The 144,179-nt window shown below is 42.7% G+C and overlaps 2 protein-coding genes across 4 annotated transcripts in view; both read right to left on the reverse strand.

Annotated features, from left to right (window-relative positions):
- The window catches only part of LOC128305150 (gamma-aminobutyric acid receptor subunit beta), a 71,539-nt gene extending 51,001 nt beyond the window's left edge, over positions 1–20,538 (reverse strand). The window contains exons 1-3 of one of the 2 annotated variants that reach the window (XM_053042468.1): positions 20,414–20,538; positions 7,445–7,542; positions 3,577–3,644 (exon numbers count right to left, since the gene is read on the reverse strand). In XM_053042468.1, the coding sequence (XP_052898428.1) occupies positions 3,577–3,644; positions 7,445–7,542; positions 20,414–20,538 (291 nt within the window). Of the gene's footprint in view, positions 1–3,576; positions 3,645–7,444; positions 7,543–20,413 lie in introns of those variants that run through there. The other variant, XM_053042469.1, reaches the window with a different exon arrangement.
- A 28,923-nt stretch (positions 20,539–49,461) lies between these two features.
- On the reverse strand, positions 49,462–104,831 carry LOC128305866 (glutamate receptor 1-like). Of its 2 annotated transcripts, none has more exons than XM_053043492.1 (12): positions 104,458–104,831; positions 89,085–89,237; positions 85,472–85,729; positions 68,484–68,737; positions 61,308–61,694; positions 60,258–60,600; positions 58,563–58,825; positions 58,230–58,315; positions 57,441–57,774; positions 57,100–57,344; positions 52,233–52,572; positions 49,462–52,160 (listed from the first exon to the last, which is right to left on the reverse strand). In XM_053043492.1, the coding sequence occupies exons 1-12, from the start codon at positions 104,663–104,665 to the stop codon at positions 52,095–52,097; spliced, it is 2,937 nt and encodes a 978-aa protein (XP_052899452.1). In that variant the 5' UTR covers positions 104,666–104,831; the 3' UTR covers positions 49,462–52,094. The 2 variants fall into 2 exon arrangements, with proteins under 2 accessions (XP_052899452.1, XP_052899451.1); XM_053043491.1 differs by having other exon boundaries at positions 57,441–57,751; positions 58,222–58,315.
- Between the last annotated feature and the right edge of the window lie 39,348 nt (positions 104,832–144,179).

The raw sequence follows: 144,179 nt of genomic DNA on the forward strand, positions 1-144,179 counted from the left end.
GAAGGTATGTTGGCAACGCTTTGGGTTAGGAAGAAGCAGCAAAGAATTAGACAATAGTAGAACGTACAAAACGAAACAAAACGGAATATTGGGAAATGTAAGATAAGACGTTCATCGCAGGGGATTAAGAATGTTTTTCATTGCTGAAATCGAACAGTTTAGTTAGGGGAGAACTCAGAATTCGATGGTTTTAAATGTTAATTTTTTAATATTTTAAATTAAACGTTTTATATCATTTTAAAAATTGATGACGAGTGAAAAGATGTAGCAGAGAGCTTTTGTAAAATATGAGCTTCTTGAAACTCACGGATAAGAGCGCAAATAGTTCTATAATGCGAACCAGAATTAAAGTGTTTTCAGAAGTCTCTAAGAAAAACTTCTCTCTAGATGTAGTTATGGAACAGTTTGGAGAGATGCGATTAAGATCGTATGCTCCAATTATATACGCAATGCACGTATGAAGTGACAGTAGGCTTGGTTAAGCTGTTTTGTTTTTCGAAACTGAACACCTGAAATAATAACGCTTTAATTAATTCTGCTTCAAAAGAAGCACAATCTTCGAGGCTAGATTTTAGATGATGTTACTCGACATGCAGTTGCTGTTGGAACCATTTTCATGATGTTTTCTGGAACCACCAACGTATTGCGGTACTGCGCATAGTTCGGTGTAGTCTTTGTTTTCGCTAAACGATCGCGCCATTTTCGTGTGCGAGTGAGTGTGCGTGCGTTGCAAAATGAAGTATTCCGTCACCGAGGGGATCATTTCGGTTACTAGATGTCGGTATTATCGTATGTGCGATAGTTTCAATCATCCGATCCAGGCATACATCTAGTTGGCTTTTTTTTTGTAAATAAATACTTTGACTTTGAGCTTCCAGGGCTGCTCAACCTAATTATGGTAATTTAATGAGGCTTTGAAAACAGATGAAAAATAATTTAAAACAATCGTAAACGCTTACAGGTGTAGCTCGTAGCCAGTAGATGCACTTTGATGTGCACTTTGTAGTTTGCATCCTTCAGAGATATAATTCTTCACTTCGAGATACAACGACATATTTACCGAGTGAATCCATCTGTTTCGTTGGAGCCCAATGGTGGACGGAACCATCTGTTCGATTTGCCAGCCAGCTTTACCGATGGTTCACCATCGGATTGTGATTTAAGCCGCCCTGGGGGTGAAAGTATCACTTTGTCAAAAGTTTCATTCTTTCCAAAGGCCACAAGTTGAGCCATGTGTAATGCTTGAACACACAATGCAGATAGCACACGGTATAAAGCTGTCACTGGTGTTGCACCAGCGTCGAAATGATGATGTCTTACGTTTGGTAGCCCCAGAGCTCCGAGCAGAATCAAGCAAAGGGAGGGGAGGGGGTGACCATATCTAATTTGAAATGCATTGCATTTCGTTGCACTTCTCGTGCACAAGGGTACACCCAAACTGGGCAGGATTTTGTCTGTACCCAAAAGGCTTAGCACTTCCGTCAGCACCCGTTTTGGAGTTGAGCTTGAGGTTTTTCCGAGCAGAACCATACTTTGTCGGAAAGTACGTGTCCGTGTGTGTGTGTGTGTTCCTTGTTTGCGTAGCTGTGTCGGGTTTTTTTTCCTGGGTGGCCCGGAGGAGAGGGGGTGGCCGTGTGGACAATGTGGACGATGTGTATGCAAGTGGCGGGTTTGAGTTAGGGTGAGTGGAAGTTAGAGTTCCACTTCCAGCGGTCAAATGGGGCCGGAGCACTGGCGAAATGATCATTCTGTTTGCGTCGGAGTTTCAGTTGAAAGTGTTGAAAGAGAAGCGATTAGCACTGCTTTTTGTCGGGTGCATCGAAATGAAAACGTACAACTTCCCCCCTTCCCCCGGGTCCGGGATGAGTTGTCCGCGAGTGTGAATTAGAAAACATTTAGCTAATTATAGACCTTGGCAAGTTAGTCACGAAGTGAGGTTATGAAGTGTGAAGTGAGGTTATGAATTTAGCTTGAGTAATTATCAGGGAGTTTAATTGGAAATTGCACCGTTTGTTGGATGCAAACTTGTTTTAGATCACATTCAAGAACACTCAATGAGGTTCATTTTTCGAAAAAAAGCAGTGATAATCACTTCAAATAACATTACTAAAGAATGATCGCTTGGTTAAGTTATGTGGAATTAATATTTTTCGTGTAAATGAAAAATGTAATTTTAACGCTATTGTTTGTTTAATGTTTATATAATGTATGTAAATGTAAATAGTGTGCACTTACATAATCTTGAGAGGAAAAGAAAACACAATACAAGACTGGTGTGGGTTTGTGTAACAAAAAAAAAACTGTGCATGTACAGTGAAAGTGATCCCAAAAAATGGTAGCCTCTCCGGTATGTTGGGTGTTGTTAGTGGTATTAATGTAGAACAAGGTAAACATTAACGGTGCGGCTTTGAAACTGTTCGTGTACAAGACTCAGAGTTAGTAGAAGATAAAGTGTGTGAGTTTGAGTGAGTGTGTGTGTGTGTTAGGTAATTATTCTAGCAAGGAATTGACATTAGGCAAACGTGTGCTTCAGCTAACAAACGAGACAGATACATCGAAAATCGCTACGTAAGATCGCTACAACATTGAGCGCAGTTAGGTGAGTTAGCAGTAACTGCCATTTGCATCATCGCAAGGAGCGATCGAGGGCTGAAAATTGTACGAAGCAGTTCGTAGTGTTCGCACAGCTATTGTATTATCGACGCTCTCTGTTAACGTGGAAATGATTTGAAAAAAACCATTTCGGAGCATCAGAACAAGCGGCAAGGAGTGAACATAACCAAAAAAAGAGGAAAATTAAGAAATAAAAAATGAAAGAAACACTATGGAGATCAAAGTTGCGAATGTCCTCACTGTGGATAATCGTTGAAAGTATCAAAAAAAAGGAAGGTTTAGAATGCTACTGCGGGGTGATTGAGGTGAGAAGAATTGTAACGAAAGTGAACGCTTACGCGCGCCCCTGTGACATGTACAGTTGTGAGGTGTGACTGAAGGTTTTGGTATCGTTTCAAATAACAGTGAAATTAGGCACTCGAAACACTCAAAATGTTCGTTCTAACAAATACTCAGGTGAAAGACGGAACGAAACGAAAAGCTTATAGGTTAATAGGTAAACAAAATAGAAATGAAACTGATGCAATTGGCAATCGTAGCACTAAAACAAAACCTAAAGTGTAAGGTAACAGGCTTTAACACAAAATGGTGGAGTAAAAATTAGGAAACAAAATGTAGTCAACGATCAAAATAAACAACGGCAGGGACACGAAATCACCTGTGAAAATAGTTTGTAAAACTACTGATATAGCTCGTTCTGTGTTAGTGGTAGCGCCTTGTACGAAGGGCTAGATAGGATAGTTGGTAACATTACGGTTCATATAGGTCTAACAACAGTGGCACTAAACGAAAACGAAACGGTCTCAACAAACCGTTGAAGCCCCGTTTTTATTTTTATTTTGGCGAGAGTGGTTTCAAAGAGGGGGAAGTGTAGGGAGAGAAAGGAAACGTTTTTGTTTTGTTGGGTAAGATAGGAAATTATAGCTCTTTGCAGAGAAAGGTACTTAGTCATATGAATTGTACCATTTTCACTTCAGACAGCGAACTGATAGACAGCACATACATGGTGACTCCCACTTCAACCGGCGGTCCTGAAACACGGATAGTTGTGGTAAGAAAAACAATAATGCATCAGATTAACAAACGATTCAAATGAGCAGCAACACTCGCTAAGGATATGCCTGTAAGTATGGTAAGAAAGCTTCGGGGAAAAGAAAAGGGATAAGAATGCACGTAAAACCTGCATACGGTCACGATCACGGTACAAACAACAAAATGGTACAGGCAAAAGATGGGTGTACTTTCGTGAAGGGGTTTTGAAGTATTTGTCGGGTAAATGGTAAATTACTACGCATAATAAACTGTTATATAGTATATATCCCTGTATGCCGAAACGACGCCATTTTGTTTTTGGTTTGACATTTTCTGCGTACGCCGTAGCCGTAAGGTTTCGGTAAATAACGAGCAAAAACACACACATTTGCAGCACACGCATTGCTTTACGACTAAACGAAGACGCAACACAACAACAAAGTTAAACTTGACGAAGAAATCAGCCGGAAACAGAATACTAACAGCAACTTAAAGCCCGCATCGAACGGTTTAGAGGAAATTGGGGTTGCATGTACTAAGAAAATTAAAACCAAAAAGAAAAAAAACGACAACAAACGCACACAAACAGACGTAGCTGTGGCAGGGAGTACATTCGGTCCCGGTGAAGTTTTGTTTGTTTTTGTTTTGCTTGCGTTACGTATTGAACGTTATCCGCCATTTGTTGTACGAGTGGGTAAGGCGTTCTAGTAGGCGCAGAATAGGACGATTCTGGAAGCACTCACACCATCTTATCGGACGAAAAGATGTACAAAGAAGAAAAAACAAATACAAAACCGAAAGAAAACTTAAACCAAATACATATTGACAGGTAAAGGGTAACAGCAGCTGCTTGTACGAGCAGGTTACATGGCGGAAAGTGGTGAACGAACTACATTCACCGCTTTGTTTGATATTTGTCTATCACGGCGAAACATTTCCACCAAACAGCGATGCCATTGTATCTCGTTCGAGGAGATGAGGTGAGATAATGTTACGCCCAAGGTATGCAGAAGTATGCGAGAAGAGCCATTCCGTACAGTTCTAAACAAAAAAAAAAACTAAAAACAAAACGTATGGATTAACCAAAACTACTAATCACAAATATAGGCAGACAAAAAGATAACAAACAAGAGTAACAACACACTTTCATTTCGGTATTTTTTTTGTTACATTTGGTTGTTTTTTTTTGGTTTTGTTTTGCAACACATACACAGTTAGGGAACACATGAAAGCACTGTCGAACAGTGTACAGCAAACGGCCTGGCCTGGGTCCGTTGATTAGACGCGCATTGTACTGTGTGTGGCCTGAAATGGAGGCGCCTGGTACTTTGTTAGAGTTTGTTTTCGAAGAAAGGAGATATTTTGAGCTTTCGCTGTGTGTTGCGCAAGAATCCTTGGGATGCAATAGCAGGGCAGTTGTAGCATAATGAGGAGAGACTCGCGTACATAACGCTGGGCAGAGAGAAAAACAAACCAACCGTAATATCAATCGAGAGCACTGGGCAAGGCGGAAGTGGAATATGGCCGCGACCGTGCGACCGTGGAGCAACGATGGAGCAAACAAAATGAAACGTGTCGTTTAAGTTACATGTGTGACAAAAGAGCTATCTAGTTTGGTGGTGTGGACAGTGGTGGTGAAAAAAAATCCCCCCCCCCACACACACACACACCGCTCGTGTGAAAATGCTCGATTCGATTGCACATGTTCGTCGGAAAGGTTGGGTTTTGGGGTTGTTGCACGTTTCATATCAACCACAGGACACACCTTTCCGTGTTCGTTACGGGGGAAATTTGTTTACCATCCAGCTGGGCAGACTGTGACCAAAATTTGAGTGCTACTGCAGCAAATCCAGCCGTTACCGTGTGATCGTCAATATACGTTACTGATGCAGTGTAGCAGCGTTGTTTTTTCACTAACAAACTAAAGTCGCTCATCAACTTGCGTGTTCGAAACGATGGCTAGAAGTGGAGGGCTTCGGTTGACATTCGCAATGGGTGTTGGCCGATGCCTTTTTCCGCAAAAGGTTCACACTGCACACTAGCTCTTCAACGAGCAGAAATAGCACTAAGACACGAAAGAACACGCGTTACGCAGTAAAGCATGTGCCTCGCGCATGCAGTACAGCAAAGAAAACGCAGGAAACCAATGCAAAAACGCTCAAACGTGAACATGAACAGGTAAAAAGGTAAGTGAATCGTCCTGGAAAATCCAGGAACCAAATAATCCCCAAAAACTCCCCAAAAGTTCTTTGGCAAAGAAGTGGAAGAGCAACTCCATGACGAGGTTGCGGTGCTGTCCACTCCCACATCCCCCTTCGGGAACTCAACCCGTGGGTGAAAACAGAAAAATTAATTAAAACAAACAGGTTAGCGCGCACACACCAACACAGCGTAACAAGATTGAAACGTGTTCCAGTGCCCGGCCGTATTCCAGCCCCGAGGGTGTATGGTTTTGTTTGCTAAATAGGTTCCCTCTGTGTGTGTGTGTGTTTTTTTCATTGTTGTTGTTGTTGTTATTTTCCGTTGTTTAGGATTTTTTCTCCCACACGGGAGAAACTTTGTGTTTTGCAAAATGGCAGTGTGCGAACACTGGCCAAGACCAAGCGGGTCCAACCCTGGGAGGCTGCAGACGGTTGTTTCCACCTTGTCACGCCCAGAAAGGTGAGTTCGGGGTGAAGGAACCCCCTGCTGCTAGCTTTGTGCTCGATGTGCACGGAAAACAAAATTTGAACAGCAAGTTTGGTTGTTTTTTTTTTGTTTTGTTTTGTTTGTTTTGTTTGCTGTGTTGTTATGTTTCTGCCCTGTGAGGCAGTTGGGATGACTTTTTGGCCAGTAGCACACTGGAGCAAATGGAGTTTCTCCCTTTGTTGTTGACCACTGTATGGGCGTTGTTGTTCCGCCTTCCCCAATGGCGGCCATCATTGGGTGCAGGCGTTGTTTATAATCTCGCAAGGTGTGTGTGCTGTGTGCTGCCTTTTTGTTATCAGCTAGTTTTCGACAGCGGGAGGAGCGAACAAAAACAAACCAACAACCGGACATGGGTGCAAAATGGGAAACACGAGATAGCGTATCCGGGAATGGAGTGGTTCGTTTGCAAAAACCAGGGTGTACAACATGCCCCGTTGTATGTTGGTTGGTACTGTTCGGTGTCGTTTTTTGTTTTGGTTTTTGGACCGATTGTATTTGCTATTGTGTCTTTTCAACTTCCCACTGCAAGTTTGCACACACGCGGAGGGTGTGGTGAACCGGAATGAACTCGTCTCATTCGTTAAACCGTTTTGCTAAGGTATCGTTCAGTTTGCAGAGATAACCGAAACTTGCTTGGCCGTAGCCCAAAGTTTAAGTAACAACGTTTTTTTTTCCTGTATGTTTGGTATATAAATCGTTCTTTGTTGATGTTTCCAACGAGAAGATTCGAACTGAAATAGAGTGCTCGTGCTCAATTGTGTATAAGCTTCATAGTTACACAAATAAGCTTTCTCGTTCTCGTTATTTCGGTAATACTAAGCGTATCTTTCATTAACGTTTCCCGAGTTGCCATAATTGCCACACGAGACAGATAGACGACCCTTTTGACTTGAAGAACAGAAGAACGTTGGGACACACTGTGGTGGACAGACCGGGGGACCTAGCACGAACAATCGACCGATCGGTATTGATGGAACTCCGGAAGACATTGCGACGATGGCGACGGTTCCACACGGTATGTTTTTTTTATTTTTTTGGTGGATGGATGACGAGAAGACCGTTGGACGAGAAGAGACGTTTAGTAGCACATCTTCGAAACAATAATACGTACCTCCGTAGTTCGGTCTTACTCTTTTATCATAACCAACGCTGAACGAATCTAGAATGGCTGATATATTGACATCACCGAGCATGCTACCACCTCCGGTCCTGGAAGGAGATAAGAAGAGATGGAATCGTTAGTAGTGCCATGCCAGTTGAGAAGTTCCAGAACAACGTCGTTCGTCAGATGGTAGAGAAATCAATTGTTCGTAGTAAGGTTCTAACAGTTATCCTGCACTAACACTGTTTCACATGAACGAAACGGACTCATCTAGAATTCATTTCCGAGCAGCACAATCCGGCATCTTCTCGCAAAATAGTTTCCCACTTGCGGCACTTGTAATTTAGCTGTGATTCGGTAAATTTATGGCGCTTACTGCTACATTAGGTGGAAACGATGCAGAAACGGGGCAGTGCGAGCTGCTGTAGGTCAGTAATTGGTTTGCTAGCAGTGAAAGTATTAGTAGGACCCAGAAAGACCCCGTCCACCCAGGAATGGAGCAGAATTGTTTATGGTGGGCAAGTAAAAGGATCGTGAGTTTATGATTGTCGGTGCTTTTTGGTGTTCCAGGCATCCAAGCAGGCATTGAAGTGAGAAAATTTTGCCAAAACTTCTCCATTCGCCATATACCGCCTCGCAACGGTGGTGCAGCGTTTGAACGTGATGATATTGATAATAAATTTTTGAACCACACCAAGCCCCTCGTTGGTCAGCTCTCCTGCAGCGCTGGCCCGTGTTTTCGCACTCGAACAGAAGGTGTGTCGGTGTTTTGGGTTTTGGGGCGGAAGATAAATTTATACACAAGAATTAATGAAATTCCACTGCACATAGGGGAGGGTACTGCTGGTGTGGGCGAATGGAGAAAGAGCAAAAATTGTGATCGTACATCAAAAGTTGTGCCTTCACATCGTGAGCGGGGCCAACAACAACTAATGTTCTATTTCTGTGCGCTGGATAGACGCCATAATTTATAGGGCTTTAGATATGCAGGCAATATTTCGCCTTGAAGCGCTAACAATTGGCTTAGCTGTTTAGCTGTGTTTATTCCTCCTCTTTTCAGTTGATGTGGGGAATATTTCGTTTTACGGTTAGCTTCCAGCACTTGAAATGGCAATATTGAAAAATACCCTCCTTCGGTATCGTCGCATTTTATCCTACTAACTGTACAAAAAACGAACATTCCCAAGTGAAATGTTAAGTCATCTGGAAGAACAAAGGGGCAAAGTGTGTGTATGTATTTTCTCCTCTGATGAACGACCCAACCGGAAGGACCGAAATGAGTTTAGTGCGCTTTTTGGGATCTAAACCCCTCGATGACATCTTTTCAATTTCACTACATCGAGGGACATCGGTTTCGTGGTACGCAAATCGAGCATAAAATGATTAGAAATGGGATCAGAGAGTCCGTTGATTGTCTTTTTGTTTAGTGTACTCCCTTTCCTAAGGTGTTTGATGTGTTGCGAATGCGTGAGACGCAAAACAATCGGGGTCAATCCCGATTATCGGGTGGACAGTTACTGTGGAATTTCTGCTTAAAATAGGTACATCACGCTAACATACACGCCCATTCGTACAAATACACACATAGAGGCCGCCTGTATTGCTGTACCACAATTGTTGCTCGTCGAGTCGCACTTCGCAACGAGAGAATAATAAGGCATCCTTCCATCGATTGTTTCCTTTGCATCAGGGGTGTGATTGCAAAAAAAAGGGAACGTTTGATCGTGGAACTGCACCGTGAGCCGTGAAGGACGATGGGTTTCCTTCTCAGCAAACAACTGGGTGTTGTACGACTGCTGTTGATTGAGAGCGCGAGAGAGAGAGAGAGTGTGAGAGTGAGGCGTTGGAGCACTTTCTCGAGTACTCATTCATTTTCGCTCACCAAAGCTCTCGGTACCACAGCTATCCCCGTTTTTACATGTGAGCTTGTGTGCGTGCAGCGTAACAACCACCCAGGATCACCTCCAGCGCAACTGTGTACGTGTGTATGTGAGTATGTGAGTGTGTGTGTGTGTGTGTATGTAGAAGAATTTCCCAGGGGAGCTCGTTACACTGTTAATAGCGGTATCGCTAACCATGCCATGTTTGATAGTGTTTGTTTATCTGCCGATGTGTGCTCTGTTATTATGATCTTTATTTTTCTCCCGAGAATGTAGGCATGCAATGGGCAAAACGGCAAAGTATCGTGAGCTTTAGCCAACGAAAAAAAAAGGAGCTTTGTCAATGCTATTTGAGAACACCCTTTTGCAGCAAAGGGGAACTTAAATGTGTACAGTTAAGCGAGCACGGAACGAGGCTCCCGGGATGATCGGAACGGTTCGAGCGATATGGATGTTTCGGTATCCTGTTCATGTTTACTTTATAGCTATTAGTTGTCGTTTGTTAGCTGCTTTGCTGTTCGGGGTGTTGCTGGTTTAATTTTCAACGCGTTAAAGTCTAAAATCAGATATAGCGAGTACACTAACACGAAAAAAGATACACATTGCACTTAGATAAATTTATTTACTTTAGATAAATAAATGTTTATTTATATAGACACCGGAAGGAGTTTTTTTATTGCTGAAGTTGTATGCCACATGCCAAGACATTTGGACCTCCCATGGTAATGTGGGAATAGGAATCCCCATTGGCACAGTGAGCTGCATTGCGTTGCTACTCCATCTTCAAATCACGCTAGCTCCTACAGGTCGACCACTAGCTGGGGGCACGTTTAGAGCGAGGTTAGCAGTTCTATTATAGCCTACCAAAAGGGTACCGAACTACCCGTTCCCATACGTCCAATGCTTTCGTGCCAATGGTTGGTTAGTCAGCGTACATAATTTATGTCGGACGCACTAAGAAGCGTAACCCAGCAGGGGCGATGGCGCTGGGTCGGGCATTTGTACGATGTCTCTGGAAACGGTTCATGCCCATACTGAACCTGTGCGTGAAGTTGAAAGCCATTTGCAATTCCAGGGTATGATTTAACAGCATGCCCCACCGGTGGGGGTGCGCGGGCGCGCGCAAGGGTGAGGGATCAATTTGATTTTCATCCAACTAGAGTCTCTCGCAATTATCCCTGCTGTGTGAAATGAGTGAAATAACTATGCCAAAACCACAACATAGCAGCTGGACCGTGGAACCAGCGTTACCAGGAACCAGGGAAAGCAAAAGCATAGCAACCGTGCGGGAAGCAGCCCCATGGTTCCATTTCCGGCAATAAAAATAACCTCCCCACCCGCGGGAGGGTACAAGGCGGCAAGGGGGAGGGGGGGGGGCATTTTGGATGGGAGTACGCTCGAAAGACGCACAGTATGCTGCTCGTTCCGTATCGTTGCTTTAAAAGGTTTAATTTACGATCTACGTCCCGGTATTGTCCCTTCGGAGGGTTCGCTGGCCTGGGCAATGAGTGCCATACCGTGTGTGTGATAGTTGGAGCAGGCCATGGGCGTGTGAGTGTGGCCGCGGTATGCTTGAGAGTCGGCCATAAACTCGATTCGGTTGCTTTGGTTTTTGGAGCGGGAGAAATTAGCTTACAAATGAGTGCAAAGTGCGGTTGCCTGCTATGGTAACATTCAGATAGCTAAATGATGACCTGCTGGTGGAAAAATGGCAGGAAAAAGGTGGGTGGGGAACTAAAAATGGCAACTACTATTAGTGCGTGGGATAGTGTAGAGCCCAGTGTTAATATTTAGCCCAGGTTGTGTTTTAGATATAAATTCTCCCCTTTCTATTCGGTATGTAAAGTGGAAGGTGGTTGTGACCAGTGTATTGAAGATCTTGATTAAGATATTCATACTAGAGGCCCTTTAATACAAAAATTCTCCAGCCACTCTTTGTTTGTATAATTCATCAACAAGAAGCGTGTAACAAATGGGAATATAGTAGAAAAGATTTAATTTCTCAGTGCTATAACCACATCACTTAATTGGTCCCCAAAGGCGAGTCTGAGTTGAAATGACGCTGGATGTGATAATCTTCATGTATTTTTTTACAATTTTTACGACTATTTATGATTTACTTCACCCAACCAAACCGAAGGCTCCATCAAACCCAATACACCCTAGCAACGCGATTTCGCCGTTTGAAATCGGTTGCTTCTCGGGTCATAAAGTAGCTCACAGCATTTCACATCATATGTCTATCAAGCAGTCGATCTTTCCATCCATGCCATACATCACTCGCGCCATCCCTGCTCGGCACAGTGTCAGTCGGATGAGAAGCCTTTCGTTCACACGTATAAACGACCGAAGCACCGGGAACATTCCATACCGGGTGGTTGGGTCGCCGTATCCGCATTGCCTCCCATTCCAGCGCGGAATCTCGGGTGGTGAGCCCCGGTGCTGTGAGATCGTTTGGCTGGGACTGTAATCAAATTTATGTTGCTTTTCTTGCAGGTTGTTTTTTTTATGGATATCTCCACCCAATTTTACTGGTTCCCAGGGGAGCGATGCTATTCTGCTTGGCAAAAGAGGATGAAACCGTACAGCGATGGAGCGATGGTTTCAATTGTGGGGCCGGTGTAGTGGGACCAGGAGATTAAAGCAAACGCGTCGTAACGAGTAAAAGGATGGAAAGCTTTTCATTTTAAGCAGCTTCGTGTTTGCTTTCTTTTTGTTGTTGCTATCCCAACCATTCAAAACCATGCAGTCAGTTGACCTGCTTTAGATACAGAGCGAGGGAAATGATGAAGAGAACCTAAGGAAAGGATACGCCTCCCCAAAGGCATTTTTGCACGAACAGCTAAGAAGCGCTAGCAGCTGGGCTGAGATCTCTGGGTAGGTTAGTTTCAGGGCAGATGTAAAAAAAACACATAAAGCAAAATACGGGCAGGACTTAGCTGAGCTGAGTTCGGAAGCAGCGGGAATCGTTTTCAATCCTCTTCCGGTATTCCGCGGGGAACGATTCGCGAAGGATAAATCCATCTCATTTGCGATGTGCACGCAGTGAAGACGATAAATGAGGGAGAGCCCAAGGAAAGGACAAAAAATACAAAGAACCGGTACGACAGAAAAGACATCCTCAATACAATATTCGTTCGTAAAGGAATGATGGAAAGTTCTGGCCGGCCCACCATTACCACCTACAGAAATGAACCGAACCGGTTTGTAGGACAAACTGTTCGCGTCCAACCGGGGGGAAAAGAAAAGCAATGAAAACAAACTATTAATTCTGATTATAAATCCCCAATCGCGTTTGCTGGCAAACGCTGACAAATCCGTTTTCATTAATCACAGCTCTGGCACAGCCGGAAGAGACAGAATGGGTCGAAGGGATTTAAAGGTGCGGCAGAACACCGGTGCAAAGGAACCACGGCCAAGTAATGGGTTTTACTTTTGCTCGGGATACCGAACGATTTCAAACCCATCGCACAAGATAGTGGCCGAAAGGAAACGGAGCCAAGGGAGCAATCTTACGACAGCATCAAATAACTGACTGAGTGCGTCATAGGATCGTTTGGGAATAGAGCGCAGAGGGAGAATTCGTTCCCGGGCGCTACAGCCAAGCACCTGCTCACCTTTTCTTTTTTAGGGGTCCGATGGGGCGGCCGTGATTACAAGCTTCGAAAGAAATTAAAAAAGCAACTCTTTTATTGCGAGCATATCTTCCGCAAGGAGATTATATTTTGCCTCCGTCGTAGATAATACGAACGAGGTAAGACTGAGGAGGTGCAACCTGAAGGCTGCATATCTCTGATTTATGTGAATTGATTTAATGTAGTCGCTGGTGGGAAATAGGGAAATTCATTTTCGAACCATAAAACCAATGAGAACAGCTTGGTGTGATGGGGTAGTTTTATGTTCAAGTATAGAAAACTGTTAAAGTGATGGAAAACAAACCCAACATATAAGAAATGTAGTTTTATATAAACTATAGCTAATTTTGTGGCTTAATATATTTATTAGTACATTGATAACATATTTTCGAGGTGTCTTGATTAAACCATTACAAAAAGTGATCTGAAATTGTATAACTTCAATTTACAGTTGATAAATATAGCGCTTGTTGGTACCTTACACAAGGGTTTGATTTACTTCGACATTGTATTCATTGCAGAACTCTTCCTAACACATTCCATGAACCGCGTCGAACTGTCACTTGTGTTTCCATCTATACAAACTTAGTACCAAGAGCTTATGATGAACACCCACTTGAAAATGCAGAGTGAAGTGTGCTCTGAATGGTAATGTGGCTGCGTAGGTGAATAACAATGGCGCCGTACATGATACTCATTCACATTCACAGCCGACAGCCGTTTGCCCTACCTGCACGATGGCGGTGGGGCGCTGGGGTTATGAAATTTCCTACCAAACTTCCAGTGTATAGTTTCACGAGCAAACTGGAAAACTTTTCCATTCCCGAAATACCTCGATTCGGGTGAAATTCCCCGGCCGGGTTGGGAAACTGAGTTGAAATGAATTTTCGATAACTTCATTTGGAGTTTCGGTTTTTGGGAGGGCCGCCTGGGAACTGGTGGTACTAGTTGGACGGAATTTTGAACCGCGGGTACCATCGGTCGGTCGGTCGGTTGGTTGGTCGGGTGTTTGGTGAAATCGAGTGGTGCTTCACGTAGTTCTCTTGAGATTTTAATTATCCTCACGGACCAGACTTATTTTCGACGTTCACCTTAGGGTCTCGTAGGGCGTATCATATTTCCTCATCCGGCGTGCCTATGAAGAGAGAAAATGTTTGGTAGGCGAGGCTCAACCATTGCCAAAAAATAAAACGGTGCGCCAGCGTCCGCTGGGAGAGAACGAAATTTCATCCCGGCACATTGTTTTTAGCGCGCAAAACTTTTCATTTGCGCTGATGGGTAGAGAACATTTTTATTCGGACGACCGCGCTGGGGGAATCGGCACGGTTGCGATGCTGATGGTATATTAACATGTCGGAGCAGAGCTGTCACATAAGCGAGTGTGGTGTACGGTGCGCTAGTTTCCTAGTCCTGTCAGTTTGCCGAGCTGACATCCGGCGGAAATCGCCTCTATCGTCAGCCGGATGCTGGGAGTTAGCTTCTTGCCCGTTATACCCGTGCACGTTTCGCTCCTTCTGCCCTGCTTTACCACACACCAAATGAAGACCGCGGTTAGCGTTAGATCGGGCAGTCGGTGGCAAGTAGCGGCATAACCCAGGGCCAAATATGCATAATATAATGAGAATTTTACGCTTCGTTGGCTTAAAAATTATTTCACACTGCTGTGCGCTTGCCGGTTGATGGTTGGTGAAACGGAAAGAATGGTGTTTGTGTGTTTTTTTTCTACCATCTTTAAACCATCTAGTACAATATATGCACGTGTCAGAGGCTGCTGCGGTGTCATTTCTCGCACGGGCGTAATAAAATAAGAACGGTTGTTGCAAACGGTGGCGATGAAGATGGAGGTGTTGTTAATCACCCTTATTTTTGCTCCGTTCGGCACCTTATCGAAGAAGCGAGTATTAATATAATGTTATTAATAGCTCTTTGCTCAGCTACCCCTTTTGCTATTTATTAATCGTCGTGTCATTCGATGCACGGACCGGATTGTTGGACGTAATGAGGCAGTGTGAAATAGGTGAACAACCAGGCGTCTCCATCGAATGGAGTTGTTTGGTAGTAACGCGCATGACGGTATTCTAGAGGGAATAGTTATGTGAAATTAAATTGTCTTGAAATAAATAATTTCCACATTCTCGCACGACACGAAACTATATAGGATGAATTTTGGGTACATTATTTTTATTCGAGCATCCTCTGAGTCAATGGCTCTTTGCATGAAAGTGTGTTACTAATCACAATATTTTCCCCCCATGATAACATTGTTGTGCTCCACTTTCGACTACAGTCCCTCTTTCAGTGTAGCAGCGTAGCATGCTATTGATTTTCATTATTCATAGCTGATGAACGTTAAAGTGTTGGGATAAAACGAAAACCCTTATCTTGCAGCCACTTGGGCCATCTCGATAAAGTGCAAACAAAATCACCCCCCTCGAAGTAGCTGAGAACTTAGTGGCGTTGTCTTTTAGTACCGTGTAGATAGGTGAAGAAGTGTGAGATACTCATATGAGCGCACACCATGGAAATAGGCCACGATATTAGCAGCAAGCCGATGCAGACACTTTGATGGGATGAACAGCTCTTAACCGGTATGAAGTACTATTGTGGTTTTACTATACTACAGTATCATTAAGTTTTTTTAGTTTTTATTGATGCTGTACTAAAATAACACAAATTTAGTTTGTTTTAACTTTCAGTAGCGTTTTAATTTAAATAAAACAGAATAGTCTTTAACTGTGTATGCAATTGTTTCTGTTGAAAAACTAAGTGTAAGGAAATGTTTGTACGAAATTCCTAAACAAGTTACAAGGTGGGGGTTATCAATAATGGAGGCGCCTGGTACTTGACAAATAGTTCACTGTCCAATTAATTTCAGTTGAAATTAAAATCAATAAATTTAAAATAAAGCAGACAAGTCTTTAATTGTATATGCAATTATTTCTATGGAATAAATAAATGTAAGAAATGTTTGTACGAAATTCTTAGACAAGGAATTAAAGGTGGAGGTTATCAATAATGGAGGCGCCTGGTACTTGATAAATAGCCCAAAAAAACAATGTGTACAAATATATGAGACGTCAAACAATTTGTACAAATAAAAAAATAATAAGAAAGTATCGCTAAACTTGAAATTATCAAACAATGAAAATTCCTGATAATAGTACAGTCATTTCCCGGGTTACGCGACACTCGAGTTACACGAATTTGATATACGTAAATCTCAAAATTTTGTCAATTCGTGTAATTTTGTATGCAGAATGGAATTTTTTATTTGTCGAGTTTCGAATTTTCCCAGAAACACGTTACATTTTACTATTACAAACATAAATAGTGTTAATAATTTGCTCTAGTTGTCGATATAAACGTAAAAATATCAAATATTAATGTGCTGCATAACGTGCAAAGCAGAAATCGATCCCTGAATACTAAGTGTAAACGAGTTTCGAAAAGTCTATTCTACGTGAATTTCTCTGGCATGATTTATTCGCGTAACTCGAGAAAAGGCTGTGTAACGTTTTAATACGAATTGAACTACAAATACTTTTAAAAATCTTCGAGAAGCATTTGCAAACAATTATGCTTCAAATGGTTTATTAAAATCAAAGAGTTAAAATTGATTGTTATGAAAATAAACATGTATTACTTCCCCTTGTACATTATTCTTTCGCGAGCAGTAATATTAAACGGCTTACACGCCATCGTAACAGCAGCAGTACCTGACAAACGCTTCGAGGTCATTTGGGTGCCCCAGCGCGGGGCGGGAACGGTTCCCCAAATGGGACTGCCGCTTAATTGGCTAGGGCTATTCGTTGTGTGCCGCGTGATCGTGAACCGACTGGCACTGGCACCGACGGTTTTTGATCGTGTGTCCCTTATGACCCACCGCACCCAGGGCCATGGTTTGACCGGGCTATAAATCTTACCAGTGTGCGCGCGGCCCCAAACATGCAAACCTGCCCGGTTGATTTAGCATGGACCCCCCCCCCCCCCCCCCTCCCTCCAAATGCTATTGTTAGTGGTGCCCCAGTGTCCCAGTGTGCAGCGGTGTCGCCGCGTGAAGGTACAGCGTTTTGCTACAGTTAATAACGCAGAACTGGACGGTAGCGTGATTGGCTGCAGTAGCCATATGCATAAGTAGCTCTGGCTGGCCTTTCTCCCCAGCGGGGTAACACACTTCATGCGGTGTGAATGATGAAGCGGTGGAGAGGGGTTTGGGACGTATGAGTGGACACACGAATGACCCAGCGAAAAATGGCTTAACTATGAATAGGGGGCTATGAATGAAAAAAAAGCAACGACAATGATCCCGTTTTTCGGTAGCCCGAAAACCCTCGGACGACAAAATAGATGCCGGTTTTTTTGTTGCTGTTGTTTGCTGTTGCTGTTCTCCTCTATTTTGCATATTATGTTTCGCTTATAGCGACGAAATGAAAAGAAGTGGAATTTCGTGCCTGATTTAGAGTGGACACATTCTCGGTGGTAGATGCCATCCGTACGGCCATACGGGTTACGGGTGGGACAAACACGAACGCACGGATGCAACGCAATGCAGAGGCGAGTGGTGGTTAAATCGCGTGAAATTCGAACCTAGGTCACCGGAGCACCAAACGGCAACAAAGTGGGCAAAAAAAAAAAAGAAAACCCCTCCGGTCCGGTTGAGCTGAAGCTTTTAGTGAGCCGAGAATGCTCAGAAGCAACGCTAACCGTGCCATTTTCTTTTGCAGCTAGAACGTGACAAACAAATAGGAATATTTGCTTTTATCCTTCCCATGTTCCCCGTGCCCAGTGGCTTTCCCTGACCAAATAGTTTCGTAGCGTTTGGATCGTATTTTCACTGCAATGTGGACAGCGCACGGGCACTTCTGGAGCACCAGGCTCATATGGTATTATATTCATGACTTCGCCTGCCCCATTCTGCTCCCCTTTTGCACAACCAATTATTGATCTCGGAACCCATTCGGACTTACTTTTGCCTCGGTTTTGCGTGCGGGTCAGATTCATCTTGGTTGCCGCTTGGTCCAATTTTCACACCATCCCTCCCCCCCCCCCCCCCCGTTTGGTTTTCCCTCATCACATGACGCTCTGCACCCGTATGTGAGTATTTCTGTGAGTGTGTGAGCACGGAGTTTGTCAGCCAGCACTGAAAATCGGTGACCTATTTATTCACCCACCCCGATGACTTGCCGGTGACGTGCGTTCGATACAAGCTCCGACCGAACGGAGGATCCCTCATGCTAATTTGCCTGCCAACACCTTGCCGCCTGAAAGTGGCAACAGTTCCGTCGGGTTGTGATGGTGGAATGTCAACACCAGGAGACATTATGATGGGTAGAGCAGCGTTCAATGGAAGACAGCGAAAAGAAGCAGAAAAAGAGACAGACTACAAAGTGCCGTCAATGACGTCATTACCAATCCAGAGTGCGGACTAGTGCTGCAAAACACAATGGGCTGCTTCTTTTTTTCTTGTTCACCGTCGAATGCTTTCACCTCTGCACAGGGAGTAGACACAGCATCCCGGGAGCGGTGAGGTGTAATTGAATGGGGACTTTCAATATCCAGCGGTGTGGTTTCGATCGGCACATAACGGATGATGGTTTGTGCACCGTGTAGTTAAAGTTGGTTAACAATTTCTATGCAAATGCGTTGGGGTAAACTTAATGGAATGAACATGAAAGAGTTTTTCGCAGTTTTTCTTATGTAGGTTGTTGCTTAAAGTTCGCAAAAAATCTAAAAATCTTAAGCTATAAGTAAACCGAACTAAAAGCTACCAGCATTTGACTAAGGAACCTTGTGAGAAATCTTGAGTTTATTACAAAAAGCTTCATCTACACTGTCGTACACTTATTAGTATAAACATTTAAACCAATTTATCTTTATCTCGATGATTTTTTTTACATTACAAGCTGCAGCAAGCAGTAAAGAAAAAAAAAGCCCGAGCAAACACACATGTCAATCCAACCACCGCTGTACGCTCAATTGACAGCCCGAGCAGGTGTTGCGGTTAACGGCATGGTACGGGACGCTTACGTGACTTGAAGTATGGCTCAATTTTGCGCCCAATCAACCACTGCTGATCGGCAGCGGTTTGACTGGACGTAGTACAACCTATCAAACATGAAATGAACGGAAATGAAATTTCGTTTAGCCACCGAAGTGTTCCAGCCACAGTCAAACCAGGCATTGAACTGTGCTGTGCTGTGTTACACAAAAGGGCATTTTAAACTACCGCATTTGAAGGCTTGTACAAGGCTCGGCGAGCAATTGCACCTTGTTGCGGTTTGTTTCGCCAGGTGTGCGGTTTGTGCGGGTAAAAGGTGCGGATAGATTTTCGGAACCTGTGTGCGGACCCTGCAACGCTCGGCTCGGTGTAAGTTTTATTGATCTGATCGACCGATTTCCGACGGCTTTGATGACCTCCGAATGTGAATATTTCGCCCAAAATGTGGGTGGCACAACGATTGGCAGTAATCGATTGGGGCTGGGTGCGTGTCCTGGTGGTGGGCAGGAGCTGGTTGTGTTTATGCGAAATACCAACCAGCTGTAACCTTGTGCTGCGGGTGAGCGAAATAAACGTGTACGTCCTTCGGTGGATCCACAACCAGTCAAAGATCAATCGTAGTTTTCAAGGACTACAGTTTTGCTCACCCCATCACCCAGTTTCGGGTTACACACAGGAGAAATAAACAAAAAAAAAACAGAAGAAGAAAACCCCAAGCGGTGTGCTGTATCTTAAATGCGTGAGTTTCGCTAGCGTGAGAGTGAGCGGCAGTGAGTGTGTGAGAGGGAGCACCGATCGCGGTCCCGTTTTGAGCAAAAAGGAGCACAAAACAACCTTTAACCGTTGTTGGGGCCACTATGCGTTCGAGACCGTTTGCGAAGATGAACGGAAGAAAATTCACCACCACCACCACCACCCCCCTGAAATCCCTTCCGATGGAAAGAGTGTGGGGAGGGGGACGAGTGACGGGGTGGGCATGGAAACAGGTGAGGAAAAATCAGGGTCGTTCACGACTGTTTCTCACCCGCTCACGCAATCACGCTCGCCTAGTGTTATTGCTCATTTTCGCTCGGCTTGCTCCGGCCGCTCCGGTTCCTGGTCGGGTTTTTGTTGAAAGTTCTCGCTCACGGTCCATTGGTGGTATTGTTAGCAACGCCCAAGAAAATTTCACCTATTCTTGTGCGCACACCATGCGACATGCCGAAACGAAAGGTGTGCTGACGTACCGTACGCTGGATGGGGGGGTTGGGTGGGGGTGAGGGGGTATAACGGCACTTTGCGTGCTTTTCACCGTCGAAGGATGTGAAATTCTACGCGGATATTGGTTTTGGGCGAAAAGCGATTCTTCCTTGCTTGCTGGCGGATAATATCGCTGGAAAACCGATGGACGAGAGACAAACTCTTACAACAACGGGGCGTTATTCCTTCGCGAAGAAGGTGCGAAGACTTTAAGCGAAAGACTTACCCCGCTAGCACATATGGTGGCGTCCTATTAATAGTTTGAGGCAGGAACAGTGCCAAGTTGAGCGTCAGGATGAGGACACCCAGCGAGGGGCTCTTCGCATGCGGAACTTCGATAGTTAGCGACATGATGACTGCAGGATGTTGGTCCTTTCGCTCGTTCGTTCTCTCACCGTCCCGGTTGATGTTGCCCCCGTCGGCAGATACCGCGCGTATCGATACACCGAGAGAGATCGCGAGTGTGCGTGTTGACGTGTCTGTGTTTTGGTACGTTTGCTTGCCCCTTTTTCGCCGTTGTGGGTGTATGGGTGGTGTATGTTATGCTATTGTTTTGCAACGATTTGCAGTAGATTCGCTTTTCTGTTTTTGCCCAAAATCTTCGCAAAACGCAAGGCTAGGACACGGCGTCGGAAGGGGTTGTCGATTTGCCAGAATTCGATCTCTGGATTCCGAGTGTCTGTTGTGAAGGCTGCTGCTATGGTTTGCTCCGTTGCCTCACTGCTCTCCGGGAACGAATGTGACCTCTTGCTCTTGCCTTCCCGTTCTAGCTCACACGCGCGCTCTCACTCGCGCTCTCCCAGACTCGTGTTCGTCGCACAAAACAAGGATATTAGTTTCACCTAATGGGCTTGGTCTATGTCACACCTGTGCCAACCGGACTATAATTCATTCTCTCGCAACACAAGCGACACACGGACGATGCACGTAGCAACACGACACAGTTTGCATCAGGTTTTTTCTTTTTGGGTACCACCGAGAAAATGGTTTGGGGTCACACGCACCCCTTACGTGTGGTTTGTTGTTTTTCTTGTATTTAGAACACTCGAACGCTCGGTCAGCAGCTTCCAATCTGTTTCTCCACGGTGTTTTGCACTATTCCACCACTAGGTTCGTCGTCTGACGCACGTGAGATTGCAGTTCACCCTTGCACTCGGTCGTACCGCACATCGCGAAAACACCCGACCAGAACGCACCTACTGCAGACGGCTGATGCTGCAATGGGATGGGGAAAAGGACGAACCACCAGTGTCCATTTCACCGCACCTTCCAGTGGTAGCTGGTCGGCGAGCCAGGTACCGTCGATGGCTGGGCGAGCTCGCAAACGGAACCGACACACTCCGACGCGGACCGTCGGCCGAGGGACCAATCGGGTGCTTCCCTTTCACGCTCGTACACGGCACGCAAGCTGGAAGAAGGCATCTTTCGTTTGAACCTGGGCGACGTCTCCCTGCCCCTCACGGACTCACCCTCTCCCACCACTACCAACACGCACGCACACACACTCACTCACACACGCACACACACGCGTCACGTACCACGGTCAGCAGCGAACCGTTGCGGTACGTTCTTGTACACTAGCACATTTTTATTCCGATTTTGGGTCGCGTTGCGTTTCGATCCCTTTTTTCTTTTTGCTTTTGCAGCTGTTTGAAGATCTTTTAGTGGCACTGGTGCTGCTGCTGCTGGTGGTGCTGCTACTTCACACTCACATTGACCTCACCTCGATGGATCCAATGATGGCTCACAAATTTTTATTCGCTCTCTTGATTTCACTTGTTCGCTTCCTTCGCTCTCTCCCAGTTCACTTCACGGTTTGGTTCGTGTTTGGTTAGAACGCTCTCACGTCGCCTCCGTGTAGGTCTATTACACTGACCTACTGGCACCTGAAATCGGGAAAATTCATGCGTTCCCACGTCAAGTACTGCTTATTGTTAAGGGTGTAATGCTATTCTTTTATCCTCGCTAAGCATGTGGAAATGCTCTGTGTGAAAAACTCTGTGGACTTTGAATGGTTAGAGAGATTTTGCCATTGCCGAATGCAATGAGGTTCCACAGGGTTGGGGTTTAGGTGTAACAGGGTTAAAATGTTGAGATTTTAGCTCGTTAACCAACTTAACTTCACTTTCAAGAAGGAAAATGGTGATCCTTTTTGCAAGAGTCTTAAAATCCTGCCTGCGTTAACACATAGCACAAGACACAGCTGGCAGTAATTTATTGTAACAGTTATTTTTAAATAAGTTGAGAAACAAAAAATCCTCCTTTTTTCCAATAACCTTTGCCTATTTTGTTGAAAACTATTACAACCGTACTACTGGGTGGCACCGTTTTTGCACCGTACTCAATTCCTTTCCGTGGAGCTCGCCAGCTCCGTCGGTACTGCTTCGGTCCCTAACTCAGACTGGCATATTTTGGGTGGGACACATAAAAAATACACACTCAGGAAAAGCCCTTGAAAGGACTACACACGTAAGAGGGGAGCACAATACGAGCAGCAAATACGATGCTCTTGGAAAGCTTCACCAACCTTACTGCCGTGTGCGTGCGGTGTGCTTTCTCGCCCGTAAAGCTCTGGCAGTGCAGAATGGTGAGAGGAAAAAAAAGAACCCCCTCCGTGTATTGGTGAGTTGTTTTTCACTCACATTCCCGTGTAGAGGTGTATGATCATTTTCACGGTTGGCATAAGCATTCGTGTGTGTGTAGACTACTACTAGCGCATTTTGTTCTGTGTTTCCATTGCCCAAGATATGAAGATTCTCTCCTTTCTCTCCTAACACTTAGTTAAATGTAAAAACAAATCCAAAAACAGCAATCCATTCTGAGTGAGAAGGAGCATAAAATGAGTGCAGCGTGAGTGGTTTCTCACTGTTTACCTGCCAGCTCACACATGCAGAAATGCGTAGTGAGCCATGAGTGCGCGAAAACTCTCGCGAGTGGCGAGTTTCCCGGTGCTGAAAGCTTCCCGTTTCGCACACACCACCAGCTTGGTTTGGTGAGCTCCTCGTGCGTTGGAAAAACGCACAGCATTTCAACCGATCGTGTAGTCGGAGCTTTCGGTGGAAGCATTCGGCACGGCACGGCGGTGAAAGGAAGAAGCATGTTACCTTCGTGCTTGCTCGGGCACGGATAATGTATGTTCACGATTTCGCACCACGTTCACGTTCCCTCGTAACGCAACGAGTCTCCGTTCCTTTTTTCCCACCACCCCCCTTGCTCCCTGTTCCAACCGTGTGTGTTTCGTGTGGTGGTGCACCTGCGCGGTATGGCACAAGCTGGTTGTGCGAAAAATTCGACACAATTTTTGCTACAAAATAATGGTAACAACACCGAAGCAAGAAGACATCCCTGTAGCACAACCCAGCACACACTCTGGGCGGTGTGAGAGTGTTTCGATCATTAGATTCTTTTTCCTCCTGCCATCGTCGTCTTCTTCGACCCAGCAGGAACAGGGTTGGGCGATATTTTACGGGCGTTAACTAGCTGGCACGATACACGGTACTGTATTGAGCCTGTAATTCAACGTTGTGTTGACCATTGAGGGAATGGTCCATTGAATTGCCGTTCCTAATTGCACGTTCAAGCGGACATGTTCAATCGATCGCAGAGCTTTAATGCATTTTATTTATCGTAACACTGTTTCGCACTTTGTAGCACTGGCACAAACACACACGTAAACACTTTCGAACGTTTCCTGCACTCAACAATGGCTATTGTGACACCATTTGCAACTGCCCAACCCTTTGTCCCGAGCGAATGTTGCAAAGCAGAGTTACACCAGCCCAGTGCAGCTACTCACATTTGACAGTGTCCACCGTTCGACCTAACGTACGATCCATCTGCTTGAGCTTTCCTCGACGAACTGTGAGCTGTGTGCCGTCGATGGTAAAGGCCTAGCCGGGACCTACCTGATACGGGTGGTCCTTATGATGTGTTCCCGTTTTCCATCATGTTGCTTTCACGCTCACTCGCGTACCGTTTCACTCTATCGCTCACTCTTTTTCTCTCTCTCTCTCTCTCTCTCTCTCTCTCTCTCTCTCCCTCGCTGTCGTTTTCTCAACACACTCATTTTCCTTTTCGCTTTCGGCAGACCGAGGAGCTCACGCTCGCAACAAAAAACCGTTTCGTCCTTACTCAAGGCGTTTTCGCACACCGCTAACCGCCGTAGCTACACCAATACACTAGCGCGTGAGGTTATTCATAGCTTCGACCTCTGAACCCCTCCTGAGCACCGCGCCGTTCGCCCCGATGCAGAAAATCCCGATGATGGCAGATGAGCCATGAGTTGTCGGGGCTCGCTGTTTCACCGAAATTGGCTCGCAAAAGATTTCGGGCAGCTCAGACGACCCAGAACAACAAGAAGCACCAATGCGCGATGTAGCATGAATGTTGGAAAAATCGGATCCCCGAATTGGGTGCTTCCCAATGGGGTGGTGTGTTGTGGGACAGTGGTGGGTTTTTTTGTGTAATGTTTTGTTTGCGCTACATAGAAGATAGTAACAAAATTCTGGGAAGTGTGTAGTTGGTTAGTGATAAGGTTGGTTTCATTTTTGGGTACCATAATAAGGATTTAATTTAGTGGATATTTAGTAAACTTCATTCAATTCGATGTCTGTTTTTTATGTTTTATTTAAACTTTCTTATTTTTTTATATATATGAATTTATTTATTTATTTATTTATTTATGTATTTATTTATTGATTTTATTATTTCTTTATTTATTTATGTATTTTTTTTCATTATACATTTTAAATTGATTATATTATATTATAATTAAATTAAAATACATACACAAATACAAATAAAGGGCATATCTTTAATAAGAAATACATGTTTTAGAATATGTAAAACATTTTATTACGCTATTCGCGATAAGAATATTGAATAAACGATCCAACAACAATATGCGCGACGACAAGAAAGCGTTGTTCTGGAAGGAGCACACAAAAAAAAACTCCAAGAACGATCTTTAAGGAAGAAAGAAACTATTTTGAAACAAAAAAGCAGAAAACCTAAAACGAGTTATTGAGGATGCATACATAACACATGTCACGTGTTACGGACAATAAACTTGCTGGTGATCCGTAACAAAAAAATGCAATGATGTAGAAACCGTCCGGTTCTATCTACGGCAACTTTAGAGTACCAGTGGCGCACAGAAAAAGAAAAATCGTAAAAAAAACACACAAACACACACACACACACGAAAACCTCCCGGGATGATAATAATGTAAAACTAGGACAAAGTCAACCGGAAAATGTAGCACTCACGACATTACCCTTCCCGGTTTGACGCAACCGTACACGGACACGGACTCGTAAAGGCGTTCGCTTTCACTACCGGGTTGCCCCCGCCGGTTTGACAAAAACACAAACCCAATAATGCTTGAGGGGGCAGCATGTTCGACACGTTTGGCAAAGACCGTGCAGCATCCGAAATACGTATGTAGGTTAGGACATGAAGTGTTTTCTTCATGTTTTTTCTTTTTCTTTCGTTTTGGCTTGTTTGGCGGGATCGGTAGAATGGGGCTTTTAGAATTACATTGAACTCTTGCATAAATCTCACGGCAAACTTCTCACTCGCAGTGCAGGAATTTGAGCCGAAGCCGCCCGAGTTTGTGTGTTCCGCCTCCCCCCACCGATTTCGCCACGTGCTTTGCGACGCAGTGCCGAAGACATTAGGTTAGTAAGGCGGTGTGGTTGGCGATTCGTTGGGATTCATTGCAGTTGGGCTCCATTTGTCCGGTTGCGGAATGTGAGCGGTGTGGCGTGGACATGATTCTTCTGGCCGGCACGTGTGAAAGCGGCACGGCGCACGGAAATATTTATAGTCCCGCTGAAAGGGAATAAAAATAAAGTATTCATTCGTCTAGATTAATTTATGTAGCGTAATCATTTCAGCGGCAGATTAAGATGCATGCAGTCGGCATTCGGGGCGTTACGGTTTGCAAGCGATTCCAGTGGTCGTGGTACATGGGCCAGTGGCACTAAAGCGAAGTGAAGTGTGTTTTCTTGTTACTTCTAGTGCGTGAAGCAATCGTGTCTCGATGCTCTCGCTTTGATCGCCGGTACACTGCATTGCACGCATTGTCCGGCGCATGATATGATTTAATGTCCGTCTATGCGTGACAAACGGTTTCATCACTTAAAGGGGTTTTTTTTCGTGTATCTACTGAGCTGCACAATAGGTTTATGATCGGTCCAGAGCTAGTTGTCACCAAACTGCCCACTATTAGCCGAAAGTGGTACACAAACGAAGATAACGAAGCAAAGTTTTCCTTTGCGACACAAAAAGAAAACAAAAACTAACAGAAAAGGACCAAGTCAGGATTAGATTTTCACATCCCGCAAAACCGGGAGCCACCGTCAGGGCTGGTATAGCGCGTGGTGAAAGTTTTTTGTGTGATAACAAACAAACAAAAAAAAACACAGAAGGAAACAAAAACACGCACACACAAACTATACAAAGCAACAGACAAAAAAAAAACAAATGCATCCATCTGTCTGCGGCAAGCGGGAAAACAGAAAACCGTCCCACCATTATACCATTGCGGAAAGTTTATTCATTTTCCCGATGTCAATCACGAGATTAGCTGGAAGAAATGGGGCCACAATAAACAAAAACACAATCACACACACACACGCAAAAAAGAAATGATCCAAAACGAAAGCCAAACTGCCAGCGCAAACTTTTCGTCGCCATGCCGTGCCATGCTGCTGGTTGGTGGTTTTGTCCGGTAGCAGTGCGCACGTGGAAAGAGATCGTGCCTATTTTTATGGTTTTCTGGACGTGGAAGAATGGAAAAAAAAACGGGCCCCAAAGGATATATTCCATTGCGCTTTGCTTTGCAGTTAATTTCTGTGGGTAAAATTCCTGTTTACCCACTTCCGCATCCGAGATACAAACTAAAGCCCAAAAATGCATCTCCCCGCTCATTTCAATTCGAAAGGTACTGGTGTGCCTTTCGCTTAAAGTGATAAATTTATTATTCCATACCATAGCATCGTTCATCAGTGTGTGCGTGTGTGTGTGTATAGTGCCGTTGTCATTTGCCCACCCCTGTTGGACACCCTGTTCGAGCAGCTTGTCTGCAGCTTAGTACGCACACGCTCGGAATACGTAAACAGTGCTGATCGAAGATTGAATATGGAAATCTTTAGCACGCAGCAGCAGAAATGCGACAAGTTCGACGAAAACTTTTCTCGTTGATTAATCGCATTAAAACGACGTGAGAAACTCCCGTTTCCACGTGTGTGCGTGTGTGCCACGGGATGCTGGAAAAGTTTCAGCAATGGAAGTAAAACCCATGCAGCGATGGAACATTCGGTTTGGCAGGATGAAATTAAAGCCATAAAACGAAGCGTAAGATTTGAGGTAAATAAACATAGTTTTCCCTCCCCTCTTTTCGGTGGATGGAAGGCATCGGGAAATTACCTGACAATTTGCTCAATATTATCCGCTTCCTACGTTTCGTGTTCAAAACCCCAAAATGCAATCGGGTGTGGCAAAACAATTCGGCAATTAGGTGTAATTTTTGTCACGTAAATTGCAAAATCCGTGGGTGGAAAAAATGGTGGTTGAAATTTTCCGCTGCTAAGACTTTCCACCCTTGAGCGCTAGAGACGGAGCGAGCTTAATTTATCACGAACGGGGTTGGGCTGTATGGGTTTCTTCCTTGTCGGCTGCATTAAGTAGTAAATTCATACAAGATATTTTCTCATTATCCACCCGGGCCACCCTCTGTCTGGCGGGTGGCAACATTTAACGAACCGCGGGTAGTAGATAATTTACTCACTGGTTGGCGGTTGGCGTCCCGGTTTTCGTTCATCCCTCTCCTCTCCCGCCCTTGGGTCGGTGGATTCTTTTGCACCAACCCATCACAGTTGGCGGGGTGTGTCGGTCGGTGTGTGTGTGGGATAAAATTATTTCTTAATAAACCCAATAGCTATTGAACGCGTTTTGGCCTGGGTCGATGGGTTGGGGTTGATAGGGTGGTTTCCGTAACCGTGGCCCGCCCCGTTTGCATCGCACAGATGTGGAACCCCAGAACCCGAACCTCTCTTAATCTTAATTAGAACCTATTCAAGCCGTCGCTTCTGCCAGCGTTCTGCACTTTTATGGAAACCCATCCCGGGTTCGGTTCCGGGCAGCGTGTAGCATGCTAGCCGTCCTTTCAGCAGCGGCACATTATGTTCGGCATGCTTGGGATCGATTTACTAATTTTGCGCTCGGTTCGAATGCTGGATGTGCCCCTTGCCTGGTGGTGGTAGGTGGAATACGTAGGAAGGCAGCAATAAGTGTAGCAAGTGTTTCGGTGTGAATGTGGTGTGAATCTACTGTGGCGGCTGGTGTGAGAAACGAAGCACATTCGTTCGCGCTCGCCTTTCCTGGGCTCCATTTTGAATGAAAGATCATTCCAGCGGGCATAGTGCGAAGAAGACCGGGAACAAGCGATACGGTACGGCCATTTAATTGGCGATGGGAGGGGGTATATCAAGCGTTCGAAGTGAGTCGGGATAGGATGCGGGGAAATTTACCCACTAGCGCATTGCCAACATTAGGTGAAAGAGGGTAGAGGCAAGCAAATAGAAGGAAAAGAACAACAAACAAAACAAAACCAAGGAAGCAGGACTTACGCCAATGAAGATCACGCCCGGGCGAAGATGCTGGCGACCGTTCGTGCTTTCCGCATTCTAAGCTGGTAAACCGCACAACTTACTACAACTCATTTCCGCAATTCCGAGCGGGTTCGGGTACACCATTGCGCAACATCCCTGTCGCTCGTTTCTCATTGCTTATCGGTTTCATTTCGCTGGTTTTGCGATGCTGCTGCACACCTTGTTCCGCTGGCAGCTAGTTGTTGGCGTGCGAGTGCACACATAAAACACGGAACGGAAAAGGCGGCAACGGCAACGGCGTTTTGGTGAAGGTGATGTAAAATATTCATTTCATGCGCTCACAATCTTTCGCCTTACCGGGAGCCGTTGGCGCGTTGGTTCGTGTTGCTGTCAAAACTGCCGTGGTGTTTTATCGGTTCATTCATTCATTGGCTCATTTGCAACACAGCAACGGCACGGATCGGTTAAGGGTAAAGGTTGGCATCTTTTATCGAACGGTTGGTAGGTTGATGCACACGTAGTGAGTCCGAGCGGTGCGCCCTGCTTGTGGTGGGTCGCAAAGAAAGGGAAGAATTCTTAAATAGCTTTAAGGAATGTTAGTTCATTGAATTGCATACGAATTATTTTGGGGTTTGTTTTTAATATTATCTTTTGTTCTACGCTCAAACGAGGTGCGCATGTATGCATCATCGCACGAAAGATACTGCGCATATATCCTCAACGTGTGTCTTATCTGGTGGGAGTATCGCCAATAATCTGCAAAGATTTTTCTTTCTCTTTCTTTCGCCCGTGCCCCTGGGAACTGCGATAAACTTTTCGCTAACCACCGTACTCACTACTGCTTCGCTGCGAAGCGACATCATAAAATGGAGCGGATGCCGGTACCCCCTGTCAGAAGAGGTACGGCACTTTTAATAACTTTCAAATTTTACCACCGAGCATAAATCATATTAATAATAATTTATTGCTAATTATTATCGCTGCTAGTCAACGGTGTTGTCGCCGTATCGCTCGGGTGTAGGGTACCCGCGGGTGAGCGGTGTTTTGTGCACAGGATGACACAGTGACAGCTTTATTGTGGAGTGTAGGCAGTAGTGGTGGTATAAAACCCAGCTCCACGGTGCGAAGGTTCGATTTACTGGTCGTTCTGCTGGGGGCTGGAGACGATCTTTGGCATAGCGCAAAGTTCTCGTGTTGTTTCGTCAGTTTACAGGTTGCGGGACGTGGCAGGACAGTTAGTGACTTCGCCGGGTCTCAGTCTTTCGTACAAGTTTCCGGCGCAAAAGTGAGGAGAAAGATTGCGTCGGTGCTGCCCAACTGTGGCTAGTGGGTCTTAGATAGGTCATAACGGTTTCTCCACTATACCCGCATCGTTTACCAGGCGTCTCCATCATTTACAATCTATCAGGCGTCTCCATCATATACCATCCACCAGGCGTCTCCATGATACACACCAACCACCAGGCGTCTCCATCATTCACCAACCACCAGGCGTCTCCATCATTCACCAACCACCAGGCGTCTCCATCACACACCATCCTCCAAGCATCTCCATCATTCACAATCCAGCAGGAGCGATCGCTACCGTAGTGCAAACGTGTCGATGATGGCAAAATTCCGGTACCGTCATTAAGCGTAGCGATTCATTTGAAAGTTTTGGAATAAATTTGCAAACGGTTTTGGTTTTCATCAATTTTTAAACTTTCGCTCCCTTTTGCGGAGAGACACTTTGCAGCACTGGTGTACTGCCGGGTATTGGTTCCATGGATCAACACGACGGTGGGGAAGATGGAGACAGGTAGTACAGCTACGGAAAAATACTGAAAAGATAATAAAAGCATCCACCCGCTTTGCGCTCGAGTGTGCGAGATCGATCCACGCGAATCCGGGTGGTGTAGCAGCTTTTCCTGGCTTTTAATTAATCTTTCAAGTTGTCGTACAATTAAATACCGTTTTTCAGCACTACGTACGCTTAATGCACGCGGCAGCGAATGAATCATTAACACTCATTGCCTGTTGTAAGCGTGTTTTGCAACCGTACCAACAGCAGCCCAGATTTCGGCATATTTAGGGGACCAGGTTGACAGCTTGAGTTGGCACTTGAGCGTACCGTTCCGGCGTGTTGTGTCGTTAAAAAGTACGAAATTGATGTTACGCTCTCCGTAAGCAAACGACCGTGTCGCTCGTAAGCATCATCGATGATGATCCGACATAACGAACATTTATTTAATCTTTGTCGAATCAACCGGAAGGGGCGGGTAGGGAGTAAGAAAAGAAGGAACAGAAAAAAAAGCAAACGGCAACATCAAGCCCAACTAGCAGCAGGAGAAGCATAAAATTCGTTTAAATCCTTTTATTTACATCACACCTCAGTGGAAGCACCGAACCGTGTTGTGGTTGAGGTATTACTTTGCCTCATTTTCCGCAGCTTTTTTTCTTTTTTGGCCACCGCTTTTCATCAGCCCGATGCGATACGTGAAACCATCTCGCTTGGCCGTGTTGTCTTCCTCGTTTGCGTTACCGCGGGTTGCTTCCTCCGGGCAGTGCATCGGGTACGGGATGCCTTTTTTAATATCCTGCCCTTATTAACCATATTTTTTGGCATCAATAATGAAAATGCTGTAATAAAATGAATGCCGGAACCGAGGCCCAAAACCGACCACCGCCGACAAACCCGGGAACGGTTGCGGAGGATAGGTTTTTTGCGGTATCCGTTGGTGGTGATGGTGTAGATTACGGTATTGCTGCAAAGTCAAACGGGAAGATTTTGCTGACGAGGTAACAGCGGCTGGGAATGGGCCGAGCTGGTCGGTGGGAAGGAGCTTACGGACACGATTTACGAGAACCTGCAACTCTTGGCAGGGTGCAGACAGTGAGGCTGTTAGGTTTGCTGTTAGGGTACCTGTACAAAAGGGTGTCTAAGATAGACATTTACGATCTTAGATGATTTCTCTTGACTGTAGTGACCTATATTGCGATGTTGCAATGGAGAATAGCATATATTTGCAGTTTGAGAACTTTTCAGCCGCAAATGGGGCAAATATTTATTATTGGTATTCTGTCATAAATAAAAGAATTTATCTTACGCACCCCTAAATCCAATAAATTTGAAGTTTTGCTACCTTCAACCGAAAAAGCTCCGTTTTGCGTAAGCTGCTACTCATGTGAAGCGATCGTGACGTTGACGTTATTTATTGCTTCTTCAAAATCGACGAGCTTGGGTTGTACATGAAATATAAAAAAACACAGGACTTTGAAGAAGGCAGCGAAGGCCAACTACCGCCGAGTGTTTGGGGGTTTTCACAGATTTCCCCCGACGCTCGTCACGTACCGAAACTCGGAATCTCTCCGTGCGCCGGTAGATATATATATTTGGTTGCTTCGGTTGGCACTTTAGGCTGGCGATTGAACTCCGAGAGTTGATGCGTTCCCAGTGGACCCATCCACATGCTGTGCTTGTGGCCGTGTGCCATGGAACGGTGGGGGGGACCACGTTGGTCGAATGGGATCCCGCACAAAACGGACGGCCCCCCCGTTCGGTTTAACGAATGAGAGTGAACGCGTGGGTTGACAGGCACAGAAGGAACACATCCCTTGGAAATAACCCGTTCTAGGGGAACCTCCTTGCCCGCCCCATTCTAGTCCACCATAGTTAAAATGTTGGTTGTGTTTCTAGGCTCTCCGCTACTGTTTACTACCGAGCGGCGACTACGCCGTAAATGAAACAGCTCTCCAGCAGCTAATCAACTCTCCCATCCACACAAACCATCGAGCACCGTCGAGGGGGCAGATCGCCAAAAATCTGGTCCACCTTGGTCGCTTGCAGGACGGGACGGTACGCCAAACAAAGCTGCTCGCAAATCGGCACGAGCACGGGATGGTTTATGGTTTGCGCGTAGTTCACCGTGCATTACGGGGTCGTAAAGTTACTTTACAGCAACTCTTACCTGCTGAAGTGTGTGCGTTTTATGCTGTGCGCCCCCGTTGTTTGGTTGCGTAGGATGCAACAAAAAGAAAAATACATACAGGCACCGGGAACGACACGCACACGAACGCACGCGTCGCCCATCGAGATTGGACCTTAAGAGCATCAACCCTGGAGAGTAAGCAAAACGCACAAACACGGCAGGCGAAGGCACCCCATCCCTTAGCGGATGGGGTGCCGTCGCCAGCCGAAGAGAATAGGTCAAATGATGTTTGCCGTTACGGTTTGCCTTTCGTGCACGTTTTCATCCTGCGGTGCAATCATCTCTTTCATCCGCGGCTTCTCGCTCGGTGGCTCATCGCTGCAAACAATACGTTCCGGAGCTTTTCTTAGGGCAGTACCGCTTCTGCCCCAAACAACCCCCCAGGAGGTAGTCGGCTGTGTGCGTGTTTGCTGCGTGCGGGTGGTGGTGTTGTGATTCTATTTTCTGCTCAATTCCACCTGCCAAAATGGATCACAGCACATTGTGGTGCCGTACCAGTAGCTGGGCACTGGTATGAAACGGGCCAGCAAATGTAGACATTGGCTCTTTTTGGCTCGCTACCAACATGATGGCGCGCCTGCGCTACCCTGGGAATCTTTCCCTAGAACGCACACCGTCCGTGATGGCTATGCGTGCAACAGAGAGGTAACGGAGAAGAAGAGACAGCAAGCAGATGGCTGAGAAAGCGCGAAATAGAAAGAGAAGAGAGTGAGAGCTTTTTCAAGCTGAGCTTTTGAGATGATGGGTAGCTGTTTGCCTTCGCGTAAGGATAATCGTGCAGGTGTTTGTGGGTTTGTTTGTATTGATGAGCAACGCACTGTACACGTAGTAGCAACATTGTACTCAGCACTGCTGGCAACTGTGGGTTTGCTCCGTGCGTTGTATACTCAACACACTCACACACTCGGCCACCCATCCAGGGGAGCTTTCAGCGCGGATGATGGTGAGTGGTGTGTTGTTGATGAAAAGCTTTTCAGCTGGCTGAGGGCGCCGTATTTTTTCGGGTAACCCACACGAAGATGAGAAGCATTCGTGTGTGTGTGTGTGAGAGAGTGTGAGAAAGAGCGAGACAGGGAGAGATAGAGAGTGAGTAATGCGAATAATAACCCGCTGGTGGTGAGAAAGCACACGATGTGTCTTTCTTGTGTTTGTTTATGGTATTTGTAGGGTGTGTGCCCGTTCCGTGGGTCCCTTGATGGATACCTTTTTCATTGTTTTAAGCTGTTGTTGGTTGTTTTTTTTGCTTGTGCTTTTGTTGATTTTGCTGCCACTGATGCTGTGATGCTAAGGGAGAAAAGAATGTTTTTTTTCTTTTTCTTCTCACTCGTTCGCTTCGTTTTATTTTTTCGCCACACAGCGCGGAGCAGCACACACATTTACTTGTTATTGCCGTTGGTTGTACGTGTACCCGAGCCCTGATCGGGATCATTTGCCAAAGGCGTTTCGATTCAAAGTGAACCGTTCAAACGACAGCAGTGGCGTGTGCAGGAAAAATGGTGTCTGCTTTTGGGGAGGATACCGCTTACTGCTGGCAGAATGTTGTGTGTGCGTGTGTCACAATTTTTTGCTGGCCAACCCTCCCGTTCCCCCCTTCCTCCCGCTCATTTCATTACTGGGGCCATTTCATTGAGCAGCTTGTGTTGGGTGCCGTTTTTGCCTGTGCAAAAATCTTCTCCGAATGCGTATCGTTTCTTTACCCATTCATTGAAGAAGAAGCGGCTGCTGACAGCGGTAAAAAGGACAGTCCATTTGCTTCATCTTTGTTCGCATTGGCAATTCGGGTTGTACGGCGTGCGTTCCGCCGTGGTTATGGTTTTTGTGACGCTCATTGCGTTTCCTGTGTGTTTTCACTTTGAAACGTTTCTACGAGGTTAGAGCGCACGGTGTTTGCCGAGATATGTAAACGCTTACTTCTTTCGCGCCTCTTATCGGCCATGCAAGCGAGAAAACAAAACAAACAAAAAAACAAAAATGGAGGAAGAAACCGTGCCGGCCCAAGCATTCGATGGGCGAAGCTTTGGCGAAGGGATTATGCGCCGCGTATCGCGCAGCGCATGATGAATTGGAAATTGAACCGCAGTCAAGCGCCAGCATAAAACCGTGCCCGGTATGGGAGGTTTAGGAATGAATGCTTAAACAGATTGTACGCCGGCTGGTGTGGTTGGTATCGGTTTGGTCCGTTTCTTTTTCGCTTTTGATTTCATTTTTTTTTCATTTTCCCGAATGTGTACCGTACAGGGCATGCGAGTGTTGGGCCGTAGGCGCCAATATTTATATATATATATACATCCACCGTTTGCTGCCGTTGACAGGGTGGATTCGGGTGCTGGAACACTTTTCGAATACCGAACGAACAGAGCGTGTGTTTGCGTTTCTGCCTTGTTTCGCTGCTTTCGTTTTCCTGGCGTTTGTTTTTCTTTATGTTTTCCTGTTTGAACTGTAGTTTATTTTCCCAGCGAGCGCTTCATCGGCATCAATGGCCTGCTCACGATCGCGCAGCAGCTAGTGGTTCGGCTGTACCGAACGAGTGATGTTAAATTTGATGCATTAATTATGCTCTGCTTTACATGTGATTTATTGGTTCCATTCAGGTGGGTTTTTGGATTTACATTTTTTTGCCGTAAAATGTCGGCGTAGGGGAATAATTATTGTAATACCGGCGTAAATCGCGCTCTGATTTGGCCGTGCGATCAGTTGTGCGATGATGAATATGGAAAGAGCGCGTTGCAGCATTTGAGGCACAGTTTCGATATAGAATAAGATCATAGAATAAGATGTGATGGTTATTATTGTTATTGGTTTACATAATGTCGAAAAGTTCTATTTTGTCAATCCGAAGGATTATGGACTGAAAATAGATGAAATTTCTATATGAATTTTGCAAATGCATCTAGTTTGTTTTCGCTTTCTTTAATTTATTGTTGATATTTGATAAATAATTGATTAATTTAGCACTTGATGATAGTTGAACAAACAATTATATGACATCAACATCAATTGTTCAACACTTGTTGTAAATGTTTGAATTTTATCTTTGCATCATATAGGGTTTTCAGCGAATACAGGGTTTTCGGAGATTACAGGGTTTTCGGAGATTACAGGGTTTTCAGGGATTATATTGACAAGTTCAGTGAGTTGTTGTTTTGTTCGGGAAAATTATTGAAATGCATACAAGATATCGTTGACAAGTTCGATAGAACTATTGAGTGACGGTAGAATGTTGTTGCTGGCAACGAGGTTGCTATGCATTTGACAGTAGCTGTGTTGCTATTCGCTATGAATATTGCCAATGGCAGTGTTGCCAGTAAAATCATTTGACGATTGCTCAATAGTTCTACCGCAACTTGTCAATGTCATTTTAATTACTTGCCGAACGAATCAATTATATGCCCGAACAAAACAACATCTCGCTGAACTTGTCAATAAAATCCCCGAAAACCCTGTAATGGCCCCAATGGCAACATTTGAATATGACAGTAGTGTTGAGTAATCAAAATCAAAACCATTGATAGCATCAATATGGGCAATCGCTTAATGCGCTGCAATGGTAGGCACTACAAAGCACCCAGTAGTTATCAGTAAATCACCATGTGAACTGGTGTATGTGTGTGAGAGAGTGTGAAGCCACATAATGCCACACCCGTACGTGTGCGTGGTAAACCCCATGTCTCACGCCAACCAGGTAAGTAGAGATAATCAATTTACCTAATAAAGTTTCCAACTATTTCTAATGCCCATTGCGCTACCGTACGCAGCATCTTTAACTTTTGGTATGTGTGTGTGCGTTTTTTTTTATCTTCTCAGAAACCATTCTCATTCAGCGTTCCTGTATCGTTCGGTGGTACGCAGCAAAGCATTCGGCATGACGAGCAAGATGGCGTGATGAATGCTATTTGCTGCGAGCCTTGAGGAATTTAAGAAGCGAATCAGAATAGGCGGAAGAAAAAATCGAAACACACATACACGCACACATACGCACACACATGCATCAACGCTCGTCTAGAACGCGGTATCGTTAGATCTTTTCCGAATGTAGTAGCCCAATCCCGAATGCTGGCTGCTACCGTGCTGGTTCCGGTATGCTCGGTGACGATGAGCGGAAGGAAAATGGAAATTAAAGTAGATTTTCCCGGAAAACGGAGCGGCATGGTACACAACGCTGAACCTTTCGTTCTCGAGATCATGATGCCCGAGAATGATAGGAATGATCAAAAATCGACTAGGCGTTTTTCTGTAAGTGTGTGTTTGTCCGGGTTCCGGACTACCGAATTCCCGAAGCACGAGTCTACGAGTACGGTTCGGGTAAGAACGGGTGCCGGATGTAGATGCTGATGATGACGGTGGGCGATGATGATGATGATGATGGTACAGCTGGTACAGCTTGCCTAGAGTGACGTTGCGTAGGCATATGCGAGCGTTAATAATTAATGTTGGTTATTAATAATTACTGTATCTACTGGAGCATCCAGGCTTTGGGTCACCGGTGCCTGGTAGCGGTGTGGCGAGTTTCCGTTGCGGGGTATTCGCTGGGCCACCCGGTTCACTGCGCAAGATGGTACAGCGCTGTGTTGCGAAGCTTCTGTTGTGCATGGACAGAAACATAGCACGGGCTTGACGCCACGGGCCAGAGTACACCGGGTGGGGGAGGCGTTATTTTTTGTTGTTGTTATTATTGCGAATAGGAAACATCGGGATCGAGGATGATGTGAAGGGTCACCGTGCCCGTCATGAATATATTCAGACACTTAGTGTACGTTCGCTGCGTGGGGTTCGTGTCTGCGCACTTCACGCTTGACACCTGTTTCCACCTATGGTGGACTTGTTGTGGCACGGTTGTAGATAATGCAAACCTTCGTTCGTTGGTGAATTGTGAATTTATTTTAATGTTTTGTTAACAAAAATATTTGTATAACTTATCACTTTAATGATGATACTACTTTGCATCTTAAATTTGTTAGACTATAAATATGAAACATAGGGCAATAACAAATACAGCATTTGTCAGTCTAACTGCCGAGGATTACACTATAGAAGCATAACTTATAATACGATCATAGCAGATGATAACACAATAGCGGCACATGATAGCATAACACCAGTAAGGCTGTATCAGTGAAGCACAAATTCGCGTATATATGATAAGTATCTTAACACCCAGGTCAGTTTATAATTCACTGATACCATCTTACTGACAAGATGCTATCATGTGCCACAATTGTACTATCATCTGCTGCGATCGTTTTATGCCTGATGCTCTTTTTGGGTCATCTGCTACGTTTGCATTTATATTTCCTTGTGCTGTTAATTCATATCAACAAACATTTTATTTAATTATCACACAATTATATGTTGAAAAGCAACGCCTTAGTGTTCTTTAGCTAAAAAGTTGTCCCCTATTCACCACTTGTTTTCCCACAGTTCACTGTCCCGTTTTCCTGATGCTGCCATCTTGACCGGTGTTGCTGCCCTTACATAAGCACATTCGTGGCGAATGGATGAGATTAAGCAACTGACCAGCAGAGTCCGGAGTTACGGCTGCTTCATTCGGGCAAACCCCCGAGCAGCATACGGTGTAGAATTGATTGAAGGAAACAAAGCAGCAAAGGTGGCGATGATGATGGCGATGATAATTTCGAGCAGAATAAGACCAAAAGAAAAAGAAAAACTCCAAACTGTTAGAACTGTTACGTTGGAAGCGTACGCTTCCTAAAGGTCTCGTAGCGGAAAAGGAGAAAACAAAAATCTCTATCGCTTGCCCAAAAAGAAACGGGATCAAAGCTCCGGAAAGCTCACGCAACCATCTGCGGATGAGTGTTGTGTTGCGCGTGTCACGGCAGTGGGTGGCTTGACCTGGCAGTGTTGGCCGTGGCACTGGAAGGATGATTTCATCAGTGTAACACACTAGCATAATTCTACACCCAGGGTTGCTTCCTTCCCTCCGGTCGGGCGGTTCGTCCCTCGTAGGTTATTATGCAGGTTTTGCCTTTTAAAGAGATTTAATTTCACTCTTCCCCGCCCCGGGTGATCCCGGTGTGGTCGGGTGCGGAGTGAAGAAGAAGCGAAGAAAAGAAACGCGCACCCTACATGGGTGCTGTCTTGTACGGCTGTCCCTTATCCCGTCCGGGTGGGTGGGTTTCCTTTTCAGGGTTGCATGGTTTTGAATTATGAAGTACAAAAGGTGATGTTATAAATTAATAACATCCGGCTGACTTCCAAGTATGCTTTAAGCAAGTGATCCTATTATCACTAGCATGTGTATGTGTGTGCGCGTGTGTGTGTGTGAGTATGTGAATTGGAGTGTGCTAAAGTGTGTGGGTTTGAAAGTTTGCTGCCGCACTGGCTAGTCTCTTCTTGGCAAGCATATTTCGCCCTCTTTCCGCCCCGAAAAAAAAACGCCCCTTTCCATCCTGCATGTCGCCCTGCCCTGCCCGTTTACAGCGGGACCTCAACCGCAGCGAAGAGTGCAAGAGAGCTAACGGGTGGCATATCATATCTGCCACGGCGTCTGCCAGTGACAAGCGAAACGAATTGCGAAAGGTCGGCTGTAAGTCGGTCGGCAAATTGGTAGAAGAATTGAGTGCCGGTTACCGGCCTGGGTTGTGGAGTTGTGCATTCGCTTGGTTTTGGCTGGGGGGAGGAAGTAATGGGGGGACGGGTTTGGTCTTGCGCTGGCACATATGCGAACGTTACGTTACGTACGGTGGAAACAGTTGATCATTTAATGTGCCAAGGGAGGTGGCACCAGAAGGTACTTTTGTTTGATGAGCAGTCCTTTTCGGATGATAGCGGTTTTTAAGAAAGCAATGAAATGTGGAGCAAGAAAAAGAGTTTGATTTTGCTCTAGCAGGATAAAGTTATCTAGCCCCCCAACGGGACCGCCCTGTGGGTGAAGAGAAGAGGTGAACAATTGGTAAACTATGAGAAGAAGTCGAATTTGGATAATACAGAGTGATGAATTAAATATAAATAAAATGGATGTTTTTAAAGCGAACTATTTCAGTGACAATATAAAATAAAAACGACAACTCTCAACTTTGTTTTTATACTTAGTACTAAAAGAATGTATTTTTCAGCAAGCTTCCAGTCTAAAAACGACTATTATGCGTTACATCGCATTGGTGCATAAATATTCGGAAGTAAATTTATGGTGGTGACAGTTTTACATTTTTTTGATGCGATCATTATTGATGCCTTACGGTTGGGAAAGATTTGCTGCTTACGGCGACATTTGGCTTCCACTAGCAATCATTACACCGTTTGTTCTTACCGTTGCGGGTTGTTTGTTTGGTTTTACCAAGCAGTAAAAAACTAACAAACAAACGGGGAAAAAAACACAAACGCGTGTGCAGTAAAATTTACCGACAGAGGTAAACAGTTTTATGGCGCTCGAGTGTGGGTCATTCTGTCGATGGCAGCGTTTGCAAAGTGGAACATAAAATAAACGTTGATGGGTTGTAAAGCGTAGCAGCAAACCAAAAAAAAAAATGTTCGTAACCGCTGGTGAGACATCTTGAGGCACGGTGCAACAAACTGACACTTCGGAGTGACCGAAATTGGTGAAGTGCAACAAACTTAACGATCGTTTTCAAGTGCAATGGACACTGGATAAGTGGGAGAAAAAGGGAACCCTCGCCGAAAGGGAACAATGGCGAAAAAGGTTGTGTGTGCCAAGAGCGCCCGTTGAAGTGTGGCAATACTTAACGAAAAGGTGCTCGTCATCATTGCCGTGCGGCGCGTCCCATTGATTGGGGTTAATTTTGAAAGCTGTGTCGGTTTTTCGGTGTTGGTTTATTTCGTTACAGTGCGCTAGTTTTCATGCCTCCGACTGGCGGCGTCTCGAAGGTTGCTCATGCCTTGCAGCACCTTACGCGGGCAGAATTTAAAGCGAGCGAGCGTTTCGCTTTGCTGATGCTGGCCGAGTGGCAACACTCGAGAACCGTAACGGGCTAGCTGATCGCTTGAACATTTTCATCCAGCGAGACGAAAAGATGTCCATTTGTGTTCCCTGTTACTGAATCGAGTCCAAAAAAACACGAAAGCAGACGGGGCACAATGGATAAAAACCGGTCGAGATCGAGGGCACTTTGTATCGCACGAGTTGAGCCCGAAATGTTGTGCCTGTGTAAGAGGCTAAACCGTACCACGGCCACATCCACATCTTCATCCCGATGGGTTCAAATTTGACGATTTCCCTTTGCCATCCGCTTTTTTGCTACAATTGAGAAGAAAAGCAACAAAAAAAAAGTGATGAATAAACACAAAAAAAAGGAAAACACTCTCAATTAAACTCGCCCTCGGTGGAGGGATCGTTTGGCGTTTTGGATCACTGCCAGAAGTTAATTGCGAAGATGTTCCGTCTTTTCGATCCGGTACGGGGATTTTTGAACCGCTCCGTGCATAAGCATTTGTGCGCATTTGTGAAATGTGTCCGCCCCACTTGTCCGCATTATCCCGGTTTGGCGATGCTTCGCTTTGAACATCAAAAAGCAACGGCCATGTTGCTTTGGTTGGTGAACGCAGGGGCCTACGGCGCAAAAGTGGCTGTTGGCAAGGGGGGTGGGGGGACGAAGTGGACGAATAATTTTCTTACAAATGCAGCCAAGATACTTCGGTTGGTAGCTGTCGATGGTGCGTAAACAATCCACTTTTCGAGGGCATGAAGCGGATTGTGGCGCGAGTGAATCCATCACGGTGCAACCAGCGAGTTGAGCGCCTTGTGCGATGTGTCCTTCATTTGTGTGAGTCTTCAGTGCTTCCAAATGCCAAATGGAAAAGGCACCGGGGAAGAGTTATAATTTTCGGGGAGCGATCGAGGGAAGATCGGTGGTACTGTCGCGGAAATCGTTAGCATTAAATGAGTTAATTTAATTATTACCAATTACCCAGCACGAACCGCACGTCTATAGGTTACAGTTCCCTTTTTTCCGTCGGGATCCGGTCCAAGCGGGGCGAACGTTCATGTGAAACGTCAATACCATCGTTGGTGAGGCGGTACTGCCAAGCGGACGGGGTGTAAGTTGCGGTTGTTAGTCGGTAATTAAGTTGTCCGCTCAATCAAATGAATTTCCAACGAACCCGAAATCGTAAATGAATGGAAATGTCAGGCCAACAATCGGCCACGATGGATGGCTGTTTGCGCTGTGGGCAAGTTATATTTACGTGCACGAATAGTGGATGCTGAGAAATAATTCTTTCTTCCCAGTTCAGCGATAAAAGCGGGCGAAGAGTGCTTAAACTTTCCGGCGTGACGTTAATTGCGTGCGGTTTTAATTTGGTGTAACCATATTCATGGTGAGTAACTTTGTACAGGGCGCTTTTTCAATGTGGGTAGTTGTATTTTAATATAAGAAACATTAAAATACAATAGATTATTACAGATCAGAGGTAGGAGAGCTGGTATGCAAACTATTTGTTTTTGATTTAATCAATTCATTTATATACGTACAACGAAGAAAATAAATATATTTGTGACAACTGCCAAGTCTCGTACCTTTAAGCTTTTAAAATCAATATTTCATGAAACTAATGTCAAATTTTTCAAAAAAAAATAAATACATTTAAAATAATTTAACGTTTTTAATGAGTAACGATAAAAGAACTCTTTTTGATGTAACTTTTAGTTGATATTCTTCAACTGATTACTCTGACAATAACACCAAACAAAGTTCATCTTGTTCAAGATCATTTTGCACCAAGTTCCCAGAAAAAAGCAGGGTTTCCAGAGATTACTTTACCTTCGCTTTTCATATTTTAATTGAGCTGCACTTTACGGTAAGCCATATTTTGCCATAGTGGGCAACTCAGGAGCTCTTTTAACACTCTGCCCATACATATCGACATACTATCAGGTGGAAATGAAGTGCCACAACCATGTCAAGATTTCCTGGTCAGGTTACACCAGGTTGAACTAAGCTTCAGTAGACCAAATCAACTGATAACGTAATCAAATTTTAATTGTGCATAATAGAAAAGCAGGAAAGTAGAACCAATGCTGAGTTCTCCCTTCGGTAGCAAGGAACTCGTGTGAAAAATAGCTGAAATCAGCCCACCCTTCAGTTAAATTGCAAATAAATGCATGCTTACTTAGAAAATTTATTTTAAATTCAATTAAAGGGTTCAAAAATTAAATTTACAATTATCTCATAAAACATCGCGTAAACATCGCCGTACCATCGCCGACTTTATCACATTTGGTACGTTTACATCTATGCAATTAAGCTCACCTCCAGCCTAGTGAATATTACCTTTGTGTTTTACCTTTATTTACGCAAAATAGTGATACAAGATTCATTTCAAATTTTTAAATAACATAACATTTTCACATTCTGAAGAAAATTCTAAAAATAAATAAAAATATGTAAAACATTCGATATTGAATTTCATTCTTGCGAAATTGTAGAGTGAGTTTTCAAATTTCAACGAAATATTAGTCCATCAAATGTGTCTTTGACTTGGTTTAACATGCAGGAAAAAAATGTAACAATAATACACAACCGCGAATATGTAAATGACACATCGTAAGAAAATGTACGCTTAATCAGCACGTTAATACCTACCAGTGAATTACAACCGCGAAAATAACTGAACCGTTTTGTGCCAATCAACGATGGCGAAAGGTTTGTTCTTTTTTATCCCAACTCGACACATGTGTCATCTTGAGACCTTTCTCCTCCCGCCTGCCTTCCAGTGTCGGTACCCTGCAATCTTTACGACAAACGTAACTCTGGCATCGACATTATTCATGTCGATTATGTTCATTCTCGATGATTTGTGTGTTTGAAACGGTTCGAAACGAAGCGATGTTAATGCCACCTTACTTCGCTAGCCGATGATGATGAAGATTGAGAACGATGTGCGATGTTGAACCGCCGTTTCCGCCGTGTGGAATGTCCTTCAAAACTTCAATGTGTGTACGAGAAGTAAGGGTGTGGGGGAAAAACCTCGGGCATTCCGTTACCGTTCCGGCCGATGGGAAAAGAACCACGGATCGTATCGCACGGCAAAGCAGTAAGTCGTTTTCACTCGGCAGTGGCGGCAAGCGTGATCGTGGCAGTACAATTTCTACGAGAAATCCAAATCATCTCCGCTGCTAAAACCCAATTTATCACATTCCCGTAGACAATCCATCATGGGCAAAGTGGTGGGAACCGGTTTGGGTGAGAGTGGGGGTGAATGTTGAAGGTGGATAGGGTGGTCTGTTCAATTTGAGAAATGATTCATTTTTGTTTGTCGTGGCTGTTTTTTTTGCTGCTTTTCTCCTCGTTTGGTTCGCTGCCTGTGCGCTTTCTTTGACTACCATTTTTTATTATTATTTCTGATGCCGAGTGCCAAAGTCCGGCGTTGGTTAGGCTGACGCTGACGAACCTATTAGTAGGTGAGGTACCGGGGATGGAGAAGGAAGAACTCCACAGTTAACCGTTTGTTTGGAATGCGTAGGCCTTATCAAACACTCCTCGCACTAGGTATGTTTTATAATATTGCTTCGCTGTTTCTGCCGCTGGACGGTGGCAGGAGTATTCCATTCTGGTTACGTGGAATGGATGGCCGTGCCATGCTTATTATTACATTTTAATAAAAACTAATAGCACCAGGGAAGCGCACCGGGTGGGCCGGTCGGTGAAGGTTTGTCCTCGGGAACAGATTTGTGTCGCCATTCTTTGCGATGTCATTTCTTTACCGTTTGGATTTGGAGCTCGTTTTTAGCCGTGTGTGTGTGTGTGTGTGTGAGTCTGTTTTTCGGTTTGTGCAGCCTGCTTGGACCAGCTGTCATAATTGCTGCGTCCTTAATATTGCCCCGAGGCACCAAGCAAGCATAAATTGTGCCCGAAAAGGTGTGCCTGATCAAGTTTTTGCTACAACGACCACGACAATGGCGACTTTGGCACCCTACGCTGTAGGTTGTGGACCATGCAGAAGAAGAAGTTTGTCGAGGCGTTGACCATTAAGTGAAGAGGTGATGGCACATGCAAAAGGGAAGGAGGAAGGTGAGCGAAGAGGGGAGGAATGTAAGAAATGACACAAACAAGTTATGGTAGTCAAATGACACGTTCGTAGAAAATCTCACGAAGTAGCGGGAATACTTTATACATTGCAAGAGGAAGAAGGTTTTCTTCTAGAAGTTTCCTACTTCTTGGGAGGCACGTTTTGATTACAGGAATTTTTCTAAATTCACATAGTTGTTAAGACACAAAATCAAGTTATGTTACCTCTCCTTTTGCATTTTATTTAAAAATACTGAGGTTGATTTGTATTTAAAGATACATTTTCTAATTAAAATAGAAGTTTGACATTTCTTTATACACTTTTCCTTATCACGCCATCTTGTCCGATTTAAAACCCAACATCGACAGATTACAACGGCTATAAACGCTCATTTACATTCTCATTCTCAACGCTTGCCGCTAGTGTGCCAGTGTGGTTGCTAAATTTAATGTAAATTGCCATAGTTAAACTTTCCATCCGTGCCGGCGTGTAGTTTAACAGCAAGTGAGAAGATAAAAACACCTGTCATTGGATTTTACAGCTTCAATTCGTCGTGCACACCACGAGCACGGTACGGTTTTCGGTTGGCACAAAATTTGTCCACCACTCGCTAATTCAACCACGTACGCGAGAGATGGCCAGGGGGTGGGTAGATAATTGTAGCACCCGAAGGCTTCCATTGGGGGGTGTCACGATCGGACATGATCCGGCAATGACACTGTTTGATACCATACAGCGCCGTACAGCCGTTTTGTCCGCGATGAAGAGGTACGCGAGCATAAACAACGCCCTAGGGTGTCCAGTTTAAGTGCAGTTCCCGTTTGCAAGCGGGAAGTAAAACGATTCCGAAACGGCGCACCCATGGTACAGGGAGCACTTTATTGAACGGTACCAAAAGCTGGTATTTTACAGGGTTTTCCAGTGGATCTGAAAGGTTTGTAGTTATTTTTGGATTGTGTCGGAGTTATCTATGATTATTTTTAGTTTTAAGCAATACGGTCTGGCCGTTAGTCTTGAATAAAACAAAAAGTCCCGACGAAGAAATTGGGTTCTCCGGGATCTTCTAGAGGTGGAAGCTTATTCTGCACATAGCTATCTCGTCGGCTGAGACGCTAAAGTGCTGCGAATACAGCCCTTAAAACCCTGTAAAGTGTGAAGTTCAATTTCCGTTCCTACTTTTGTGTATTTTGTTAGTGTAGAATACCCGTACCCCTGCCGGTCCGGTGTGCTCAGATGCGATAAAAAGGAAAACGTCTTCAAATCAGCCCAACGAGTACGAGATGCGACCGTCGGACCTTGGGAAGTTGGGCTGACCGTGCACATCTTTGCCATCGTTTGACACACAGGTACATCCCGCTGTATCCCATCTCAATTTGCGCGTGTTTCCAGGTGGGACAACAAGCTACGGGGCCCACCACCGGGCCCATTGTTTTGAAGTCTGTCCCGGGTCCTGAATCACCGCTTCATCTCGCACACCTACGGTACGGTTTGTGGCGGCATTGTGAAGCGCGACAATTGCGTTTCACATCACGTATTCGTACCATGATAAGATATAATCTTTATGTTTCCTTTTCAGTTATTTATTTTCCAATTTCAAACTATCGTTGCCTTCCCCGGCTGGCCAACCGTTACCGGGAATGTTAGTTCGTGTGTGTGTGTGTGGGGGGGGGGGTTTTTTCGTGGCTCTTTTTGTGACGGTCTTGTGACCCTAGAGCGGATGCTTTTTGATGATGCTTTTCCCACCGCAATGCCGTTTCGTAATCCAAACGCGTCACTGATGACAAAGGAAAACATGACGAGAATGACGATGGGATACTGGAACACACACACACACACATACTCACGCTGAAGAACATAAAAAGGCAAGAAGGAAGCCCAAACCAAAGATACGATCCCGGTCGGTGTCTTAGTGCAAAGCAAAGAAAAACACAACACGAGAAGGCGGAAGCATCATTCCTGTTTATAGGTTGCTGCTGTGTATATTCACCCATCCTTTGAATAGCGCCAACGAATGAAGGGAAAGGGACAAAAGCGTTCCCTTTGATACTAGTTTGCGCCGGTCCGGTGGGTCGGTTCGGTGAAAGTGAAAGATAAGCTTTGACAAGGGATGAAAACCGTAGGTGGTCCGTGCGAGAGGACAGGCGTACGGCCAAAGCACCGTGGTGGTGAATCCCACCACGTTAAAACCCTTTTTCCATTTCATTGGTTGTAAGCCCTCTGCACTTGGGGTGGTGATGGTGGTGGTCGGTAACGAGCCCGTTTATTGAATGTTTACCTCGCGGTGGGTAGGTTCCGTAGGATTTTTTTTGCTTTGCTTTGTTTCCTCGTTGGGTCCATATTAGTTCGCCTACGTGGCACGATCAGTGGTTCACCACGACGGCCATGCGCGGGGAGGGAGGGGTGATGTTGCTCTATAATTGATCAAATGATTTTTATTCATGATGCTACCCATTCCCGGAAGGTAGGTGTTTGTAACAAGGGACTAGGGAGTATAATTTATCCGTTTTATTAATCCCCTCGAAGCGGACGCAGACCTTCATCCAGATTGTGTCTGATGGTGGTACTGTTGTGCGATAATAGTAGCTGTTTATCATAATTATTTAGTGCATCGTGAATTAGACGCCGCTTGATAGTCTTTGAAAAATGGTTGTTAGTGGTTTTCTTTATGTTTATTGGTTAGAATATATTAATTTACGTTCATTACTGAGTTACTCAAAAGTTAAATTCATTTCAGTTGACATAATAATGAATAAAATCATTTTAAAAGCATCAATTAATTAAAAAAAATAATTATAAATTTAATATAAAGTAGAAAAGTTTTTAATTGTACATGCAATTCTTTCTGTTGAATAACTAAGCGTAAGGAAATGTTTGTACGAAATTCCTAGACAAGGTATTCAAGGTGAAGGCTATCAATAATGGAGGCGCCTGGTACTTGACAAGTAGTTCACTGTCAAATAAATTTCAGTTGAAATAAATATGAACAGAACTATTTACAATAGATTAAATTAATAATAAATAAAGTCAATAAATTTTATATAAAGTAGAGAAGTATTTAATTGTATATGCAATTCTTTCTGTTGAACAAGTAAATGTAAGAAAATGCTTGTACGAAATTCCCAGACGAAATAATGGAGGCGCCTGGTACTTCACAAGTAGCCCACTGTCCAATTCATTTCAGTTGAAATAAATATGAATAGAATGATTTACAATTGATTTTTAATGGTAACAAATATGGTTAATAAATTTAAAATAAAGCTGAAAAGTCTTTAATTGTACATGCAATTATTTTTGTTGAATAAATAAGTGTAAGGAAATGCTGTTACGTAATTCCTGAACAAGGTACAAGACGAAGGTTATCAATAATGGAGGCGCCTGGTACTTGACAAGTAGCCCACTGTCCTTTGCCTTGGTTTGGTTCCTACTAAGACAGAAATGATTTATCGAGCTACTTAGATAATGTTTGTCAGAAAAATTCATGTAACTTGAATTTTTGCTATTTGCAATTTTTTTATCGAGTTCTTGAGAATATTTGAAATTTTACACATTACAAATCAAAAGCCACGCATAAAACTCCACCAACTGCCAATTTTATACAATTCACAGTCTGCAAACTCACAAATTTCGATTGACTCGTATCTCGGGAAACGTTTGAATTTTATTTTGGGAAAAATGAAAATTCAAACCATCCTTTCTTTTACTTGGTTAGTTTTACCAACTAAGCTATGAATATATATGCATATGCTACTCAGAATGATACATGCTGCTTTCGGCTTAACGGAAGGGATGAAAACATAAGCTTCGGGTTCGGAGATAACCGTTTGAATAGCTGAAAATGGGAACAGAATGCATAAAATATCTACTGACAGCAACTGCATGTTTGGCGTTGTATGGCTCTCGGAACTGTTCAAGTAAGCTATTTGTATTTAAATGAGCGTTTGGAGGAAACATTATGCATTAAATTTTGTTTCGCATGAAACATGCATTGTGACAAAGGGTGAACGGTATTTGAATGCATTTTTTCTAGCTCGTGCACCTTAAAAGTGGTTCTGTTAGGATAAATAATATTCACAATTTAATATTGCTCATATTTGAAACGTTGCGTACATAAAAAATAGCATTTAAGTTGAGGTTTATTTTAGGCAGACAGGGCTGACCCACCAATGTTTTGTACCAAATGAGCTCCATTGAGGGATCTTAATAAAACAGTCCTTGCAGGAGGTGAAGACGGAGTTCAAAGGATGCGAGCAGCTCCTATGTCATACATTAATGGTCAATTATAGTAAGAGGATTAAAGAAGACGCCCTACGTTTCGACCATTTATGACGTTGCGGTGACAGGATGGGTGCCGGGTACCGTTTGTATCGGAAGTGTCCCAAATTTCACCCAAGGTTGCCCGGTTTTGATGGTCTTGTGCTTTGTGTGCCCCGGCTTGTGCTTTTACGACAAAGCTGGTACGAGCTGCTCCTTTGCAGATCTTAAGTTATGTTTTGTCCTTCTTTTTTATGGTACGAAGGGAGTGGAGGATCTTAAGCTTTGATGCAGAAGTATAAAATCACAACGGCCCGGGGGCAACAAAAAAATAAAACAACAACACAACTGCGCTGAATAATTCATTTCATTCGCTTAACAGTGAAATGGGAACACATTAAAGGGGCCAAGCGAAATGGTAGATAAACGCCAGAAGAAAGAGTTCATTATTTTCTTATGGAATTCGATTTTTATTTTCAAACGATCTCAACAAATTTTCGTAATTTTCTTTGCATGATTCTTTGTTTTATCCTCGTTTCGGTTTGCTGTCCACACGTTACAGCCAGTTTCGCCGCACTGTCCGTGCGTTTTGGCATACTGGTTTGGTTTTTGGGGGTTGGCATTGTATGGTAAGTCTGTCATTCTTCTGTTAACTAACACAACAGTCACATAAATTGGTAACGCATCGGGAGAAAACTGTACCGTGTTCGAATCGTGCACATTCGCCGTCGCTTCAATCGGACCTTTTGGTGAATCGCAAAAACCGAAAATCAACCAAATGGTATTTTCCTGTATAGATCGAATTGCTGCTTACCGACTAGCATAGTTATTGAACAGCTTTGTTTTGTTGGGTTGTTTTGTTCGTTTTTTTTTTTGTTTTCTTTAAATCCATCGTGTTTTTTTTTGCTGTATTCACCTTGGTGTAGTAGTTTATGTTTATGTGTGTATGTGTTAGGTTGTATGCCTATGTTTCAATGCCGGTCACTGCGGTACTGCTAAACGTTTACACACTGATGTAGGTGATATCGCATCGCCTACTATTTACGCACAAACATAGAACATGCTCTGGCCTAGCCGGTCCTTTTGCCGTGTATGCATGGTGGACTGCTGCTTTTGGCTGCGTTTGTGTGTGTGTGTGTGGTTGGTTTGTGTTTGTTTGTTTTTTTTTTTAGGATAAGTTACTAGTTACATGGCTTGACGTGATTTATTTATTTCGTTAGTTTATCTCTTCTCTTTTAATAGCTTAGGTTTAGTCAATATTCTTAGCCTTCTTATTCTATACAGATTTTGGATCACTCGCTGTTGTTTTTTTTTACTTCTTTTAGCTTACTGGGGCCATGATGATGCCACGGAACGAATGATGGTGTAGGTGTAGGTGGTTTTGACCCACTGTCTACTACTTCCAGCCCCATTGGATGCTTCCCTCGCTATGGTGCATGCTTAAATTCCGATTGTTTCTGTCCTGTTTCGAGCCACCTGTTTGCTGATTAAGTACTGAAGTTTATGTTCTATCTCACTCACCTTCATTTAACAGCCCAATGTGACCGGTGCGCGAACCATTCGGATCACACTCGTTTGCTGCCCAGTCCGGATTAGCTAAGCTACCTGTTGTTGTGATTTATTTAAAAATCGAAATGAAAACAGTCCTAGTTTCTGTAATGCTTTACATGTTGTGTTGCCTTCTATTACATTTCCGATTGCGTTGTTTCGTGTGTATGTTCCACCGGTTTCTTTGCCAGGGTTTTTGTTGTTTGTTTGATCGTTCTATGCTCACCGCTTGGAGTCACGTTAGTCTTCTGTTTTATTTAGAATAGAGTAGTACAGAGAGTTATTAAGAGAACGGTAAGTTTGCTTACACCAGTCTGTAACGCTATTAGCCGCCCGGGGGGAAAAAACATTCATTCTCCGTCCCACGGATCGGCCCGTCCGGTTTTTGGTTGATTTGTTTGATTTTTTGATTTTAATTCCAGCTTTCTCGCCTTAGTAGATGATTTGATTTGGTATGTTTGTTTGATTTTTGAAAGGTTTCTGTTTGCTGTTTTTACCAAGATAGTTAGAACGAACCGAGATTGTTTTCATAAGTTTCCGTTTAGTTGCTGTGACCGTTATCCTAGTGGGTTGGTTGTGCAATGGTTCGGTACTATGTATTTTTGCACTGGTTTTCAGTCGCCTGCACTGTGTGTTTCACTGCTCAGTTCTAGGTACCCTTTCATGCGCCCTTTTGCTTGCGATCGCTTGTAGCAATACTTGTAATACTTACCTACACCCTTCCATACAATCCATTTCGATATCGCCTATCGATATAATGATTTAACTACAGGGCAAACGAGCGCCCACCACCTCGTTCGTTTTGCAATTCCTTTCCTAACTTGCGATTGGAAAACGGTTCGCTTCACAGTTGCACATTTAAACACAAATTCCACCGGAGCAGTATTGTTTTTTTTTGTTTTCCTTCTTCCCCGTAGTAGTTATGTTTAAACCCGTGCCGCGTTGCCACCTGCTTACTGCTAGTAATTTGATTATCTCGTAACGGAAAAACTTAACGTCGTTCACTTTCGGGGACGAAAACAGAACGGAGCGGAACACTAACAAAGGGTTAAGATATTGATAATTCCTAATCTATGTACAACATCACGCCACCCACACGACGGACTGAGAACAACTCAGTTGTTTTGTATGTTTTTTTTTGTTTGCGTCATTCTTTTGACATTTCGGTCTATAAACCGCTTAAGCTCCTCCATTGATATTTGAGCTTGGTAGGCTCCCCGTTGTCAAGGGAACCACGAAGAACAGTAAGATGGTTTCCCCTCGCAGGCCGCATTGACTATGGATCCCCAGGGGCTGGCAATTTCTAGCGATTGGTCCAGAGTCAAAGCGGCCCACGGGGAGAGGAAGGAAAGTTTGTGGCATTGTTTACCGGGGATGCTATGCTTATAGACAGGAATTATCATGCACTACCGGAGGCACACCGCCGGGGACGTTTTCGCGCTTCAGCAACGTGGACGCATCGTGCCGGCTGTTGGCCACGATCTGTCGGATGGTGGGCGCGTACGGTGGACGTCATAGGCGCAGCTCCGGCGGCTCCTTACATCAAACCTGCGTGTGCGAGTTGGCGTGGATCGGATCCGGATCGGTGTGCGTCGCCGGGGTGTAGTACTAGAACGGATACTGCAATTAGTACGGTTCGCTTGCTGTCCGCCAGTGTGGGTGGATGTAGCCACCACTTACCCCGATGCGACCGTTGTCATACTCCCGGGCCGCCGGTGGCATCGTGAGCCGGTTTTTGGAGTTTGAGTTCGAGGTCATCGTGTCGGAGAGCGGTATGCGGTTGCTGGACCGGTTGGAGCTTTTCATGCAGAACTCAACCAGCGCCACCGCTAGCGCGACCAGCAAACCGCCGATGAGGATGTAGAAGATGCCGGCGACGTTGCTGAGCGACAGCTCGTTTCGTGACGCGTCCTGCTTGTCGTAGTGTTTGCATTCCGTCCTATCGAACCACCATTTGTTCAACAGCTTGGTTAGCTCGCCGTTCTCCTTCAACGACAGCACTGCAAGATTGATTGGATCTCTGCAAGAAAGAGAGTAAGAAAGGGCTTATTAAATAAGTTTTATATTTGGATATAACAGGTGGGTTGATAATTGTTTGGCCCAAGACAGTAAAACATTGCTTTTTGCAAAATTATTTTTTTTAATTCAACAACAAGCATTTGTTATTTGCCTCAAAAAAGACCTTTGTCTCGGTGATCACCTTTTGATCCGAGGAAAATTTCGTCTCAGAGTACATCCTTTTGAGATCTGAGAAAAGGAATTAGTCATTGGGAGCCAGATCCACGAAATACGGTGGGTGGCGAAGCATTTCGTGGCCTAATTTATGAATTTTTGCCATTTGTTTTAGTAGTTGCTGTTAATGGTCTTTACTTTCTCGAGATAATCGATAAAGATTATTCTTTGCGAATACCAAAAACCTGACGCCATAACCATGCCAACTGATTTTTGCTTTTTCCCCGTTTCGGAGCAGGTTCATCGCGTCCAGTCCACCCGTGATGACTGTCTATTGGAATTTGGAGTGAAGTGAAGAAGCCAAGACCCATCCATGGTAAAATATTGACTCAAAAACTCGGATTTATTTCGCTTAAACAGCTCCAAACACTGCTCCGAATCATCAAATCGTTGTTTTTGGTCAAATGTGAGCTCACGCGGTAGCCATTTTGCACAGAGCTTTCTCATATCCAAATACCTGTGAATGATATGTCCAACACGTTCCTCAGACATCTTTAGGGTGTCAGCTATCTCCATCAACTTCACATTATGGGTGCTCTTAATAATTTTGTGATTATTGTTTAAATGTTTTCGTCAGTAACCACCTTTTTTGGGCTTCCACTGTGTTCACCGTCCTCAGGGCTCATTTCACCACATTTAAAATTATACGAACACAGCATGCACAGCATTACACAGCATACCAATATTTGATGGTTGATTTTGGTGGAGCAGTGTCCAAAAACTCTTCATCAAGCCACTTTTTGGCTTCGACTGTATTTTTCCCCTTCAAAAAGCAATACTTTATCATCACGCGAAATTCCTTCTTTTCCATGATTACTCAAAACACACAAAAGTTGCATCACACAAAATGCTCTAGCTCATTAGCTTATTGTCCGAGTGCTGTCAAATTTGGACAGAATTCGTTTGAAGGTTGGTACAAAGGAAATATGATATGGATATATATCTTCTAGCGCGATATATGTGTTTGGCCAAACAATTAACAACCGACCTGTTACAAGGGGAAATACACAATTTGTCTGAAGGTTCCTTATAGAGAGACTAAATACCTATCAACTCCCAATACTTGCACTTTCAAGCAAAACTAGACATATCAAGAGCTTACGCTATAAGTTGCTCAAGAATGGTAATTGCATCTTCAAGCTGTGCTACGACCAATACAACAAGGGGAAAAAGCATATTTGCACATTAGCTGAACATTCGGCATGAAATGCTTATTCCTCAAACAAATTAATTCTGTCATGAGGCTTTTGTGTTGGATAAATACACTCGTTATGCCATTCGAACCCGGCTCATCACGAAGCGGGATAAAAAAACTCACACACTAACACGTGGAAGCTACCCGGAGGGCATAGGACACTTTTAGCCATGTTTGTTTTGTTGAGCTGTCTGTGGTGTATCCACGAGGGTCTTCTGTACGTGGTGACAGAATTGGTGAGGCGTCCGTGTGGGTCACGTTTCTGTAGTGGCCCTCGTGTTGGTGCTTCCTCTCGCACGCTGCAACTTTACAACGTGTCTGTTTTCGTGCCGGATGTATTGGCTTCCACACACTCCACAACTCGTTCAGACGAGCCCGGAGGGAGCGAACTGGAAAAAAAGCTTTCCGCTCCCTCGAATCCCACAGAGAGCTTCCTACACGGTGGGACTTCTATTGCAATTGGATCACGACCTTCCATTCATCCGGGGTACTGTGTGTGTAGCCGTCATTCAGCTTTTTCTGCAACTTCGACCGAGACGGCACGGTGCTGAGAAGAGAGGCTTAAGGATGCTTCAGACAGGTACACAATCGAAGCAGCCGGATTTCGAGCGACAAGTCAGTTGATCTTGGGTGAAGATGGTCCGAAGTGTACTTCCGTACTCCGGTGCATACACAACACCGGGTAGAATTTGCTGCAAGTGCAACATAAGGAAAACAAGAAGGCAGGGGGTCGAGAGGTGAGTTTGCCAACTTCACCTCGATCCGATGCGATGGTGACAGAAATACCCAAACCAGCAAAACGTTGAGCGTGATTGCTAATTGTTTCGAAACACATTTCGTGTCGGGTTTTTTTTTATTTCAAACCAAACCACCTACCCGGCCATCGTGCACTTTCCCGTAATGCTGGAAAATTGAATGACTTCGCTTGCACCCCACTTCGCTACTTCATTATGCAGTAGCGAAAATAATGTCACACAGTCTCAATCTTCGTCTGCCGTGACCGGGTCGCTGAGGCTGACCTAGTAGCGAGCGAGATATAGCCTTGCCCGGGCGGCAACTGCCCGTCCCCCGGGGCTCTGTCTCGAGAGAGTGTGCCTGCCAGTCCGGTTTTTTCTTCTTCGGAATTGGTGTTGTTGTTTTGTTTCAAACCCTTCGTTTGCTATTCATTCTTACTATTTGTTCTGCCAGCGAGCGCGTTGCATTTCGCTGACGAAGCAAACAAAAAAAAAAGCAACACGACGTCCGTGGAGTAATGATGCGGAGGGAACTGCTTTTCGTGCGGCACTAATGGGACACGGTCGGTTGATTTGTTTGAGTTCGGTGCACGCTGCGCTAGACTGCACACACACATACACATTCACTCAAACCCTTCCAAGTTTTTGTTTGGGATTCCTTTATGGGGCATCGTTTCTTTCTCGCGTTTGGCGTGGCCCGGTGTGGCACGGTTGGTTCGAATTTTTATTATGTTGCATTTCCATTTTCCGGATTTGTGCTGGTTTTTTGTGCACTTTCCATATTCATTTGTAGCACTGGGCACTGGGCGAGGTTTTTTTTACGGTTTTTGTTTCATGCACCCCCGGGGGCAATCCACTAGGGCAATTTTGCTTGAGCAAAAGTGCACACAAAAACCGGCTTTTTTTTTGTTTGTTAAATGTGTTTCCGTTTTGTCTTGATTTAAACAAAAACAGGATTTTGCTCAAAATGGATTGTGGAGAGTGTACGCGAGGAGGGACGCCATCGTACGTTCGTGCTGGACAAAAAAAAAAGCACACAAACCAAGAATTATGCTGATGTTCGTGCACTGATGGCGGTTGCTTACAATTTGTCGACCTTCGGTCGCTTGCAGCTGTCCCCGAGTGGGGGGAATACAATAGTCACGAGCTGCATACAGCATGCATGCCGATATGAATGCATGCGACCAGTAAATATTTTCGGCATGCCAAAACGGGGAGGATGGGATGGGAGAGGGCTTTCCCTTCCATCGAGCGCGATTTGCCCTCGCGTGTTTGGTACTGGCCAAAACGGAGCCAAAGCATTTTGTTTATAAGGTTTCGTTGCGACAATTCGTCAATTCGTGACATTTCTCACGGAACAAATTATGACCACACGGGAGCAGGACAGCTTTTTTTTTTGTTTGTTTCGTTCTGGGTTTTGTTTCGTGAAAATGGTCAATTTGTTGAAAGAAAATATTTAACCGCAATTGAAACAAAGCAATGAAGAAGTTTGCAAAGTTGTTGGTGAGTTACTGGCATACTATTTAATGACGGTTGATAACGTGAATGGGTTGAGAGCATGAAACAATTTTAACGATAATACAGGATAAAAGTTCGTTTTCGAAATATTCTCACTGATTATATTATAGATTAAATTTAAATTGGTTAAATTAACATTTTAGATATATTTGTACAGCCTAATATCAAGTTTGGAGAAAACCGTAAGGTTATTAAAATTGAGAATGTGTCGAATTCACAAGAATGAGTCTAAGGAGACTTATTTCCCCACACAAGTTGGTTGAAGTTTGAAGAGTAATAATTATCTTCTCGTTGAATACGTTTATCCTTTTTTTTACTAATTTTTATAATAATTTTTCTAATACAGAAACTTTGAATTTTGTATTGTTAAAGTTAACAATTTAAAAATCCTGTTACTGTTAAAAATTGGGTTCAAATGCCGTGTCTCTTACTGAAAGCGACATGAAAGCTTACGAAAAAGGATTATCGCTTTACATCGCTTTCACACGGCTGAATATGAAAAAGCTTTTCCTATGTCCTGTTTAGGAAGCTTTTCAAATGTCCTGTTTTGTAAGCTTAAATTCTGAAAAGGTACAGCTGAAGCTTTTGTGAATAATGTGAAGTTTTCCGCGGAAAATGGAAGCTTTCCATTTTGGAATTCTGGAATTCCATCCAGAGGGCACACGTGTTGTGCAACCGTTGGCGAGGATGGCGTAACACGTTCTTGACCTTTGCTACTTTTCGCTAGCATTTCCCGTTGTGCCCCCGTGTGCCCCTTTCGCACGCCCGGACGGGTGCACGTGTTTACGCAAAGTTACTGCTATTTTTACCCACCGCAATGCTGCGGTGCGCACGAAAGCTCCTCACTAAAATCGTTCGTACGGCTTACCTTAGCGGTGAGCCCAAGGGCGTGGCAATGCCGAACCCTTTCGCGTCCAGGTTCCGCCCGACCTTCATCGTGTCGCACGGCTCCCGTTCGTTGGTGTAGTCGTTCTTCGGTGACTCGATGAGCAGCGCGTACTTGCCCTTCGACGTGCGCACCCGCCGGATGCCCTCGTCGTACGTCTTGACGAATAGGTGCTTGCGGGAGTTCATGTACTCCCACATGCGGCTGTACAGGGAGATTTGTGATTTCTGTTTCCAGGTTTTCCAGGGCAGAGCATTTGGGGAAGAGCATTGAAATTAATGAGCTCCTGGGCCGGGAAGCCAGGACAACCGCGCGATACATACCCGGAAGAAGTCCCAGGTCGAGCCGTGAATCAACGTGCCGTACTGGACTTCGGTTTGCGAGGCCAGATCCTCCGGGGAGTTGATTGGCGTGACCATGCGCTCGACCGTCAGGAAGGCGGCCAGGTTGGCCGTGTAGGACGAGATTAGGATGAGCGTGAAGAACCACCAGACCGAGCCGACGATCCGGCCCGAGATCGAGCGCGGCGAGATGTCGCAGCCCTGCTGCATGAAGGCGCCCAGAGCGAACCAGAATGAGTTCAGAATGCTAAACTCATTTACCGTCGCCTGTGGCACTGCGTCCGGTTGTTCGCCTGACATATCCGGTTGTGGTAAGAGCAGCAGCAGCAGCGCCGGATAGTAACGCACGGTAGCCGAATTAGCCATAAAGTGTGTCACAAAGCAGCACGAGCAGCAGCAGCAGGCGAGTCACACCATGAGGGCAATGCCAATGATGGTCCGGGAAGCGCAACACCCAACGTTTTGGGCACACAAACCAGGTTGGATCGGGCGTTGGCCCGGAAAGGGGGAAGAAGCGGAAAGGAAAACATATGAGATAAGTTACGTCTTTTGTGCGTCCATGCGAGAGATGCAGTGTTTTCCACCGGAAGTGTTCACAACTCATCCGAATGCGAGCGACAACGGTACGTGCCGTGCGCCATCGAATGCCCTCGACTTTGGGCGAAAATGGCTGTAAGGACGGAAACGCACTGCATCCCCGAGGGCGGCACATTTCCGAAAAGGTGAAATGGTGTCCGTTCCTTTGGACAGGGAAATTAATTACCGTTATAATTAACTAGTCGCCATTCGAAGGGCGAAAAGCGTGACACGATGTACAGGACGATGCTGACACCGACGTAGCTGAACAGAACGCACACCTAGGCACCGGAAGGACGTGGATCGCAAACAGAGCATTAGTGTTAGCTGCCGCATTTGTTGCGGGCAATGCATTATTGACCACCTCGGGAGGTAACTTCAAACACGACGGATTGTATGACGGAGTTCGTCGTGCGGTTGACGGAGGACGACATAACACCACCGAAAGCTCGTGTTCCTGCTGCCGCGGGTCACGGTTTTCGGTGGCACTCATTAGTTCGTCCTTAACTACAGCACGCCCGTACTTACCCAGATCTCTTTGGAAAGCGGATTGAGGAAGCTAAATACGCTCGGCTTCTGCTTGACCGGCCGTTTGATCATGATGGAAATGCCGAGCGACATGAACGGTTTGCTGAAATCGATGACGCGCTCGCGCTCGGACGTGATGGTCATCGGGGCGATCGCGAAATCGGCCTCCTTCCGGACGAGTTCGCCCACCATTCCGTCCCAGCCACCCTTGACGTCGGGGTTTTCCGAACCGTACTGACCATCCTTCACTATCCGCAGCTCGTCTGGTCGTTGGGTTGCGACATGAACGGAGGAAGGAAAAGATTCAATTTGAAGTTTTAGGTTTGTTTTTGTCTTTCGCGCCACTGGTGGACATTTAATTTGGCTGAAAGTTGGCGAGCGTAAAAACAGTTTCCTGGGTAGGTAACTCATGAAATGAAAACTCTAATGAAAAGGGATCTTAAGGCAACCGGCGACTGGTGAAAGAATGTCTACCCGAGTAGACATCAAACAAGGATCTCGTCCGCATCTTGGGGGCTAATTGGAAAGTTTTCAAATATAAACTTTGTGTGGAGAGATATTGAAAGTGGGACTATCTTGTCCTTTCTGTTAAGCTTAAGGCTTGACCTTGATGAGGGAATGGAAAAGGGTTTCTTGCAGTGGTTTCATGGTGTGTATAATTGTGGTTGACTATTAGACATTCGAGGAACATAAAGTGTTCACAGGATATGGTTCTTCATTGGAATATGAAATATAAATCAAATACGAGAAATATTGCACTGTTTTTTCTGTGCTTCTAATGACTTTTTGAGACAGTTAGTAAATCTTTTTGTGTATTTCCATTCGGAAAAAAATACAATCATCTTCCAATATGAAGTCAGAATATCGAATCAAACCTCGTTAAAGTGCTTTAAAGCGTATTATGAAACTCTCGAATGTAAATCAACAGGGAAGAGCAACAAGAAGTTATTTGAAGGTTTGTTTCAATCAGAACACAAGTGGGTCACGTGTAATCACCGTATTATGGTTATACCATTCGGAAATGAATGATGAATGATTGCTTGTACTTTCCCATATTACCCGGCCATCAATATGAATAATATACATTATTCCACAACGACTGATTCCATCGAGGGAATTGGCAGCATTAATAGGGAAGTACTTTCAATAGCGTGATGGAGTATTACCTCGCTCCATGAAGGTGCGTTGCTAATGCTGTCTTTAAACGTCCTTTTGACATTGAAAACCTTTTGCCAACAGGCAGCGAGTAATTATATTTATTGAAGATTATATCTTGTATTGCAATGAGCTGAAGATTTGTGTAAAATATATCTTAATATTCGTAAGGTCCTTAAGGTTATAGATTTATTGATTGAGTCTAACATTATTACTTTTACTTGGTGTGAAGTGCCATCCGACTGCGCCCAAAGCACTCGTCTACCTTTTGGAGAGTTTTTCTTTTAACTTAAATGTGAATTACAAAAAACGAACCCTCAACTGATTTGAAGCAACAATGATGGAGGTGAGTTTAAAAAAAGACACACAAACATGGTCAAGTCAATGAAAAACATGATCCCAAAGTTTACATTCTCCGCGTACCACAGCCCATGGCAGTAGAAGTCCAAAATTATGTCAGTTTGGTATCTTTTCACTGGCGAGATGTAAAAGCAAAAGGGAGACTGGGGATGAACTGAGCAAAACGGTGTGTATACGTACAGTTGATGCCGAGTTTTTTCGCCAGCAGCTCGGCCAAATCCTTGCAGTAGCCCTCGAAGCGCTCGTTCGTCTCCAGCGTCTCGCCCGGTTCCGGCTGTCGCAGCATGATGTACGGCTCCTCGATGATGGTCGTCACGATGTACGTCTTGTTCCGCTCGTAATGCATGTCCGTCTTGAGTCGGGTGTACTTGGCGACGACCGGCGCCAGTCCACCTTCGTCCGACCACTCGGCCACCTTCACCATCGCGCTATTCACCGTCATCTCGACCACGTGCAGCGTGTAGTTCTGGCGTTTGCCGTCCTCGTTGAATCTGATATCACCGGTGAGGCCCGAGATTTCCACCTGGTCTCGGTAAAAGCGGGATCGTAAAAACCCCGGCATGTACCCAACCGTAAAGCAGTCACATATCGCGTCGTGGAGCGTTGTAGTGGTGGGTTTTTTTTTGCGTTGATGGCCCAATGCCAACCGTGCAATTGTGGCGATTGTAGTAGCGGCGATGATGCCAATAGACGGGAAGGTGTAAAAGTTGTGCCATTTGCAAGAACGATAAACAGAACAGAGAGAACCGGTGAGTTGGATGGTACAGAGAGAAATAACGAACCGATATTAGCCGGCAGTGGGGTTGCATTTTATGTGGAAGGAAAGCAAGCTTCGCTACGCAACAAACGCAGCGCAAGTGATGGCATAAATAAGGACTGGTAGCCATAATAATGTATCATGGGCTCATAAATCTTGGCTCGATTTGGCCAAGGTACACACCTAGGCAGAAATTGAGCCATTCTAGAATAAAAAAGGGTCTCAAAACAGTCCAATACTGGTGGGTCGACGTTGCAAACAAGCTAATTGTAAGGATTATTTTACAATCAGTTGCAAAACATTGGTAACATAAGTAATTTTTATACTTTAAATAGAATTTTCTAAAGCCTGAATTTTGACAAATATTTAATGGAAATAGAGCAATTGTCGCGTAATTTTATACTCCAAGCAGCCCACTTTGCAGATTGGTGCCAGACCGGTCAGGTGGAAGGAAACAGCTTCGCATTGCTTACCTTGCGCAGGTAGCGGGAAATTTTATCACCGTGCTCCCACGGGGTGACCCAACCTTTGGAGGTGTTACAGTCCAGTGTTCGCGTGCCGTTGGTGGGAAGGTTGAACGGTTGGCCCCGATTACGCATCGTGTACGCTCGGAACTGGTCCGGCTTTTTGCGCATAATCTTGGAGAACGCCTCCACCAGCACGAACACGGCATCGTACATGAGGGCCGCCTGGGCCGAGATCAGTTCCTTGCCGGCGCCCTGCGATGTGGTCGGATCTAATCGCTTCCATCCATCAAGAAACTCCTTGACGTACTTTTTGCTCGTATCGACGATACGGAAGCCGGTGATATTGATTGCTCCGTACTCGATAACTTCACTCTCCCAACGATCATCCATCACCTGCGAAGGAGGAAGAGAAAAAGAGAGAGAGTGTGTGTGAGGGAAGCGCGGGTTCCGTGTAGAACAGCAAGATAAACCGAGGGATGGGTACATAGATAATGTTTTGAAATCACGCAACAGGAATTCGGAGACCTGTGTGGAGAAGCAAAACAACTTTAATGCACCCAGATCTGAATGGTTAGAGGGCGATGCTATGCTCACTGAAAACATTTAGATCAAACAACTCCTGAAACTGTTTTATAAACACCAAGTTCCTTAGAGCAGCTCATAATCTGTGGAAGAGGAGAATATTTAATGTGGTTTGAGATGACTCTGCCATCGTCAGAATGCTCTAGAATGTTTCTGACTTGGTACGATTGACAAATATATGCAAAATTGAACCAACAACTTGTTTTTGGCTTTACCAGTTCAGTCGTATATTCTCTTTCCGATGAAATATTTTAAACATTGCTGAGGGAGCAATAAGATTCGTTTTTCATATGTTAAAATGGTACAAAACACAGCATGATACCGAATTGAAATATCGAACAAGAATTTGTCCAAGCGACAATCTTCACAAGATGTTGGGAAGGAGATTGAAATGCCGGCACTGATACTGGCTATAACAAGAGCATGAGCAGCGGGCTTATGCATGTAGACTTCAACATTGTTAGGTGCATGAGTGTAAAGATAATAGATAAAGCAAAGCTCGAATGTGACTGCCAAATCCCGGCGGCAGAAACTCCGTCCCGAGCCGTCAAGCGTCACTGACAGAAATAACAACGTCCAGAGCGAGAGAGCCGATGGAAGGAATGGAAGTAGAAGAGCAGTCTATTTATGTTAAATCATATAAATTGACTGGTGGCGAGTTTGTACCGAGTTTCACTTCTCGGTTCTATTGAATTGATGTAAGCCCAGCGGGGAAGCTTGGAAGCGCATGTTTTGCCTATACGCATGTTGATGTCGGTTCCGGTTTTGATTGCAATAATACGAACCAGCTGGAAGGGAAAGGCGAGCGTGTATACGTTCTGACGAGTTATGTTCCCTTGGCTGATGGCCACCGGGTGAAATACGGAATACCGATCGAATAAATTTAGTCAATTGAAAAGAGTGAGATATCGAACGGGATGCAAAGAGAAAGAGAGAGAGAGAGCGATGAGATGGAGGGACGGTTCAAAGTTAGGTCCGATCGATCTCGAATTCTAAGCCAAACACCAATATGAGCACTCACAGAGCCCACCAAAATATCGTTCGTCGGAAGGAGAGCGCTAGGACTGGCAATCCTGACCGAGGTTGCGATAAAATGCGAGGAACCGTAAAAGTTAGATAAGATGGTAACTGATAGATGGAATAAGGATACATGATAAACGGTACATGATCAACGAGATGGGTGGGCCGAAGGTCGTTAGTAATAGTCGTTTTGGTAATGCTATCGAAACCGAGGCATATCGTGTTACAAGAAAAGCATTGAACAAATCGATACGTGTGGCAAGGGAAAATGTTTGTTAAAAATAAATACTCTCAATGCTTTAGCGATTTCAGCGATGTTCTGGGTGTTTGATATTTCGCGCAAATTTGAGCGGATGTTGCTTTAAATATAAAAAATAATACATATGTTCTCGAAAGTTTACATATTTACCAAATAATTGCTTAGAATTCTAAAAAGACGACTTACAATATTTTTCGAATCATTGGAAATCGTGAACCACTGGGCGCCTCCATCGAAGAGTTTCCGTGACAGAAAAAGGCTTCGTATTTACAATGTTTTGAAATTTCCGTTGAATTCTAGTCGAATCAAATACATTAACATTTTCTCTTTCATGTGGTTTGCACACCTTTTCGATACAACCTTGGCAATCGTAGTATTGTCATGGTAGATTAAGGTAAGGAACAATTGAAGCTCGATACTGAAATCCCTTGTTTGTGGTTTTGCGTCACATCGAAGCAATCGAATATGCGAGAATTTTCCGTCACATTTGAATGGAAGCGTCTGAAAATTCTCCAAACAGCAATTGTTTATGTTGGTGGTTCACGGAATAGTCAATACAGAAAGCCAGATTCATTACGACGCTAACTAACTGGTCCTCGTGAAGGCTTAAACAATCCAACCGTCAATATTATTTCAGGCGACAAAGAGAATTTCATTCGCCTCAGCGATCGTCTAGCCTGCCGCTTTGTCCTGTAGGAAGTCGTCGTGTGGAAGAGCTATCGAAACGTTGAACAAACAAGGTACCAAGTTTGTTTTATGTCGTTATGTCGTAGGACTACATTTGATGTGGTTTTGCAGTGAAGTAGACATGAAACAATCAGCACTTTTTCTGTAATGTTGAAACAGGTGACTCGAGTTTCCAGTTACCTTTAACTACGCTATTAATTTTCCCTTTTTGTTGCAAGATAAACAAATAGTGAACTTAGTTAATAAAACATTCCCACTGCATTTCATTTCGCAACTCCGAATTTTGGAACAGATGGTGGGATTGAGGAAACACAGACACGGTTTCAATGATCGCTTGTGAAGCAGTGACACTACCAACACCAACATTTTGTCTCGCCATGTGTCAATTGCGCCTTGTGTCACCTTAATGAGGAAAGAGTAGGCTCAGGAATACAATCCACTTAGTACGGGGATCTTGTTCTGGTTAACCAGTTTTGGTTGTGTTTCTGGTGTCGTATTGCAACGGTGCGGTAAACAATTCCGAAAGCCCTTCGAGTGCAAGGTAAACGAACATAATTTATCGTTACTGATGACGATGATGAACACGATGGGATGTTGCTGTGATTGCAAACCATCCAGTCAACAATGGATGACCATTGCTGCTATTAATGAACTGATTGGAACAAACATGTAGCACCTTGTGAGTGCGTTTGAAAATGTCTTGATAGTGGACAAGCAGTTGCTTCAAACGGACACTCCGTGTAACATGCCATAATGAGGCTGATGGACAGCATCTGGGTTTAATCAGATATCTGCTGCACTGAGCTTAATTCCTTGACTAGTTTGTTGCAAACAACACGCATTTGGGTCCGTTTGGTCATGAACAAAAACAAAACTTCTGGGAAATGGAAAGCAAATAGACATTTTTGGTTGAAAGTCAATTTGTTTCGTTTGCCACCGGGTGGTTCATCTAGCATTGCTGCAATCGTCCGGTTTTACCACTGATATGACACGGTGCCACTCTTATAGGCCGACTACCATCCGTTGATTGTACAGAAAAACAAGGAAAAACACGAGAGCTTGATGATATTGTATATGTTCAGAACATTGTAAATACGAAGCCTTTTTCTGTCACGGAAAGTCTTCGATGGAGGCGCCCAGTGGTTCACGATTTGAAATGATTCGGAAAATATTGTACGTCGTCTTTTTTCGCAAACCAGAAATCTAAGCAATGATTTGGTAAAAAATGTAAACTTTCAAGAAGTGATATATTATTTTTTAAATTAAAAAAAAAACACCTGCTCAAATTTGCGTGAAATATCAAACACCCATAACATCGCTGAAATATATTTTTTGGGGATCAAAATGCATACAACAAACTTTAAATTCCAATGCGCAACTTCATGTAGCAGATGAGAGAATATTTCATTTGGATTACGATTGTTTGCAGCAAGTTGTGCAAGTTAGTGAAATTAGAAACGACTCAAGTTGGTACAAAGTCTTAACACGGATTGCACCGAGATTACATGACCAAGTTTGCTTAAAATGATGACGGCTTTTGATTCTTTTGTTTCCATACAGCCTTTTAGGGAAAAAGCATTGTGATTTACTTCGGATAAGTTTCAACCATCCTCAATGAGTATTGAATTTCATACTGTGGCTTATTGTCTATTTTCCAGTAAACTTAACACAGAACAGACTAGAGAGCTTTTTGGAGAGCGCCCTCACCCGAGGGCGCCTAATGAGCGAAGCATCGGTTTCAGTGTTGGTGTTTGATACATGCATCTAAAAACAGCTTTCATTTTGGTTGAGTGTATCATATTCCCATCCACAAAGAGGCATTAAAAATTGGAACTTTCGACATGTTCGCCATATTCTATTTCAAAAATCTTTTTTCGGCAGCTTTTACAGAGTATTACCGAAGGATGTTGAGATGTTGACGCACGCTGGACTATTAGAAAACTTCGTGCAGAAGCTCAGTGATTCCTATAATCGACATTTTTGAAGAGCGCTGGAAAGCTCTTTCTGACGAGTAAATGCTCAGGAGTTGAAATGAAATGAATCATGCTTTGTCGACCATCAATGGTTTTCAGCGAATGATGTTAAATCTGCCCGTTTAACCATTTCTGGAACGGATGATTGTGCTCATCGCAAGAAGGTCCACAGCATTGATACCCAGAAATAAGAAATAATTTTCGATTGTGCTACCTCATGCCCATTATAAGATGGATTTAAGCAAAACGTATCCCTTACCGAAAATATGATGTGCTCTAATTGTAAAATTAAATATGAAGGAAGTTATAACAAGCTTCTCTTGCAATGTGCGGCTATGAGCTCCATACAAGACTCTCGTGTTACATGCCCGAACAACCCCGTACACACACTGGTGCTCTCGCCCAACAGAAGAGCAAACAGGATCATTCCAAGCCAAATATATTGCGTTGACTTTAATGAGCAGAAGTAGGGCAATGTGGTTCCTTTCCCACCGTTTTACCGGATGTTGTTATTCCTGCTGCTTGCACCTTACGCTTCCAGATGATTGAACCATTTAACGAACGGTATAACGTGAACCGTCTTACCCTAGGTCCATCCGGGGTCGAATCTAAGTCCAGCACCGGAGGATGTACACACAGTATTTGCGGTTGGGTTATATTAAGTCCCTTAATTGAAGACTACCTTCAAACAAATCACCGCGGGCAATATGACCCTCTGATCCCTTTCCCGGCAATGGTTGCGGTGAGTTTACTAACGTTTAGCTACTACACCTTCTGTGTTGATGTATGCAAAACCTATTTAAGTTTATGTTTATTTTATATCCCGATACTGCTGCTTCCATGAGATTCTTTTGTAGCGAGGGAAGTTTTGATTTGGAAGCTAGAAAAAGGACAAAATGAATCAACAGGAAGGTGTATGTAATGGCACTGAGGTTGGCTTCGTGTAAAGTGACTCATTTAGACTCAAATAATAAAGCTACTTCACACCATATGAGCAATTCTAATGTGATATCGATCTTACATTTCTGGGAGTGGACTACCGGTGCCACTCAACATTACCAAAGGTCGAGGTATTACTACTTTCCCAATCTCGCACCAATTTATTGTTACCATAATCCTAATGACACCTTGTTAACGCTTTCGGTATGGCTTCATGTGATTCTCTCAGGTGTGTATGTAAAGGTTAGTTAATTTGGGTTGATATTTGCATTTGGCTTAAGGAGACAATCGAAGAGGTATTGCTGAAACACACAGCCAATCTGTAAGTCCTCATGATTCTCTTCAAAGCTTCGAACGTTGCTTGAGTGACAGTGTTGTGGTTGATTCTCTCATTATCCCCAAAATCATCCTCACGACAACTTTGGTAGCGCCTTGATTGAGCCAATCACCAATCACCATTGGAGCCACCACCGTTTGTGTTGAGAATGCAAAGCCGGTTCTTTGTTTTAGTGGATGTAACTGAAGCGCCGGTGCACCTTTCCATTTGACTTGTATTCCTCGAAACAGCCGGCAATTATTTCTGACTGTCGGTAAGCACGGTCCATGCTTTTGTGAGACTGAAATGACAATAACTATTTCTAGCCGCCCGAACGCACTATGGCGGTGCTCTCTCGGCACAGCTTATGTTCTTTCCATCGAAATAGAAGGTAATTTCATGCAATGTTAAACAGGACGTTGGATCAGACAACCCGCTCCACGGTGTCTGGTAGAATCGGAACACAAGCCCCCATGTAGTTTGATAGTGCTACTAAAGGGAATATCTTGCTCGCTTTCCTCCAGATGGGTTTACAACATCTGCGAGCAGGGCGCTGGCAATGAAACTAACAAGAAACGCATTAAAGAAGAAACTGCTTAAAAGCTCTCATCAATGACGTCATCGGGCGTGAAGAGGGCATTAAATTTGATTTTGATGGCTTCCAGGGGATGCAACCGTAAGAGAAGGCGACGTATCAAAGTGCTATCAAGAGTAGCGTGTGAATGTATTTGTGGGCTCTGTGGTGCCCTTGAGTAATGCGAGTTGTGGATTAAGCCGTCCGGTGGCGGAAGGTTGCTTAAGTGGAAAGCATAAAATCAGTAATACTAGTTTTACTGCCCACTGTGAGCCGCAGGTCATGCTCAGTGCTAGAAAAAGGCTCATTGCAAGCTTCCGAGCCATGGCTGCCCGCCAGAGGACGTGGCAGTGACGTTCGAGAAATGAGGGTTTGTTGAGGATTTCTGTAAATGTAAAGTCACACCGGAGCAACAGAGCAATCACTGGCGGCCCCTTGGATGTTGCATTTCTACATTTAGAACCCGTGGGCTAACGGTCGTGTTCCTATTGGCCCCACTTCGAGCGGACAACAACCCTTTCGAGATGAGATTAATTTCACGCTCAACAGTACACCGAGAATAATGGAGCAGATGGGAAAGGAAAACTAATCACTGGTTTGTGTTATTATTACTCTACGAAATCACTAACTGATGCGAATTGGAAACGGGAGACAATTTGCTATCTATCCGCTCAAGCTACGCAATCGAAGCAAAACTCAAAGTTCGATTTGTATGTAAATGTTTCTCACTGGCTGAATGCGTCCCGTTGCCAAACGAGCGTGGGAGAAATAGAGCAGAAGAAGTCGAGGAGAGAAAAAAACAACTTCGATGGCAAAGAACGAAAACACTTACCAACCCACTCAGCAGATAGTGGTAGGTGCGCTTGCCGAGCGTGATGTCCCGGACGTGACTGACCACGATGTCCTTGGCCAGCTCGGTACTGCAGTCGAGGACGATGTGCTTCCGGGACCACCGGTTCAGTTCCTCGATGGTGCGCAGGAACTCTATCGCATCGCTCACGTTCGCTATCCGCTTGACCGTCTCGACGTGGAAGGTTTCGTTGCCCGGCCGCAGTCCCTGGTAGATCTGCTGCAGCCGCAATAGGCCTGTGGGAAAGCGTGGAATAGCAAATCGGGAGAGAAAGTGAACAGAAAGATAAAATACATGCACAATACTCGAGGCTCCGTACAACAAGCAGAAAAGTGTCTGCTAAATCAGGGAGATGCCTCACACCTGCAGACGGTCCCCAACCCGAAAGTCCAATTTCCACGGGCAGCTTTGTTGGAATAGGGGACGTAAGGTGATGTTAATTGACAAGTGTAAAGGTAAAAGTGTTCTCTCCACTGTGGCTTCATGAGGCCCATTAAGATACGTATCCTCCCAATCATGGTGCTGTCCCGAATGTGGGACAAATGGGTTTTACTCCGACACACAGGGCTCGCAGGGCTCCAGGGTGACAAATGAAAATTGGCATACGTACAGAGAATAAATTGTATTGAATCAAAGCCTTAGGCGATGTTTTTTTTGTTCTGTGTAGTCCCAGTGTCCTTCGACGAGTGTGCCATAGAACGGTGGAAGGATAAACCGGTTAAACCAAATAGGTAGATAGAGCCCGAAAGGGACTGATAGACCGAGATGCAGAAAAAATGGGTAGCATTGAGCCTAGCTGCATCTCGGTTATTTCCTCTTCGGGGGGTTTCGACCCACAGTAAGTTTCTTTTTCGAGCGTTCATTGAAGAAAAGGAGCTTCTGACGGGTGACTCTTGGGAACAAAAGGAATCCCGGAAGGGCTTAGTAAAGTTGTGCTTGAATTGTGTAAGGCGCCTATTTCTACCAGGAGTGAATAAAGTTCCAGTGCTGTATTCTCTTGCCAGACTACTGTCACCGTTTCTCGATGATGGTTCTGTTTCGCTTTCGCCATTATCACCAGACGCATTAAGTTGAACGATTGGACAACGGGAACTAGAACATGTGGTGGGAAACACTATGCGGGACACTATTCTTGAATTTGAAGTAAGAGTCTAATTTTAATACACCGTGTGTGCGAATGTGGGTCATACACATAGGAGAAAAAGGTATGGAAACCATCCTCTTGAGATTATAGTTATTTACACATCTGATAACTGAAAAACAAGCAGAAATTGAAAAGAAAAATGTTGAGCATTAGTTCTCTCTTTGTGCAGTGGAGTCGTTTGGAAACTCAATTTCTTCACAGAATGCTTGTGTAAGAGGCACCAGAATCACCCACAAAGCTAATGCGCGTATAAAGAAGTCATCGCGTGGAGTTGACGGTGAGATCGGCGAGGAGAAGGGATGATAAGGAATTTTCTCTGCATGAGAGCTTCAGGAGCGGAAGAATTCTCCTTTCGCGTAGAAGATTTGAAAAGACGCTATCTAGCGCAATGATGGTTGGTTCCGGAAGTGAGCGCGTTCCGGTGGAAGTAACGCCAATATTCATACGTAATATTAGCGCATGACAAAATGAAATAAATTAAATTAAATTGAATTAAAAGTTGCTCAGCACGACGGCACGAAAGGGTGCGCGTGACCTTTCCATCGGAGTTTTTCAGCAAAACACTAACGGCACACGAGATGGAAAATTAGAAAACGGAAGAAGGAGAATAGGAAAAGCTCGAGCTCGAGGATCGGCTGGTTCAAAACAACGTGCTTTTAAAAGTCATTCACTGGGAAGCATACAAAAATGAATTTGTGGTTCCGTTTGTGGTGTTTGGGTTGTGGGCTTCGTGGATTTTAATGTGACACTAGAACTGGTGGCTTAGTTCTAAATTAAAGTGTATTTTATTTTGATGCACTTGTTTTGCCTTTTAAAGGACGTTTTTGGTTAAGGCTGTAGAACCTAAAAGCTTTGTGGGAATGATTTTTTCCACTGCCAGTTCGATATTTATTTATTTTTTTTTGTTTGTCAAGAGCGACCAGGCTGTATTGCTCGATGTGATATTTATTATTAATTAAAAATTTGGTGTAATTTCAGAGTCAACAGGAGTGTGAAAATGAGTTCCCTGTTTCCAGCAGGTGCAATATTTCACCTGATGTAGGTTTTTTCCGTTTAATTAGGCGACGTTTCGTGACAAAAAAAGAACACTGCTGGTTTAAAATATCAATCACGGGCATACCTTTCGAATTCTTTTGGTGCTGGCAACGAACATCGCCGGCCCGTTTGAACCCTTTTTGCCGATATAATTAAGATGAAATTGATTGAATCGGGAAGCATCAAAAGGACATTTTAGACGTGCAAAGTTCCGGGAAGGGTTGAAAAAATTAAGCGGGAATATTTTGCACGGGACGGTATTTTGTGTTTGTTCGGTCTTCTTCGAGCCCTAGCTGGTCCATCAGTGAAGTTTTACTTCAACTTCTTCGATGTTTTGGTTATCTGGCCCTCTCGTTTCGTGTCGTTTCAGTCGTTTCCGCTTTGTTCCCGTAGGCAATGAAGCTTGAAGGTCGTAATGATTGATGAGTTCTAGCAGCTAGTCCACTTTGACGATATTTAATTTAAAAAAGCTCCTCTAACTAGCATGCCGAACAAAGATAATGACCTTCAGAAAATTTCGTTAAAGCATCCTCTGTCTGGTTGGTAACCAGAAGGTTATAGGCAGAGTAAAATAAGCAATTAATAATAATGTCTTGCCAATTTCACGAATGTCAATGCAAAACATGTTCATTGGAATTAAAGAATACGATTAATTTCAAGCAGATCTAAAACATATTTGATCAGGAACCGGGATCGAACGTGCGGTTAAATTAGAATGTCAATGACAACCAACACAAATAATCAAACGTCGTAAGCATATGAGTTATGATATACTGTATAACTTTTTTGTTATCGAACTCAACGACCCAAAGCCATCTGTATTCATAATCATCTTATCAAATCCTGCACTCAACCTCGAATCGAAGAACGTCACAAATTGATATTTGTTCGCTTGTCCCAGTTTTTGGGACCCTTTAACTCAATTCCTTGGAACATGTTGGAATAGCAAATCTCCCTTCACAGCATGGTTTGATCCCGTGGTACATCGTCAAGACTAGATAGGGAAAGTGAGAACATTGCTTCAAACGTATTACTCTGGAATTCGGAAAACTCTCCCTCCACCGAACGTTGGTAGTGGTGGTTTGTGCGTTCCCCTAATCCGGCTTTTTCAGCTTTGGCACTTCGTTTAACACCTCGACACTAACCGTTGCACAAAACACAGTGTTCTCGACACACTCGTCGTCGTGTGTATGAGGTGTCAATGATACGGCGTAGACGGCACGATGTGGGCCCGATGGAAGTGCTAGGAACCGGCGGAAAGAAAAACCAGGCACGATCAAACGATAGGCTAAAGTTTTTGCTCGCAAATTTCCTTCCCTGACACAGTAACGAGGGCTTAGTATTTCCAAACAGTATGGCGTTGATAAAGTGCGCAGCGAAGCGATGGGCGGCTGGCTGGTTGGAAGGGAGAAGAATTGTGGGATTATGGCCGGGAAAATAACGGATGAATGCGGAAAAGAGCTTATTTATTCGGTTGGACGACATTCTCATACTAATTACATCAGGCGAGAAAACACCGCAAGAGCAGAACAGAACAGGGGTCGACTACAGTCCGATCACTAAGCGGAGAGGCGTCAAGGTGTAAGTGTGTCCGTCAGTGTTCCGGGACATGTGTGTGTGGGGATGTGTACGAGCTTCGGTTCCATTGTGTTTCGGTCCGCAAATGGTGTTTCCGGTGTGAAAAGTTGTTCCATTCCCGGATTCCAACGCCATGGACAGGGTTTTCACACCGTATCCTTAGACGACAAAGTATTTTCTGTTGCAATGCACAGGGAAGCATTGGTGCACCCATGTCCCAGGGAGGGCTTGCGACCATTGCTTTATCTCGATGTGCTGTCGTGCATAAAACAAGGAAATGATGTACGCTCCAAACTAGGTGCATGTATGTCGATGCGTAGATAGACAGAATGTTCCACATGGAGGTGGGTCTTGGTAGATTCCGGCCAGTAAGGCGGAAAGCCCCAACTGCCACAGACCGGAGATTATGTTCTGCGCCTGTGGTTGTGGCACTGTGACTCCTGGTCAAACCACAGTTGCAGGCTGATGTGGGCGATCCAAACGTACTGTTACTGCTGCTGCATTTTCTCTTTTTTTTTTAGCTCCCAGCTGATTAAACGTCTAACAACGAACGTGTTATACGTAAAGAGATAGTGAGTAGCTGTGAGTGTGCAAAGTTCAAGGGGTAGAGGTGTGATCGTCCTATACAATTGCAACCTCAACGGCGTGAATGTCCGAGAGCATATTGTCTAGGGTTAGATAGCATTAGCTATTTATGTTAAACCCTAACTCTATTACATTACACAGAAGAACGGGGGCCGTGCAAGCGGGAAGACAGAAGCTCAATTTTCTCTCATAAATCAAAAAAGGTGTATCATTATCCTCTAAATCCTTAGAAGTACAGGTTAAGGCTGTACAGTGCACGGGTGCAAACGTGTGCTCGTTCGTTCTAATGAAATCTAGAATAAAGATTAAACACGTTTGGTGGCGGTTCTGGGTGAAGGTTTAAGCACATAAGCTCTCACCCTTGAACAAATTTGCATACTGATCCTTTGCGAGCATATGCTCTGGAGCTTGTTATTGTTTCATTTGAAGCGCAATTATAATGCGGTGCGAGAACAGTGAGCGAGACGGGACTGGAATAGATTAGAGTGCGGAAAAACATGCGGAACAAATGGTCCCACGAATTTCATTCCGGTGGTCCATTTTGGAAATGCTTAATAATTGAACGGTTGACGGGCAAACAAGGTAATTTAAACAGTTCTAGAAAAATTTATTAAATATGTTGATTTTCATAAAATTTAAGACAATTTTTGCACCGATTCGGACAATATATTGAGCAAACAGTCGAAATTTTATTTGTCTCGATAGGATTTTTATAAGCACACACGAGTTCTCGGTTCGAGCGCCACACACTACGAGGTCTCGTAGTCTCGCATGTGTCAACCAAATCTTCTTCTGTCGTGTACCCTTTTCGTGACTTTTTTAATAACATTGGGGAGCACAGTGGAAGTTAGTTGGATGGCGGAAACCATTTTCTATCACTCTTCCAATGTATTCGCCTTTTTAACGATTTGTTGGCAGAAAGCTCATAGCGTCCTTGTGTCAGCGTGTGTGTGTCTGTTGTTGTTGACTGCTGAATGTTTTTCCTTCGCGAAAACCACTCATCTTACATTTTTATGAAGCTGGCGGTCGGTTTTCACTCTGTTGACCAATCGCGCATAATGGCACCGTGCAGGAAAAGGGTCAGCTTTGCTGCATCGGAAAAGTGGGAAAAAAGCAAATGTCAACATAAAATCAACACCGCATTCAACCCGCTTAGTGGCCCTTGGGTCCGCCTTTCTCGGGTTTCTCGTTGCAATGGGGATGCTTCGTCATATACATTTCTCACGGTCCTTTAACTGTCCCAGTGATGTGTGCCATGGTTGGCATGTGCAAACAAACTTATGCTCGGGGAAATCGAATCCGGCCCTGTGGTCTAAACAACGCCCCGAGGTTATACACAACATACACTGCACGAAACACAACTTTTCCGACAGCGAAATTGGAACCGGAGCAGCGTGCTACCGAACCACACATTTGGCCCACAACCCCAAAGCGTGCCGGGTATGGTCAGGTGTGGTGGTACATTCTGGGGCGTACCGCAAGAAGTGAACGTTTTCTCTCGCAAGAATTCACTCAAGCCGTCACTCATGGGCGCGGTTGCTCACCGAGACTTATCCTTTCCCGGAGGCATCGGATATTCAAGTTTTGCAGTAAACCACCCGGCATGGGAATTCACAGTTTTGTGCAAACAGAGACAAAATTTAAACAAGTTCTTATTTCACCGGGTAGCGTATTCTGGCGGCAAGCATCAAAGGGGGACCTTTGCTATCGCGTGGAGGAAGGGGAGAATGGTTTTCCATTGCACTATTTGCCGTTTTGCTAGTGCTCCGACTTGGAAACGCATTGTGCTCCGAACAAACATCAGTAACCGTGTGGTTGTGCAGAGAGCTCCGCTGACTCTGACAGCAGCAGAAGGCTATCACGAGTCGCAGAAAACAAATGTAAGTCTCTGCTGAGCTATCTTTTGTGTTGTAAAGTTAAACAAATGGCTTGCAAAAACCGGTCGTGTCCACTCGTCCGACGGGTTGGAGCAAAGTTTACTGGTGCACAATTCTGGAACGATGAACGAGAGTCTATCGCGCGAACAGGATGTTGTTTGATCTGGTGCTGGGTGGGCACGGGAAAGCGTCCGCCAGCAGTAGCAGCGTTTAATTAAGTTATCAGTTGTGCCGTACCGAGGCACTAGCGTTAATGCACTGCCCGGTGGGAAAATATAGCACGGCTAAATTAGATCTCTTTTAAGGCAAGAATATTCTTGCCGCTTGTTAAACGTTCGTCTCCAATCGGGCCACAGACTGCTCATTCGAGAGCTCGTTTTTGTTAAACGGAACCCCGAAGGAGCATCTCGCCTCGGCCGATACTATCGATAGTGCCCGGGAAGACATCGTAACCATGCTGTCGAATGGAGTGGAGCACCGTACCGAAGAATAGACGAAAAAAGACGGTCAATGAGCGGAAATTGAAGCTGAAAGGTTTCGCTGCAAGTAATGAAATTCCTTTCCGTAGAACTTCGCTTGCTGTTGAGCTTTTTTTCCCCTTTTCAACCGTTTCTTGTTTTGCGAAAATAAAAAAAAAACGAACGAAAACCCACGCACTGATAGAAAACGATATGGATCGATAGTGGTGTAGTGCTTTCAGCAATGTTTTGCCCGTAGCTTCGGGTCAAATAAAACAAGTAGGAAAAAAAAAACAAACACATAAAAACGTTTGCTTTTCATTGTGTAGTGGTGAATGTTTGACCTTCGGTAGATATTTTTATGTTTCGTTTTAACTTCGTGCTCAGCGCAGCACGGCGAAATCAAACACGGGTTCCAGTGAAAAATGTCAGCGTAGTGCCGTCCTACCGGTGGGGTGTAATTTTTGTTCGGTAAAGAATAGCCCGGCCCGTTTATCTTAATTTCCCGGAAAAAATATTGCCTCAAAAAATGATATATTTTACGTTTGATTGATTCGTCGAATTTTGGTGCTGGATAAAGATTTCTTAGCAAATTTCTTAGCAATCTATGTTTAACGATGTAAGAGGTTTTTCGAAATTCGAGCTACGTTTTAGTATTGGGACATGGTTTGCTATACATCGTTATAATTATTTAAAGGTGTTGGCGTGAAATACCCTACGCTGTGATCTGTTTTGTATTAAAAATAATACAAACTCCTTCCGTTGATTTGTTCTGTGTTTTAATTGCACTAACGCTGCCGTCAATCTCTTACAATGTGTTCTTCTCGAGCAGTAGATACAAACTGATTTTTATGTCTCTCTTTATGCTATTTGGCTGCTTTGAACATAATCTTTCTTGTCCTAACTATCCTATTCGGTTGACATATATGAATTGAAATCTTCTTTTAACATACCTGATTCTGTTTTTTAAAAAACTATTGAAATTTTAACAAAAGGTAGATATTATTTGTTTTTTTTTTAACTTGCCTATTCTGGGTTTCTTTGACTTTACATACTTGTTGTGAGATAGTGAGGGATGCCTTAAGTACGGGATTGCATACGATTTGATACAGATCCTGTGGTAGAACGATGGTCGATACCTGCTTCAACTGTATAGTGATGTGGATAAATTTGACACTTGTGCCAGGATCTTCATTGTATCTACAACACTTCATTAATTAATAAAAAAAGTTTAAGGAGTATACGGTATTATACACACGATTTATTCAAAATTGCCATCAAAATTTATTCAAAAACACCATCAATTTCGATAGTAGCTTCAATCATAATTCGACACCTGAATGAAGCTGTTTCCATAGTCTTTCTGGGAAGGGTCGGGGGAAAATTGAATAAAAGTTGTGATCTAAGTGAGCATTGTTATTACTGGAAGTTCTATTACCATCCTTTTGAACGGTGCCATACTCAAAATAATCAAGTGGATTATGATTCGGGGAATTTGGTGGGCCCAACATTTGAACTAGTGTAGTCATAACAATGCTCTGAAAACCATTTTTATATCTTACTAGGGGTGTGGTAAAGGGCCGAAACTTTCTGCCACACGTAAGACGTTATCCAAGGTTTTACTACGATGTTCGGCAACTGCAAGTAGCCATCCGAAGTCAAGGGAAGACAGACTAAGAAAATATTGCAAAGGCAAAATATTGCCCTCCGAGAAACACATCCCAAAAACCATCACCGTTTGGGAAAATCTGCTACGTAGGCACTTTTCTTCTTGTTACATGCTCGCCGGAGGTCCACTCGTCCATCCGTCCGAATAACCTCGAATACTCTGCACCTTCTAAGGACATCCTTGCTTTTGAAACTGCAGAAATGAACATCGCTTGCAAAAGTCAAATCCGACAGAGTTACAACTTTCTTGAAGGTAATCGCTGAAATTGATCGTAATTTGTTTGATGATTGTATCAGTGAAACAAACACCAAAAAGACAGAAAGCATACAAACAGATTGTCACTTTGATGGGCAGGTTTGCTTTGGCGGGTGCATTTCCGACACTGTGCCACATGTCTCCTACCTTTGGGCGACTGCATTCCGCAGATCGTAACCGCCGTCGATTGGCTGCAAACGGGTATGTAGCATCTGCAAATAGAAGCAGCTACTCTCTAGGCCACGGATCAGCTCTTTTTTGATTGTTTTGCATCAGTGGTGTGAGATTTAGACGACACGGAACGGGACCATCATAAAACACATGGATAAAAAGAACGAACACACGCTGCTGCGGGATGGGATGCCAAAAATGGGTTTGTGGCACAGGAGGTGGCACGGCTGTCTTGTTGTCACATTTTAACTCACTCGTTGTGGGTTGTGTTGATTTGGTTGGTTTAACGGGATTGAGTTATCGGCGCTTCCTTTGGGACATCGCATCCGTTCCGTTTGGGATAGGGATAGAAGCTTTCAACCAAGGTATCATATGGAAGTGTGAGCTTTCTGCCTTTGAGGCTAGAATAAAGATACGGGATAGACGTCTTTAAAGTTTAAGAACTTTACGAGATGCTTCTCGTTCCAGAAATTAATTTTGTTGTTAGATTTTGACATTTGTGCTTTAAATTCCGATGAATGGTATGTTTTGTTTTGGAAGCTTTTTGTACATTTTGTTTATCATCATTTGTGAAATAGAAAACTTTATACATCTTTTCACTTATACTTTAAATTTTCCAATTTTTTTCTCTTACTTTGTAAGATTTGAAAAATTATTAGTATGTGGTATTTTCAATTAAAACTTTTCAACAACTTTATGTTAATCCCCCCAGCCTACGTTTCTTTTCCACTGCGCGCCGTGGCATTGTACCCTATTATGGCCCATAATTTGTACAGCGATTTTATAACATCATTCCACAGGTCCGGGACGAGCGAAGGTGTTCCTGGTTGGTGCGGCACCCGCCAGATTTCAGCAACACACACACACACACACACACACCGTGGAATTCATGCTGCTGGAATGTGGTCGAAATTTTGTGTAATCCTTCGCTTTGTGGCAACCGACATCAAAAGCTGCTTCACGTGCCAGCAGTAAACGGCATGAGGTAACAGTGACCGAAGCACGAAGACATCGTTCGCATTCATCGACACGTAATCTGGTCCTTTTCTGTGTCTGCCCTTTTTTTTGTTTTTCGCTTACACGCTCGCCGTACAGGCAGGAATGCCCACCATCTTGCGAGACTGTTGCATGTCGCCGGACAGGACCGGACCCCCGGATCGGAACGACACAAACACTTGCACACGTTCTTGTTCTACATGCGGGAAGAACAGTGATTTATCTAGGACTGCTGCGGTTGCGCTCCTCGAGCCGGGTACTGGGAGGAGGTTAGGATGGTTTTGATCTTCGCCCGCTCGGAATGCCAAATGGGACCGGTAATGGGGAAAGTTTTGTACGCCCACCTTGCGGCCGGTCTTGTGCATATCCAGCGAGCTGGCAAGATTGGGAAGAAAATATTACCTTTCGCCGGATGCGGTTTTGCGGTGGCTGCCTAAGGGAGGGAGGCCAAAAGAGGGAACGTATCGTCCTGGCGCTCGTGTCTAATCATCCCTTCGCACCCGAACCCCGCATCGGTCGCCCTCTGACAACCGGTCGCGGTTGCGATAAGTTTTACAGTAGCCCATCCCAAATCACCACATCAGATACCAACAGGCCACCTTCATGGTCATGTAGCAAACGGAGCAGTGCTGCCCTGCTGCGTGCTCCCCCCAAAACACGGTTAGCAGCAAATTTCACTCAAGTATGTGGTAGATGTTTCACCGAGTACCGCCCAAGTGTATGAAGCAACATCAAAGATGTAAAGTTTTCATATTATTATATTTCTGATTACCTTATTCACAATGCCACCCGCGTACCGTGTGCCCCGGGAAACATTCCCCCCACCTCGCCAGTGTTTCCCAGTACGTGCCGTTAGTTGCTGAAAGTATTTGTCAATGGGCTCTTTACGCCTTCTTTCAGGAGATATTAAATACTTAACCATACGCTCATGTACGCTCGGCGCTACAGTGTAGCTTTATGTGTAATGAATATTGAAAACCGCAAGCGAACAGGCAGCGTGTAGAAGGGAAATGTTTCAAGCAAAGTCACTCTTCCATTTTCTTTTATTCCCTTTTGTTCCGTTGCCACGTTAAACCCCTTTGTGCGTTGTGTGTGTGCGCATACAAATGCATAACGTAAGGCTGTGATACGAGGGCTGTGCTGGGTTTTTGTTTGTTGTTGTTTAAGATAATGCCGTGAATTGTAATTATTTGCTGGAAAGTGTTCCCGAGTTGATAATGTTGTTGGCTTACTTAGACGGGGATAACAAAACAGGGGAACCGTTTGTAAACTTTAAACATATAGGCGTGGTCACACACTTTGGGATGCTGTTTGATCGCAGCAAGCGGGAACGCTTTCTCGCTGCTCGTGTGAAGATGAATCAATTTAACGATGATTTATTCAGCTTCTAATGTCACGGATAAGCGCGGCATCGAACCGCACTGTTTATGCAAAGCTTTCATCTTATCTTACTAGTTTATTTTTTCTTCTGTTTCTCCCTTCTTTGGTGTGGGTTGTGTGTAGATTCCCTGCCATGGGAAAACATGAGTTATGAACGGGGGCGAGATTAGACTGGTACTAAATTTACATAATTCTTCCCCTTTCTCATGAGCTTCTTGAAACCCCCAGGGACGGTAGCATTGCCCCCGTAATTCCTAGCCGGCGTGACATGCACCATGAGTGATGTGCGGTACGGTGACTCATCTTATCGCAACCCGAAGCAATAAAAGTTATGGCATTAAGCTCTTGCTACCGCTCGTGTGATCGAGGTGAGGCCCGGTGCTAGGCCATCACAATTTGTAGAAATTTGACTCTATCAGCCGCTGATGATCTGTCACAAAGTATGGAAACGTGTTTTCATTATCTACGATTTGGAGGTTCCCTTTGCAGCAGAGCCTCGCGGTTTTTCCCATTTTCCACTCAAGCCCTGAAGTATGTGCCACACGACAAAGAGACAAGGGGTAGCAAAATGGCGATGGCAAAACAAAAAAAAACACAACAACAGCGGCAACAAACAAGCAGCACATCACGTTGGAATATGTAGGCACATGTGATGGCTCACAGCGGGATTTGGCGAGAGATGGTACAGAATGTGCAAGCACGGAGTACATAAATCATGGCACTGATATGTTTAACATAAAACTACAATAAATATTGGAAAATGATGGCCATTTCCTGGAGTGGGTTTTGCTATCAGCGCTACACACAGCGTGCGTCGAATAGACCACAGGCGAATGGGCGCTGAATGAGAATTTATGCGGCCGAATGTGCACGCAGTACGTAAAGCTATCGAGGGCAACTGGTATTATCTATCAGGGGTGGTGCTGGTTGTCGTCTTAACGTTTCAATCCCGGCACTTTGCTTCAAGCAATATCCCTTCCTGCGGTACGGTGTTAGCCGTAAGCCATTATTGGTCCCATATGTTAATTTGCATTTAACGAGAATGGGGACCAAACCGGAGGTAACGATTCATTTTTAAGGTGAAACGGATATTTGTAGCACATAAAGCTGCACAATGTTTGCTGCACATTAAGATTCGTTAAATGTTGTTGTGGTGGTACGGTGTGAATACGTATTTGCTTACCCGTGTTGAAGCGTGTGCCATTAAGTGTTTCCGGGGATTGAGAGCGTACAATGTAAACTATGGTGTTACCAAAATGCTAGAATAATAACTGTGAGAAACGCACCGTAGACAGTGCAGCTCGTACCAGCGAAAAGGATCAACTCATCTGCGGATTTAAATTAATGCAGTGTGACTACTGTTCGTAGTACGCTTAGTGACATGGCATTTACGGTGCATAGTGTGCTGCCGGTGCTAAAGTTTATATTGTTTCTGCTAAGTGTTAATCACGAGTCTTCACTGCATGCATTTAGCAGCGAACCCCCCGCAAAAGGCATCTACCGACGCGTTCCTTGACGCCCGTCATTTCCGCCCAAATGTCACCCGTAAAACGTTTGCTCAATGCTGTCTGTCACTTCAAAAGTCATCACTCTTTCTGGGGCGCTCAAAGAAAGCACCATTCAGCGTATACTATTCATCTACTTCAGCGTGTCATACATTCACATTCGAGCGTTTGATGAAGATGAATGCGACCCGGAGTCCCGGAGGGTCTCGGGAACGCTACTTGCTAATGTCATTTGAAGTTGGCGCGTCTTGTGTGTGAGCCTGGCACTGGTCCGGCACTTGGCGGTGTGTGAGCCGAGGACAAAGCACACCGGAACTTCTGAGAAAAGCTGTACGGGGGGATGGAAACGATCGTGCGGGTGCAATGTAAGGCACTTTCGGGTTCGTACCTGGCTGGGCATCTTTTTTGCTTCATCTTTTCTTTTCACCAAAAAAGCACAACACAACGTGCCTGCTCTATATGGGCCTTGGTAGGACCGACCCGGTACTCGGTGCTTAATGTTTGCATTTGTTCTTGGTTCGTATTTTCGTTTCATCTCGCGCCACTAACAATCCTGCGTGGAAAGTACGCACACCAGTCCTTGAGAGAAAGGCGGCAAATGGTTGCGAAACGGATGAAAGCACCTGGTTCGGATCTGCAGTCCAAACATTGCAAACCTTCACTGGGACCCCACGGGTGAGAAACGAACGCACAAATGAGAAATATTTTGCACTTGGAGCGTTTATGTTTTGGACCCTTTTTTTTTTGCTTGGAAGGTTTCCATTAGATGACTTTTGGTCCCGTGAGTGGCGCGTGTTGCAAGGGATGCGGCAGCAATAAATTTCATTCGCTTTGGCTGTGGAAACTTGGGTTCTGTCTGCTGTAGCGTGTATCACTTGGCAAACAGCGAAGCACAAATTTGGGAAAATTATCACACACATGCCTCAAAACATGAAGCATCTTGCGTGGTAGAAGACGGAACTTTCACAAAACTTTTACAATTATTTCGATTGAAAGTAGATTGAAAGGTGCAACAATAAAAAAGTAAATAGACATGAGAAAACCTCTCGATTGTTATTTCTCACAAGCAACCATTCACACTTTTTTTTTATTGCTCTAAAAATATATAGCATACCGACACTCATCATTAGGATAAAAAAGGTCTGCAAGTCGTCTTTAAACTCCATTTTCCAAAGGGTTTTTTCCTTCTCAGTACCGGCAACAACCAAAAGTTTATCTGCAACAAAAAAATGGAGGAAAAAACAATCTACTTAAGCAGTACGCACCATGGCACATCGCTGTGATTTATCAGGAAGCAACACAGCAACACAGCAAGACAGAAGATGCAGAACTACGGAAAAAAGCGTTCTGCCTCTTCCGGGAGCAGTTTCCCGGGATGGGGTGGCATCGCCTCCCCAAAGGGTTCTCCTTCCGTGTGCTTTCATTTCGACTAGGGAAATGAAATTTGTCGACTGACGGAAGACTTGGTACAAACTTTGGTGCACTTCCATGTTTCAGCACTGCCTCACCGACTCCATTCTGGCAGGCAGCATTGCACTACGGCTTGCAGTAAGCCGTGATGAGTGCCAGGCCGTCGGAATCGTGGAATATTAAATCCGTCGCACAGCAAAAGCGGGTGCTAGCGGCGCGGGGGGTTGGTAGGATGTCCTGCCCGGTTGTTGCACCAGTTCCGGTGCTTAACTAGGTCGGGAACAGGAAAACGGAATGGCAGCAGCGTTTGCAGGAAATTATGCATTCGCTTCGGAACCTGCCGTCACCAGAACCGCTCGGCTCGGCGGTGTTCTTTTCATACGCAGAACTTCTGTTTCGGATGGACGCTTGAGAGGGCTTTCAGGCACAGTCACTTTGCGTTTAAAGCACTTTGGCAGTAATACGTAGCGATGAATTTTTTTTGGTTGGTGTGTACACAGTACAAAGAATCATCATCGTGACACGCGATGTGCAAGGGTGATGCTTCTTAGAAAGCACCAAATCGAGATACAATTTTCAGCAACTCACAATTGCATAACAAGGCCCAAACTTTAATGTCTTCTTTTATGTTGATGTTCATCGTAAGCAAATCAACAAATATATCCTTAAATTGGGACGTAAAATGAAAGCTGCCCGAATGCGGCACAGCATCGGGTAAATAAGTGCCCCAACGGCATGCTCCAGTTTCTTGCCAACTTGCAATAAAACTTCTGAACCGAAGCGGGCTTCATTTACGATCAGCTTTACCGACATTCGATTGGTTCTGGTGGGACGGGTTGGTGCAATGCAATGATGAAACAATTATTCACCTCCTGCAATGGATTTCATTTTTCCCCAGCGTTCTACCCAGTGGCTTAGCTCGAAGCGAGCGTGAATAAACTTTCATCCCCAATGGATCACTGTCGGCGGTGCAGCAAGAGCCCAAGGGTTTGTTGGTTGTCGGTAAAAGTTATTGAGTGTAGCTTCCACAGCTACAATCGGTAGTTTGATCGGTTTGGGGCCGGTATTGGAGAATATTCATTGCGAGCATGTATTTTTAAGGCCTCCATTCCGGTATGGTGGTTTTAGGGCAAGAAAACTTCACTTCCCGTAGAAATTTATGGCTGATGAAAGTTGTGCTTGCGAATTGTTTCATTCTGTTGCACTGGTGCAGTGAAGTTGGGAGGAAAAGGGAGGCAAAACTGGGTGAGCTTCAATGCCGGCCTAAGCTTATATATTTTGCTTGTCCAACCTAAGAGCTAAGTACAGGTCTTCGTTTTTCAATCGGTGTTTTGACAAAGTCTGCACATGATAGGAATGAAATTAGATGTCGATGCGGTAGAGAAAACGCTTGTACAGAAACATCGATACACATACTCACTGTTGAGCATGGTTGTTATTAAAGGAACGTATTATCCGCATATGCTGTAGCGCAATCATCATGTTTAACCATATTGCAACATATGATATCAAGTTGTGGGCAGCATTTGTCATTAGATTTTCTGCTTCTTTATAGTTAATTCAAATTCTGCAGAACGTTGGCTTAGTGCAAAGGCAAAACATAATATATTTCTTCATTTCTTCACAGAGAAACTTATGAGACTTATGAAGAACGCGATTTGCATTGTTGTCATTATTACATTATGCTTAAAAATGTTATTACATTATGCGAGCGCTATGTTAAGGTATGTTTCTATTTACATGTGATTCAAATCATAAACTCAACATATAAGGATATTTCATCTCAGTATCATTCTATCATTTATAATATTTTTTTTAGAACAGGAGATTGTATAACTTTGATGATAGAATATTTTGTTTATCGATCCTTTTTGTATGATTTGCTCATATACACAAATTGATGTAGTACAATCCAAACCTTGTCTTAAAAAAGATAAAAAAACAAAACCTTGTTAGGCTTCATCAAACCCGGAGCTTCAAGGGAGCTTTACACAATCACGGACAAAAGTATTTTTTCTAATTGCACTGCACAATTATTCCACAACTCCACTCAGATAACAAAACATTATATGGAAGAGAAAAAAGAATGCATATGTAAAAAACTAAGGGATACAACTTCTCACTGCGCGAGTGTGTGGAACAATGAAGATCGGTTAGTAGTGCTTGGTTGATGCTGGAAAGGAACTGCACTGTGCTGGATGTCGATAAATGAAAGAATAGAGGGGAAATTCAATCGAGTAATATGTATGTATTTTTTGTTTGTGCTTTTGAAATGTATAATTTTGCTCTCAATTTCTTCTACTTCTTCTATGTTGCTAGAACAGCCTCAAAAGGTCAAAGCCTACTCTTTTTGACATTGACTTTATTTGACTTTACTTAGCAGACTTTACTTTGACTTTATTTAGCAGTAGCGGGAAAGTCAGTCCTATTTGCGGGAGATTGGTCCAGATGTGGTTTTAAACCGGTCAAGATGTGTCACTTACACATACCTCACGCCCATAGTTTAATAAAAAAAAACAATTTGAAACAAATGTTATTTTTGGACATTCAGCGTGCAATACAAGATGACAAATGAGTTTCATTTACAGAGTATTGTTATGGTAAAAGCTATCTTTTTCTCTCCACGTATTCTGCAAGCATTTGTACATGAAACTGAACCTTCTCTTAACGTTATCGTGTACCACTAGACCGTGCTATGGTATGCGTGAAATTGTTAATCTAATAAATTCCCTTCCGGAGTATTTCATAAGCCACAGGGCACGCTGTTTTATGAGGTTGGTGTGGAAATAGCATGACACAAACACCATCCTCCGGTTGACACGTCGCCTTGACACCATGACAAGACGAGTTATAGTGGTATGCAGTCAGTGATACCCAAGCCCGCTGGAAAAACCAACTCTAACTTACCGTCGTGCGAGTCGTACATGTAGATGATCCTATCCCAGCCGTAGTAGCGCACCGTATCGATGATGGCCTGATAGTAGTCGGGCCGCATGCTGATAGCGAAGTCGAGAAAGCCGGACGACGGTGTGAGAACCTTCTCCGGGAACCAGGGCGTCACGAACGGCATCTGGAAGGTGTTGCTGTACGAGTGCAGCGTGTCGAAGGAATCCGGCGAGACGGCTCCAAGCATTGCGAACACGCCGCGTGAAAATTGATTGCAAACTGTGAACGGAAAACCGGTAAGCGGAAGCGTGAGACGACATGGTACAATGTTGGTGGATGTTTGATAAATTTACTGCACCTCACGCGAGGCAGTTAAGGATGATCAAAAGTTAGCAGACGATACATTTGACGGAGTAAATGAAACAACGTGGAAAACATAAAACGAACCGAAATGGGTTCTCGTAACGGAGCTGTGTTGTGCGCAAGTAAATAAGCTTTCGCCAACTGCGACACAGGTGCTTCAACGCAGGCTGAGTAATATTGTAAGACAAATTGAATTATTATCCAAACATAGGCCCAAATGAGGTGTTACGACTCCCGTGCCCATCCGTACCAAAACTACCGATCGTCCACACTGAGGGGCATTCGAGGCATTCTGTTTTTCTTCGAGGCTTAGAATATTGATGCACGCTACATGAGCCGAAGCTGTGGAAAGTAATCCCATTACCGTGTTCGCGCTCACCATTTATGCCTGGGAATTACCGTGTTACGGATGCTGTGTGTTGGATGCTGTAGGAAATGTCAGCAGCCCCGTCAAAAGCTCGCTTCGCACCACATAATGCGCTGATGAAACAATATTATATGCCTCCGGAGGTTTCATCATCGAGGGCGATTGGATCGATTTTATTGAATTGTCGCGAAGCGTAATTTGGCAGTTTGATTAGCAGGATCAGCGTGCCAATGGAAGGGATATTAGAAGGTAAGGGTAAAGCTATCGGAGGAACTTAATTGAACTGGAGTTTTGATCCTACATGAGCTAATCCAACTGTATTTGGGATAATTTGTTCTTGAAGATGTAAGAAAATTGATCAAGACGTATGGCATCACGGAAAGTAATGCATGTTTTTCTTAATATAGATCTTGGATGTGGAAAACATGTTGTATGTCGTAGATCCTATCTGTTCTGCACACAACATTCACAGCATTCTGCAGCTGTAGAAAAGGAAAACAACAAGACTCAATGCATCCTTCATTCATACTTAATCTTATCACCATTTATGACCGATAATGTGGAGCGCAAGTTTGTATGGAATGTGTCGATGGAGGCGCCTGGTGGTTCTAGTAAACCGACCATTGAAAGTAGTTACCACGCGTTTAATAAACTAGTTCCTACCACACGGAACATTTTGAACCATTGAATCGAATTTCAAGATAGTTGGGATTGACTCCTCGTGAATTCAAAAAATAAAAACACACGATGATGGGACGATTTACAGCAATCTTCGGGCTTTGTAGTCAACTGCATGTTACGGTATGATTCGTACATCTGTAGTTCGATTAATTAATAGTTTAAAGTCAATTCCTCCACATAAATGAGAAAAGTGACAAAAAATAACATTTTCCATCCTAAAATATTAAATTACAGGCAGTTTTTCTAATGATGTGGAGCGAAAGTTGGTAAGGAAAGAGTCGATGGAGACGCCTGGTGGCAGTTTGAATTTTTCAGTTTGATTAGCGGGAGCAACGTGACAAAGGAAGAAATAGTAGAAGGTAATGCTAAAGCTGTCGGAGGAACTTAATTGAACTGGAGTTTAGATCCTACATGAGCTATTCCAACTGTATTTGAGAAAAATTGTTAATGGATATGTAAGAAAATTGTTCAAGACGTATGGCATCACGGACATTAATGCATGTTGTTCTTAATATAAATCATGGCTTCTGTTCAACTGGGAAATGTTTTTCATGCCGCATTCGTGAAATTTATAACTTCCAGTAGACTGATAATGAAGCAAGTACTGGTATCTTCTTATTGTGGCATCGTTAAAGTGGAACAAAGTGAACCGTCTGAATTATACACCCTTAATTGCTTTTGCTCAGCAGGCCGAAAACTCTTTTGTTCATGTGCTCGTTATTCAATTAATGCAAAACAAGTCGCCTAAATTTAATTTCATTTGCTTTGCGCATGTAGCTGTTCCACCGGAAAGAAACCCCGTAAGGTATCCAATATTTTCATTGCCATGAAATGCCGCTGGAGGCTCGTGAGTGCGCTACTCCTTTCATTCTTATTTTAAACGGCGACGAGATGAGGTTCCGCCCAAAGACAGGCAGACAGACCGAGAACTGAGAAATTCAATTTATTTCCTCGCTCTTTTGGCAAAACATTTGCACAAAGCGTATGCCCACATGAAGGGTGGCTGACGATACGTGTTCGGTGTCGTTGTGTTCCAACGGATTCTTTTCTGTGGTTGTTGTTTGATTTGCTTCTGGCGGGAATTGTATCGTACAGTTTCATTATATATTATTGTTTTGTTTGTCAACCAACTTAAAACATTGGCGCCCGTAAGCGCCTTACCCCCAATTCATCACCACGCTTTTCTGTACCTTTGATACGTCTGTTGTGTAGGATGGAATTGAATGCTATTTTTGATAGGGCTGTTTTACCGATAGCAAATGGTTAATGGTTAAGAAGAAAGCGGCCGTGAAATGTATGGAAATGGCGCTAGTTGCTTTGACGACGACATTACGATCAAGGTGGGAGTATCTGTTTCTTGGAACGCGAGATTTCGCATATCCGTGTTTATGAAGTCTATTCTAAACATGGAATGGTGAAGCTGTATTCATTGAGACGGCATTGCTGTGAAACCCTGTACCGTACTACTAGGAAGAATGCTGAAGTGAGAATGCGTGACATTGCGCGAAATGCCTCCAGTTTTAGCGCGAAACTGAAACAATGAACGGATCGAATCGTGTTTAGATTGCGGTTCGGAGTATCACTCCAAACAAAATTAGTGCTGTTGATTTTCCGCCATTCACCATCACCCGGCACAATATGAACAGCTCCCAGTGCATGCAGCAACGGACAAACAAATGCGTAGCCGTCATCTCGCAAATCGGAAGCCGGAAAAATGACGAGTGCTGAGAGTGCTGACATTTGTTTCACGTAACTTAGTTAACTGTTGGTGGCTCACAGTAAGTAGAATGTTTTGTCAATTTGCGCCCTGAAATTACGATCCAAATCAAACATTACACTCGTTTGTGGTTTTATTTGTTCGCCTTCAAATATTCCGCGCTTGGCGTTCCATTTACACTGTTGAGCAGTAACGATGTATTTTCCAACGGCAAATGGAAGTAAATTACATTTTCCAAGAAAACAACATACCAGCGTTGATGTGCTGTTAAGTAGAAATAAATTGGAGTGTGTCAAAAAGAACAGTGCAAATTACGAGCGTGCTTGGCGATGAGCGCGTGGGATGGATTGGGAGTAGAAAATTGAATTAGTGTCATTGTCTACAAAACATCAACGGTGGCAGGTTTTTGTTTACGAAAAGTTCAACAAATAGCTTCGAAATGGTGGATTTTTTTTGTTTTGCTTCAAATTGTACCATTCCGCCCATAGTCCCACGTGTATACTTACTCAGCTTGGAGAGCTTGAATGCATCCGCCGTGTTGATGACGTCAACGTACGCCTGTAGTTCGAACCGCCGCGCAGTAACGTTGAGATTATGATTAAGCATCGCAAACTTGAATGCAGACTGGATCTCATCCGTACCCTGCTCAAAAATTGCACCTGAAATGGAAGAAAACAAAACGATCATTAGACATTGGCGGGCATGTGACCATAATCAGACGTGATGGCAGCCTGGGGCGGAGGGAGATTACAGGAAACAATTGCTACGATGAAAAGCAGATCACGAGCTATTTGCTGTTAAATTAGGAAGGAAATTGCTTCCATTGGGGCGATTGTGCAGCACCGTGCTTTGATGCTGGGGAGGGGATTATGTCAGCTGTAACAAAACAACGCTCGTTCCGTTTGCCTGTTAATGCTGTAATTGGAATGACAGTTAATTTGATGGTGCCCCAACCATCCCGGCGAGACTCTGAAATGCGAGCTGAAATGTGTAGCTTCCGTTAGCGATTTGCGGAAAATGTGGTAGGTAGATGATTTCATTCATCAGCGAACCACATCTCCATGAGCCGTATCTGTTGCTTGCGCCCGGGTACCTTAGCTTCTCGCGTGGAAAATGGCTTTCTAACCTTTGTGATTTCCTGCTGCCATTTCCTGCCGTTCCCGGGGCCGAACGGAAACAATGCCACGGCAGGGCAAACAGGCTTAGCATTGGGGTGGAAAATCTTCACCAAACAATTACAACAAAAGCGCACAGAAGAAAAGAAAAAAAAACATTGCACACTTGCACACTGGCAAGCAGACCGAAGGGCAACCCTGGCGGTGATTCTGTAACCAAACAGAAAACAATTTCCGGCCACCGAACCGGGGTCGCAGGAGATATTCGGGAAATAACCTTCACCGAAACGGGTGAAATCAACCAGGACATCCTATTTGGTGAACCCCCTGATAGGTCCAATCTTTCGGCTTTGGAGGCGGGGTTCGTTGCGTGTCTTACGTGAATTGTATTTGTATTTGTGTATTAATGCAAAGCAACTTTGACCCCTTACATAAAAAATGGGAAGTCTAATATCTCATCACTAGCTGAATTTAATAAGAAGTGTAATGTAAAACACTACAATCTGCCAATTATAAAATACAGGAAAATTTGAAGAAAATTTTCAAGTTCAATTAGCAATAAGTTTACAAAATTTCTGTTTTAGTGTTGTATTTATTAATATCGTTCTTTATGAATATTACACAGTTACTCCGATATCTGCTCTTGTTGTTCCCTCCAAATTTCTGACTTACGTTTTCTATTTTTGCAATCTTGCGTTTTGACAGTTATTGTAGTACAGTGCTGCCATAACCATCTATAATACGTATTTTGCTTTCTGGCAGATATTGTAGGGCAGTGCTGCCAGAAACATCTAATAATATGTAACAGTTAGGTTGATGCTTAAATTGTTAGAAAACCTTGTCATTAGCAGTGAATAATTTGAATGGAGTACTGTTCGCCATCATGTGATTATAACGTCCCTGTAACAATCGTGTCTGGGGCAGCCTTTACACGAACGGACCAAAATCCCATACGTATCAATCCTTCGTACGCAGGGGGACTATCCAGATACGTGGTAGAATAAGTCACAAAATGCCAGAAATATCAGGCTCTCTAGACCTCTTGAGGTTGTTGTGCCGATAAGAAAGAACAAGTGTCCCTATTGCTACTTCGTGTAACAAGTTACCTACGGCCAAAAGATTCAACTCTCCTGCACGCTTGTTACGCTGTATGAGAAGAAGATGCAATGGACCTTTTCGGTTGTTTTGATGGATGAGTAACAACCACGCGAGCCGTCACGGAGTAGTAAACGGAGCCGTCACGATGCGGATCAGACCTAGCTATTTAGATAATTGATTAGCTTCTTAATATGCGAAGCACATTGGTGTAATCTTCTCTAACGCGCCCAATTGTAGTAAAGCTCACGAGTTTCATCATATCCTTTCGATACTGTAGCTTTAACGATAGCGTGGTTGGAATTGGTAGCATTAACGACACTCAATTTAAATTCATCACTCATCCACGATCAAGCTACTGCTTGCGTGCCTCAGTTGAAGTTCATCAATTGTTCTGTGGAACTAGGGGCGATAATTCAACGAAAAATTCTTCGTTGCGTGCCCGAGAGATATCAGTATTCCCTGTATTAGTGATACTGTCCCAGCAAAAATTGCAAAGAACAGCACCAGGAATAGAATTCCTTCTTGCACGTTTCGCGCTTTAAAGGACGCGGTGCAGGAAAAACGGACAAAAATTAATTAAAATTTTATCCGCCTCCGATCCGTGAAGAAGAATTCAGCTTCGGCGATAGCATCACTCGCAGAAGGCACACGAAACATTCAGCGAGCCGGTTGAATGTGGTGGTGAATGATGAATTTTGCAACAACCGTCGCGTTCAGCAGAAAGTTGAGAAGGTCGGATTGGTGCCACGGTAGTTTGAAAAAGTCGAACGATGACGTGACCCGGGAGTGGCTAGATAAATGCGAAAAAGGAATCCAGCAAGACGGGGCACAAAATGGTGCCATGCACATCTCGTCGGACTCCCCCCCACGGGAGCGGCCGACTATCCCCGGGAGTGGTAGTTCGGGAAAACCCGAAAACCAAGCTGGTTATGAAAATTTAAACAGGTTCACTAAGTGTGCCGGTGTCGAATAATAATTTTGCAATTAAGCCACCATTAAGCGCTAATGCTACTGAATTGCCTCGCTTCGTGATAAGAATTTAATTAATGTATGCCAGCAGCAGTAAGGGCAATGACAAGATCAGTAGTTCGATCGAACTACGGCAGATAATGGGAAAAAATGTGCCACGAATTTGGAGCGCATAACAATGAAACTCATCGCTTTAATGTGAAATGTTCGCAAGTCCGAAAACAAAAGTCATGATTGTCCCGGGAACAAAGGGAATGGAAATGTTTTGTGTTAATGTTTGCATAAATTTATACACTTTACGCGTAACTTAAAGCATTATTTTAAGTATAAAAGCACGCGTCTATTTCGTTCCCGCTGCACGGTCCATTACATAGTCGTCTGGCATTTTCTTATGCTCTTTGGCCGGAGCCAATAATTGCTGTTGTTTCGAAATATTTAAAGAGGCACTTTGACTTAAGAATCCTCCGGAACGGCAATAAATGGGCGGAAGAAGGGTCAGGGAATGGCTAAATGCTTAAACCATTACCATTATCATTCCGATTCCGAGCGACCAGTTGCACGGGATCTGCTCATCGCATTCGGAACGGCACAATGGACGAAGGAAGCTCATTTGCGAGTCTGTATTTGCTTTGGGATTAGAGTGATAAACCTTTTATTAAGGGTGAATGTAAACAAACGAAGAGCTTAAGCTGCAATTTGAATAACTATTAATTTTACAATTTCTTCAAGCGGGCTGAAACGTGTGCGGCTACGAGTGGTAAAGGAATACAGAAGCCAGTGAGTTGCTGTCGCTGCTGTTGTCTTTGTCAACTTTAGCCTTTATTGTACTTCTTTAGAGCGTTCAGTCATTCGTGAAATTCATCTTTGACCTATTTGACTTTGGATGTGTTTCATCGGAAGGAAAGGCAGCCTGGAAGGTGGAATTGCTGCTGCTACCAGTAAGCTGTACACATAATTTAGTGGATTGGGGGTGTGATCTTCAGTCGAACAATAACACTCGAATAGAGCTGTTAAGTTTACGATCTGTAGTAAATTAATTGTTGTTTGTTGTGTGGTACAGGAAGACGAAAATAAGCTGCAGGAGCAGCTGTAGGCGTTGTGGTGTAATAATGGTGCCATATATTTGCTATAAACGTTAATTTGCTGCTAGAACGATAAGGTTTATGTAAATTTTTTCCCAGTATATTGCTCGTATAACTTATACGCTTTAGTTAAATCAAATTTTTCATCCAAAAATATCCACTTTCGTCCACAATGGCGTACCGTTTTAGCTTGACTCATTCAGCCCCGCCGGAGCTGCGTTTCATTTAATTAATAATGTTTCCCATTTTAGGAGACTTCACCGCCACGTCTACCCGTAGCAATCCAATTTGTGTGACATCAACCCAAATGGGTTTTCCACCTGGATCGATGAACATCCGCACGAAAAGTGTGGGTGGAGTCCCGGGTAGCATGCCCGGAAGCTACAGAGCCAATGAGTCACAACTGACCAAATTTCCTTCCTGTTTGTGTACCGTACCGGGCCATGGGGCCATGCCGACCGGTCGAGAATCTCACGAACCACATTATTCGATTATATCCAACGGATGCGCATTTCACATTAGCTATGCCGTGTGCCTGCTGGCGCTAGTGTGGTGGATAGTGGCCGCATACTGAGGGCTTTTTGTAGTGGAGCTCTCGACAGCACCGTACCGATGACCGGGAGCGTCATCTAATTGAAGGTGATTTGTTGAGATAGCGTTCCGAGCTTTCGGGCGAGGAAACCCAGCGAAACCCGGTTCATAAAATATTTCTTCTATATTAGAGCAACGTCGGCGTATTTCGCGAGCACTGTGCAATCCGGGTCAGGCAGAAAAGGTATTTTGCTGTGAAACTCGAGTAGCACGGTACTGCTTTGTTGGCTATGTACCCGATGAGTGATAGGATGAAAACAGACACATGAAAGGAAACAAAAAAAAATCATGCCCACGTTTCGTTCACACGTGTGTACATTAAATATTCCTAGAAGCATGATACAGAAAAATCCCATTGTTGTCATCGGGGCAAGCAAAGGTGTCTGAATGTTTCATTATTATATGCTTACACATCCGGCCTGGTTACGTTGCAATGAAAAATAAGCTCAGATGGTTTCCTAATTTAGATAGATGATACTTAATTACTTGCACACGTTTACCTCTGCCCCGTACGATAGACGGGAAAAGCACATGCGTATTGGAGCACCCGGTACGAAGTTGTTTTGATCGACCGAAATGTATGGGTGGACGATGATTTCGTCGAGCTTATCTGATGAGTAATGCTAAATAATTTGCACGGGCGTTCTTTTGTTTCGTCAGATTTGTTTTTGGTGTTGGTAAAAACCGATGTGAAATAGGACCAACGGTTGACCTTGCGCTAAACATCAGGCATCAGCAACGAAAGCCTTTCTGTGATACAACACACAGGCGGTGGTTGTAAAAGATGCTACATAAAATTGTTGCACAGCAAAAGACGCAACAACATGTCTAGTCTGGGTACGAAAGAAGGGATATTTGAAGACACTAAGACACTCAAAATAAGTCCTAAAGGATATTATAAAGTTGTTGCAAAGGTTATCGTCCAGAACTAACTAAAAGAGCCATGTTACGTTAAACTTTTTACGAAGTAATACATTCAAAATATCACTGAAAGGTAAGTAATTGAATGGGTGCTTTGTCTCACTTTGATATCTCGCGCCGAATGTACGAAAAATCGTACAATAAAAGTACCATTTTCCAATAGCACCTATTGAGAGTTGACATTTTCCAGCAGTGATTTATTTCCCTCCACTAGCAAAAGCGCCGAAGGCACATTCACAGCACAGAAGGAAAAAAACCCAAGTTTCAAATAGAATTCTCCGCCGGTAAGGTGAGTTCGGAAAAGCTTTCAGGTGGTGATGAATGTCTTTTGATTGTGAAAGCTTTAAACTTCGACCGATAAGATTAATGGGAATTGGCTGAAGCGCTATAAAAAGGTTTACTTTTTCATGGATAATGAAAAATGTGCTGGTAGTCGAGCGTGCTGCTCGGGAGGGAGGGGGCCACAATGCTTGGGTGTGTTGCTCTAGCGCTCGTACTCTGGCAATAAGAACTCAACTGTCATGAAATCATGTTTAGCTACTATTGTGCAGGGGCAGAAGAAGCAACCGAAAAGAAAAAAAAAACATTTTCATTCACTCCGCCCATACAGTTCGGATGAGAAACTTTTCAACAATAAGCAATAACGCCACTCCGAATGGGGAAGAAACAATAAAAAAAATGTGAGCTTTTTAAATCTGCATTGAACAGTAATTGCGAAAACAAAAGTGATTAAAAGTTCTGCAATTAGTATTTTGTTGGGACTGTTTATCATCTACCATAAACGCCATTTTCTCGTGCCTTGCCCGGTAACACGTGTTGAGCTTAGAGTTGGAAAGTTTAGGGCAGCATTCGTGTCAAACATCTTGTCCGATCGCGGACGGGAAAAAAAGGAATACAAACAAAAGAAATTCAATTTTATGCTACAAACCTTCCCTTTGGTTTTGTACGCAAAAAGTTTGCGTACCCCATGGGAGATTTAAATGGCCAGTTCCGCTAATGGAAGTCTTTCCCAGTCGCGTGGAAAAGGTACCGCAAAAAAAAATCACACTGCCCTGCCCACAGTGCAGAGAGCATCAAGTGCTGAAATGTACGTTTTGCAGCGGGCCAAACAACGGAATGAATCGCGCTAGAATGGAATATGAATTAAGCAAAATATAAACACTCGTAAAACACAAATCGAATTGCGTTGTGGTTTGCGCGCAATTGTACGGCTGGCGCGGAAATGTGCGATGGATGGTGAAAAACTTTGTGATGGCATTTTGACTTATTTCTATCCCTAGCCTGCACTCTGCACGGTGTAGAAGTTCGTTTCGCAAGCGTTTGCTTTCCGTCCCGTCTTATTCACCGGCATCGTGTTTGCGCTAAACGGACGCCGTCATTGCAGGCTTTTATGAAGAGTGGATGGAGAAGAAAGCAAAACCAAAAAACGAAAACCGTTCGTGCAATATTTGCTGCCGGGTTGCTTTATTAAGCTTCGTTGCAAGTGATTGGATAGCAGGCGCGGTTAGTGAATATTGAATAGATTGCATTATTTCGATGCTTGGCCGATGAAGTGCTCGCCGTCTCGTCGGTACTTTGAGATGCAAATTTTAATTGAATCAATTCGGCTGATCGATCGGCAATTTGTACTAACCACATGGGTGACTTGCGCTTGGCTGCGGCGTAGGTTTTGAATAATGCACTCTTTCAAACGACGACGACGAGCGTGCGAAACGGCCAACAACTCCATCGAGTATGCAGTTTTTGCTTAGTTACGATGTTCACGGCCTCCTTAGGACAGAGAATTTTCCCAATTAATTTAAATTGCATCTTGTTCACTTTATGCTGTTTGCAAGACACGTTATGAGTAAATAAAGTAAAGTAAAGCTGTTTGTTGACATAAAAATCGGTGCTGCATGAACAACATCCAGCCAGGGTCTCTGGAATGAATAAAACAGATAGACAAGAATACTGCCGACGTAGCAACACAATCGAAGCATTCAAAAAGAAAGCAGACACCGAATGCACATGAATACAGTTCCGATTGACTGCGATTTATTCAGTCGTTAACAGGCCGTAACCATTCTGGACCGGAACCATACCAGAAAATGTTCTGCCGAGTGAGGGAAAGCTTTCAAAATGGTAGTTCATTTTCCCAAACGATGCAAACTAACATAATGTTCTTTGCATAGATTTGTATGCTTCTTCATGTTTTTTCGCAAAAACGTAGCGCTGCGTTTAGGAAACATAAACAAAAGTATGAAGAAAACTGTTATGCTTCATGACGACAGCAAATAAAAGATATATTTATCAAGAAAAATGTAATCGAACTTGCTACACAAAAAAAAACAAACAAAAATGAATAAAAAGAATCAATAAAAGGCCCAGCAACTGTGCACGGGTAACGTGTGACCTCATCGTTACCGGGTGTTAACTTTATCAACATTGATTGATGTTTGTCACGGAGGCGTGAAAAAAGTCACTTAAATGGAAATTGCTGCTCCAACCATGCGAAAGTGCCGCACCGTGCTTACTAGCGCGGTGCTATTTTCAGCCTTCAGGAGTAAAGCTAAATGTGGATTGTGTGCAGAAGAACGTGTCCGAGAATTGTGGCACAGTTTGTGTTTGAAGTTTTTTTTTTATTCATGTTGGGGTTATTACAACAGTAATGGGCGTTGTAAAAAAAATGAATTCGTTTTTCGGGATATGTAACGAGGCAGAGAATTAGTATTTGCTGATTAAAGACCTTACTTATCTTCGTAGATTAATGTGTTTATTATTCAATGTTTAATTAGTAATAGTCAAATTAGTTATATTTATTAACTAATTGAAATTTAATAGAAAGTTGATTTTCAATAGTTGGCTTTTGATCATATTGAGTTAAGATACCAACTTTTTAAAATATACTCTAAACTCATCCTATCCAAACCCTAGTTCAACGAGAGACTAATCGAAATAGTAACTGCCTTTAGGCTTTTCCACTACATGACGAGATGGTATAGGTCTGTAATTTTAAAACCTAGTCAAGTTTGAATATTGTTAAAATAATTGGACCACATTGACACATTTTGAATCACGTTCAATCGTTAGAAAAGAGCTCTCAACAATTCAAAGATGATAAAATGGTAACAAAACACAATTTATCAAATCAATCAGTTTAGGAAATCGAAAAGTTGTTGGTAACCTTTTGGCACATTTTGTTTTGAGAAGAATGCTTTTGATCTTGAAATCTGTAGGGTTTTCACCGGGGTCACACTAATCATTCGGCATGAATTATTTCTATAATGTATCACGATCATTGTTGCTTCTCAAGTGAACTTATGTCGTTCCACATTAAAACCACTCTATGTTAGTTTTCATACTATGGCAATATACTTATCATGGCTTCAGTATTTCGGTTTCTGTGTCAGTTTCAAACTCAACTTTAACCGAACTAACTGAACTGCACTTTTTATAACTGTTTGTCAAGCGAACCTCAGTAGCGGAAGGAATACTTGAAGTTGAATACTCGAAAACAAGTACCTTCTGTTTGAAACTATTTCAGCTTGCACAAATGCGGAAAAACATTCTCATGCTTGTTCCTCTTCTGCTGCAACCATAATGGTATGAGGAAAGTATGAATATAGAAAAAAACCATCTCCAGAATAGCCAGACAGTTCCATCCGTTTTTACAATTCCCGTACTGTAAACATTAAACGGAAATGTACGCCGTGTTTGATGTATATCGTGTTTCGTTTTGTATGGCGAGAGGAATGTTTTTGTTATGTTGTATCGGTCAGCACGGCAGCCCGTTGAAAGTGGTACACATTCCGAATCGTTTTCATGTTATAGCGGTTCGGTTCGGTTGGTAGATACGTAGGTGAGTAGATGGGAAAAGCGAAACGATTATCGAGCATTGACAAGCAAAAACTGTAGAAAAAAAAATGAGTTAATCCGATTACTGCAGTATAAATCACGTTCATTCCAGCTAAAGGTACTCCACGAATAACTTCATGAAGCGCTTTTATCCTCGAATTTTGCCTCGGTAAAGACTTTGTGTGATAATACTCGAACAAGTTAGTTCCTTTAAAAGGACGCTTTTTAAATGGGAATTTTATGAGTGGTAGTTGCTAGGCTGTTTTCAACAATTTAAAATACAAGCCTGTCTTATTCCCACAAATTATGGAGTGTGTCTATATTTCATTATTTAATGATCATTGACGGGGCCGTTTGTTATTCTCTGGTTTATGTTTCTTTTTTCCATCACTGCAATTTGTGAACGGAAACTTCTTGTTGTTTTTGAATGAACTATTCGAAACAATCTCATCCACAGCACAGAAAAAAGATATAGTTTAAAGCTTAATTAGTTTGCCCGCAAGGAAGTGAGGCCATGTATTATTTCTATATCAGCCTCATCCGCTTGAACTATTCTTGTGCCTGGAAACAGGAAAGCATGCAGGTATCCTTATCCCCGGCTCATCTCAGCCACCCTTGAAAGCTTCAAACACTTGGCAGAAGTTTCTTATCAAACTAGCCCCTCCTAAACGAGGGCTGCCAACGTCAGCCCTATTTGTTATCTTAATTAGTGTGATATTTATCTAGTCTACACAACTTCAAGCTTCAGGATTTTCTTGTTTTTTTCGCTCCGTTGTCCATAGTTGTGTATGGGGGTTCGGTTGGAATATTTCCTTGTTTCTTTGTAGCCCACTCCACTTGATCGCATGAAGGGCCGATGAATTGAAGAGTATTTCAGTGACACTCTTGAATGCATTCCTCGTACGAAGGGGGGTGAAGAATAAAAAAGAGGATCGCCTTTTTGCCTTTTGCCCTTTTTGTGGTCTGTTTTCCGTTTCTTGCCGAACGAACGGAAGCGAGAAATTTCAGGAGATGGTACGCTGCCATCTAACATTCCACTCTCCACGCTGCTGATGATTATCTCGACACGTTGCAAGGGCCAAGCGAGTGGCTGTGCTCCTATCGGAGGATGGAGGTCCACTTATTTGCGTCACTCGTTCCTGGTAGCCTCGTTGTAAAAAGACAAGGGGCCCGCGTTGTTTTGCTACAGTCGTTGTTTTTTTTTTGCGAAACCCCTGGTATGCCATCGCCGGCACAAATCGCTACGGCTGCGAACGGATAGGAAAGTTAAAAGTATCACAAATCTGCCGAAGCAGGGCAGCGGTTGGCTTGTTGGTGGTTGGATGTAAATAAGCACTTTTTATCGCTAGCTGCAAAACTTTCAGCATCGGGTTTCGGCATTCGGATGGTATGAGAATTACGAACGCTTTGGGAGAAAGTTTATGGAACGCTTTGCCACGCTGCCAGGAATGTGTGTTGGCATGGTTTTCGCGCAGGCACAATTTCCCTTCTGCCACTGTTAGTTAAAATTCTTATTACTCTAAACGAATGGACAAAGCTGCTGGGAACGAGCTACTACCGCTACTAGTGCAGTGTTTATTCTGAACATTTTTGTATAACAAAAAAAAATTGAATATGCAAAGTACGATTGTCTTTTTGAGCTGAACCGCCGAGATGCGAGCCTTTTTGTAAATGTTTAACATTTGTGAATAAATTTCACAGCAGTTTATTTCAATTCTGCTTTGTTCTGAAGATTGCGCCCGTCGTAAATGATATTTGGCGAATTGTTTGTGCTACTGTGAACATGATATTTTGATACGTTTAAAACCGACGATAGCGCAGGATGTACGAGCTTTTGCTGTGCTGTGTTGGGCTCTTCCAGAGAACGGTTTTGTGCAACGTTTGATTTAATTAAAAGATTACACAACGAGCCCACATACGGTGCATGGAATGTATATGATTGAGCTAAGATAAAAGAATTTCAATTAAAAACGGTTGATGATCGATGTTGTAAAAGTATTTACGCTTGCTGCTAGGGGCGGGTAAGGCACGTAGCTCACATGGTAATAATCCTCTTAATTTCAATCTTTTATTGTAACAAAACCGTAGTAAAATTACTAAAATTCAACCACGAACAATGCTAATTAGACCACTTTTTTTTTTATATTCCGTTTCCCACTGAAAACCTAATCTGTCGAAGATCTTTGTGTAATGTGTGGGTTCTATGGCACACGGCGGTAGTTTGGAATAAATTGATCATAATCAAACCGGTAACATTTGGTTTCGTTTTCGCAGAACGACACGTCCGATACAGTGTAAGTGTGTGAAGTATTTCGAACAGCAGCTGTCAACGATAGTGCCAAAAGCAGAAGGAAACGCTACCTCGGAAATTAATTATCAAACAATTAATTCCACATTCTCGACTATCTTTTCCCGCCCCGGAAAGGGATAAAGCAGCTAGAGACATTCAAACGAACACATTTCATTGGTGGCTTTTACGCCCGAGCGCCGTGCGCCGCATCTTGTTTCGCTATTCAAAGATTACTTCTGCTTCTGGTGAAATGAGGAAGTTTTTAATCACATCAAGATGTTGAATTTAACCGAATATCCGCCTTTTCGTCTGTTTTTGGCTGGATGGCTAGAATGATTGAAGCGATGCTGGGTGGATGGCTGAGACGGAGGTAACGTTGCGTAATTTCCTGGCGTATCAACCAACAACCAACACTGGGAAAAGGTTTCTTCCGTGGGTTGTTGGTGTTTAGAAAAGAGGTTTTTTTCTCTTTTGTGAAAAAAAAAACATTGGTTCAATGTAAATGTTACGCTTGATTTACGGCGCTTAAAAATATTGAACCTTATCGGCACAAATTTTGGTGGCAACTGTTTCACTTTGTTTCTCCTTCGTTGTTCCTACAAAAAAGAAAAAAACGCTACCTAGCAAGTGTTTGTGTTTTTCAGTACCATTTTTAAGCTCACAAAAGAAGTTTCATTCAATCCGATCTTTACTCTGTTATAAGGCTAAACGAACACCATTAATCCGGCTTTAAAAAAATCGAACAAAGTTCACCAAAGCAAAGCAGATTATGTTCGCTCTCTCGCGGAGTAGTCAGGCGTCGCAGTTTCGCAACTTTGGGAAAAGTTTGCAATTTTCTCATTTTTTAATCGGTTTTACTCTTTGGACTGTAACGTGAATCAAACTAAGTATCGATTTAAAGCTTTTTTTTTAAACAGTCAAACCAGCACAAGCATTTCGTGGCAGCTTTTTTGGGCTTTTACAAACCTCTGGCCTGGCTTTGAAGCGTGTCCTTGGACCTGACCACGTTGCGCACCAGGAGGGAAGAATGTATAATTTTGGACGCATGAAAATAAAGTTTTTGTCAGACAATGTCTTTTTTCTTTGTGATACTCTACTAGTTTTTCTGAACCAAAGAAAACAAACGAACGGTTTGTGTCAAAATGAAGAGATGTGAGATCTGCTGCTGGAGGATTTTAAGGATCTAATTAATTTTTGTTTGTTTTACTTTCATTCTTTTAGAGGAAAATGAGAAAAGTGTCATGAAATCAGATGCCATAGAACCGTGGCAAAATTAACCCTGCATAATTAAGCGAAGTTGTCTTTTTTTCGGAGAACTGGTACAGATTTTGGCGTTTTCTTTTTCGTTGCTGCATCGTTTCCAGTCGAAAAGCGTAGACAGCAGCAAGAAAGCGGAATCTAAGGCGGACCTTTTTCAATTGTGTCCAGCAAGCTTTGAATGAATTATATGTATTATGGCATTCATAATCCTTTGATTTTCAAACATCTTCGTCTAACCATTTTGGATATCATTCCAAGTGGGTGGTATTTCCGCAATGAGGAGGAGCTTTTATGAATAGTAATTTGATGTGAAAGAACCACCACAGTATAAAAGTGGTTATGGCTTTTAGAAAAAAAAATTTAACATTTCCTTCAAGTTGCTGAGAACTTTTTTAATGCGTCACATTTTTTTTCCTACATTGCTTATCTACCTTTCCAAGTGAATTGAAAACATCTACCGTACACTGGAGGATGGATGCTTAATGCTATGGAAAGTAAAGCATTCAGTTGAAAGCTCGATTGCGTGATCAATTTTCCACTCAACTTGAGCAATTGTGCAGCACATCACCCGAGCGACCGAGCGAAGGTGAAGAAAATCGGTTGTCACCTTGAGCAGACACCGAAATGCATCCAAACACGTCTCCAAAGAGCGAAGCAATCGGAAAATGTGTTTCAACGACAAAGTCAAAATGCATCACCGCTCATTCTCAAGCAAGCAAAAAAAAAAGAAAAAAAGGGTATGCCGAAACACGTTCGCTCGAACGTACTCAGCAACTCTGATGCACTTTGAAAGGAAAAAAAGCACTGGATGAACGGCTATCGGAATATCCATCCACAGTATTTCTGATCCATGGTGCTGAACGTGCTGTGAAACAGGGGAATGACATTTGAGGCGTGTCGTCACATCACACGTCCGTTTGAACATCATAAAGATGGATGCATGCGCGTGTTAACAAAAAAAAGAGTGGCAAAAGTGGATCGATTCCTTCCCGAATAAAAGACAGCTCAACTAACATGCTACATGACAAGCGAACGATGAGGTCGGTTCGATTGACATTGATGAATTCCACGAAGCCAAAAATAGGACGTCGAGTGAGAAGCTCTTGGGAGCTGCAGTAATTTCGCGTACAGCTTGAAAAGCTTGAACATATTTTGCTTGGTTTTAGTCTACTTTCTAACGATTTGCTTAAAAGTGCTATAAGTGTTGGAAGGTTTTGGAAAGCATAATCATGATCGACATACCCTCAACAGTTGAGGCCAAATTCATCATGAAGAAAAAGCTTAAAACCCCGCAGGATCATGATTAAAAGTGCTTAAAAAAAGGCCATGATGAAAGCACACCCGACAGGAATACTAATGCGTTTGATGCGATTGATGTTGCATGGTAGCTCGTTTTCGTTCCAAAAAAAAAAAAGGTATACCACGTTCCAACCATTGACTAGCAGGGTTCGCAAGACGCAGACTGTCACTGGAACGAACCAACGGAATTTGGCCGGCGCAAGAAGGTTTGCCTTTCGCTTTTTGACTGCAATCGGTATCGCTGTGCTGGTCGTGGTTCAGCTTGATACGATGATGATAGGAAATCAATCGCAAGAAAAAGTAGCTGTCCACACTTGCGGGTATTTATCGCGCGTACGCTGAAACTCATCATGCGGAGAGCGAAGTGCACCGGGATGGAGTGTTGGCTTTTTTTCGTCGTTGTTGTTTGGGTACCAAGCACACGGTAGTTCCCGGGCTGACATCTGAACAGCTGCCAGGAAGTTTGCCAGCGTTTTTTGGACACTTGTGTGAGCGTATGGGTGTGGTTAGCAAAAAAAACACTTCCATGCCTGATTTCGTTTCATTGCACGTGAGTGCGTTTCTAAGGGTGCAACCGAGTGTGACAGCTTCATCTAGGAGATACCGGGCACATGAGTTTAATAAAGGACCAGCGAGTGTTCTTTTTTGCATGCTTTTAATGAAAGTAAATTCTTTTCTTCTTGAAAGCCTTCTGAGAAGATTTATACGATGTTTTTGTGAAAATTTGTTCAATATAGGTAGTCCCTGGGAGGAATACGAGGATTCGAAGAAAAGGGATTTTTGAAATTTTACAGCTAAGTTATTATGAAGCAAAAAAATAAAGCTAATAAAAGTTTAAAGAGGCTGATAATGCTCTTTAACTTAACTTGATTTTATATCAAGTTTGTTTTCCAGAAATCATTATTAATGATCGCTTTTTGTTGGCATTATTATAAAATTATAAATTCTTTAAAGATACTTTAAGGACCAATCCAGATCTTGACGTACGTTATGCGCATAGATATCACTAAACTTTCCCGATCTAATCGCTTTGCCGTATGTTCAGCTTAATCAACGCACAAAACAGCTCATTGGCAGTGGTCTTGTAGATCACTACACCAACACGATTATTCACCACAAAAGAGAGGATTTGTATAGGAGGACGTGCTATTAATAGCAACTGCTATTTCAAATCCTACTCTGGCCTCGATAAGATAGCCTGGGGAAGTGGTCGAAAATGATTCCAAATCCTACTCTGGCCTCGATACGGGCATTATGCTGTTACAAGTGACAACGATAGCTATCTACCATACATTCGTCATTCGCGCCATTCAGTCACCAGATAAGTTATGTCTTCATTTTAACTCGGAATGGATTATCTTTTTGTGCTGTGTGGCATCTTACTGGCGTGGCACATAAAAGTGGGGCACAATTTACCTACCTAATGGGATCTTCTCGGTTGGTGGTTGTGCGTTCGCCAGCACGGGCCTCTGCACGTGGCTGAACGCCAGCATCACCAGCAGCATAACGGTTGCTAATGGATGCATAATGGTTGGTTTCGATCTTCGCACTACTCCAGACGATGGGACATTATTAGACCGCCAACCACTGGATGTGCTGTTGGCGCTTATGCTAGTGATTAATTCCATAATTATCGCCCGTTATGCTTTCGACTTTCCCGGCTGATTGCGGTTGCACCGGCACATATATATATATATATTTACACTCTTGTACACAGAACGAAACACACCAATACACAAACACACGCGCACACAACGGTAGGCGGTTGCTAGGATTGCTTGTTTTACTTTACAACTTTACTTCGCTCGAGCAAAGTAAACAGATCAACAGGACACTAGTTTCACCTCTCACCACTACGGGTAACGCTTTTGTGGAAAGTAAATTGCAGCAATCACAACACAATGGAAGGGAGAGTACACCCTTCTGAACATAAAGCGGGGCGAATACACGTGGGTGGAACGGCCCACGGCATGGAGCAGCGCATTTAAATGTGGTGATTTCACGTTGTATGATTTTGCTTCCGCCTGCACAACACAACCGGGACACGCAGCTACAATACAGCTTAAAACACGGACACTAACATGGGGCGTTTAGCGATTAGCAGCTTCTAATTCCGGCTTTATCTGTTTTGAATGGCTGTTAAGATTGGGTGCCTTTTTGTCGGCAGCATTGTGCTTAGTTGCTGGAAAAGGATGGAAAAATACGTTTCTTTTAGCCCCATGTCAAGCTTAGACTTGGAAAGAAGGTAAAGAAAGTGATTTTTTCAAATATTTAATAATGCTTTTAGTATTTATTTTTTGTTTTCAACAGTTCAACCGAAAGCTTACAGTACTTCCTAATTTAATCGCGCACCTAAAGGAGATTTAAAACAAACAACTTCACTAAAATTGCCAAATGACACTGTGACATCGGTTGTCGCACTGTTTTGAAGTAAAAATTGAAATCGTAAAATTCTATTATTTTATCACTCGTACTGTTTAAACGGGGGGTCGCTGCTCACCCGCACGCACCCATAAATTACATCGCCTGCCGTAATAAATCGTTACCGCCATGACATATTGATTTGAATAAACCAGCACGGTGCGGAAACACGGTGCGGAACCGGGTGCAGGCAGGCCCTGGCTGACGGCTGGCTTAGCAGCGATGACTTTCGAGTGCTCACGCCTACGCACCATGACCCCCGAGTGGTGCCGAACCATTGCCGAAAACGCCGGAAAAGCCTTTTTTGTCGCTCAACCGTAAAGCTGCTTTACGATTCCGATGCTCACTTCCGAACTCGTCACGCGGGTTGTGTTTTTCGTACGCCTGCCGTGGGTGCCGTGGCGTTGCCATGCCTTGTGTTTTGTCTTCGGTGGCACTTTCGGAGTTTTGGAGGCGAGAAAATCGATCGAATTTTCACTTTCGAAACACTTCTGTCAACGGTTTACAGAGACTTTTTCACCTTATCACCACACACTTGCACATCGATTGGGGATTGATTTATGTTGTGTTGCTGTTATTTTTTTTGTTGTTTTGGGCTGTATGTTTCTTAACATTTCTAGCAGCGCACCGCACCGTACACGATGACAATGATAAATGCTTTTGTTCAATGTTAAATCACAACTTCCATCTGTGGGATGTTATGAAATTATTCCACCTTGTTAAACCTGCGCAAGATATGATGTAGACTGTCGTAGTGTTTGTTGTATAAATTCAATTAACCCGCGCACAAATCTCTGGGGAAATCCGGCGGAACGTTTTTTTCTTTCTCCGCAAATCAAAACCACATCCCAAGGTCGCAAAACATCACCGGGCAGGCAGCAGCACCTATTAACACGAGCAGGTGAAAAAGTTTAGCCCAAACCACTAGCCCAATTTAGTTGCTCAACTTTTGGGGGTTGCTGAAACTTTTGCGCCATGTTTTCGCCACCGTTTTTTTTTTGTTTTGGTTGTGGGCCAGAGATGCTTCACTACCTTTTTCCGTATTACCCACCGGGGACATTGATAAATGCTGGACGAAGAGATGAGCAAAACCACAGGAAAAACACAATCACACACAAGTATATCCTTGGAGGCTTGGAGCCGTGCTGACACCACGGCCAGTAGGCAAGCGCAGGTTGCTTTTGCCCGCTGGCCGCAAGCAGGGGCAGTAGTGATTTATTGCCTTTTCACGTACAATTTTCAAATGCTTTCAGCCTGATTTAGACGTATTCGCTTGGGCGGGGGCAAGCAGGCAGCTGAAGTTTGACGAGCAGCCACGCCGCTTCCTGTTGACACTTTGCGGTTTGCATGAAAAATGAACGGCAAACTTTCAGCCCGACATTACACCGGAAGGTTGTGCCCTTCTTTGTCACAGCGCTAATGCTTTCTTCTGAGCATCGGTGCGGGGTTTTGCACTTACATTTGTTAGCTTCACTGTACGCAGGCAGATTCTGGGAACACAAATACACACACGCACCAGCACATTTGTACGCACCGACATTACAAAAAGAGGTCGGCCATATGGGATGGGTGAGGAGGAGGGCTTTAGCCGATGTTTTCGTGCAAAAATGCTCCTGCCAGCTTCGATGTCACGCCACCAATGATCACTTACACTCTCTTACATCTCGCTCTCTGTAGCAGCGCGTTCACATCATCCTGCTCGACGCTAATCGTTCGAGCAGTGCAAACAACAAATAAAAATGATGAAAGTAAGCAATCCAATTCCGATGCAATTACTGACAGGCCGGGAAACAGGCACCGTAACGCCCACACGGACAACTCGCACACGTCTTTCGGGGGATGGAGTTTTGCTTTCGGCGGGTGTGAGCAAAACCGCCCGGAAGGGTAGCTATTTGGGGTAGCTCAACAAATTTTGACACCACTTTTCGTACGGCAGCGGAACCGTGCCTACGCGCCCATCATGACTGACGTCCACTTTAGTACTGGAAGGCAGGCTGCATCCGAGGCAAAACCCGTTGGCCGCCCCGAACCGGCTGGATCGGTGTGCGAAGGCACGGTTTTGTCGTGTCGTGTACTAAAACCGGTCCACTGCGAGTCACTGCTGCACAGCATCCATGCGCTGAGAGATGCCTGGTGAGGCAAGGCGACTCACTACGGGTGAGATGGATCCGCATGCGATGAGATGGTGTGAGAAGTGAGAAGAGAATGTTTAAGGCGACGGATGAGAGCATCGTATCCGGATTTGGTCTCGTGGTTTCTCGCACGGTCTCGACAGGGGCAGGAACGTGCTATGGGAATTGTGAATGCCAAAGGACCTGTAGGTCAAGATTTATACGTGTCACGCTGATAACAACCACAATGAAACGGTGTGTTGGTGTGGGTACCTCCGCGAGATGGCGCTAGTGGTACTGTTTTGAATTTTCTTAGCGAAAGAGAAGCTGTTTTTCTTGTAGGATGGTACAAAAGTAAAGCAAAGCGTGTGAGTGGTAAGCCTGGACGAAGTGGAAATAATCCAAGTAGAAAAAAAAAAGTTTGGTCTTAATAATTTGAAGGAATATATTTAATGCAACAATGCTTCTCGTCCTTCAATGCTAGACGTATACGATCAGTCTTGCTCACGTTCATAATCGAATTCTTTCATCTCGAATACATTTTCTGATGGATTCATCTGGCACCGACAGCTGCCAGTAAATTAGGGTGGGTTCGTTTTTGCATGTTTCGAATGTTTTTTTTTTTTCACACACAGCTTATTCATGGTTTTGACGTATCGGGAGGTAAAATTTGACTTTTCTATCGATGAATAAATATCATGCACCGCCTGTCATAGATATATTAATCCTAGGTACACATCATCACCGGTGATTTCGTGTGCAAATCTCGCTGTATAAATAAGAATCTTAATCGAGCCATGGTATGATTGCTTGTACGAGCGATGTACGATTGGTTGCACGGCAAGCGAAATATGGAAGCGACGAATATCACTCAAACTTTTTCCATTGCACTTGTGGCTTAATCACGACTGACGTACGAGGAATGGGTTTTTTTCTTCCTGCACCTATCATAAGTTGAAACACAGGAACGGCTGCGTCTTGAGATTGTTTGCTGCTCAATGTCTACCCCTGAAGGGAAAGCGAATAATTCACTACCGTCAAAAGATGGAAATGTACGATAGGCGCAACGCTACAAAAAAAAAACAGCATACGATAAGAAACGACAATCGGTACGATTCGTACTACGCTTCCGTTCGGTTACACATTCCGCAGCGAATGTACGTAAATAGTACCGGAAGCCAAGAAAAACTTCATCATACGCGAAAATTTGCCCAGCCCCCCCAGCAAGGTGCCACGACGCTGCGGGCTCTGGTGTCATAAGAATGGAACTCCACCACTTACACATAGGTGGAATTGGAAATATAAATTACGTGCACACCCTGATAGCATCGCCATCGAGTCGGCACCGGTACGGTTGGCTCGTTGGAGGGGGGCATTTGCATTTTTATCTGCTACCACATTTTTTTTTATCTTCCTATCTTGTCGATATTTCATTTTCATATTCATATTATGCGGATAAGTTTGTGTCCGCTTTGCGGTGTAGATTCCGTTTGCTGTAACCGAGTGCCGGACTGTGTTGCGTTGATGGCTGGTTGTAGTGCAAAACAATATTGAAGCAATTGATATTTCTGTCTAAGCAATGTATTGAACAAAACTTTTCATTGCTTTACACGACGTCAGACATCAATCCAATTCGATGTATTGAAATTTAATTCTTCCCAATACCAGTGGATGGTGTCCATTAATGCTACACTCGTGACGTGATCAGAGTTGTTTTATTTTCGTTTCTTGTGCTCTATACCCATGCTCTATGGTCGTCCGCACTACCAATTGAAAGCCTGTAATTGAACCATGCCACGGTAACTTGAGAATTCTAGGAGGCGAGTCGAAAGAATGTAATAAAAAGCAATAACGCTGATCGGTGGCTGGTGTAATTGTTGTTTTGGGAGAACGATAGCTATAAAAGTGGAACAAATAAACCAATTTCGCGTAAACGCATGAGTAAATCTGCGAATGATTGGCACGAAAACGCGTTCTGGTTTTTTCCGTCATGCGAGCGGTTGCCTCTAAGGCTGTTTTTGAAGTAGAGATGTTGGGTTTCGGACGACCAAAACGCGTTGAAAGATATTATTAAAAGACGCCTTAAAGACGGTGGAATGTTTAATGTAGAACAACGAATATAGCTCCCATGGGTACAATTTAGTGCAGGTTTATAGCAGGAAGCTTCAACGTTTATTAAAACTTTAATAAAAGGTTGCAACCCGGAACCGAAACCGGAAGGTTACTTATTAAAAAATGATTTATGGGTCAAGATGCTGTTTGTTTTGTAAAAACCATTGCTGAAGGTTTAATTAGTTTGATGTTGCTTTTTGAATTTCAATTTAGAAATAATACTACCGGGCATGATGCCAACAGGCCAAATAGACTCAAACATTTGTGTTCAATTTAGATAATGACCTATTAGCTGGATCATAGCGCGTGAGAGTCCTAGCAGGACTATTGAAGCCTCATGAACCAACAAAGGGCGCAAGTTTTAGGAAAGAATAATAAGCTATTGATTGGTCAGTTTGCAGTAAAAACAGGACGATTGTAAATACAATTAAGGAAACATTTACCTGCCCTTCGATGATCTTTGAGCTTGTGTCTTTTGCTATCTCGACAAGTGAAACGTTTAAGTTCCTTTGTTTTGGGGCGGATATTGATGCTGTGTTTGAAGCTTTGCTCGATAGCTGCTAAATGTGTGTTGTTTTTTAATTTATATATATATATTCTTTGTTATGCTTTTCTCGAAGCTTTTGCAAAGGTTTTGCACACGGGTTCGTTTCGTTTACACTTGTTAAAAAATTTAAAACTTTTTCCAGATTTTTATTGCTTTTGAAATATTTTACGCGATGGTTTGCATAAATTTAACACGAATAAGATGATGAGAATTGATAAAGGCCTGTGCACAACTTACAGCCCCGACGTCCTTTTTATCTCCAGTTGTGAAAAATCATTATCCATCGCTATTGGAAATCTTCCGATTGGAAATCTACTTCGGTTTCATTAATGTAGACAAAAGGTAGCTAAATAGAATCCTCCAGGAAGCAACATTTAAACGATGGAAGCTTAAACCACTGTTCGCAAAGGGGTGGAAGAAACACAAACAAACGAAAGCTTGCGATGGAGATTTTTACGGGTTTTTGTTAAAACCGACTTCCCACCGATTTGCATAACACAGCAAAAGGCTTTCTATTATGCTTTCTTTCTATTCTTCACGCTGCGGAATACTTTTCCTTCCGCGAGCATAGCGATAATCGTTGAAGTTCCCTGTTCCGGAATCGTATCCGCTTCCCGGCAACCGTTATCCGTTTGCCGAAGGAAAAGGGTTGATTCCTTCGCAGTGGAATGTGTAATCTTGAAGACAGCGGTAATGGAAAATCCGATGACATGCAGCGCCTTCAGAAACTACCTCAATCCGAAAGATTATGGTATCAGCACCCGGTTGTTCGACGGGGGCTGACTGGGCGGTGTGAAACATTTCAGCTTGGTTCGATATTGGATCTGAGATCAGCGCAATTTGTTCGCCGTTCTTTACGAATTCGCGCAAAGTTTTTTCATTTGCTCGCGGAATTGTTCGTTTGCAAACTTAGCAGAAGGTGATGAAGATGATGATGATGACTTTCAGCAGAATTCGTCCATATTCTAACAGTAATCGATGTGAAATGCTCTTCCCGGGTTTTGTTTTGTTTTCTGATTTCGAAAATGATAATATTTGGAAAATTTCATAATGCACCGGGAAATCAACGCCAGGTGACAATAGAAAGTAAATCCAAAGAGCATTTTTTGCATTGTGTAAGTATTTTCAGGAATGGAATCTGCTTAAAACTCGTTTCGTTGCATTTATTACTTCGAAATCCAGATAAAGTTTTTGCATTCAGTTCCAATTGATGCACTTTAATTTGGTACATAATTGTTTGTAAGCTAATGAACCCTTTAAAACTAAAATTCAAATTTTCCAAACAATAAAAGCATAAAAATTTTCCTTTTGTTGTCAATACGCTGTCACTATGTGATACAAAAACTGTTAAACGGACCCAAAGTGGATGATTATAATCGATAAAGATCTGCAAAATGTTTGTCATAACATTCGCCTGTGGACATTACCGGCTCTGACTTTTCTTATATTAATATATTTTCTTCTTTTTCCTATATTTTCCACAGGGATGATCTGTTGTGTATTTTTGCTTATACTTGATACTAGAGGTTTGGCACTAGTTTTAAAAGAATTTATTGAGCAAGCTTTAATTTATTTTTGTTCCCAATTACAGTTGGAGGTGGTCCGTTTCTGGAGTAATCTTTTAAAACATTGTTTTTCAACTATTACTATCCCAGTTAATTATAGTTATGTTCATTTTTAAAGGGCATTTTTTACTTGAAGCTTCTCCGCAAAAATAAGATAAAACGATAGCATTCAAACGAAATGCTTTTTGTGCAATTGGCCACACATCATTCCGCTGCAAATCCCACCAAAGTGGATTGCATCGCTAACCCTGTGTAACCACTTTGCGCTGCACATCATTGCCATTTGTTGATTAAATTTCCTGTATGCAGCTGTAATATATTTATGGAAAAGGTTGGTTATTGTATTGTAAAACGGGGGAATAAAACCAACCAGCAAGGCTCATTCCATGGCCAGCACAGAATATGGTGGCTCCCCATGCAAACGCACACAGCAGCTCCCTACAGGCCTCCTGACCGGCCGGGAAGATCATTTTGAACGTTCTACATCGTTTATAAAGTCTGTTTTTTTGTCAATGAACTGTTTTTTTGCATCCACAGTTAAACAGTTCATTTAAATTGTTCCATCGGAGTGAGCCGGCTCGTTTACACTCTCGGTTGATGTGAAGCCCCATTGTGCAGAACGCTGTCATGCAAAACGGATTTGCCCAGTTTCTTTTTTCTCCTATGCCCTGTTCACTTCCATGGTTCAAATCAAAGCGAACGGAAATACGCGCTTTCAAAGAAACGAGGGTTGAAATGAATGCTATTCAGATGGAAACATTTAATGACTGGCATATGTACATTTTTTGTATGTTATTGCTCCAGCTGTGTGCCTCGCTGTGATGTTTTCATCATCTGGTGCAAATGAAAATAATGAAACGGTTTGAGCGATTGGAATATATTGTGTACGTTTGAAGTGCATCATTGGGAGAAAAAAAAATGCAATAATACTTTTGTTTAAATAATAACCTTTTAATAGATAACTAAACTTTCCTCTTAATAACTTATCATTTAGTGTAGGATAGTGGCAATTTTTAAACACATTGTTTAAACAAAACGACAAACGGTGTTCAAATCTTTCGATCTTTCAAGCGGCTTGTGTAACACCATTCCCAAAGTCACGCCAACTGTCCCGTATCTCATCCATAATTTATTTTGCCTCCTTTACACCGTGTGCTGCGTACGAGCGAGTCCACGTATGTGCCGTTCCCATGGCAACCTAACAGCTTTCGATTCCTTGTACGGACAGGGAAAGAGTCAACTTGTGATCGCACGTTTTTGCACCTCGTTCGATCACACAATGCATGCAAAATGGCTTCATAATCGGTTTAAATTTTGCGCTCCTGAATGGTGTTAGCAATGGACCCGTTCAAAGTTTTTGGAAATTCAAAGGTAATGTCATTGAAAACGATGCTGGAAATGGCAAAGGTAAGTGGGAGCACAAAAAATGAAAGAGAAACAAATAGTACATTATCATAAAACTTGTTTCTCCCATGTATAGAGATGTAAATAACCTGGCAACCCTGAGCAAAACGAGCACGTGTTGAGCATATAAATCACTTGTAAATTATATTTTCATAAATCATCACGGTCAATGTTTGGTCAGCTAAGAGTAGTTGGTAGAGAAATTGCATTGGGTCGTATGGCCCTTTATTCTATACTAGTTAACTAGTTCTACAATTACTTTTAGGACTCCAAAAATAATTCTATAAGACAACTGATTATTAACAATAGTATCCTTCTTAAAGGTTTGGATGATAATTAAAATTTAATAAATATTTCATTTTTTAATTAAAGGCGAATTATTAAATAATATGATGAAAAACAGATTTGGAAATTAGGAGAAAAATCCTAGGAAAAAAATAATGTACTTGATAAACTGTAATAATACACAAAAGTAGGGAGCTTTTAAAAGAAGTGTGCAGTGCTTAGTGCTGGAGGACATTTTATTTTCTAAGGAATTTCCGTGGATTTCCCTGGAAAGTCAAATTCAAACAACTCCTACCGTATGTTTTAAAGTCCAATTACAATGTAGTTCCTTATTTGGTTAGTAAAAAGTATAACGGTGCTCGAATTGCAAATTCAAGCACCGCAGTTCGCTGTACGCGCATAGAAGTACGGCCAAACTTCATTTATTCTTTTAAACCAACCGTCACTTCCATCGTTCCGACCATCGCGCCCACTATCCTGACCGGAAGTACAGATGTGTCGTCGGTGGTGGTGGTTTTAGTTAGCGGTCCACCATTTTATCTGATCCTTTTGCCATCCCTTAACAGGAGAATGGTTTTTATGTTCCGCTCTGATTACCCCATACACAAACATACAAACTCGTACGGATGGTTTCCTATGCTGGCGGTACTTCTGAAGCAACAATAACAGCGCATTGACATAGCCACCGTCACACAATGTTGGGCTTACACCAGGAACTTGCGGTATCCCAGGAGTCCCGCAAGGATTGCCACACTCGGATGGTGGATTGGAAATTGGATTATTTTTGTTTTTCTTCTTTATTACGTTCGCTTAAAGCAACACTCATCAACCCGTGGGACTGGGCGCTCGTGGGAAAGTAAGCTGGGCAGTGAAAATTTTCCATTTTCCACCATTAACCCGAGCGCTGCATTCGAATGGGCAACCCAGCACGGACGATGCGGCAAGTGCATTCATCTTGTCTATTCAGTTTTACGAGTTCCGCCACTATTACTGGAACCGGGCCGTTGAGTATAAAATAGTATTATTGTACCAACATAAACATAATCATATTTTTCCGGCCTGGCGCACCGCATTTGTTATCGTGGCACGTAGCCCGTAAGTCGACGCTGTCAATTACAGGTTTAATGTGAACAAAATGACGATAGCAAACTAAGAAATACGCGCAGTAGTAAAACAGTGGTGCAACGGAAAACATTAAACATTGGTTATTTATAAAAGTAAGAGCAATCGCAAATCAACTTTTGGTATGTCGGGTCGTACAGCACGGCAAGCCCGCACAATGGTCGCACTAACAATCGAACTGTCACTTTGATGATCTTGACTGACAGAAGTACAGTCTCATTGGTGAAGGCTTTTTCTGTTTCCGTTGGTTCAGTACCACCTTCGGTGCTGCGTGGTGTGCATTACAGCATGAAATGAAACTTTCCTATCCAACCAAAACAGATCCCACACGACCTTCCGTAGTGTCGATGGGTTTATTTGTTGCTGCTAAGAAATAAAGACATGCGACCTTTGCTTTATGGGTATTTGCTCATGCTGTGCCTACAACAGGTCCTCAGTAAGTGATTCAAGGAAGCAGAGTTTGATTAAAAGGCGTGCGATCGATCGTCTATCAAGTGGAACGGAATGAAATTCATTAGAAGGAAAAAATGTTTCAGCACTGAAATAAAGTTCTCTAGGTGATATAAAACCATCACAACATATAGAAAGAGCATATTTGTATGTGCAATTTGATCTATTATACAATGTTTTTTTTTCATATTGTAATAGAAATATGTAAGATATTTGATTTATTTATAAATATGATAATGATCTAAGAGTACATGCTTATACGATATTTGTTTGTATATTGCATCTGACCTATCACAAATCCTAATTGGGTTTCTTTTATTGTCATAAAAATTAATAAACTTTGATATTAACAACATATGACTTAAAATAATCCATTCTCGTTGATAAATTCAAAGCTCGCTACCAACTACCGTTTAAACGTTTCAGCATAAGCTAAAAGGCGAACACAATCAATTAATGTCAATAATCGATTAGTGAATCAAACAAACGAAATTGTGAAGAAAGTATTGTGTTTAAAAGTACTAATGTCAAGGCAACAGAGAAACTGCTTCAATTTTAACCTGGCAAAGAGGAAAACCTCTTCTTTCCGACAGCGAACATCGCATGCAACGCCATTCATAAAATTGCCGAAATAATTATTTTTCCCTTTTGCGTATCCTATCATTACCTTTTCTCATGTACGGATTATATGACGCCGGATAAAACTGGTAATAAATTATGAAAAATATGGATACGTACCCGACGCACGGTACACATACACAAAGAACAGGATAATGGCTTTATTTAAAAGGAAATTGTATCATTACCGCATGGTGATTGCTTTTGCTTGTGGCAAAAAACAACGATATGATGTCACATCTCTCGTCAAACAATATTGTGTTTCAACACATTTCCATTATTTATACATATTTTTAAATCAGATTTATATGCATGTTTTATAATCCAGTGGCGTTTTTGTGGCTCATCTATACGTTTTGTAATTTATTTTCCCATTGTGTTTGGTAAAGTGCATGATGTTGATGTAGTGAAAGCATAATCGATCATGGATCAAGGATTTCTAACTATTAGATTTCTTCTAAAGCTCAACACCATTTTTCTTTGCCGTATGGAACGCTCTTCAGAGAAACTATAAGACGAGAGGCGATCGGTGTCCAATACGATATATGGTGGTAGCTTGCGATCCAATCCATTATGCACGCGTCTGGCACGGGATGTACTTGGCGTACAAAATTGCAGCTTTTGATGCGAGCGATGTTTCTTGTTGCACGAGCACTGGAGCCTTCACCTTTCATGCACTTCATCATTTCTAACGACCATCTTCTGCCTCTGCTCGGGTTCGTTTTCATCGTCACCCATCGAAAAGACTGCAAGCCGAGAGAACAAATTTGGTGTCAGCTGTGCATGTGCCAGCACCACCCACCTAGGTAAGATGCTGATCCAGTGATAGCGTATTTGTCCCACGAGAAACACCACGTAGCGTCACGTAAGCAGATCTGATGTACCTGTCGCATGGCAAATTTATCCTCGACGCATCATCTTGCATGGCGATTTACGGAAAATTCAAAACCACTCGTATGCGGAACTAACAGTTAAGCTAGCAATCCCGCTTACTTTACACACCAAGCCGAGGGGTTTAGCTTTCCGGGTTTTTCACCTCTACTCATGAGGGATTTCTTCAAGCTTAAGCTGTGCATGTGGAAAACATGTTGTACGTCGTAGATCCTATCTGTTCTGCAAAACACATACTACCCAGCTGTGGAAAAGGAAAACAACAAGATCCAGTGTGCTCTTTATTCATACTTAATCTTATCACCTTTTATGACCGATAATGTGGAGCGCAAGTTGGTAAGGAATGTGTCGATGGAGGCGCCTGGTGGTTCTGGTAAACCGAACATTGAAAGTAGTTATCACGCGATTAATAAACTAGTTCCTATCACATGGAACATTATGAGTCATTGAATCGAATTTCAAGATAGTTGGGTATGAGTCCTTGCAAATTGCATTATAAAAAGACACGATGCTGGGACGATTTACAGCAATCTTCGGGCTTTGAAGTCGACTGCATGTTACGGTATAATTCGAACATCTGTAGTTTGATTAATTAATAATTAAAAACTAATTTCTCCATATTAATAAGAAAAGTGACAAAATAAGTTAACATCTTAATTACTAAAATATGAAAATACAGGCAGTTTTTTTAATGATGTGGAGTACACGTTGGTAAGAAAGAGTCGATGGAGACGCCTGGTGGTTCATAAGTGGCATTAGTTTTACACATAAACCTTTTTGAATAGTAAAATTATAAACTTACAAATCTACGTACATTTACATAGCCAATTAATTTGTTTCAAGTAAAATGCTCGTTATGATTGACCTCATAACCCACTGCAAACACGTTGAAATAAAACGCGGAAGGGACTTAGAAGGGTAAGCAAACTAGGTGTCAAAACAAGCTTTGCAAATTTGAGCGTAATATTCACCAGGTGATAAAGACAACATCTTCCTGCTGTATACCTAATCATGATGTCTTGACAAAGCGTCTTGACTTAATTTTCTACATGTTTTCATGATTCATGGAAGCTTTGCAAAAGGGTCGAAAGGCCTTTTTCACACCTTTCTTCAAAATGATACACTGAAAATACAAACAAAAAACTTCCCAGTTTGTTTGTTTCTTAATCACAATGTTTGATCCTTTGAACGAGGAAGTGTTTGATGGGTGTGGAGAAATGAAATTAGTTTACCCGTTTAAGAAAGGACGTTTAGAATATTTTTGCCCCAAAAAACAGTGACCGAGAATGATTTTATTTGATGCATGATCACAATGTCTTCTTACCAAATCTTTTTACACTAAACTTGCTTTTAAAAATACACTTACAAAGTAAGAAAGTGTAATTAATCAAATGCAGTTTAACTCTATCAGAGCAGATGTCTGTCTAATCGATTTCTTTTTGATACCATTTTGAGACAACGTTGAATCCTGTTTATTATCACCTTCATACAAAATGGTTGTGTCTAATCGTTGAGTAAGGCTAATTACGATCCAATGTAATAGCCTTTAAGTATCAACATTGCGCTTGTGTTGTCCAATACTGAAAAGATGAATTTATTTCCAGCTTCCAAATCGTGAAAAATTTTGCTGTTCCAAAGCACCAATCGACTGATTATGGAAACGTGACGAAATTTTCTCATTTCCTCTATTTAAGCATTCAGATCATATTTCAGTTGGTGTTGGCGAGAAATGGTAGCTGTTTTCTACCATTCCATCTTCATCACTTGGGCCATTTCTGTCACCATCGCCATCATCAAGTCATCAACGTTCAAGAAGAAACCATTTTTCACCAGCCAATGCGATGTCTTGTCACCACTGTTGCCCGTTGATACTTCCTGCTCTATATTTAAACTTTTCATGCAAGTTAACACTGCCGCGGTTAACAAGTTTACAGTGCCACAGAGAAATGATTGTTAATAATGTTTAAAAACTCTAAAACTTTTGCATATGTTGCAGTTAAATCAAATCAAATGCTGTTCAAATGCAGGCCAACAAGTACAATCTTTCAATTATCCAAGAAAGAAAGAGATTATTTGAAACGTATTCGTGTGAGATATTCAGTGAAGAATTTAGTTGCTTCATTGCCCTAGTTCCCGATCATTGCTCCTGAACATTGCATTCAGTTATTCCAAGTGTAGAGAATGTTTACGGAGCAACTCTCTTCAATGACTTTACCCCGTAAACTAAATTTATTTCTGCTGCAAAAAAGTAAATATTCAGAATTGGTACTGCACAGCGACAGACTCGTTTTAACATTCATTTATGCAATGCGACATTTCTGCAAACTCTCCAACTTTGCACCTGTGAAGGTTGGGTGGTGCATTCTTTCTTCATTCTTTCAAAGTTGTGTAACATTGTACCGTAAAGTTTTACGATGGCTGCATTGAACTCGAAGCTTCATGAATGAAAATGATACGATTTAGCGAACAAAATAACATGAACGTAAACTTGGATTGGTAATAAGTATTTGCTATTAACACTTTTAAGCTTTGTGGTCTCAAATCAAAGAAAACGTTTTATTTTTGAAATGTTATTCTGATTGTTATAAGGATAGAACATAACACGAAGAAAAGCTTTATATCAGGTTGAATATTTCGTACGTTGAATGTGGTAGGTTATAACATGTTGAAATACCACTGAGGTGCAACTCAGGCTCAGAGCGAGAATAACTGAAGGCTGAATGCTTCGAATTGAAACCCGTGATTCTCAACATGGGAATGGAGTTGGCATATGATCGGGTACGGATCTCTGAGACACGTACTGTCAATATTGCATATTGCGACTAACCTACAGTCATCGTGACTGAATATTTACTTTCCATCAAGCCATCCCATCGTCTTCACTGTCACCCAAGCGTGTGAGATGGATAAAACATAGTCTGTTTATCAATCACTAGTCAAACTGTTAATTAGCGACCAGAAATGGTTAACTATTAATCTCAGACAAAAATAATAATCAATGGGAATAAACAAACGGTAAACGTCAAATTTAAATAACACATTGGAGCTGTAATGAAAGTAAAACTTAATTTTATTGGTTGATCTTTAATCGCTCTGCAGCCAAAACTATATGATAACGTATGACTTTCGGGTGGATTTAAAAGGTAGGATGGTCAGTTGACATTTCGGATTAACGTCTTGTTTTCTTCATAATTCTTGATAATGGAACATTCCATTCGGTCATCTGCTTGGCCAGCTTGTCGACGAAAACGGTTGAAAACATTAGTTCGATTGATGTAGTTGGGGGTCTAGCAGGTTATTTCAACATAAGCATAATGTTTTATCTTGCAGTTGTACAAGTTTTGTGAAGTAATTCATATATATTTGATTTATTAAACATCGTTTATTAACATCGTTATGTGAATAAAACATCTCGATATTCTATAAAATTCACAGTACCTCTCCATTTGGAAGTTAGATCGATGAGTGGGAAATTTGTCTGTATCTTGTGAACTTAAATAAATAAACAAACTGTTACAAACTAAAGATATTTGTCGTTGAGCATAACAGCCTCATCACAGTTTTGGCATATTTTACCGCCGATCACACTGAATGTCATATGTTTGCATCAGCTGTTGAGCTTAAATTTCGCAAATGAATGAATTCCCGTTCATCCGCGCCGTGTCAATCGGTGGAAAAATATTCATGAAGTCGCTTGTAAATCCCGATGATTAAATGCAGCTGCCATTGTTCCCAGCCCGGTACCATTTAATGAGACATTATTTGCTATCATACTCTGATCGATGTTTACGCTTCAATTTTCTCGTTTGTTTTACCCGTTGCTGCTGTGTTGGAAGCAAATAAAATGAGAAATGGAGCTTAAACCATTGGTGGAGAGGAGAAAACGCTTTAATGGTTGGAAGTGAACTATTTCCAATATTACATACCACAGTTAAGCGCACTAGTAACAAACCTTCATTTCGCGTTTCACTGACCATAGTAACTGGGATAGGGACAAGTCAGTTCCGGAAATGTTCAGCGCATCGGTGGCATCATATCGGAAAAAAGCAATCTATATGGTAATTATGCCAGTACACGTCATCAAATGCCACTGCTATGATGTGCAGTGATATCATCGCTTGAATGACATCACAGGTCATATCATCATAAAATGAGAAAATAGAACGATTGGTCATTTTTGACATTCAGACTTTTTAAGAAAAAAGAACAGAAAATGTGCTTGAAGAGATATGATAATAGTTTGTCTCGTTTCAGCCTCAACAGGGTTAGACAAGCCATTTGTGACTTTCTTGACTTTCGTGTGTGGTTTCAATTTGAAAGGGATGATCTTAGACCGGTCCTGTCCTGTGAAAATTTGGTCCAAAACCAAGTCCACCACCGCCCCCAATAAGTTTGATAGTCATTAAAGGTGATATATTACTAGAACGGAAAAATGTTGTGAATCATTTACTAAAGTAAATAGCAACTAATCATTTTTGCCTCTCAAAAGAATTATTCCAAAAAAATTTCTCTAAGAACTTTCGGTTTAGAAAGAAACCTTTTCAGTACATGTTAATGTTAAAGTTTACTATACAGTTAGAATGCTCCACGGCAGACATACCGAAGATTGTCACGTTTACGCCATTGCCACACGTACTGAAATGCTGTTGCACTACAGCAGGATGCAGGACAAAATCACGCCTCGAATACCGGAACTAAACACGTGCCATTTCGTAAACCATAGTGCAAGGTGATCTGCAGATAGCGATAGCGATGTGTACACATGCTGTTAATAGCCACGGGAAAGCCAACAAATAGCGAATATGGATTGTGCAACGTAATTTAAAATCCCGATCGCATGGCGACCCCAAGAAGAGAGTTTTGGAATTCAACCATTCTGGTTAGATTTATTAAACACAAAATACGTGCTGTTTGGGCATCATATTAAAACGATCCCATGCATCCCCGTACTTGCTTGGGGTGGTAAGTTGGATGCAGAGTGAAATTAATCAATCCTGCAGAGATATTGCAGTAGTTCGATGAAAAGAGAGTGGAACCATGCGGTGCTTTGTGTTGATTGTATGTTCTGCTTCAGTTAATCTTCATTCTGTTGAAAAGTTGTCTAATAGTGCCCTTTTTTTCGTCCGGTCTGGTCAGCCGTGTTGTTCCATTGAAAGAATCCGTACTTTTTATGTCCATTAGGGTCATGCACAAATGATGCGCTACACATATACTGACAGAGGCCATTCAGACAAAGAGATGCTTTTTGAAAAGAGTTGGAAGAAATCCAGGTTTATTTTTAATTTCCCAATGAAAAGTCCATTGCTCATTTTTCCGCTTTACGTGCACTGGGATCCATTGAGTACACGTATGTGAATGTTTCCACACAACTGAGTAACGTTTTTAGATTCACAGATACAGGTTTTTGTGAAATGTATCCAAATTTGTAAGGATGAGAGTTGAATGCATTCCTTGTTTTACCATACGTATATATATCGACTGTTCTATAAAATAATGTGTTGCCAAGCAATAAACTGCGACTTCAGGCAATTCTGTTAAACACCACTCGTAAAAGAATGATAGATGGATCGAGAATAATATAACAATGATACACAGAATGTTTTTATATTGTCAAGTTTGTAAAAAAGCTTGTAACGAAAACAATTATTTTAAACTTTTTTGAGAACTATCGGATTTTAACAGCGAAGACCTTTAGTTATTTTCGATCCACAGTTATTATGAAATTATGGTTTTTTTTATTTTTTGTTTTGGAAATGACGCTATGACGGGGTTAGTAAAGTTTATTATTTTCATTTATTTTTTTTATGCGGAAAAATATGGTTGCCTTTAGTTTTCATATAAAATTTGACTGCTTCTACTGGGAGGATTGTAAAACTAAGTAATTTGTACTATGTTATACTTGTCTCTGTCCTGTTTCTCCAAACCTCTTAAGTTGGTTCTATCAGTGACAAGGTCGCCTGCTGGCCTTTCACTACGGTTTAAATATGCAAATATACAAATATGATTCAAACGAGATTTGAAAGAACCAATCATTTCGACCGAATATGCGCATAGCAAAGCAAAATATCTTTATGAAGCCGTAATAAATCAATTGCCGCCTGCTAAATGGATTACGGCGCAATAAACATACTTAAAACCTGTTGCAAGAAGCATCAACGCTGAAATTGGATTAGTTTGAGCCAATAGTGAGGCCAATAGTAGGAACTGATCCACTCATTACAGAATGCGGCATTTACTGCGAAAAGGATTAATTATTGGATTTCGTTAAATTACCATCCAATTCATAGATTGCAGTTAACCCTAATGTGCATTTGATAATCATAAATTCTTCGTATAGTCGCGTATCGTACTTCAGCCGAAATGAACTCGCGATGCGTTACATTATTGTTACTGAAACTCTGAAATAGTAATAAAAATGATTTTAAAAGCGATTTAAATTGAAACTAGGAGAAGAAGCGACCTGACAATAAACATTTAATTAAAAAATTCCAGTTGATTGCAAAAGCAATCATCAAGCAAATGAATGAAATTTAAATGCACAAAATCTCTCGTGGCTACGATGGTTTCTCAGTGAAAATAGTTCGCTTGCGTTGGACTCCTTAATTACTGCAGGTGTGCTCTAATTTCTGTGCACACTACTGGACAAAGACTACACATTTTCGACTTGAACTGGAACGAAAATATCAACTTCTCGTCGTCCAGTTGCGAAAATCCGCATTGCATACTCAATAAATTCGTAAACCTACAAGCAATAATCCAGCACGAGCTGGGGCTGTGAGTGTCTTACGAGGAAGATAATTGTAACCAAGCTCAGAGCGTCCTCCGGGGGAATGGACTCGACTGTTGAATGCAAAGGGAATCATGATAACCTTAAAGATGAATGTTTCAATGACTACAATAGAAATTTCTTTAGTCCTACTGATGTGTTTTCCAACTAACACATCAATCATTTTAATGATTAATGATAACAGAATGCTTAGTGAGTGAAAGGTTTACTAAAATATATTCAAACACAACACATATTTCGGAGATTTACGCAGTAACGAATTTTCACAAAGTCCTTCTACAAAACCAACATAAATATGTAGTCAAACTCTGCTGTAACCACCGTGCGAAGGTGTTACACTGGGAACGAAAACGGAAATTGCTTCGGTATCGGAAACTCAGGCTTGATTGCGGTTCAATTTAAGATCGTTCGTCAGCATGTCAATTCTTTTTATGGTGATTTGTTACCTGGTGTTTTGTCGCCGAACCACCCGAAACTGCACAAGCAAACGCCTTGGTGCGAGGATTCGGCATTGACAATCCGACCTTCCACCGAATGGCATCCGAAAACGACTTTCAAATCATCACGTTGTCGTATTAACCGCTTTTCCGCAATTTGTTCATCTTCTCTACGGTGGCGGCATTCGGCCTTTCGCTCCAAAGTCTTCTTACGCCAAATTATCTGTATCCGTCCTTTTGGTTTTTAAGTTTCCTTTTTGGCGTATCGCTTTTATCCATTTCCTATTTCGCCCGCATTTCGACTCAGCATTTTCCTCGGCGCGGTGGTTGATTCGGGATCGTAGATTAAAGCGAACTTGTGTTCTGCAAACATGACCGAGTCCCCCGATTTAAGGTCAGCGCAAGAAACAGAAACGCGAGGGGAAAATGTTTGAAAGCTTCTGTACATTTTGAGCAAGACGATTTAGGAAAAGTTTCCCTCACGTTCGCTGTGAAAGGAAATTCAACCGGAATTCTGTCCGAATACCAATATCAATTCCATCCGTCTGTCCCTTCCAACGGCTCGTAATGGCGCTAGAGCATTCTACGACCATCTTCTTTTCGATACAACTGCCAGCGTGCCGTTTCTTTTGGAGCTGTGAGTTTTGCTGCTCTCACTTCCTTCTCAGCACTGACCACCAAGCAATTTTTGATGATGATGATGTTCAACTACGACTATTAGCTGGAAACGCATTCGGAAAAGCTAATGGAGTATGGAGCAATTCACAATAATGTTTCAGGAGTGGATTGCGAACTTTGACAACCGAGTGGAGATGAACTCGTTCGGATCATCTGCTCATACCAAATGTCTCACAATTTACATTTACCAATACCTAATGGAACCGGAAAGAAGCATCTAGTTGCAAATTCAACTGCGAAGTTTCGCGAATGTTTCCTATCGACGCACTTGCATGGTGATAAAACATTGCCAACAAAGCTTCCACTTGAAGTGTTTCATATTTCCAAGCACAACACTAGAAACGGATAAGCCGTCCATTGCTTCATACAAGGTGCAAAGTATGTGTCTCCTGTTTGGACATTAAAATCTATTCTCTTTGGATCTGCTCCGTAAACCCCTCCTGTTTTGCAGGCAGTAAAAGGTGAGCATAACTGGACGATGGAAACAACCAAAAGAGAGAGCCCGGGAATGGCCACTTCAAAAGCATATTTTTCGTTCGGATTCTTCCCTTTGCATAAAACTGTCACATACAACGATTTGTACTCCAGGAGGAGGATACGGAAAAGAACGCGCAAATCCGAGGGCAGAGAGCGTAACGCGAAGACTTTCATTTTATCCTTTTGTCATTTTTGTGGTCAAATGCCCGTCGGTGGTGGCCAACCGTTTGGACAGGATTTCGCGAGTATGACAAAAGCCGCCCCGACAACAAATCAAATACACTGAAGTCAGTTTCAAAGCGAAACAAACCACTCGAGTGACTTTTGTTTCCCTTCTCGGCGGTTCTTTGTGCTGTGCAATTGCTCTTTTCTGTAGCAGGTTGGTTCGGAAAAAGCTTGAAATGTAATCCGAATAACTATTTCCTGGTTACATTTTTTTCAATGGGACTCTTTTGCCATGGCCACGGTGTGAAATGTGTGCAGCACTGTGTGTGGTCGTTTACGTGGAAGAAAGCAGCAGTTTGGATTATTTTCATTAATATCCTTTGGTAAAATAAGATTCACGCTAAATGAAATTGAGCTTTTTTGAGCTTTCTTATTAACGGAGGCTATACTCAGAAATATCTATAATGCCATCTGAAATGTAGTTGTTTTGTAAATTACTGTAATGCGTCCTGAACTTCGATTCGCAGATGATGTGTAAGGCTAGAAGGTATTTGTAAGCGATTACTTTACTTAAAACGAGATACTATTTTGGTTCACTAGTGTTGTCAGCAAGTGAACACATCAAACAAGATTTTATCAGAAAAAGCCCTACTGACTACTGTACCGTCTATCATGAAAAGAATTAATTTGACGAAATGAATCATTGAAATGTGTGTCAAAAGAACTTAATCATTCGATTGTCAATATGTGTTCCTCTAGCAGAGCTCACCGTGAGACCTCTGATGTGAATGGAGAACAATAAAGCGACACAAGATAGACAGAACAATGTCCTATGGCTCTTGCATAGATGGGACATGTATTCATGGCAGCAATAACCTAGCCTCTGTTTCGTACGTTTAATTGCAATTGGTGCCAGCAACCGAATGGACTGCACCGAAATGGAAAATCACTTACGGTGATGTCTTACGCATGATATTGCACAATAAGGTGATACCAAACCTTGGATCGCATATTTGCGTCGTATTGGAAACGGTATTAGCCAAGGTGTGTCATGTCGAAAATGCACCGCCCAACGATGGACATTTGGCTTTAATCAAACATTGTTTCGTCTTTCTCGTTGTTCGATTAAACACGCAGGGATACATTGTTTTGCTGATCACCAACACTGGAAGTTGAGTATTTATCGATCGATGCGATAGTCAAAAAAGGAAGGAAATTAATTACAGCAATAAACTTCAAGCACTTTAAGACAATTGCCCCACTTCGTTGTCTTTGTTTATGTTGAGCATTTAAAAGCAATAATATGCATCCAGGAGGTTTTTAGCTTCGATCAGCATACAAATCGCACATAATTTGGCTTCCATAATTTGTGTAACATTGCATTCCGGAAAGATCTCATGACGATGGATCCAATGAATATGAATAGAGCTCATTCACTTATACATGTTATTAAAATTATCATTTCTACGTTTTCTACTCGTAAGAAATGCTTGTCGCTCTCAGTTCCTCCTGGCGTATCGATGCGAGACCTACTGGAGTGTGGCGTGTCTGTCCGATTGCATGATGCAAGGACCAGTTATTGCCTTAAATGACTCAATGAGAAGCGTTCGATCGGAACATTTCATCATGTGCGATTGATATTGATTCTCGATTCCAGAAATTATTCCTACAGGCTGTTGATACTTGATGATGTTCGTGATTGCCGATGCTATTGGAGCAACACTTGCAAGGGTTTGCCTACTGGTCCACATCTCTAGGCCGTAATCCATGCGGGGTGTAATTTATATGATAATTTGAGGATACAAGACACAACACCCTTGAGGCTGGACGAAAAACTGTGCCGGTTTGGAGAGTTGTTTTTGTGCACGAACTCGACAATTTAAGTAGTTTTACAACACGCTCGTAGCTCTGTGGTTGTATCGTACGTACACAAAAATGGAGCCACTTATTGGGGTCTGATAATTATCATTGGACAAAGTGAAATCTATAAATCTTCCCACCCCCATTGTCCGCACGGATATAAATAATGTTTACTGCTTCTAGATTGCTCCACTCTTGTTGAATAATGTGCGCTGCAGTATATTATTTCAATACATAACCTTAATCATCTTCAATGTTCCACACCTTAAAAACGGAAGAATGGCAACAGTGGAGTTGCGTGATATGGCGCAAAAATGATGAGCTTCACTTTTTCTTCATTGTAACACCAAGGATGATGAAAGGAAGTGTGTGAGCAGCGATAGTTTGTTTAGATTTATGACAATGAAGTTCAGAGTATTGATTTCAAGGATTCATTTTCTTAGGAATACTTAGTGCAAGGTTAAAGATAGCTAACAATTTTGTTCACGCGAAGTTTTTGCTACCCTGTTTGTATAATAATCAGATATTGGTTAAATCTGAGAAAATAATAATGGGGAAAAAATGCACACTTTTTTCATATTTACCCAGACAAAAACAACAAAGGTGTGTTTGCCGTTGATTAAACGAGTAATCTTCCATGTCTACGTTATAAAGCTCTTCACGATTCGGGTGAAATATGCAGAACAGTTGTGAAGAATCCGTTTCGCTTACATTTACAAAAAACGGGGGTATTCCCATTTCTCCAATAAATCGTCAGCTATAACGTACCTTTTCTGCATGTTTAAGCATTTCATCACAATTCAATTCAAATACTCATCATCACGTTTCACGATTGCTGAGCTTTTGATAGCTTTTGCGAATTATTGGCTCACCGATTGTTTATTCGCAATGACCCGAAAACAAGTTGGCAGCAATGCCAGCGCTATGTAGCTCATTATGTATGCTGCTCACCGTACCGAAAGCTGTAATAAGGTATAGAGTTACGGCGAATGATGATCACGTGCAGATTAACCTGTTTTCTTCTCATGCTCGATCGTGATGATTTATAAATACATCCGGGTATTAAACTATTTAATGTTGATCAATATTGGCATGTACAAATAAACAGAAAGCATATATTACCCTTTTGCTTCGAGATGTATCCTTTCTTTGAAATTCATAACAGTGTTGTTTTTTTACAGTAAAAAAGTATACAGATGATAACAAAGTGTCTGAAAATAAATTGATTTCAGTAACAAAACGTCGCTTTTTGATTTCGCGTAACTTTGTTGCTTTCCGGTGTGAACAAATACAGCTGTGGAGAATATTTTTCTTCTCCACCGAAGGGCATAGCATTTGGCGTTGTACAATCCTATATGATCCAAAGCAGGATTAGTGATGTAAAATTTGAAGCTAAAAATATGTTACAAGCCGGCCGTACCGTCCCAGTCAATGTTTGGCAGTAGAGAGAATCTATTTTAATTTACATAATCGCATTAAACCTGATGGACAAACAAAAAGAATTTCCCACGCCAGACGTTTCTGGAAATCTCTGGCACGACAGAGGCATGCGATGGGTTTATGTGAACCATTTCTCGGACTCGGAAACTGATCTTGTTCGGCGCACATATGAATGGCTTGCTTTAGATTTTTCGGCTTTCGATGGTGCATTTCCAGATATGATGAACTTGTTGCATCACTCGCAACATGCTTGATTCATTATTTCCATTCGCATATGGGCGAAAATGTTACCATTCGAGGGGTATCTTTTGGCAGGTTTGGGATGTTTTTTTGTTGTTATATTTCACACAACCCGATTCAAGTGGAGAACCAAAAGCGGCTTATCGATGTATGGATTAGTGTTCTCTTGTTGGTGGAACGACGGTGATCGACGTTACAAATCGTAGCCCTTCTTCAATCCTGAAACTGCTGTTATCTGCATAAGAGTTGTGCTATCCTCGGCCGAATGTCAGTACGACCTGTGCTAACTTGACCGTCGGTCTGTATGTAGGCTTATTTTCTGACTCTGTACCACAGTGCACCTCTGTTGAGCTCAACTTTGATCTAGCTTAGAGGTTGCTTTATCACATTCCTCTATTATTGGTGTACTGAATTTTAGTGGCATGAAGTATGTTTGAAGTAAAAACAATTGATAGGATAGGTTCAAACCTGTACGCGAATACATAATAGAAAATAAAAAATAAAAGAAAATAATAAATAATAATAAAAGAAATAATACAACTAAGCAGCTGTGAGCTGGAACGATATCGTTCTATTCTTTCCCAGAATGATGATTGATGTTTCGAAAATACTGCATTAAATGTGCTCGGTTTATTAAGTGTTTTGTAGGTGTTTAACAAGACCCTTTACCTCTTTAGTCAGCATATTCATCTTTGGCAACATGTACATGAAAGCACTTTGAAACATACTGAGTCTCGTGTCCCTCCAGTGGGAAGGTGGTTATTCTCGGAACATTGGTTTCTGCTAGTTTGATGAGGTTATATTTCTTTATGTTCTATTTGATTTATAAAATCGTATCAATATTTTTCTCGTTTTGTTATGCACCAAAGAAGAAATGCGAAGAGCGGCCATAAGATGTACTTAAAACAGTTTAAGAAGCAGCAAGAAAGCATTACGGGAAGAATTTTGCCACTGTTGGCAAGCACAAATTCTGTAGAACTTGAATGTAGTGAAATCGTCTAAACTCTTCCGACCACACAAATGTGGATAAAGTTTGATTCCTGTGACTGAAGATTCCAAATCTTATTGACTTGTTGATTTTGGTCGCAGGGCAAATGGATGATTTGATGACATCAATGTTAAATAGTTTTCATGCTGACAATCTTCTCCAAGTTTTGCAATGTTGCAGAACTTTCGATGAAAACATCGCTCACTTTTACCGGATGTCCGTAAAGTCAAGACTAGTCGTCAGAATAACTGCGGAAAGTTGGAAAAGGATATTTCTTGCTTCTCTTTAATACTCCCAAAGAAGAAAAATGAAAGCTTGCAGAGAAATATGACACTGTTTTGATCGAAATCTTTCAGATAAAACAGCTTATTCCCAGTCTGTGCTGTGTGATTCTGTTCAACTGATTTACAAACATAGATTCATGTAGTTTATTTTCCTGATGTATTATATTTAATCAAACTAGTGCGTAGAAAATGGATTTATGCATACATTTCATAATAATTGAGCCTCTTAAAGCTCTTTTATAACAAAATTAGCAAGCAAGATAAACAACAAATTTCGCTTTAGACCCATCCATTATCCATCTTTTTCAGGTTTTTTGTCATTTTCCACTCTAGTAAATGTGTCAGAACAATTTGTCCATTCATTTCAACCAAAAACACTTAACGGAAGGTGGAGATTATAGTGGGAGTTACTTTTTTACTGTCTGTCTAACGAACTGGTTTCTTTCTGTATAATTCTTACATTTTTCTAACGCGTGTTAATGCCTTTGTGATGAAGCTAAAATCTGTCATCGCATTAAGATTATCCCAAATCAAGGAGAAAGAAACATTTGAGGATCTTTTTTTTATTTTGAAGTAACAATGTTGACGTCAAACCCTTAGCAAGAGGAACAGTGTGTATGGTTGATATGAGTAATCTACGTCTAATAATTTGTACTTCACTCCATTACAAAATTACTGCAACGATTAGTTTTAAAGTTACTAACAGTTTTACATATGTGTGAGGCTGAGTAGCAAATCAAATTTGTATGTGGAGATATAACCGCCCAAGCAACAGCTGACTGCCAAATTGAACAAAATGTTTACCATTGAAATAGTAAAGCTATGATTGTCGATATTAAAATGCAAAGCGTCAAAATATCTTGTCGCGAATTCCAATACAAGCACTGCGTCACCTTGCGATGCGACTGGTGTTGTATTTTTTGGGCTCTACAGTTCCCATTTCACTTCCAACTCGTCGATACAACGTAAAGTTTGATGGAAATCGTCTAAAATTAATTCAATTTTCTTTAACTTTTCTCATTCCCATTCAGAATCTCGATAATCTTGAAACGGTGGACCACAAAAGCACGACACAAACGAATCACCAATGCAGAGCAGAGTTGACATGGCCGGCAGTTAGGGCAGGAGTTGGTCCGCCAGTTTTTCTTCCGCAATCTGTACGATCTGGATTCGGCACAATTAAGAATCTGATTGCTGGTGGCTTCTGTCCTCTGAAATTGGCGTGAGAAATTCAATTTCGTAAACTTTGCTTATGCAAAGGCTATTCTTTGTTTGTAGCGCAAAGCGTCGGTAGACAGCCCACTGGCTGTGTGTATGGCCGATGAAGAATTGTGCATGATTTGTTTGGTAGAGCTGCGCTTGTCAAAAAAGGGGAATAGAACTGTTACATTCTGCTCGCGATTCGGGACCACTTCTTCCCTCTTTCCAAACTTTGAATGAGAAAAAACTCATTAAAGTTAACTGTTTGAATAATTCGTGCATAAAAACACGTTACATGTCAATAAAGTAACTTAACTTACTTAACGTTCGTCTGCCTTCAACTGCCTAAAAACTCTTCAATTGCAAAATGTATCATCTTCGTGCAGCGTCAAATATTTGCCGTGCAAGAAAAGCGTCGACCACAACACTCAAATCCATCGTCAAGGCAATAATCCATCATCCGCATCATGTGTCACTGTCGCTTCGCATCTGCGGCCGTCGGCGGTTCTGTGGCACAGGTCTGACTTGTGACAGTCAGTCATTTGCTTATGACTTGTTTGATACATGAGGTTATATGAACGTGCTCTGGTGTTAGTATCGACGGAAAATTTGCCATTTGACCCCGGTAAACAAAAGCCCCTAAAATGGTTTCTATAGAATTAGGCTCCATTGTAATCATCCATGTTGCACGAGTGCACAGTACAAGTGTTTCCCAATTAATTAAGTATGAACAATTGAATGAAAGCTACCGTTGACCAAAACCAACCATTCATATGTACAGGAAGAATACAGAAGCATTTATACAAAACGTTGCTCTGGTGAGAGTTTCTTTCAAGAAATTAAATTCTGTGCATTTCTAGGAACCCATCCTTGTGAATCAGATGCAATGGCGGAAGATAAATAATAAGGTATTTTCTTAATGTTTTTCGGCTTTCATTATTCATTTTATTTTATAAACTTAATGTTTTACACATTCTGGTAGTGAAACTAACAACCAATATTTAAAAAAGAATTGAAAAACCGATACCAATTGTAAAAAGTGTTTTTGACTCAAGAAACCATCAATGCATTCAACAACTCAAAAGACGAGACATAGGACACACGCGATCCTTAAACATAGGACACTCAAGACGTAAATCATTTACAAAAAGTGTCCACGAGGATTCATGAATAATTTACACCCAAGCAAACACAACCTGATCCTTGCTATCCAAGCAGCTCCCATCACCAAACTACGCTAAGCTAACTTTACTCTGTCAAAATGGTCTGACCTGACCTAAACCCATTACGGAAGTTAAGGTCAGTGTAGTCCATGTGAGGATGAACCGTTGCATGCAATGGACGGAAATTTTCTTCGATTTTTCCTGATGAAATATTGCTGACGCATCGTGAACAACTATCAAATCTGTATCCCCATGTGGTTAGTCAGCGACGTGTCGACCACAACCTAACAAAAGTCGAATCACGTTCATTTCGGATTATTTTACTTCCGCATAGGCAACTGTTAAGCTTCCAAGGTGTCCTCTATATGCTTTGTTTGATGTGTCTCTCACTGGCCGTATCAAGAAAGAGCTTTAAGGAGAGAGTTCATCTGCCAAGCTTTACGGAATACGGCTCGAAAGCTTTCGTTTGTGTAGATTTGATATTGTAATAAACAAACAGAAACGCTCTAAACCATATTAACCTTTTACAAAGTTTATAATATCGATGGACATTATTGTAATTATTCCATAAAGCGACATGTTGGTTTGGTAAAACTGGTGTCGTTCTCACACCAAAGTACTAACAGTAAACCCTTTGTGAACCGTTCGTTCATTCAATCAATGCGCTGAGTAGCAAGGATAGGAATGGTCTTCGTTTTAAAGAATCTTATATTGTGTGGGCAATATCAAATATCCAAATGATAGAAACTAAATATTTTTCACACCATGTGTTTACAGTATGAGTCCGACTGAGCGAAAATTACTTGCATGTGTTCTCGGCTTAAATTTCTGTAACTACCTCTTCTCTTCGTATGACATCTCTAGAACGTTAAATTACCGTGATCATGGTAGCTTTCTCCGAATCCTAAATTTCACACATTTGTCTCATCCATTCTCGATGGTTGCTGAGCTGCTTATTCCGCACGACAGCCTGGCTGCTCGCATGTCACGTAAAAGTTTATTTATTCTCTCCGACACACATGACGTGCTAATGTATGGCACATTCCTTCGAAGCAATTGACGAAACTTTGTGTTACATCAATTATCGTCGTAATTACGTTAAGTTTAATGGGATACATGGACGAAATAGCATTTGTTGTTCAACCGTGAAACCGGTGGTATTACACAACGAATTCCCTTGCCGACACGCGTCTCGGGCTGAGGGTAGCTCAGGTGGGAAGATGCAGAACCGTGTACTGCATTGCTTATCTTTTTTGTTGCTCGCTGGTTTAAAATATGGCACCTGAGCGCCCATGCTGAGGGCGTTTCTCAAACAAAAAGCTGTCTGTAATGGAGTAAATGTTTAAGAGGCAAACAGAAGAACAGGTGTTTTTGGGATCATTCGGAAGGATTTGTCTTTTGTGTTAAATGTAAAAGATAACTGTGAAGAACAATTGTTGATTCTTTATTGTGCCATAAATTCAAAGATAATATAGTCGCATTAAGGCTGCGTTGCAAAAGACAAGATTGGTGATTTCTTTGTACCCAATTTCAGCGTACCGCAGCTTTACGGTTCATTAGATGTAAGGATATAGTTAAATAGACTCAACTCGCTACCATGATACAACCATTTTTATTTGCCCTTGTGTGCAGTGCATAGATGTAAATAAAAAAGAAACTATCAGCTGCTTCGTCCATCAGGTAAACTCAAACCAAACCGTAATTATTGTACAAAAGTAAGAAGACGTCGTAGTTGCGCTGGCTGTTGATAGGCTGTTCCACTGTATCGGTGGCTGTCGAATGTATCACCTTTCCCGGAACGTCCTTAACCAGAATATGGCCTATGCATCCCTTGTTGTACTTCCGGTCGATGATTGTAGGCACCTATTCTGCGGTATTTGTATGTATCCATGCTGTGTCCGACAGCCCGGACTGACTGACTGGCTGAGCATGAAATTGAACGTGGTTCAGTTTCGGTGCTGTTGATGCTGCTAGTACAATTGATTCAATTTCCGGTACACTGACTAAGCAAGGTTTCTACCCTTCATCCTCATTGTCCCTTGAGCGACCGTAAAGATACCTGTAAAGAATCAGAGCGTCAGTTAATTGCTGCGCTTAAAACTCCAAGCAAACATCCCATTTGATTGCGTATTTGGAGAACGCTCAGTATGTTCCCATGTCCATGGTGTTGCCTGAAAGCTCTTCAAACAATTTCCAACCAATTTCTGGTATGTTCCGTAGCATAGTTGCATATTATGTTATAACTTGTCTCTATTTGGGAAATTGAGCTCAAAAATGATCCAAACCCATGATTTGTTAAGCTATTGTTGGTGTGAGATAGATGCACACTTTTGAAAGACTTGAGTATGTTTAGTTACCTTACAAGTTTCTTTGTTTGTATCACGGTCATGCTAGTCAGAAAATGTACAATGATTTCCATATTGTTCAAATTTCCAGCTTTGCAGGTATCGTTACAGAATAATATTTTCATACAGTACAAGCCGGTTGAAAGGTAACCCGCTGAGCAGTAGTGCCATTGCAACTACCAACGAGCATACACGCGTGGTACATTACACCACCCACATTTTTTACCGGGTTTTGTGTAATAACGCCGAGGAAATGGTACCACCAGCAGCGTCCTTCAGCTTAGGCACGATATTATACCGGAAGGCACAGCATGGCGTATCAATTTACAAAAATTCCAACACTCGCAAGGTTCTGTGTTGCAAGTAGCAGCAAATTACCTTCGACATACGCGTACAAAAGCCGAATGCTTAGAGGAATTTTAAAGTGTTGATAATTTCGCGAAGATATGCATCATTACTACGGTACTTTATGTTTGTATTAAACTTCTTGCTGTTGGGCTTTCCTTGGAAAGAAGTTTTAATAGCCAACATCACAAACGTTATGCTTAAAATGCTAGAAATGGGTTTTCTCCGCCACAAAATGTGATATTTCAAGAGATTCATGTTATAGTTTATATGAATAAACCCTTCTTGAAAAACATGTAGTAATTGTTTCTAATGTTCTTTATTTCATATAAAGTACCATTCATCCGATGTAGTCCTGTAGTAAATTATATTTGAACATTCTAATCTTAATGAGGATATCCTTTTGGATTTTTTATGTTTACTTATACATTTAAATCGTTCGTTCTTTTCAAGTTTTACAAAACATCAAGCAATAAGCTTATATAGGATCATTGGAATGATTGCTGTTATAGCAACGAAAAAAAAGGTTACAGGCATGATAATCTTCGTAACAGATTCGATACATTGAACCGAAACACTTCAATCGAAATGTAATTAAAAGTGCTTCTCAACTGTCATTAAAGCATCTGTTTCTAATCGTATCAAGAAATTCATAAGCTCCAATGACATGTTCATTATCTGCTAAGCTTCAACCTTGTTGCTGTTTCCCGGATCTACTTCAGATTATCTTCGTGATGTAAAGCACAATCATTAACAATCTTCCACACAATGACAGATGGCGTACTTCAGCAACTCTATCTCATTACACAATATGCACTATTTTCAAGCAAATGAAAGCTCTTGAGGGGCATCTTTCTTATATGAGTGCAAAAGGAAACTACACACTACGATTTAACCCACAGGCTGAACATCATTTCGAGCAGACCTCTATGAAGTTCTTCGTCTCCCTCAACGAAACGGCGGAACAACGTTCATCAAGCCCAGCATCACCATGATAATTATCCCATAAATAAACACTTTTCGTTCCACGGGCTAGTAAGTGCTAAACAAACTATTTTCATTGAAAATTCTGAGACTCTCCAAAGCTGAACCCTTTGGTCCTTTCTCTCATTCACAAGTTCGCTTCACCAACGCTTCACAAACGCACCCACATCTTTTCTTCGGACTCAGTTTTCTTCTGGCGGTGAAAGCACTTAGGGCACCCGAAAACCCTGCGGATGGAGACCACGGACCACGAACATGTGGCTCTTTATTTCCCGTTTACCCGTATCCCACACTCACTGGCTTTTGTTTTGAGTTTTACTGTGGGCCATACCCGAATCGGCTTCCCATATTTGCACCCCGCAGGAACCTCCAGTATAGATGGCCAGTGTTCACATGCTCTGCCCTCGGAGAGAACCGTCCATCGCCCGGCACATACAAGTTGTACATAATGGATAAAGTTTTATCGTCTCGTCGTTCTTCTCCTCCATGCCGCTAGAGAGGGCATTCGGTTACAAACGCTCAGGAGTTTACGCTGATTCTACTGGATTGGGTGTGCTGAGTAAAAGGTCATGGATGGGAGACGCTACCAGCTTCAAGCCAAAAGAGCCATCCAAAATATAACCGACGAAAGACGCATAGTGGAAGACTTCGGACATCCACCGGACCATGTACCGATGCTACATAATATCGAAGCCTCATTTCCTCTCAGCGCTTTGACCCCTTTGGTACACAAATATCAAAGTGTGGCTGCGGCGTTCGTATTGTCGGGAATGAATATAAATATGATACGAATGCTATAAGTTTGAGCGATGCAGTAAAAGTCAACGTAACTCATTTATCACGAGCAATATTTTCAACAGCAGCATTGCCACTACAATGTTACGATTTGTATGAGTCCCTTGTGTAATGTGTCGATATTATTAAGGTGCAGAATGAATAGCATATACGTGGGAAAATATTCAACCTCTACACCGACTTGAAATGTTAACCATTTAACCCACTTTTCGGCTCAATTCATCTTCTAAATCTTCGTCAATATTGCTTAGACGAAATTCCTTTAATAAATACATTTTAAGTCGTACTTGTTCGTACTTCTCAACTCGACATATTTGTACATGAAATAATGCTCAACGGCTAATCTAGCAATAATTAAATTAAAGTTATGCAATAAATTGTACGATCATGTAGTTCCGTCCCATTAATTTCTATTTAAGCAACTTCTTGCCCGTGGTCTCTTACCGTCGTCTATCAAAAAGGATGCACCCAGCGCCGTAATTTCATGCGAGTCGCATATTTCTGCTCTTCCCCAAACTCCTGTTCCGTTCTTGATGGTGCTCGAATGCGAAGCCTTTCATTTGCTGAAAGCCTCCGTTGGATCCACAAAGTTGGTGTTGTACATCTTCTGTTTGTTGCTATGGGCGCAGCTCCGTACTGCATCCTCACAACACAACACACACGAAAGTACAAATGAAAATTAATAACAGCTATCCTCGTACGTTGTGTTGGTGCTTGTGAGACGTCCGATAACATGGCGGCTTTGCAACGTTACACACACCTCAAGCAGCAATGCATGCGTGTTCTTTGGCAAGGAACAAGTCCCAGAATGCTCGCGATCATGTTTAGCTGAATTCATGTTGAATGTATTTGTTTCTGGCAACAATTTGTTTCATAGAGATAATAAATGACTGAAACCAAACCTTATTGCAAAACTTAAGTTAAGTTAAACAAAACCCAATTGTCACGAATATCTTTCTTGTCAAAACCATCATACATAATCAAGCAAAATCTAAATTGCAATCGTTCTCATTGCTTCCATAGGACGGCTTCTGCTTTATCAGCCTGTAATCGATTTTCCATATGCTTGTAAAGAACAATCAAAAAGTTCTCCACAACAATTTGGTACGAGGTGGCTTGTTTACAGTTCTCTTCCATTAACCAATATCGTTCTTGATGGGAGAACTTTGCTATTCCATCGATTCCTTTTCAATTGACTGTGCTTGATCCCCGCTCAAACTCACATAAAAACACACAACTCATCATTACACCCAATTATTCGTTCCGTATTTCGCTGTCTGGTCATGTTGTGCCGAACACTCTTCCCATCTTCAGCTGCTTCGTCAATATGCTCACAAAAGCTGCTTACCAAGCGAATGTGCACAATACCATCACGGAGATGTTCCGAAAAGCGATACAAATCGTAACGCAGGATTTCCTCAGAACAGCTTCGGTGACGATCAGAAAAAGGATGGTTTGCAAATGCTGTAGAAAATAATTCATCGAAACTCATCCACCAACCACACAACCTGTTATCAGAAGTTTCGGAACACCTCGGACTGGGACCGACCGGCCAACTTTGGCCGTAAATCTAAGCGACACAGAGCAACGATATTCCTTCGCACGTAGAAATAAATCTAGATTAACGAAGGTAAGAACGAAATCGAATAGCCGAACGATAGGCGAATTTCGCTCCGATGTCCTCCCACCGTATCAAACACCGTGGGAAGCTTTGATTGCGTTAACAGGTCGCTAATTTAATCAATAAATCAGAGTCAAACTTCGACCATTGACATGGCGTGGAAAAGTTTGCTGTATATAAGCCAACAACCAAAACCAATATTGAATATCCGAATTCAGTTTCTTACAGGCTGGTTAAAAGCAAGAGAAAAATGCCGAAATATTAGAAAATAGACTCGTGACTATTCTTACCCCACAACTGTTGCAGATGATGGGCGGAAGATACTTCTGCCTTATTTTTAATTCAATACACAGCCAACATCACATGAGGCTTTTCATCTGGCGCGTTGACATATCATGTCAGCAACACAATTACGCGCTTCGAATTTTTAATCTCCAAATCAGAATTTAAATGCTCTCCATACATGGCTTCGAAAGCTGATTTGAGGCATCACTCCACATGACATTTTAATATCGACTTCGACTAATGACATGTAGGTTATTTGATGAGTTGGTATTGCTAAGAAGTACAACAAAATGTGATTGATCTACGTCGTGTTTACACAACAGTCTCGTCGAACTGGTTCTTTGACTACATCAACGCTGTTACGAAAAGTCTGAAGCAATCTCAAATTACTTCGGTTACGAAACAAATCGTTCGGGAGTGTCAGTCATTTTGTGTTGATATTGGCCCATTTCCAATCTGACCTCTAGTTGCTGAATTAATCGTTACAAAGAACATCAATCATCATTCATGCCCGGCTTAGAAAAAGATGTTCCTGTAGATAAAGCTTCAACCGAAAGGTGAAGCTGGAAAATATATGAATCCGTTCTTTTTCAGGAAGTGTTTTAATTTTTGATCTAAACGCAATTTCGAAAAACTACATCAGTCTTTTTAGATCAATTTCTCGCTGTCTTTCAAACTTATATTAAGTTGGTTTGGGATTTGTTGACGAAATCACAGGATTAAGCTTAATTTATCCACAATTAGCAGCATAATTGATCGCATCGATTTTCCATGAAAAGCCGATTAATTTCCCTTGCCTTTTCTAATCGCTATCATTTGTTTTTCCAAAGAACATATTTTATACCAACTGTTGTAGGTGAAGTATGGAAAGATTTTGTTTTTACTGTGCATGTTGTAATAGCTGAATAAATACGCCATATTTACGATCGGTAAACTGTTGTGCAATGTTGCTACATGATGCAGTTTCACACTCACTTTCTGCCTGCTTTTGTACTACTTGTTGGTGTTTTGCGAATCAATGGACAATTTTTATGCAACCCCTTTGTGTGCTCCATTATTGCTTGAATTTATCGCACAAACAACGCCATTGATGCAGATGCTCCCCCAAACAAAACAGGACTGCGGCACTGTCGGCTGATCGCAAGAGACCCATCAAGAATATTTATGCAACAAAATGGGAAAAAGTTTGGAGTCCCCATGGACGCCATTGCCGCCGCCAGACCCGGTCGAAAACTAGCCGCTAAACTAACTTGTTTGGATAGTCCGAAGCCTCAAATGGATGGCCAGCAGCCGAGTGTAGTGTTGAATATGCTTAGTTTCACCCCGACGGCGGATGCACTTTAGAGCATGGAGCCTTGGTGGCCGGGTGGCGGCGTTAAATTTATTCGAATGGTGAAATATGAATTTATGATGATACGATTCTGCAGTAATTATTTATCTAAGTGCAGAGCAGCATGTACATGGCAAGGGATATGATGAAAAGCTATGCGTGTCGGGGACTTTGAAGGCCAGAGGGTGATAGCAGCAGACAGCTACGGCGACTCTTTTACTGGCGGACCAGTGAAAAAGGAACGAGTACGAATAAATCTTCCTACAACATCGAATAGAAATATGTTATCTGTTGTTTTAGTGTGCATGCCAGAATACGGAACGGGGTGGTGTATGTTTATCGTTGGACGCGTATGTGTGCGTGTGGAATGGAATGATGTTATTTCTATCTGAATTGAATCGATCGATGCCATTTGAGTTGGAAAGCCCTTAAACTGAAGCACCGGACCGTTTATCAATCGGTTGAGCAGCGTTGAAGTGATCAATTGGGGCGTGCAGTCATTGGGCGTTAAATAGAAATAAATGTGCAGGATTCACGAGGAATACTGCAAAGTTTTCGACTCATTGAAAAGGAATAGAAATATTTGACCGATGAAAAGATTTTGCTTTTATTTCAATGTTACACAAAACAGGGCTGAATGCTCCAATTAACAGGTCATTAAAGGCAGCTACGTATCGTGTGAGGAACCGTATCCCTGAGTGAAATACTAACATGAATTCTCGGAATTGTAGGATGTCACTTCAAAGCAATCTACTACCAAAAATAGCTCTTAAACACCTGTGAACGCCACAGTGTAGATTGAAAATGATGAAAAAGATTTAATTATTATTCTTCAAACTGCTATCCAAAGCAATTTATTCTAACAAAATTACTGCTGCTGAGAACACCCCATTCGTGTAGATGCAATATTGATAAATTTGCTGCCCTGTTTGGTTTTCGTTTTCTATTTGACTCACATTTATAAAAATGTACTCTCGATTAATTCTCAATTGCAAAACTTCCATCAGTCCGTTGCTCATTGCACCCAGCAGCGAACTGTAGCGTCCACATCGGCTGCTGTTTCTCGATTGCGGAGACAACGTTAAGTCTAAGTAGAGTTTAATTGCATTCTTCTGTCTGGCGTGCAGCGGAGTTAGACAAATGCGCCCGGTTTCGTACAAACGAATGCGTTCGGTCGACTCGAACGTTCGGTAAGCTCACCGGAACTGCATCATTTGGTCATTCTATTACATTCGCTCGATCGGATGTTCGTCGGTGCCCTTTCGTTCGTGCTGTGATGTCGATGCATTCGATCGCCGCTGTATCTGGGCATCTTGTGGAATGACTGGAGCCTTTTACTACCTTTCATTTCTTTTATGGAAGTCTGTATGCCTGTTATGTACCGTAATTCACTTCGATTCGAACCTTGTGCAGAGCAGTGCTGCAGAACAATATTGAGTTTTTTAAATGTCATTTCTTTCTTTGCCAGAGGAGCATGTTTCGGAATAAAATACTGGACAAACAAAAGAGACAGTGAGCATCGCAGGTAGACGATAAATTGTGTTAAATCGTAATTTGTTGTAAATGGTAGTAGTTGACTAGTAAATGACTACATAAACATCTCCTGAATAATAACCCTTAATAAACATGACAATCCCCACTAAGGTTAAAATATAACAAACATCGAATGACAGCTACTGTGCCATTCAGTTTACAACGGAGATTAACAATAGACTATAAAAAAACAAAAGTTTCAGTTTCCATACCATATTTTCTTGAAAGTACTGCTAACAGCAGAATATGAAATAAAACAGTGCGATGGAATGCATTGTGTTCTACATAATTCTGGGCAGTAACGTAATATGTGACAAAAATAGTCTAACCACATGTGCATTCAACAACAGAATCGAAGCAAGGTTAATAAGTTAACTGAAATCATCTCCACGAAGTTCAGTTGTGACGAACACCATTATGTAGACAATTTTGTTATTTACGCTTCCGTTACTTAGCGTCAAAGTTTGGCCTTTGTTTCCATCCGCCGTTCCATCTGTGCGCTTCGTCACAGCTTATGACTTAGTTGGCCGGAGCTTTCTACCCGGGTTAACCGAAGACTCCAAGTTTTGAGATCCGCGAGCTGCAGCAGACGATGCAGTGTAATCAACGGATGCACCGATGACACCTTTGAAACGACCCATGCAACGATGGAAAATTGAAGTTGCACATTTTGCAAGAAACAAGCGAAAAATATTGAACAAAACGGCCAAAGCACTCGCAAAGGATTGGCGAAGCCAAAGTTGACAAAGAAACTATGCAGAGACTTGGTCAGTGCTACTGTGAGCAGTATGAAAGTTTACTTGGGTGGTTTCGGTGCCGTAACTCGGAATAACAGACATTTCATAAAGAAAGTCGCATCAGAAAGTTTCCCGCAAAAACAAAGTACATCCAACCATGTCCTCCCCTCGTACTACACTTTCCAAGCAGTTCGAGCGATCGACCAGAATGCTGTCTAGATGCACTTCATACTCAGAATGCATCTGCTATTCTTTCCTTCTGATCTTAAGAAATACTCAGTATTTACTAACTTGTAGCATCGCATTTAGCACTTCTACATCAGATATCGACTTGGGAAAAGAGTTCAGTGTTGTCTGAGCAAATGTGTGAAGTAAAAAGAGTTTAATAAAACTCATTATTATAATCATTACAACCATCACTGACGCGAAATCGAAAAACGGCGCTTCTATTTCCAAATGTGGTCAAAAAGCAACCCAACATAATATTGCGCGCCTGGAAGTAACTCATCACCAACAAATGGTCTTTTCCTGTTCGGACGTAAACTTGCATTGGCCGAGACATATCCCCTAGCTTAGTGTGTGCTAGTACCCTAGTGGAGCGTCTGATGTTGCAACAGCTACTGCACGCGAATTTTCATGAGAGACAAGCGGGAGCGATGTTCCTGCGTCATCAACTGTCAAAGCAGAAGGTGCCGGAATTTGTTTTCATTTCCGCACAACATGGGAAAACATGCTGCACCGGTACACTCGGTCTGCCGTTTGTGCATGTGCCTGCTCCGGCTATTTGAGCCACTGAACCAGCAGAACGACAACACTGTTGGTGGATGGAACAGCCGGATCGCTATCTCTTCGCACGGTTGTCGTGAGCCACATGTTACTGCGCTACTTTGCTACGTTGGATTAGTGTCCACCCCAAAAGCCATGATGCATTTTCGGCCGGCTCGTACCAACAGCCCACCGGCAGCTAACCGACCGGCGAATACTGCATTCGGTTCGATTCATGAAAATGGGTTCGATGACCACAAAGTTTTACGAAACCTCCCATGGGAACCACCGATGCACCCGAACGCCAGGCATGGGCCATGTCCGCGACCAGATTGCGTGAATACGGAGGTATTGTAGATCAAATTACCAAATCTCGGACAAACGATACATCATGATGCGCAACCCAACCGACGCTGGCCATCCCTTTCTGATGCGCCGCAGCCACAAATGGAGTCTGTCAGGGGAGTTGTTTGAATGCAGTGCCGAATGAAGCTTCTTGTGCCGGGTGGACACTGTGAGCATCGTCCCGCAATCGAATAAAACGATAGTTTGTGCAAGTGCGGTGTGCCCGAGCTGCACACGATAACGACGTCCGGGGCAAAGCGAGATACGCTAGAGCTGGCCGAATAATTAGCAGCACAGCAAATGACTCCGCACGGTACGAGCTTGTGATTCCTTGGAGATTTTCATCGGGTTGTGCGATTTCCTCGAATGTTTCTCGCTGACTTGACGATCTGTTGGAGATTATACCCGCCATTCTGATGATGATGATGACGATGATGATTATGATGATGCAAACGCCTTGCCTGAACTAGAACCCGTGTCTCACGTGTGCCATATCTTCTTTTCGCACTGCCAAATATGCGGGAAACGGAAAAAGAGCGCTCCGATACGGGCCCTATTAGATGTGAAATAACCTGAGAGAAAACATTAGCATCGGACAAGGACAATGGTTCTGGTGCATTTCTGATAGGCTTCCGTAAATGATGAGCTCCCAGATGGCCACATCAAGATCGGGTTTCGCTGACACGAACATGTGACGTATATGAGAGCAGTGTTGCAGTCGGATCTAGGACTTTCAAAAGGAGCGTTCAATACATGTAAATCGTGAATAAGACAAGCGATACATCACATTCGGTAAGCAATATAAATTATGT

Source organism: Anopheles moucheti, chromosome 3 (assembly GCF_943734755.1).
Source record: "Anopheles moucheti chromosome 3, idAnoMoucSN_F20_07, whole genome shotgun sequence".
Taxonomy (NCBI): Eukaryota; Metazoa; Arthropoda; class Insecta; order Diptera; family Culicidae; genus Anopheles; species Anopheles moucheti.

Excerpts from the sequence above, each read along its gene's own strand:
- LOC128305866 (XM_053043492.1), bottom strand. The coding sequence starts at position 104,665 with ATGGAATTAATCACTAGCATAAGCGCCAACAGCACATCCAGTGGTTGG. Across the intron at positions 61,695-68,483 it reads ACTATCTGCTGAGTGGGTTG|GTGATGGATGATCGTTGGGA; the intron begins GTAAGTGTTTTC and ends CCTCCTTCGCAG. Across the intron at positions 52,573-57,099 it reads CCCTTGGGCTCACCGCTAAG|AGATCCAATCAATCTTGCAG; the intron begins GTAAGCCGTACG and ends TCTTTCTTGCAG.